The sequence below is a fragment of the Saccopteryx bilineata genome, chromosome 3 (assembly GCF_036850765.1).
Source record: "Saccopteryx bilineata isolate mSacBil1 chromosome 3, mSacBil1_pri_phased_curated, whole genome shotgun sequence".
Classification (NCBI taxonomy): domain Eukaryota; kingdom Metazoa; phylum Chordata; class Mammalia; order Chiroptera; family Emballonuridae; genus Saccopteryx; species Saccopteryx bilineata.
Window position 1 is genome coordinate 204,173,556 of NC_089492.1, and position 144,179 is coordinate 204,317,734.

General features: G+C 39.1%; 2 protein-coding genes and 1 pseudogene across 7 annotated transcripts; 1 reads left to right on the top strand and 2 right to left on the bottom strand.

Moving 5' to 3' along the window:
* Positions 1 to 16,447: 16,447 nt before the first annotated feature.
* On the bottom strand, positions 16,448 to 21,522 carry LOC136328983 (general transcription factor II-I repeat domain-containing protein 2-like). Its single transcript, XM_066264950.1, has 3 exons — positions 21,341 to 21,522; positions 19,077 to 20,892; positions 16,448 to 16,561 (listed from the first exon to the last, which is right to left on the bottom strand). Exon 2 carries the CDS (start codon positions 20,419 to 20,421, stop codon positions 19,084 to 19,086), a length of 1,338 nt encoding a protein of 445 aa, XP_066121047.1. The 5' UTR covers positions 20,422 to 20,892; positions 21,341 to 21,522; the 3' UTR covers positions 16,448 to 16,561; positions 19,077 to 19,083.
* Positions 21,523 to 23,048: 1,526 nt separating this feature from the next.
* On the top strand, positions 23,049 to 65,155 carry ZNF326 (zinc finger protein 326). Of its 6 annotated transcripts, none has more exons than XM_066268623.1 (12): positions 23,049 to 23,216; positions 25,463 to 25,507; positions 33,166 to 33,201; positions 33,297 to 33,408; positions 35,513 to 35,918; positions 38,234 to 38,432; positions 46,315 to 46,426; positions 51,833 to 51,980; positions 53,125 to 53,221; positions 55,893 to 56,023; positions 57,313 to 57,408; positions 64,218 to 65,155. In XM_066268623.1, exons 1-12 carry the CDS (start codon positions 23,201 to 23,203, stop codon positions 64,641 to 64,643), a joined length of 1,824 nt encoding a protein of 607 aa, XP_066124720.1. In that variant the 5' UTR covers positions 23,049 to 23,200; the 3' UTR covers positions 64,644 to 65,155. The 6 variants fall into 6 exon arrangements, with proteins under 6 accessions (XP_066124720.1, XP_066124723.1, XP_066124722.1 ...); XM_066268626.1 differs by having other exon boundaries at positions 35,777 to 35,918; XM_066268625.1 differs by lacking the exon at positions 25,463 to 25,507.
* A 24,807-nt stretch (positions 65,156 to 89,962) lies between these two features.
* On the bottom strand, positions 89,963 to 90,546 carry LOC136328984 (small ribosomal subunit protein eS7-like; annotated as a pseudogene).
* Between the last annotated feature and the right edge of the window lie 53,633 nt (positions 90,547 to 144,179).

Sequence of the window (144,179 nt, forward strand, 5' to 3'; positions counted from 1 at the left end):
AGAGACAGAGAGGAAAGTGCGGCGGAGGGGTGGAGAAGCAAATGGGCGCTTCTCCTGTGTGCCCTGGCCGGGAATCGAACCCGGGTCCTCCGCACGCTAGGCCGACGCTCTACCGCTGAGCCAACCGGCCAGGGCCAGTGCAATAGAGTTTTAGTTATGACTCTATACGTTTGCCAGTACTTGACTTGTTAATCTAATTTTAAACATTCTATTGGATGCACAATAGTATATCATGATGGCTTTAATATGTGTTTCCCTGATGACTGATGGTTTTGAACACTTTTCATGATCATTCGGCCATTTGTATATTTTATTTTATGATGCATCTGTTAAATTATGTTGCCCATTTAAAAATATCAGGTTGTCTTTTTATTTCTGCATCATAAAAGCTCTCTATATATTCTAGATACAAAACTTTTGTCATGTGTGCATTGCAAATATTTCTCTCAGTTTGTGCTTTGCCTTTTTATTTTTTTAATGGTGTTTTCCAAAAACAAATGTTTTTAATTTTAATTAAGTTCACGGATTATTCTTTTAAACATCAAAAGAAAAAAGAGAGAAAAATTAAATAGTGCTTATTTTAGTTTTTGCATTGAGTTCATACAATATTTAAATTCCTTAGAAATTGTCAACTGTGTGTTAGAGTATTGAATTAGTAGAAACACCTTATTTTCTTACTGCCTTGGGTAACAGAATTTTTTATACTTTTGTGTCCACATGTTGTGGCTCTGAAATTTAAATGCCCTCTTAAACCTTTTTTAAAAAGTGACTCAATTAAGAAATGTAAAAAAATAAAGAAATAAATCAGATCTCTCCTCACTATGTATGTCAGAATATTTTTTCCCTAAATGAGTAACCTACAAAAAATTGTTAAGAGTTGTCATTCTTTTTTTTTTTTTTTTTTTTTTTTTTTTTTGAGAGAGATTCAGAGAGAGGGATAGACAGAGACAGACAGACAGGAATGGAGAGATGAGAAGCATCAATCATTAGTTTTTCGTTGCGCATTGCAACACCTTAATTGTTCATTGATTGCCCTCTCATATGTACCTTGTCTGCGGGCCTTCAGCAGACCGAGTAACTCCTTGCTCGAGCCAGTGACCTTGGGCTCAAGCTCGTGAGCTTTTGCTCAAACCAGATGAACCCTCACTCAAGCCGGCGACCTCGGGGTCTCAAACCCGGGTCTTTCGCATCCCAGTCCGATGCTCTATCCATTGAAACACCACGCGGTCAGGCAAGAGTTGTCATTCTTATTTAGGCATTTGTTGGTTTTGAGGTTGTGTTTTGAGATTTTTGAATATTAATTTCAGCATCCAAAAATTTTTTTCAGTGTAGGAACTTCATGTTTAGACTCACATTTGCCAATTTTCTTAAGTTAAAGATTAGAACTTTTTAGTATTGAATCTCCTAAGTCTCTTACAAGGCGCTCAAAAGACAAAATGTGGAAGAATAGAAAGAAGTTGCTAAGGGAGATGAGGGCTGTCCTTAAGAAAAAAATAAGACATTTTGCTGAGTCAATCTGAGATAAATTAATGAGAAATAGAGGAGGGGAGATCTCAGTGCATCAGAGCAGCTGCTCAGAAGGGGTGCTGCATTTTCAATGAGGGATTCCCAGGGATGGTTATAGCATATTAGTGCTACAGTATTTGGTGGTCCAATGCAGCTTTGTTCTTTGGTCAGTTGTGTCCTCCAGAGATACTCTTAATAGTTGCCCTAAGGGATAATGTCTGAGTAGGGTTATAGAAGCCAATTTTAGAACATGGATTAGGATTTCTTCCTCAATCCTTTGTGCTTTGAAAATTAAAGAAACGGTCAAATGTACAGTGAACATTATTTTTTCTTTCTCCTTTCTAGTTTCCCGAAGTAAAAAACAACAAAGAAAAAGAACATGGAAAAAATTCCTTTTGCCTCATATTAATTACTGAACTAAACATACTAACAATATGGCCTTTCTTCAGTAATTTGTATCAGCAGGAATATTTAGGTGATAAGAAAACTTTGGGGACAATGGTATACTATGTAAATAAGATCATTAATTACTGGGTCCTGGGCATGTATTTTTCAAAAACAACTAGAGGCAGACAGACCACACCATCTGTGTTCTTCCTCTCACAGGCAGGGTTGGGGGAAGGGAAGGACTGAACGGGAAGGGTGAGTCCCTAGAGTTCGTGAGTCTTGTTCACTGAGCCCAGCCAGGGCAAGTAGGTCCCTGGGAAAAGCAAGGGCACACCCCTTCCCAGCTACAACCCTTTTCTCTTACTCCATCTGCCCTTCTCTCTACACCTCCTTTTAGAGTTCCTAAAAGCTTGTCGTTAGAAGGGAGGAGATTGTACAGGAGCAAGAGAAAAAGTGATATTCAAGACATAGGGTGACATGTGTGTCAGAGAGCGCTTTGGGTTCATTGTACTCACTTTCTTGTCTTACTACTGCTTCCACTATTAGCTGAGTGGTGTTGGATAAATATCTTCTCTTCATTAGGTTTTCTTGTTCTCATGTGAAAAGTTGGGGATTTGGATTAGAGCTAGATGATGTGGGAATGACTTTGGAATCTTTTTTCTTTTTTCTTTTGTATTTTTCTGAAGCTGGAAACGGGGAGAGACAGTCAGACAGACTCCTGCATGCGCCCGACCGGGATCCACCCGGCACGCCCACCAGGGGGTGACGCTCTGCCCCTCCGGGGCATCGCTCTGCCACGACCAGAGCCACTCTAGTGCCTGGGGCAGAGGCCAAAGAGCCATCCCCAGCTCCCGGGCCATCTTTGCTCCAATGGAGCCTTGGCTGCGGGAGGGGAAGAGAGAGACAGAGAGGAAGGGGGGGTGGTGGAGAAGCAAATGGGCACCTCTCCTATGTGCCCTGGCCGGGAATCGAACCCGGGTCCTCTGCATGCCAGGCCAATGCTCTACCGCTGAGCCAACCGGCCAGGGCCTGACTTTGGAATCTTGACAACTAAGAACGCTGTCTGGGATTCTTTAGCGCTGCTTGCCGCATCAGAGACACTGCAAAGCAGCAGGTGCTGTTGGAAAGGGTCAGCTAAAAAAGATCCAGGAATCTCTATTTTAAAACAACTCACTGCTCTGGCCGCCTGGATAGAGTGATAGAGTGTTGGCCCCACGTATGGATGTCCCGTGTTCGATTCCTGGTCAGGGCACAGAGGAGAAGCGCCCATCTGCTTCTCCACCCCACTTCTCATTTCTCTCTCTCTCTCTCCCTCTCTCTCTATCTTCTTCTCTCCTCCTGCAGCAGGGGTCTCAAACTCAACTCAGCATGTGGGCCGCAGAGCAAGATCACAGCCGTTTGGCGGGCCGCACTAGGTCTACAAAAGGCAACTGTTACGCAACACTTTTCTCACTGCAGTTGAAAACAAAAAAAAATCAGTACAACAAGCACAATCATACATGCAGTTTATTCAGTGTCACAAAACAACCAGAAACTGTAGTTCGCATCACAACTGCTGTTAACTAAGCTAATATCTAGCTAGGATGCTAGAGAAATGAAAAATACAAGTAGGCCCTTAGGCTTACTGAATTTTATCCAAAATATTTTGAACTTCGTGGATTAGTCTGTGGGCCGCACAAAATTGTTCGGTGGGCCGCATGCGGCCCGCAGGCCGCGAGTTTGAGACCCCTGTCCTGCAGCCATGCCTTGATTGGAGCAAGTTGGCCCTGGGAGCTGACAATGGCTCCATGGCCTCTGCCTCAGATGCTAAAAAATGGCTCCAGCTGCAACAGAGCGAGGGCCCTAGATGGGCAGAGCATCGCTCCCTAGCGGGCTTGACAGGTGAATACTGGTCAGGGTGCATGCAGGAGTCTGTCACTAAATAAAATAAATAAATAAATAAATAAATAAAATAAAACAATTCATTTCCTTATTTCATTGTGTGTTTTTTAAAAAACAAGTATAAGAGGATTGGGTTGATCAGAATAATGTGCTTCGAGAAATACCTGGTAGCAGTAAGGCCACTGATTGATAAACAGTATTGCTTATTTCTCCTTAAGGACTGTATATCGGCCAGAGGGTGGCTCCATAGACCTTTCCTTCTTTTGAGCCAGATTTCAGCTAGCCAACTCTCAGCGAGGATTGGTGATGAAACTGTATGAAAGTGAAGTAAGCTTCTCTTTCAAGACAAGAGAGAGAGCCTTACCTCCCCCCGTGACTCCACTTGAAATAAAAGTAAACAAGTACAAAAAAAGTGCGTGATGAGAAGGGAAGGAGTAGAAACCTATGGACTGGGAATTTCAACTAATTTCTAAAAGATAAAAAGTGAAAGGGGAGGATTAATAATTGAATTGGGCAGAAAATGCCCCAGGTTAAAATACACAAAATAAAATGACGATTAGGAAGTTAAGAAAAACCCAATTCTGAACAATAAGGTCACAGACCACACAGGAAACAAACTGTAACAAGGGATGAATATCAGCAGTTAATAGAGTATAAGAAAATGCAATCCATTTGACCTGATGCTAGAAACAGCCTCATTGGAGAGACCCAGAGGTTATATATAACATTGGGTGTAGTGGAAAATGTCATCCTGACATATTAACATTGGACAATGTTTATATGTATTATTATAAAGTACAAGTGATATATTGGCTTGTTTCCATATTTTCTATTTTAATAAACTTAATTTTTAGAATAGTTTTCAGGTTTACAGAGTTGCCCTATTATTATTTTTTAAAAAAATAAAAGTAAAGGCCCTGGCCGGTTGGCTCAGTGGTAGAGTGTCGGCCTGGCATGCGGGAGTCCCGGGTTCGATTCCCGGCCAGGGCACACAGGAGAAGCACCCATTTGCTTCTCCACCCCTCCCCCTCTCCTTCCTCTCTGTCTCTCTCTTCCCCTCCCACAGCCAAGGCTCCATTGGAGGAAAGTTGGCCAGGGCACTGAGGATGGCTCTGTGGCCTCTACCTCAGGCACTAGAATGGCTCTGGTTGCAGCAGAGCGATGCCCCAGATGGGTAGAGCATTGCCCCCTGGTGGGCATGCTGGGTGGATCCCGGTTGGGCGCATGCAGGAGTCTGTTTGACTGTCTCCCCGTTTCCAGCTTCGGAAAAGTACAAAAAAAAAAAAAAAAGTAACATTTTTATTTGTTGATTTTAGGGAGGCCAGAGAGAGACAAACATCAGTTTGTTGTTCCACTTATTTATGCATTTACTAGCTGTACCCGGCCAAGCGTTGCTGTGGCTCAGTCTGTTTAAATGGAAAAGAAAGAAAAGAGAAAGCGCATGTTTCTAATATGTTTAATTTCACAATGCTTGTGGGTATACAATAGTTTGTGCCCTGACTGAGAATTGAATCCACAACCTTGGCATACCAGGATGACACTAACTGATTGAGCTACTGTGTGGCCGGTATCCACGGCCACCATCACAGCCGCCTGGCCCATGCAGGTTCCAATTGGATTTGGACAGATGGTAATGAAACAATGGAGCCAAAAACTGGTGGGCTATTAGCTTTAATTCTAGCTTGCACCCAGCGGGCAAGTACAACATACACTGGGCTCCAAAACCCACTCATTCAGCGCTCACAAAGCTACTGACTTACCTGAGTTTTCCTAGAATCAAAGATTTCTAGCTCACCAGTCTTATTCACCTCTGTTCCCCATCTCCTTCCTTCTCCCTGCACAAACTCTGCACAAACTGGCTTTCCCTTCAGCACTCCGCCATCTTGGCTGTTTCTCCTGGCCTCCTCCATGTGGCTTTTCTCTGCTCTCCTCTCTAATACTAATCTCAGGAACAAAGAGCGCAAAACTCCTGGTCTGCCCCACTTTATAGCTCAGAAACCAAAACCTTTAATCCAATATACAAAATAGGGAAGTCTCTAATACAAAGTCACTTATTTGAGGTATGATGGGATCGCACCACCCCACATCAAAGAGGGTGGGAAAGGTTTAGTTCTAAAACCATGCCCCAGGTTACAGGGATCCTGCCTGCCCACAGCCTGCCTCCAACACACATTAATATAATCAAGCCCATCCCAAGCAATCACCTGGGCGACGGGCTTCCATTTGGGCAGCATCATTTTTAACAAAGTGAGCATAATATATTTTATCTGCCCAACAATCCACCCCTATGCTCACTTTACTACCCATAATCTACACCACCGGCATCCCTGTGCAAGGAAATTAGGCACATTACACAAATTACAACAATATGGCAAATCATACAATTTAAACAATTACAAAGGTACATTTCACCAGTCTCTGAGCACTTTGCCAAAAGCGCAAAATGTCCTTGGCCTTCTTTCTAGCCAAGGGAAAAGCTTCCCGGGACAGGGGAGTGCTTCCAGCAAAGCTTCCCCCCACCCCCATCAGGGTATTTCACATTGTCCAAAATCCGTAAGTCCATCCAACAAAGGAGCCAGTGCCCATAGTCCAGGAATCAGTCCACGCACATGGGGCCTCAGCCTCCTCCCTCCTCCCTGCCGTCCTGGCAGGTCTTACACTGTCCCAAAGAGGAGCACGTGGCAATGGCAGTTAGCATTTCTACCTCTGCTCCGGAGAGCATGATACCATCCACCCCTATATCCCAAAATCGCAGACCTACCAGGAGCATAGTAGGAACTCCTTCCAGCTGGGCTCTCATCTTCTGGAGACTGCAGATTGCAACTCCAGCCTGATTCTCCTCATCCTCCAAAGAGGAACTGAAAACACCAGCTCCTGCTGCCGGACTCAAGTCCCGGGCTGCTGCCGCCTTCTGCTTCACAGACCTTGCAGCCCCAGCTCTGGCCTCAGCCTCGGCCTCCCGCCGCTGTTAGCTCTCCACAACGTCCAGGGCAATCTGCAACTCACAAACCTCTGATTCCTCCTCCAGCAGTTGCTGTATTTCCAAGCGAATCTCACGAACCTGGTTGGCCTCCTTCTCCGGTGCTTGCTCCAGCTCCAGGGTCGGCATCTTTTTTTTTTTTTTTTTTTTTAAATATTTTATTTATTGATTTTTAGAGAGAGAGGAGTGAGAGAGAAAGAGAGAGACAGAGAGAAGGGGAGGAGCAGGAAGCATCAACTCCCATATGTGCCTTGACCAGGCAAGCTCAAGGTTTCGAACCAGCAACCTCAGTGTTCCAGGTGTCGATGCTTTATCCCACTGTGCCACCACAGGTCAGGCTCGGCATCTTTTTTTATCGCATTTGCTCCAGCTCCTTCCACTGCTCGGTTTGCAAGTCCCTAGCAGCCTCTTCCACAGAGCTCTCAGTTTCCTCACACATGGCTGTAAGTCAGCCAGCCTACAGTCCCCAAAAGGACAGCCATGGGGAACCATAACAGCAGCCAGTCCTCTACTCCACCGCTCAAAGGTGGTGTTGGCTCCTTGCCGATCTGTATTGAATCCTGCCACAGAATACACCAATGTAAGGCCAGTATCCAATACACAAAATAGGGAAGTCTCTAATACAAAGTCACTTATTTGAGGCATGATGGGATTGTACCATCCCACATCAAAAAGGGTGGGAAAGGCTTAGTCCTAAAATGAAGCCGCAGGCTACAAGGATCCTGCCTGCCGACAGCCCGCCCCCAACACACATTAATATAATCAAGCCCACCCCAAGCAATCACCTGGGCGACGGGCTTCCATGTGGGCAGTGTCATCTTTTTTTTTTTTATTCATTTTTTTTTTCGAGAGGAGAGAGAGAGGGAGAGGGAGGAGAGAGAGGAGAGAGAGACAGAGAGAAGGGGGGAGAAGCTGGAAGCATCAACTCCCATATGTGCCTTGACCAGGCAAGCCCAGGGTTTCGAACCGGCGACCTCAGCAGTTCCAGGTCGATGCTTTATCCACTGCGCCACCACAGGTCAGGCGGTAGTGTCATCTTTAACAAAGTGAGTATAATATATTTTATCTGCCCAACAGCTACCAGCCCAAGCCAGAGTTCCCCTATTATTAACATTTTGCATGAGTATTTTTCATTTGTTATGATTAATCAATGGGTATTGATACATTATAATTAACTTAATTCCGTACTTTCTGCAGATTTTAGTTTTTACCTAATGTTTTCTAATCCAAGATCTTATCCAGAATGCCACATTACATTTAATCATTCTACTTAAGCTCTTCTTGACTGCAACAGTTTCTCAGACTTTCCTTGTTTTTGATGACCTTGACAATTTTGAGGAGTACCAGTAAGGTATTCTGTAGAATGTCCCTTGTTTGGGATTTGTCTAATGTTTTTCTAATGATTAGACTGTGGTTGTGGGTTTTCTAGGGAAGACCATAAAGGTAAAATGCCATTTTTGTTACATCAAGTCAAGGCTTCATACTGTCACCATGACTTACATGTTGATCTTGATAACCGAACTGAAGTAGTATTTGCCAGGTTTCTCCAATGTAAAGTTTCTACTCCCAACCCTCATCTTTGCACACCCTGATGTTTGGAAGGGAGTATACAGGCTTCTAACTTCTAAAGATAGCCTATAGCTAAGTAAGAAAGCATTTATTTGTAGTTGCAGTATAGAATGTAAATAATAACAATTTTGCTGGTGGTAAAATGTTGCTGACAAAAATAAAAAGGAGAGGAAAAGTGGAGGAACAGGAAAGAAGGCCAATACCTTCATTTTATACTGCATTAAAAAGATAGAAATTTGATTCTTCAGTAAAAAATATAAAAGTTTAATCCCAATAGAGGAAATAGACCATCATTATAGCTGTTCAACTGGGAAGAGAAGGGTAGTATGAAATGATGTGCTAATTTTCATCCAGTGGAATCAATTGATATTGACCCAGGATGAGAGGTACAGAGTGAGGTTGAAGTCAATACCAGATAACTTCACCCAGATGAAACCAGAGTTATCCTCTGCAGAGGGAGCAGAGCTGAGTGAGGAGAAGGGGAAAGTTTGATGCTTCTACCGAATGTTCTTTTCTACTACTTGATTTATTACCATGTGCACAAATCATTTGCTGTAAAACCAGAGGACGTGTAGGGTAGTTCCAGGACCCGTATTGGACCATCCATTTTATATAGCAACTGCCTTCGATGACCCGGGCAAACCAGCCAACTGCCTAAAACGCATTAGCGCAAACCACAATACTATGTGGTGTTCTGTTGAGACAGGAACCTCACTTCTGAAGAAGGAATACTTTTCTTAGGTTTTTGATTTGTAGGAAACACATTTAAGAAAATGAACTCTTTGTTCCCTTAGAATAAAGATTAGGAAGATTTCAGTTGCAAAAGAGAAATTATCTGAAAGATGCATCCACTGTCTCTGGCTGAAAAGTATTGTCAGTGGGTGAAAATCCTCTGTGTTTTCCTGTGTTTAGCATTTATACAACATGTGTTAGTTTAAAAGGCTTTTACTGGCGTTAGCTAATTACCTCCCAAGGGCTGCAGGGTAGTTAGAGGGAGTGTTGGAACCAAGCCAGCTTTTAAAGCAGTGAGATGAACACGTATCTGGATCAGCCCTGACTTAGAATGTAGCTGTTACCTCATTCCCCTACACACGAATTGATCAGTTAATGCATGGTTATTCTCTCTAAAGTTTTTTTCCTTAGATTCCAAATCTTCTCAAGATCATAAGTTACTGAGACAGTAGAGAACTTATTCTAATAGAATATTTTGTAAGTGTCTTGAAAATAGTTATATACTGGCAAAAGTTTTAGGTTCATCATTAAATCAGAATTCCCAAAGTGAGACCTGAGTATTGGTACTTCCTGAAGGGAAGGGGGGGGGGGAGGGTTAGGATAAAGATGGTGAACAGGGTCAAATGTATGGACTTTGGGTGGTAAGCACACAATGTAATATACAGATGATATATTGTAAAATTGTTTACTTGACACCATATAATGTTACTAACCAATGTGACCCCAATAAATTAAATTTAAAAAGTGCCCTAGATGATTCTAGAATAGATCCAGGCTTGAGAACCTTTGACTTAAATGACCAGTAAAGGGCCCTTCCCCTTGCCTCAACAAAAACAATATCTTTAAAGAGAATGAAATTCAGTATTTGGTTAAAAAGAACATTTTATAAACACTGATTGTTAATAAATATTATATCTTGTTTTATATCAAATAAATATATTTAATTTGTATCAATTAAATATATTTAATAAGTATATTGTAAAAGTACTCAACAAATTTTGAGAATATAGAAGAATATGTATGCATATGTGTATAGAAGATGTCATCACAAATAGAATCATTGTTCATGTTTTGGAATGTTTCTTTCCATTTTATTTTTATGCTTTGTCTTTTTAAAAAATATTTTCAATTAGAATTGACATACAATATTATATTAATTTCAGGTATATAACATAATGATTAGTCATTTATATAGTTAATATATAATTAAAGTTAAAAAGTTAATACTCTAATACATCCACTATCCATCTGACACCATACATAGTTATTACAATATTATTGACTGTATTCTCTATGCCAGGGATCAGGAACCTATGGCTCGTGAGCCAGATGTGGCTCTTTTGATGGCTGCATCTGGCTCGCAGACAAATCTTTAATAAAAAAAAATAATAACGTTAAAAATATAAAACATTCTCATGTATTACAATCCATTCATTTCCTACCACTCATCTTCATGGTTGCAGGTGGCTGGAGCCAATCACAGCTGTCTTCCAGGACAACACCAAATTTTTGTTGGATAATGTGTAACGAACGTACATGGGTCATTGTATGGCTATCATGGAATTACATTTTAAAATATGTGGCGTTCATGGCTCTCTCAGCCGAAAAGTTTCCTAACCCCTGCTCTATGCTATACTGTGACTTTTTTTTTTTTAATTTATTGATTTTAGAGGAAGGGGGAAGGGAAGAGAGAGAGAAAGATCATTTTGTTGTCCCACTTACTTATGTATTCATTGGTTGATTCTTGTATGTGCCCTGACAAGGGGGTGGGGGGCAGGGATTAAACATGCAACCTTGGTGTTTGGGAAGGACACTCTTTAACTAACTGAGCAACCTGGTTAGGGAACTCTTGTCTATTTTTTTTTTAACAGAGTCAGAGAGAGGGATAGATAGGGACAGACAGACAGGAACGGAGAGAGATGAGAAGCATCACTCATTAGTTTTTTGTTGCAACATCTTAGTTCATTGATTGCTTTCTCATATGTGCCTTCACCATGGGGCTGCAGCAGACCAGCAGACTGAGTAACCCCTTGCTTGAGCCAGCGACCTGGGTCCAAGCTGGTGATCTTTGTTCAAACCAGATGAGCCCATGCTCAAGCTGATGACCTCGGGGTCTTAAACTGGAGTCCTCCACATCCTAGTCTGACGCTTTACCCACTGCGCCACTGCCCAGTCAGGCTGTGACTCATTTTCTAAATGGCAATTTGCACATCTTAATTCTTCCCTCCCCCCCCTTTTTTTTTTAACCTCTCCCTTTAACCCCTCTCTCATCTGGCAACCATCTGGCAACTCATCTGTATCTATGAGTTTGTTTCTATGTTGGTTGTTTTTGGTTTTTTTTGGTTCCACATATACGTGAAATCATATGGTATTTTTCTCTGTCTCATTTATTTCACTTAGCTTAATTCCTTCTAGGTCCATCCACTTATTGCAAATGGTAAGATTTCATTTCTTTTATGGCTAAGGAATATCCTATTATATATATGCACTACTTCTTTATCTATTCTTCTATTGATGGGCACATTGGTTGTTCCCATACCTTGTCTATTGTAAATAATACTGCAGTGAACATATGGATATATATGGCTTTTCAATTTAGTGTTTTGGGTTTCTTGGGATAAATACCTAGAAGTGGAATTACTGAGCCCTTTTTTGTCCAGTGGTGTAGCCTTTGTTTTAAAGTCTGTTTTGTCTGATATAAGTATTGATACCCCAACTTTTTTTTTTTTACAGGGACAGAGATAGTCAGAGAGAGGGATAGAAAGACAGGAATGGAGAGAGATGAGAAGCATCAATTATCAGTTTTTTGTTGAGACACCTTAGTTGTTCATTGATTGCTTTCTCAGGTGTCTACGGCCATACCACCCTGAACGCGCCCGATCTCGTCTCGTCTGATTGCTTTCTCATATGTGCCTTGACCGCGGGCCTTCAGCAGACCAAGTGACCCCTTGCTCAAGCCATTGACCTTGGGTCCAAACTGGTGAGCCTTGCTCAAACCAGATGAGCCCGCGCTCAAGCTGGCAACCTCGGGGTCTCGAACCTGGGTCTTTCCGCATCCCAGTCTGACGCTCTATCCACTGCGCCACCGCCTGGTCAGGCGATACCTCAACTTTTATTTTTTGTTTTGATTTGCATAAAATATCTTTTTTCATCTCTTTACTTTCAGTCTGTGTGTGTCTTTTGATCTGAAGTGCATCTCTTGTAGACAGCTTATGTAAGGTTCTTGTTTTCTTATCCATTAAACCATGCTATGTATTTTGATTGGAATATTTAACCTATTTACATTTAAAGTAATTATTGATGCAATTATTGCCTTTGTTTATTTATTTTTTTTTTTTTTACAGAGACAGAGTCAGAGAGAGGGATAGACAGGGACAGACAGACAGGAACGGAGAGATGAGAAGCATCAATCATTAGTTTTTTGTTGTGCATTGCGACACCTTAGTTGTTCATTGATTGCTTTCTCATATGTACCTTGACTGTGGGCCTTTAGCAGACTGAGTAACCCCTTGCTCGAGCCAGCGACCTTGGGTCCAAGCTTGTGAGCTTTTGCTCAAACCAGATGAACTCGCGCTCAAGCTGGCAACCTCCGGGTCTCGAACCTGGGTCCTCGGCATCCCAATCCGACGCTCTATCCATTGTGCTACCACCTGGTCAGGCTATTGCCATTTTATTATTCTTTTTTTTTTAATAATTGAACTTTTAATTTTTTTTTTTTTTTACAGAGACAGAGAGAGAGTCAGAGTGAGGGATAGACAGGGACAGACAGACAGGAATGGAGAGATGAGAAGCATCAATCATTAGTTTTTCGTTGCACAATGCGACACCTTAGTTGTTCATTGATTGCTTTCTCATATGTGCCTTGACCGTGGGCCTTCAGCAGACCAAATAACCCCTTGCTTGAGCCAGTGACCTTGGGTCCAAGCTGGCAAGCTTTTTGCTCAAGCCAGATGAGCCCGTGCTCAAACTGGCAACCTCGGGGTCACGAACCTGGGTCTTCCGCATCCCAGTCTGATGCTCTATCCACTGCGCCACCACCTGGTCAGGCTTATTATTCATATTTTTAACCCTCCACCCCTTCTTCTTAAAGAGGTCCCTTTACTTTCTTGTAATACTACCTTGGTGTTGATGACCTCCTTTAGCTTTTTCTTTTCTGAGATATGCTTTATTTACTAATTTATTTTATTTTATTTTAAAGAGAGAGCATGTGAGAGAGGGACAGTCAGGGGCAGAGATGAGAGTCATCAACTCATAGTTGTGGCACATTAGTTGTTCTCTGATTGCTTTCTCTATATGCCTTGACTGGGGATTCCAGCTTAGCCAGTGACCCCTTGCTCAAGCCAGAAACTTTGGCCTCAAGCAAGTGACCTTCGGGTTCAAGCTGGTGACTATGGGGTCATGTCTATTAACCCATGCTCAAGCCAGCAACCCCATGCCCAAGCCAGGAACTCCACACACAAGTTGGATGAACTGACACTCAAGCCAGTGACCTTGGGGTTTCAAACCTGGGATCTCAGTGTCTCAGGTCAATGCTCTATCCACTGCACTACTGCCTGGTCAGGCTGAGATATACTTTAAAAAAAATTTATTGAAATGGCTGTTATCAGTATCCATATACAATTTTGTATCTTGCTTTTCAAATTTAATATGCAATTTTTTCATGCTTTAAAAGTCATCGCTAAAAATGTAATCTAGTAAAATGAGGCAAACATTTACATCTCTAAAAATGTAGTCTAGTAAAATGAAGCAAACAGGAAAATTTATGCTCATAATAGAACCAAAATAGAAATTTGGGTACTCGCAGAGCACAGGCCCACAGGAGTATCCTCTACCCAGTGTCCATTTAAAACAATATGCAGACCTGCAGGAGCTCACTTTCTGTAGCTAAATATTATCTATATTTGGTGTATGGTGCCCTCTACAGGCTATCCTGGGACTATTCTTTCTTTTCTCTTCATAAATTGAGTGTTATATGGTGGGTAAGGACTCTAAAGAAGGGGATTAGAATAATTGTATGTGTGCACGTTTGAATTTTGTACATCTGTGTTTTTATTTATATGTGTTGCTTTATGTATATCGAAGCTATCTGAATACAGGAGATAACTCTGAGTCTGTTTCCTTTTTATCCATTCAACGAACACTTTACAGAGTCTCCTGTGCATAAGATATGCAGCTAGGGGGCTGGAGACAAAGATGAATTCTCCACCAAGAGACACAGCTGAGTGGGATGACCTACTATTCCAGCAGAAGAACTTGATTCCAGCAGAAGAACTTGATTCACTGTAGATCTTTGTCCTCTATCTAGGAAAATCATCCTCTTCAGTGAGTGTGCAGCTTGGGGAAAGACATATGTGACAGAGCCAGGAAGAAAAAGGACACCTTCCCAGCAGAGCAGATCCACCAAACTGATTCTGGCAATTGGGCTTGACATCTGTCTGTGGGCTTGACAGATGTCACAGACAGCTTGCTCTCAATTTACTTAGTAAATTAAAATACATGATGGACTATAACACATTGGTAAAATGAGTTGCCATAACTCAGAGGTTTAATTGAACCCTTATAAGGGAATAAGTCTAACTTTCTAGAAATGTGTAGTTCTTTATATAATGTGTACCCAAGGAAGGAAGGTAGCTGTTACTTTTTTTTTTTTTTAACATTGACAGAGAGAGAGTCAGAGAGAGGGATAGACAGGGACAGACAGACAGGAACGGAGAAATGAGAAGCATCAATCATTAGTTTTTTGTTGCACATTGCGACACCTTACTTGTTCATTGATTGCTTTCTCATATGTGCCTTGACCGCGGGCCTTCAGCAGACCAAGTAACCCCTTGCTGGAACCAGCGACCTTGGGTCCAAGCTAGTGAGCTTTTGCTCAAACCAGATGGTGACCTCTGCTCAAGCTGGTGACCTCAAAGTCTCGAACCTGGGTCCTCAGCATCCCAGTCCGACGCTCTATGCACTGCGCCACCGCCTGGTCAGGCGCTATTACTTTTTTTTTTTTCTTTAAGATTTTATTCATTGATTTTAGAGAGAGAGGAGAGAGAAAAAGGATGGGGAGAAGGAGGGCAGGAAGCATCAACTTGCTTCTAATATGTGCCTTGAATGGGCAAGCCCAGGGTTTCAAACCAGCGACCGCAGCATTTTAGGTTGACACTTTATTCACTGCACCACCACAGGTCGGGCAGTAACTGTTACATTTTGAAAGCACATTTACATTGGAATTTTACCTTGTTTTTTTGGAAAAGAAATGCATATGACACTAATTGAGTTTTTCTAATTTGAGGAAGACCTAATGGGACAGGACAAAATGGGAATCTCTAAAGCATTCATGACCACTTCTTTTGGTATATCGTGTCTTTGACTACATTATGTATTCAATACAATATCCTTTAACCCGAGAACCTGATAATAATATTATTGGGTTTACAAGGTTGGTTCCGTACACCAAAATCCTAAGCATGACTATATGTATATATCATGCATAAGGAACCAGCAATCACTGATTGTGGGTTCTGGAATGAGTAGCTTAACTTTGTCTTTAATGTACCTGATTTGGAAAAACATGTAACCTACCCTTTTATGTATTTATTTATTGGAGAGAGAGACAGACAGGAAGGGAGAGAGATTAGAAGCATCAACTTGTAGTTGTGGTACTTTAGTTGTTCATTGATTGCTTCGCATATGTGCCTTGACAAGGGGGTTCTAGCTGAGTCAGTGACCCCTAGATCAAGTCAGTGACCTTGGGCTCAAGCCAGAGACGATGGGGTCATGTCTATGATCCTATAGTCAAACTGGCAACCTTAGGGTTTTGAACCTGGGTCCTCAGTGCCCCAGGCTGATGCTTTATCCACTGTACCACCACATGGTCAGGCAAACCTACCCTTTTATAAGAATTAGAAACAAGTCGGGTAAAATGCCTATCAGAATTTCTGGCACACAATAGCAGCTCAGCAGAGTACAGTAGGCACTTTGGACTGATAGAAGCTTGGGCTCTGGAATCTGGCTGCCTGGGTTTGAATCTTGGCTCTACTTTTTCTTTTGCTATGTGACCTTAGGCAAGTAACTTTACCTCTCTAGATCTCAGTTTCCTTATCATTCAAGTGGGGATGATAGCAGTTTCTACATCATAGGTTTATTGGGCAGGAAAAAAAAATGAGTTAATACACATAAAGAGCTCTTGAACATTTATTAATATATAGGACTTAATGAAGGTTAGTTATTATTCTAATTGCTATTCCTTTTAGTTTTTAGAGGCAACTACATCTTTTTGAAGTTGTATATTAAAATCAGAGTGAGACATCTTCCCATATGTATAAAACGCACCCATCAGCACTGTCACACCAGATGTTTCCAGCAGCTTTCCATTGTTGTGGCTCTATAACCTGTTCTTCTTTGAAAGAAGATGGGAGACCTCAGTAGGAGTTCCTTTATGTTCACTTTGCCTGCTTTGCTATACATTAGTATTTCTACATTCTTGACTTCCTTCTCTAAGTATTTATGAATTCCCTAAAGAATGTGGAGAAGAAAAATTATTAGGAGCAAGTCAAGAAAGCATCATGAAATTCGAACTCCTCTTTGTAACCCCACTGTCACGTATATACAAAATAATTGCAGGATGCTGTGGTTTTCTGCAGATGAAGCTCTGGTTACCCAATTTGAGTCTCATTAAGTCTTTTCTTTATTGATGATGTGGCTAATGCTTTTCCCCCTTAATACATAGTGACCGTGCTACCTGTCAGTCAGATAAAAGGGTAAATAAAAAGAAGGATCTCTACATGCAAGGAGTACAAACAAGGAGCTAGACAAAGATAACTAACCCGCTCGCTAACTATAACAAGAATCCAACTGTGATAACCACTATTAGGGTAGCACAGAGGGAAGAGGATTCTGACATAGAGCTTAGAGAGAGGGAGGCAACACCGACAATAAGCCCTGAAGAATGGCAGAGGAGGAGAGGAAACAATAGAAGCAGAGAGAACAAGATAGTAAAGACACAGAAATGTGAAAATACACAGCTTACGCAGGGAACAGCAGATGATCCTGTGTAGATGGAGCAGAAGGTATATAGGCTGAGGGTTAGAAGCTGAGGAATAAGGGTCTTTGGGTCCTCAGGGAGTCTGCTTATTTTAAATTGTCTCAAGTTCTGAGAAATGGGATGTGAGACTTCTCTGACAATTTTCCCAGGGCCGGGTCCTGGGCGTAAGCCCTCATTTCCTCCTCTTCCCTTCAGTCTTCTCTTGGTCTCAGGCCACACATCCTTGTTACCTCTGCACTTTAGAAGCCCTATTCTCCTTTTTCTCCCAAAGGACTTTGCTTGTCTGGTATTTACTAACTTGTCACCTATTACAAAATATATGGAAGATGAAGTGGCATAAGAATTTGTACAAAGCATTGGCCGCTTATGGTAAAAACTGAGCCTAATAATGAGGCAACAGGCTGGCTAGACTGGGTGACATAGATGGAGAGTAGAAAAAAGATAATAATGAATTAAAAAAACCATATGTTTCACACAGTTGGTGCTCTATCAGTATTTGTTCAATAAGTAAACTAGGTGACTCAGGCATTATGAGATGTCTCTGAGGGATGGCCGCTTGCTTCTGTAACAAACATTTTCTATATGGAAAACAGGAAGAAAAAGAAAGTGACCTGCATACTCTAGCTCTGGTGCATTGGCGCCAAGCCCAGGTTTCTTCTGTAGTTAGCAATTCTTTGGTAGGTTTTTCTTTCAGGGAAGAAAGGGGTATGTGTGTGTCTGTGTGTATGTGTATGTCACACACACGATACACAAATATAAAGTAATCTGATGTTTATTCCCTTCCAGTCAGCCAACACTAAAAGATTTCAGGTTATACATTCATTCCTTTGCCAGAAGATAAATTTTGAGGGGAGTGGTGATAACAAGAAAAAAAATGCCAGAAAGAGTTCTGTTTGACTTGGTAAATATGTGTACTTGGCACATAGGATAAAAAGAAGACTTGGTTCTAATCTCAAAGAGCTTTTAGTGTGGAGAGAAATGAAGCCAAGCAGAGTATTTAATGCAGGGAAGACAGTGTTATAACAGCAGTTACCCTGGGAACTCAGAGGAGGGGCTTTAAACAGAGCCCAGGGTCTTGCTACTCCAAGTACTTCTTCAAGAAACTTGTGCAAAATGCAGACTCTCTGGCTCCAACCCAGATTGGCTGAGTATGAATCTGAGTTTTTACAAGATCCTTAGCTGAATATTTGAAAAATACTGCCTAGGGGGCGGGAATGGGATCTAGAAATATTTCTTAGAGGAAGTACCCATATTTCCCCATGTATAAGATGCACCTTAATTTTGGGACCCGAAATCTGAAAAAAAAAAATTACATAAAGTTATTGAACTTGTTTTATTTATCAGAAAATTCATACAACTCCTCATCACTGTCAAAACTCCCATCCATTAGCTTGTCCTCATCTGTGTCTGATGACGAATCACTGTCTTCAACAATGAGCACAAAAACAAACGTGAAAAAGCAGGAAATGCAAGTAAAATAATTTACAACCACTATATAAGACACACCCAGTGTTTAGACCCCAAATTTTTTGGAAAAGGGTGCATCTTATACATGGGGAAAACGTTAAATCCTGAGTCATGTTTTGAAGATGAGTACAGTTATCCAGGTAGTGCTCCAAGAAAGGGAGCAACATAAGCAAAAGTTCAGTGGCTTAAAAAAGCATAGAGGTGTTTTGAGATTGCAAGTAGTTTAAATTGCTGATCAAAACGGAGAGTATGGGAGAGAGAATAAGAGGGAGAAATGTAGAAAGATGACAGGGAAGGCAGTGCCAGATCCTGCTGGGCGTACTCTAGAGCAGGGGTCCCCAAACTTTTTACACAGGGGGCCAGTTTACTGTCCCTCAGACCGTTGGAAGGCCGGACTAAAAAAAACTATGAAAATCTCTATGCACACCACACACATCTTATTTTAAAGTAAAAAAACAAAACAGGAATAAATACAATATTTAAAATAAAGAACAAGTAAATTTTAATCAACAAACTTACCAACATTTCAATGGGAACTATGGGCTTGCTTTTGGCTAATCAGATAGTCAATGTCCGGTTCCATATTTGTCACTGCTAGCCGCAACAAATGATGCAAGTGTTCATCGGTTAGTCTAGATCGGGTTGGACATTTAAAATTTTTCATCCTAGAAAATGTCTGTTCGCAGACATAAGTGCTGCCAAAAATTGTTGACATTTTAAGAGCATGGTTCCTGATATTAGGATATGTCTCTGATGAGAGAGAGGCATAGAAATTAGGCAAGTTGTTTGACTTGAATGTGTCTTTCAGAGAGTCACAATTCTGCAGTTCAGCCAGTTCCATTTGGTAAATTGAATCCACATTTTCAATGTCAATAGAAAATGGGTTACGGAAAAGCTGAATGTCCTGTTCATGGAGATGAAGCTCTTTAAATCTAAATTGGAACTCCTTTTGCAACTTTTCCAGTGAATCCACACATACTTCTTTTGGGAATGCAATCAAGGGTTTTTCCGCTAACAGATTTTGAGTTAAGGGGAGATGGCAGAAATTTTCCTCCTTCACTTGTTTAATAAGGAGGCCTAATTTTACTTCAAATGCTTTTACATGTGATTGCATATCACAGATGAGCTTCCCTTTTCCTCGAAGTTGCACATTGAAACTGTTGAGTAGCTCTGTTACATCTGTCAGAAAGGCAAGGTGCCATTTCCATTCTGCATCATTGAGCTCTGGTACTTCTTTGTTTTTTGAAAGCATAAAAGCTGTAATCTGTGGAAATAAGTCATAGAAATGTCTCAAAACTCTCCCTCGACTCAGCCAACGGACTTTGGTGTAGTACAGAACATCTTCATAGGCCACATTTAGCTCAGACAGAAATTCCTGAAATTGCCTGTGGTTTAGTGCATTAGTTCTAATGAAGTTAACACAACGTATCACAATTTTCATAACAGAGTCCCACTTCAGTGATTTACTACATAACGCTTGTTGGTGGATGAGGCAGTGTATGGCTATTGGATGAGAATGGTTAAGTTTGTCCATCTCTAGGTTAATGCGAGCAATTACTCCTTTCTTAGGCCCCACCATACTAGGCGCACCATCAGTTGTCACACTGGATAGTTTAGCCCAGTCCAGCTCCAAATCCTTCACAGTTTGGGAAAACTTTTCATAGATATCCTCTCCTGTAGTTGTTCCTTTGATGCTTTGCAGTGCAGCAAGCTCTTCTGTGACTTCGAAATTGTCATTCATCCCACGAATAAAAATTAGAAGCTGTGCAGAATCATGAACATCATTGCTCTCGTCGAGTGCCAAGGAAAAATAAGAAAGTTTTCTCGCAGTATTTTGCAAATGCTGATGCAAATTGTCCCCCATTTCTTCAATCCTTCATGTTATTGTAGATCCTGAAAGACTAACTGTACTAAATAAGTCTGCCTTTTCTGGACACATCTCTTTGGCAACAGAAAGAAGGCGCTCTTTAACAAATTCTCCCTCCACGAATGGTCTGCCAGCACACGCTATTAGCTTGACAACTTGAAAACTTGCTCGCAGTGATGAAATATTTAGCTGCTTCTGCTTCACAAAAGTATTTTGCTGAGTTGACAATGAATTTTTCAGTTTCAATATTTTATCTTTTCTCACATCTCCAACCAAACAATCATATTTATCTTTATGTTGAGTTTGATAGTGTCGATGCAAATTATACTCTTTGAACACAGACACTATATTCTGACATATCAAACACACAGCTCTTTCCTTGTACTGCATGAAAAAGTAATCATAAGTCCACTGTTCTTTGAATATCCACTCTGAGTCAATTTTTCTCTTTCTTGACGTCATTGTTTCCTAGGGATTCCAAATTGATAATAGTTAAATACCAATATATCAATATATATGCTCTCTGCCCCTCCATATAGGTCCCATGCTCTCTGCCCTTCATGTAGGTCTAGGCCTCTGCCTCCCATGTAGGTCCAGGTTTCTGCCCACAATGTAGGTCCATGCCCTCTGCCCCCCCATGTAGGTCCATGCCCTCTGCCCCCTATGTAGGTCCATGCCCTCTGTCCCCATATAGGTCCAGGTCTCTGCCCCCCATGTAGATCTAGGTCTCTGCCCCTCATGTAGGTCCAGTTCTCTGCCTCCCATGTAGGCCCAGGTCTGTGCCTCCCATGTAGGTCCAGGTCTCTGCCCCCCATGTAGATCCAGGTCTCTGCCTCCCATGTAGGTTCAGGTCTCTGCCCACAATGTAAGTCCATTTTTAAAATCCAATTAAAAAATAAATAAAAAATATACTTACCTAGTGCGGCAGCCGCTGCCATGCTGTGGACCCGGCGCCTCGGTCTTCAGTCTGTCAGGCCTAGATATGCACGTCGCGCGCTACAACGTCGCAACGTGATCATCTAGGTAGGACAGTGAGCGCTGAGCGCAATACAGGAAAGAGAGTTCCTGTATAGCAGTGGGCACATTATTTCAATTGTAAGCGCGCTTACAATTGAAATGAATCAGGGAACCAGCTGAATCCCCGTAAGTGCGACGGGGGCTGGGTAAAAGGCCGTAGTTTGGGGACCCCTGCTCTAGAGTCTAGGTTAAGGAGCTTTGCCCCTACCTAATCTATGATAGAGATACGTGATGACATGCTCAGATTTGTGTTTAGATCACTGAGAATGTCAAGGTCAAAGGACAGAGAAAGAAATTAGGCAGCTGGGCAAATAGTTCTGGAGGGAAATGAGAGTCTATCTCAGGTAGTGGCAGTGGGATGGAGAGGAGTGGGCAAGTTTAAGAAAGTTTATGAGGTAATAATCAGATGAAAGACTTCAGTGTGGATCGGGCATGGGAGGGTGTGGGAGGGCTGAGTCTTGCCTGGATGAAGTGCAGGCTTCAGGCAGGGATTAGTGGGTGGTTGCTCCTGACGCCACTAACAGAGATGAAAGCATAAAGGAAGATGAACAGGTTTGAGGAGGGAAATTATGAGTTCAGTTTTCAACATGTTCAGTTTAGGTAAATAAAAAATGGGAATAGGACAGGAAAAAATAAAGAAAACAAGAAAAGGGTGGAGTACTCAGCGAATCAATCAGGTTGCAGAAGGAAAGTGAAAAAGCAACAATGGCCTGCCCATATTTGGGGCTACAGTAATGCATATAGTTATGTGTGTGTGAGTTTTTCCTCCAGTCTTATTTTCAGAGGTTGCCTTCTTGGAATGGAATGTGGTCCCAACAACTGGTTGGAAACTGAAGAACGAATGGTTTGATTCATGGTTTCCTATTCTGTGATCAATTCATTGTTGACATCATTTGCTCTATATAAAAAAAATTAAGTTGGAGTTCAAGCTGCTCATGCTCAGAATGACCAAAAATCTGTTTTTCCATAGTGCTCTATGGGTGAGTAAGTTGGTTCACTGCCCATAACATTGTTTCCAAAGTGGCAGTATAGTACAATGCTAATAATTGTGTTTGCATGTGCATGTCCTTGAAGTTCTGGACTACTGCCACAAATTGTTTCTGTGAACATTTATACTTTCATTTTGCACCTCAAAATTCAAAACTCGATAATAGCCCATATCGAATCGTTTCCATAATTGTTTATTTAGCAACCTGTTCTCCGCTGCCTACAGAGCTCTCTGAACGTCTCAGACTTTTGTGTCTGCCGGGCTGAAACTCCAAGTACTGTACTTTAACGTTTTCCGATCAGCCAATAAAAAGCTAAAGGTCGGCACGTGGTTTATTAGTTTGGGCAGAAAGAAGGTATTCCAACTAGATCCTTTAGCTCTTGCCAGGATCAAACATGGCGTCCCGCAGCCTTACCTTCCAGAATATCTAGCTCGTTTTCCCGCGACCCCAATCAGGCTTCCGCGCACCTTTTACCCACCTTCCCCCTTGCGGCGCCTAGAGGGTCAGCACCTGTGAGCTTGATAGCGGACCTGCTTCCCGTCCCCACTCGGTCCCGCCCACTAGTCCGAGCCAACCAATCGTAGGCAGAGATACAGCGACTGGCAGCGCCAGCCGGCCCCACCCCCAACCTCTCTGTGGCCTGTGCCTCTGGGCCGGTAGCGTCGCTCTCGGTCGCGCGGACGGTAGTTTGGAAACGCGGTTCACCGACGCTTGCTGCCGGCCACAGCTCAGCCCAGCACCGCCGAGGCCGTTGGCCCGGAGCCTCCGCCATGGACTTCGAGGACGGTAAGCGCCGCCCTGGGCTTGTGGCCGCGTTGGGAGGGAGGTAGGGTGGCCTGTGCTGGGGGTCTGTTTATCGTCTCAAAATGGCCGTGTGGGCTTTGTTCTGCGGGCCTGGAGGCCGCCGCCCGCCGCAGCCACGGGCCCGGAGCCGGCCTCTGTGGGGCCCCGCGCACCCGGTCTCTCGTCCCCGGCGCCAGCTGTGCCCGGAGACCTGGGAGTTCCGCGCCGGCCTGGGCGGGGAAGGACGCGCCCGGAGCGCAGCGGCCTCCGGACTCGAGCCCTGGGCTCGCCCGGCGTGGCGCGTGCACCCTGCCGACGCCTCCAACTTCCTGGTCTGGGGCCAAGGGGCGATGGGGCCTCCGCGGCCTCGGCTCGCGTTCGCCCTCAGGGCGGTGGCCCAGATCGTCCATTTAGTAAATCCTCAGCTCCAGGTTCAATTTTCAGAGGCTTGTTCCCAGGGATAGTTGTCGTTGTCTTACTTTAAGATGAGTTTAAAGGGCGTCTCCAAGTGATCAGAATAGGTAGATAACTATACGGAACTGAGAGCAAGACGTTTATTTCTCTGGTTAGCAAACTGGGATATTTACCCGCCACAATGACCTGGTCGTTCCTCCCTAATTTGAAATAGCTCTGAATCGAGGCGTTTTCTCTGGTTTTGTATGGAAGAGACTTAAAGTTCGAGTTCCGGCGCAACATCACATGCCCTTCAAATTCACACCTGGCCATCGCCCCCTGGGTTGGATTTACTGATTAAATAAACTGTATGTTAGCAATACCTTCAAGTCGTCTCTCAACACCAGTTTTTTAAACCATTTTCACACATTCACAAAGTAAAATAATGTGGCCTTCACTTTGTCTTTGAATCTTGCCCAACTTTTATTTTATAGGAATTGGTGTCAAGATCAAATGAGTGTGTAATAGCAGCATTTAGGGAGATGAGAAAGGGGCTTGAGTGATTAAACTGTATTTAGTCCTGAATCATCAGGTATTTCTAAATGGAACCCAGTTCACTAACAACTAGTTGTAAGTCTTGAAGCCCCCCCCAAAAGAAACCCCCAACAGTATCTTTAACATTGAATGTGGTGTGATCTCAGCATGTGAGTCTTAAATGATCTTTTGATCTTTGATTCAATGCCACAGAATTCTGCCAGATTTAAGTATAAAAAAGTGGACTGGTATAACCCTTTTGTGGATACTTTTAACTTACTTTGTAATGGAAAGGTCAGCTATTAACAGCATACGCTGTTGTTTCTGTTTTAGTTGGACTTTGACTCATTTCAGTATACATACTTTTAAATTATGTATGAGTAATTGAAGTGACAGAGTTGGGAATTAAATTTAAAAACATATTATTGTGTTTTCATGTCAGAGTTGATGAATACCAACACCCAAGGTACAGCAGAAGCTACTAAAGTGGGGGTTTGGGGAACAATGAGAGTGGCCCCCTCCCCGCATAAAGGAATCCATTTTCTGTAGAGAATTGAAAAACAATAATAAAACTAAATGTATTTGCTTTTTATTATCACTGTGTACCTACAGTTCTAGACAGTGTCCGTGATATAAGATAAGATAGTCCCTCTCTCATGCCCCCTCCTCCATTTAATCACTGTATTTGAGAGATAGTATTTGACTAACAATATAATTGAATCTAATCCTGGGTAGCCTGGCTGGATTCTGTTGTATACAAATACTATTATATTAAATTACTTCCTTTCGGTATTGCTAACTTAGTTTGGACAGGGAAATTGCCAATGTCACAGTCCTGGATAGAGATAGCAAACATACATATGCATATTTGCATATATATATTTCTCAGATAAAATTCTGAAATCTTGACAGAGCAAATTAAGTAATATTAATTATCAAAAAATTACATTATTACATAGAATCAATTCTCAGATGTCCTTGTATTTGCATTATTTAATACATAATTTAATCTATCTGCCTTCCCTTTTATTACTCTGTATAAGTCAGTATGGGATCCTCTTATTTGGCAGTTTTTATATATTACATATTATAAACTAATTATATTACCATAATTTGGATGATAAACCTGCCATTTGGGGAGATAGTGAAGAGAAGGATAGATGTTTTTCCATATGAAACATTTGTAATTATTTACAACCCATTTTTGTAGATAATTGAGTTAATGACACTTAAAAATGTGTTTCACTTAAATAAATAGGTATATAATTTCTGACTTCTGCAAATATTGCCCTAATTCCTTTCTGTTAATCATGTCTTCATAGATTACGCACACTCTGCTTGCAGGAATACTTATCAGGGTTTTAATGGTGAGTATCCTCTTTCATTTGCAATAAAATATGTTAGGGAATACATTTCAGCTTTTCTCTTCATACACATAAAGTACTAGTGTAAAAAGTCAGTTCTACTGTGTTTCAGTCAGTGTTTTTTGTCTCTTGATGTATCACTTCTTAGGATTAATGTCATCATAAATATACTATATTTAGTATTTGAATTAGAGAATTTGGCATAAGAAATAGTTGGGGCTCTTCATATTTGCTTGAATCTTTGTTTTATTTGAATTATGATTCCTTTAGTTTATTCCAAAAGGCTCTGACTGCATTCTGAGTGATGAATTACAAGAAACTGGCTGAAATATTTTTGTTTAATTAGAAGCTTTGGTATTGAGTAATGTAGATTAAACAGATTATTGGCTTGGTTCTATATTGCTTCTGTTGTGTTGTTATTTTGACCTTGATTTCAAGGTTATTTGGTTTAATGTGTTTAAATGTGTTAGTATTTAAAGAGCTGTCTAGAGGAGCACATGAAGAACCTGATTGTTTAGTAATATATGCATGATGGAGTTGTGATTACAGAGTTAGATAACATCATGTGAGATATGCAGAATACAATTGAAGTCATTTTGATAGTTATTCAAGTTAAGACTTTTCAAGACAGGATGATAACACAAAAAACAAACACGGGACAAATTAAAGCGATTTTAAAAAGCATTGCGTAGAGGACCCCAGGGAGTAGAATTAAAATTCTGATTTTCATGGAAATACAAAAATCAGTTGTTTGTAATATATTCACAAAATCAAACTAAAGCAAAAGTGTTACTAAATAAAGAAGACTATACTACTTTATGGGAATAATCACCATCCAGTTAACTTCTATTTACCATCTCTAAGAAGTTAGAGAAACTTTGGGCTTGGTGTGTGCTAAAAAGGCTCACTATATAGAAGTATTCAATATACAGGGTGGGTAAAAGTTGATTTACAGTTGTGAGTATGTGAAACAGTTTATTCTTACATTATTATTATTGTATTATTTTCCATATGAACAACTCTAAACCTACTTTTGCCTAGCCCTGTATATTGAGTGCTGAAGAGCATATTTTTGAGTAGGAGAGTGACATAATAAAATTACCAAAGAAAGTTTAATTTGCACCCACATATAGGTTAGATTGAAAATTGAAAATTATCTAGGAAGCCATTTTATAAATTTAGGAATAAGAATTTTAAAAAATTAATTTTTTCATTGATTTGAGAGAGAGAGAGAGAGAAAGCATCAACTGGCTGTTTCACTTAGTTGTTCCATTTAGTTGTGCACTCATTGATTACTTCTAGTAAGTGCCCACCAGGGATCGAATCCACGACCTTGGTGTCCTGGGATGATGCTTTATACACTGAGCCACCCAGTCAGGACTGAGCTATAAGGATTTTAAGTTCCTGAACTTGGGAGATAAAAATAGTAATTTAAAAAAAATGAAGATATTTCTAGAGAAAATTAGCAGAGTTTGCAAGCTGACTAGTAGTGAGTAGAAAATTGGGAAATATGAATAAAAATGAATCTAGGATTTTAAACTGGAATGAGTAGGACTAGTGCTTTTACTAAAGAGTGATTTAGAAGGATAGAAAGCCATGACCTCCAGTAGGATTTACTAGAGAGTTGGATTTCGTGTCTAAATATAGGGCTTCAGAATGCAGGGCCAGAAACTTAACTTTCTTAATGTATAGTGTTGCAAAAAGCTCTGTCACTATTGTTAGTACTTTTATTTTTTCTTTTACCTTTAGCTCCAACAGTGGTTGTCATATGAGGAGGTGATTGTTAGACTTCTCTGGGGAAATATTTCAAAGTATATCTGTTCAGGTCATGCTCTAGTCCTCTTGAATCTTAATTATAGGGCAAGTGGTCCCTGGCTGTATATGTTATGGAAAAGTACTGAGTGATTTTGGAATGCACCTCTGGTTAAAGACCACTGCTTGAGGTCTGGGTTATATACATTTTTTTCCCTACATTTTTAAAATCAGAAACCTAATTTCAGGGATATAATTTGACTTCATTCAACAGTTATTTTTGGAGTGACTGTTGTGTATCAGATACTGTTCTAGGAGTTGGCAGTATAGCACTGAGGAAAAAGGGACAAATATTCTTGCCCTTCTGGAGCATACAGTCTAATGGGATGAAATGAACAATAAACATAGTAATGAAATAACATGTAAAATGGTAATTGCTAGGAGAAAAATAACCCAGGGAAGGGTGCTGTGTGTTGTGTGTGTGTGTGTGTAAGAGAGAGAGAATGAATTTTAAAGTAGCTGGTGCAGGACTCACTGAGAAGGTGACATTTGAGCATAGATTTAAGGGAGGTGAGGGTGCAAGTCATAAGGCTATCTAGAAGAATGCTATAGGCTTTAGGTAATAAAAGGTATGTAATTAGCAAGTGAAGCTAACAATGCACTTATAACCATTAGCACTGTTTTTTTTTTTTATTTAGGTGAGAAGAAGGGAGATAATGAGGCAGACTCCTGCATGCACCCTGACTGGGATCCACTGGGTAACCCTGTCTGGGGCTGATGCTCAAGTACCAAGCTAATTTTAGTGCCTTAGGCTGATGCTTTTGGACCAACTGAACTATCCTCAGCACTAGGGGCCATGCCGGAACCAATTGAGCCGCTGGCTGTGGGAGGGGAAGCCGGAGATGGGGTAGGGAGATGGTTGCTTCTCCTGTGTTCCCTGACTGGAACTGAACTTGGGGTGTCCATACACCAGGCCGACACTCGATCCACTGTTTATTTAAAAAACAAAACAAAACGGGGCCAGCACTGTATTTTCCAGTGGCTGAAATGAACTGGATGACATTGGAGAACATGTCAAGATACAAATTTCCTCCCCACCATTTCTTGGGAGAAAGTTGTATTTTACATGTTTCCATGTTTCTTTCTTCATAATATGTCTTCTTATATCAGCAGACAAAAAAACGGAGGGCATTCAACATAGAGGGAAAGCAGGAACAAAGGTAGGGCTGAGAGAATTGTGTTTCAGAGAGATGTAAGAAGACTGACTTGACTAGAGCAGAACATTTTTGCCTAGCAGGCTTAACACAAATTTAGAGTGGTGAGCTGTAGCCGAAAGGCATTGAAAATGAAAGGTAATGTGCTCATATCTAAGAAGCAGTGGAAAGGGAAGACATGAAAGAGTTGTGCGAGTGAACACTCCAGATACAGGGAAAGAGCATTCCGGCAGAGGGAGCAGTGAGTGCAAAAGTAGGTGTGTGTTATATTTAAGGAACAGCAAGGGGCCTAAGTATAGCTGGAGTAACTGGAGTGAAGGGGGGGGGGCGATAGTAGATGAAGTTAAAAGGTGATGGGGCTGATCATATAAGACAGAACTTCTTGGCACTGTTAACATTTTGGACTAGATAATTTTTGTTGAGGACTGATGTCTTGTGCCTTGTAGAATATATTTAGCAACATCCTTGGGCTCTGCACTAGATGTGAGTAGCACACAGCCTTCAGTTGTGACAACCAGAAATATTTTCAGATAACTTGCCAAATGTCCCCTAGGGCAGTGGTCCCCAACCTTTTTTGGGCCACGGACCAGTTTAATGTCAGAAAATATTTTCATGGATTAGCCTTTAGGGTGGGATGGATAAATGTATCACATGACCAAGACAAGCATCAAGAGTGAGTCTTAGATGGATATAACAGAGGGAATCTGGTCATTTTTAAAAAATAAAACATCGTTCAGACTTAAGTATAAATAAAACTGAAATAATGTAAGTTATTTATTTCTCTGTGGACCGGTACCGGTCTGCGGCCCGGGGGTTTGGGACCACTACCCTAACGGGACAAAATTGCTTCTGGTTAAGAACCACTGGTAGAGCCTTGTAAATTAAGGCTTTGGCTTTACTTGGAATAAGATGGGAAAGCCTTAGAAAGGACTGAACCTTGAACATATTTTAACTGAAATTTTAACAGAATTATTTCAGCTATTTTCTTTAGAATAAACAAAGGGAGCAAAAGTGGAAGCAGGAAAACTAGTTAGGAGGCTGTTGGAATCATGTAGGTTGAGAGATGCTGGTGGCCTGCACCAGATTACTAGTATGGAGGTGGTGAAAAGGGGTACCATTCAAGACTTAGTATCATACAACTTTAATATTTTGATCATAAGTCAGTTGATTTTTCCTACTACACAGCTTCTCCTTGTGATTTAATTTTATGTTTTTGCATTTTTTGAGCTTATTATAAGAGAATGATTAAAGTGATAAAATAGATTTGATTTAAACTACTAGATCACTTATTTTTGAGTCACTTTCTAATTTAATAGTAAAGATGTTATCTTATTAGTTTTATTTAAGTTATTTTTAAATTCATTTGAATAACCTAAATGTTATTTATATATAGTATAAACAATCTATATCCCTTTAATCACAAAGATTATGTACAATATGAAGATAGTGCCTCTTTTTTTTTAAGATAGTGTCTTTTTTCCTTTTTAATTAACTGAATAGTCACAGTACTATCAAAAATAAGCAATGTCATTGCTATGTGGAAGTAGCTCTGTTAAGTTTTGGGTACCACACAGTACCTGGCACAAAGTGTTCCATGATTATTAGTAAGTTATGACTCATTATGAAATAAAAACGCATGGAATTGAAAAACTAAAGGCAGCCTCTGTTAACTCAAAATAGAAACTAGCAGAAATAACAAAGTAAAAGTTTTTTTGCTTTGTGTACCTGACTGGAATCTAAGATTATTTTTGATGTGAGGCCTTAGAAGCCTTTTGTTTTGAAAACTTAATTTTTATCTGAAAATTGTCTTCTATCTGAGGTCAATGAGCATATATTATATTGTATAGTCACAAGCTCAAAAAAAAATTGACTATTAGTCTAGAACTGTGTTGTCTAATATAGTGGCCAGTAGTCATATGTGATTATTGAGCACATTCAGTGTGAATAGTGTGAATTGTAGTGTGCCGGATATGTAAATCACACACAATTTGAAGTCTTAATATAAAAAACAATGTAAAATAGGTTATTAAATATTTTTTATATTGATAAGCATTTTGTACTCTATTACATTGAATTTCATTGTATGTCTTACACTCTTAAAGGATCTTTTTACCATGTATGATCCTGTAATATCAAGCATTATTTGGAAAATAATTGGTTTGCAGAGTTATTCAGATTTCCCAAATAAGATTGACAGATTTTATTGTACAGTATAAAAAATTGTTAATACTGCTACCAATTTTATTAGAAAAACTTTTTTTTTTTGTATTTTTCTGAAGTGAGAAGGGGGGGCGGCAGACAGACTCCCTCCTGCGCCCAACTGGGATCCACCCAGCATGCCCACCAAGGAGTGATGCTCTGCCCATCTGAGGTGTAGCTACACTGCAACTGGAGCCATTTTAGTGCCTGAGGCAGAGGCCATGGAGCCATCCTCAGCACCTGGGCCAACTTTGCTCCCATGGAGCTTTGGCTGCAGGAGGGGAAGAGAGAGATAGAGAAAGGAGAGGGGGAAGGGTGGAGAAGCAGATGGGCGCTTCTCCTGTGTGCCCTGGCCAGGAATCAAACTTGGGACTTCCACACTTGGGGCTGATGCTCTACCACTGAGCCAACCTGCCAGGGCTTATTAGAAATTTTTTTTAAGTATTGAGAAGCTGTCAAGCTCAAGATAGTACATAAAAGTTTTATAAAATTTTAATTTTCCTTGACTTTTATCATTGGCAACAAATACTTTTACTTATTTTTCCTGAAGTGAGTGTTTTATTTTATTTTTGAGAAAATGTCTGTTGGCTGACCTAATCTGAAAGCCATAGTTTTTGGATGTCAGTCTGTCTTTCTGGTAAAAATAATATTTCTTAAACAACATTCCTTGTAAAAGTGGCTAATTCATTTCACAAACCAAACACAGAGTGGTTTTTCCTGGAGAGAACTGTGGTATTTTGATAGGTAGCAAAATTGCTTTATGTGTTATGTGCACTTCCCATTTTACTACACAGTATTAGGAAGTAAGTATACTCAAAGGTTATGATTTAATAAAATTAACCATTCTACTGCTTCATCGGGGGCATTCTTAAGTGAAGGTGGCTTTTTTATTTTATTATTTTTACTGCAAGTATGCAATGTTGAAGAATACGACTGTTAGTACAGTCTGGTCCCATTGCCTTGATTTGTGCTACAATGCCAGTAGTTTTACTCTTCAGTGCTTTTGTATCTTCAGTGCAATGTCACCACTGCAGAAGGCAAATAATGTCTTAGTATTATTTAAGAAAATAGTTTCACCTTGTGGACCCTCTGAAAGGGCTTTGGCAACTTCCAATGGTTAGCATACTGTTCCTTGAGAACTGCTGCTCAAGGGTGTTTACAAAATTAGAAGTCAGACCCTGACCACACGGTTAGTGTACGTTTTAGTTGAGGCTACAAATGGGAATATAAGGCAGAGTATAATAAGCACCAGATAAGAGCTACAGACTTTTATAGATATTCAGAAGAAAAATGATAATGACCTGAGACAATAGCGATAGGATTGCTATTTGAAATGAACTTAAAAAGATTTGAAGATTTCAGTAAACAGATATTTGGAGTAGAGGGGAATGTTTCTTTCATGTAGAAGCAACAGCATGAAGCCAGAGGGACAGATACTTATGGGACTTTGGGAAAATCATTTAATCTCTTTTGACTTCAGTTTCTAATCTATAATACAAGGATATTGAATTTGGCCATTTCCAGGTTTAAAGTTGCAAAATTACAAGTAATATTTTTAAAGTTCTGCTGTTGGTATTGTTGTTAGGAACAAAAATATTTAAATAAATGTAATTAAAATGTATTTAATGTTTTAAAAATATAAATTAAGGTATTTGCTCTGTATACTATTGCATTTATTAGGGCATAAAATTTGGGGATGGTGGTAATGAAGGATTTTAAAGGACCTAAGGAAACACATTCTAAATGGTTTTCACATTTTCTAAAAATTTTTATAATCATAGTAAATTCATTTTATTACCTTATTTATTTTTTATGTCAGAGGTTGAATTAGACTTGCAGTGTAATAAAATGTACTTAGTACTCTTACTGTACTGGACATTTTATTAGTGTGTACATTGCTAGAATTCACATTAATTGACTTATTCAAAGTACGTATTTGAGATTTAAATATTTGTTGAGTCATTATTTACAGGCACAGAACCACAGATTGGCCCCACTCTGATTTTTTTCTTTTTAAAAATAACAATTTCAGTTACTATCTTAAGTAATTGAAACTTAGTTAATTGAAAATGTGGTTGCTTCTGGGATTTTAGATATTTTGAGAGTGTATTGATGCAGAAAACTATACTTATAACAAAAATTCTTCCCTTTTGACATTAATGCTGTTTTTTCTTGAGAATAGTAATTTTTTATTATTAATAACATATTCTGTAGTGTCTAATACCATGCTTTATAGTAGCACCCTACTCAAATAAATATGGTTAAGTTGAAAATAATTCCAGTGTAAAACTTTTTGGTTGCCATTGTCTTTCTTTGAAATATTATGTTTCAATGGCAAATCTGATTTTTCAGTAAATTATCTGTATTTTTTTTTCAGTGTCTAGTGTGACTTTGGCTTAAATGTTACTGATGATTAATATGAATATCTTGTGTTTTTGCAGAGATTCCTGGAAAGAATGGTATATTTTAACAACCTTTTGTTCCTTACTCTTTTAGGAATGGATCGTGATTATGGCCCTGGATCTTATGGAGGTCTGGCATTCAAGAGTATTTATCTAAAAATTCTTCTTTTGAGTGCCGGTAAAGGTGAGCGTTACTTAATTTTTTTCTTTTTAAACTCTTTATAGGGATGGATCGTGACTATGGCCATGGATCCTATGGGGGTCAAAGATCCATGGACTCCTACCTAAACCAGTCATATGGCATGGACAATCACAGTGGTGGTGGTGGGGGTAGCAGGTAAATTGCTTAATCACTTGGCCAAATAATTAGAAGACTATATAAGATTCTAGATATTTTAATTTAAGAATTCCTTAGGCATGTTATGTACTTGAACTTCACTATTTGGTATTGAATAATCACCTTAAATGTTTAAAGGTGTTAATTAGTGGTTATTATATAAATTGTTTCGGAATCTTTGGCAGACATTATCTTAGGAACCTCAGATAACTATTATCATTTCAGTATAGTAGCCTTAAGATTTTCTGTCTTTACCAGTGAATATTTCTTTTACTTTTTTCACTTTTAACTCCTTATCAATCAGAATGTCCTGAACAAATGATATAAAAATGTTATTGGAAATATATGTGAAGCTTTTTCTTACTGATTTTTAAAGTCTTTCCTAATGTGGAAGGCTGTGGAAAGCAGCAAAGCAGTCTTTGACTAGAATGGGTTTAACTGAACTAGCCTAGCCATATTTAATTTCTAAGAAACATTTAAGATAGTAATTTTTTTAATTTTAATTTTAAAACAAGTTAGAAGAGCATATTATAATAATAAAAATGTTCTTTATATCATGTCTTGGTAATTTATAGGCAGGTACTGATGACACCCAAAACACTTTTTATCTAGGCTAGGAGCATTGTATTAAAGCCACAAATATTATGTCTCTTGCTTATTTCAATGCACTAGAGTTTAGAATGTATTTTTATTTTTCTGTTGATACTGTGGAAAGCTTAAATCTAGTTGAATAGGCTTCAATGTGGACCATTTTTCAGACAAAAGGGGTCTACTTTTTGAGACACAAAGATTTCCATTAAATAGCAGTAAAACTAGTTAGAAAACATTTGAAAATATCATCCTTCTTCATAAATTGAAGGATCTGGATTCCTTAAGGATGGACTGGATGATGTTTACTTTTTTCTTTCTGCTTCAAGTGTGCCACTGTGGTTTTTAGTAGAGAAAAATCAAGAAAGTGAACAGCTCTGACAATTTAGCATATATGATAGATGTTTTGAAAAATGTAGTTGAAAAGAGGAATAATTTTTATATGGTCACTAGGGTTCGGGAATAAATAGTACCTTCTATTTAGTGATCTGTAAATAATTGAAATGTAACACATTTAAATGTTTTAATATATCAGTTATTGCCTTGTTACATTGTAAATGTAATGTATATAAATTATGTAGATGTTTTTCATCTCCTGTGTAATTGTGGGCCTTTATAAAACTATGTTGTAAGGTATCAAGTATACTTTGGATTTATGAGAAGTAAGATGATTTGTTTCTTCTGTTGACTATTAAAACCTTAAGGAGACTGTGTGCTCCCTTTTTTTAGAGTAGTTTTATGTGATAATTTCCTGAATTTTTAAAAATAATTTAAGACATTATAAAATGTATTCTTTATTATCTGCCTTGGAAATTCATATGCAGAGGGTATATGTTGATGGTCCTGTACTTTTATGTTTTATTTATGTGCTTATCCTTCTAGATTTGTTAGATTTACTAGTCTTTAAGTGAAAAATGACAGGATTGATTATTGACCTTAGCCAAATATTGGCAGATTGTCAAATTTTATAATTGGAGATATTTCTCTGAATTTTGACTACCACAAACAATGAAGCAGTTTTGTGATATAGATTATTGAGGGTGCGAAAGGATCTCTCTGTGTCACAAATAGCCTATATCTGTGTAGTCTTCAATTTGTGTCCCTATTGAAAGACAAAATATTGTAATATTTTGTTTTTCCAATATTGGGGATGGATTCAAAGAAAGTTTGAATAGTTTATGAATTTTAGCAAATGACTTTTTCTAAGACTAGGGCTGGGCTTAAATAATTACAGACAAATCTTTTTAATAAAATAGTAAAACTGCTGAAAAGCAGATTTTAAAGCTAAGCTTTATTTAACTCAATTCATATTTAAAAACTGACTCAGGTAGCTTTCTATCTGGTCTCATGTTGAATTGCCCAGCCCTAATCAAGTGTGAACAAAAGTAGAACTGTGCAAACCAATATGATATAAATGAATTTTAGTTGATAAATGTCATCTGATAATTTGCTTTTTGAATTGTCTAACATTAGTAAGCTTACTTTTGTTTTTTCCCTCACTGTGCAACTTTTCCAGGTTTGGACCTTATGAGTCTTACGACTCCAGGTCTTCTCTGGGTGGGCGAGATCTGTACAGATCTGGCTATGGTTTTAATGAACCCGAACAAAGCCGCTTCGGAGGTAGTTATGGTGGTCGATTTGAGAGCTCCTACCGGAATAGCCTTGACTCTTTCGGAGGTAGAAACCAGGGCGGGTCTAGCTGGGAAGCACCTTACTCCCGTTCAAAATTGAGGCCTGGGTTTATGGAGGACAGAGGAAGAGAGAATTACTCTTCCTACAGCAGTTTTTCTTCACCCCATATGAAGCCTGCACCTGTAGGCTCTCGGGGGAGAGGAACGCCTGCTTATCCTGAAAGTACGTTTGGAAGCAGAAACTATGATGCTTTTGGAGGACCATCAACAGGCAGAGGCCGAGGCCGAGGAGTAAGTACAACAGAATCTTTTCAGATTCTTTTCACTAGTCACTCTTTTAAACCCTTTCAAGACCATGGTTTTCAACTAGAATAAGCACTGTTCATCCCAGTGTATTTTGAAGCAAAAGCTGAGTCATAAGCATAATTTTTAGGTTGCCTATAAATCTTTTTCCAGCACCTCAGAAAATACGTTAAGTGGCAGTGTGAGATGGTTGTTCATAAAGTTTTGCCAAATCTCCCTTTATTAAAAAGGTGAAGATGTTAGGTTTGGTCTAAAAGGGGTTAAAAGGAGTTGCATTTTTCCTTGTAAACACTAGCAGTTTTGCTGGTGGAACAGTTCTTGGATTATTATAAAAGGTAACTGAAAACTTTTGGAGTCTTTGAGTAGGTTAAAGGTGCAATGTATGATAAAATGTTTATACTTTGCTACTAAACTCTAGCACGTAGAATTTCTTCAAAGCTCCATATCATATTAAACACGAGACTAAAAGTTGGCGATAGTTTAGGGTAGCTAGCTGTGTTTATATGGTGAAGAAGTTGATAAGTATAGGTTGTAGAATGATTTGTGGTCAGTATAATTTTGCTAACTCACTCTCTTATAATATGTCCTATTGCTGGGTGTTCTCTTTTCTCTGTCACTAGTTTTACTATAGAGAAATAATTTCCTACCTGTATACATGTTTATGGCTCCTTCCTAGGAAGTAATATTTTGTAAATTATTGCTTAAATGAGCAGATACATTAGTCTTCAAGGGTTTAATTTCAGGATATAAAGGGTTAAGATTATGGTTATGTTCTTAGGTTACTTAACTAATGTGAAATTTTACCTAGTTAAGTGAGTGTAGGTTATGGGGTTATGTAGTTTGATCATCTAAAGAACACTGTATTTTTGCTGTAATGTAAGGAATGTGTTTTTTGGGTTTTTTTTTTGTATAGTCAGTTGCTCTTAATATTCTCTTTGCAGAGTAATGTACTTCTGATAAAAAGAATATAGGGTACACGTTTTTTACCGTTCTTTAGCTATTTTGGTATATCAATGTAGCATGTCATGCATTTAGAAACTGCATTTTTAAGTTAACTTACGTGATATGCATTGCACCTTTAATGGATAATTAATGAAGATTTTTCTGATGTGATTGTATGCATTACCTGGAAACACTAATTTATTCAAGTCTACTAAGTTAGGTAGTCTAAGCATAATAAACAAATGGAAGCAACTGATTATGTTGTTGTTTCACTATACTTTATGTTGTAGGTTAATTGAAAATAGTTGGGGTAAAATTTGAAAACACTTAACAGTTTCTATACTGTATATTATTTATTTTATAGGCAAATGATTTTAGACTTCAAGTATCAATTTTGTTTTCATAATACAAAAACAAGTATTCCTGTACTTTGTATTTACCAGTCTAGTCTGAATGGACTTTTCTTTCTTCCCTCCTGTCATTGAGGTAGACGAACCAATAGGATTTTCTTTTTTGATCTTCACTTGTACAATTCCCATTGGATCCTTCTCTTCAGATTACTCCTCAAAAATCTTTATCTTCTAATAGTAAGGTTAGCATAACAAATTTCTATGGACACGTGACCTGTTGATGTAGTGGATTTTGTTAATAAGAGAAGAGGAAAGGACACAGAGTCATTTTGTTGTATGACTCTTCGTCTGTAAACTTTTGCTTCTCAGGCTTCTGGGTCAGAATATGTTTCTCTAGAATGTGAATGGAACGTCAGATGCAGTTCTTTATCTGAAGTGTGTCTTGGAAGTTGATGCATGGTTATGCTTTAACTCTCCTATTTCATACTAATGTTCCATCTCGCCTTCTCATTCATTCCCTTTTTCAACAGGGAGAAATCCTAAATGATTTCTGGATCTTTTTTACTTCAAACTTCAAATATGATTTTCTTTGTATTCCTTAGTTTTAAGCCAGGCTTCATAAAATAAAATTTCTTTTAAGGTCTTTCATGGGAAAATACCAAATAAGAACTCTGAAGAGGAGTTGTCAGAGAGTTGTACAAGTGGTAGTATTCTTTGACAGGCACATATTGATTATGATCTCTAGTAATTTTGAATTGTAAAAATAAAAAATAGGTAGGAAATATCCATATTTGTTCTACTGGAAATAAAAATACTAATACACTGGATTTGAGTTCATGTAATAATTTGCAGTTTTTCAGTGTGTTTATTCAGAGTGGACATGTAAAATTTAGTTACATTCTGGGGAATTTTCAGGTAAAATTATTAGGTAGATGACATACACATTTTGTATGAATTCATTCTTTATCTTTGGATATTATGCTAATATTTCTTGATTTCACAAATTTGCAGCATATGAGTGATTTTGGAAGCATTCATAGACCTGGAATTGTTGTTGACTATCAAAACAAATCTGCCAATGTGACAGTTGCTGCTACAAGAGGAATAAAGAGAAAAATGATGCAACCATTTAATAAGCCCGGTGGAGCCTTTATCAAGAAACCCAAGCTAGCAAAACCCGTGGAAAAAATGAGCCTCAGCAAATCACCTAGTAAGTAAGAAAACATAATTGCTATGGTTCAGGATACTTTCTATCTTTTAAAAAAATTTAGTGCTTTTAGGTAATTTTTTCATGTTTCTACAGACAAACTAGAAATTAGTTTTGTGAATCCCCTAATACAGTTATTAATCATGAATGTTAAAATACTTTTTAAGTTTTCATGCCCTGGTCTACTTCTTTTCCTTAAATCCTGGTTTAGGGTGGAGTCAGATAATTAAATTTTTAAATGACCTCACATAAGATTTTGAGTCAGACTCTTTTGTTACAAAAAAATATACAAATAGTCAATGAACAAATGAAAAAGTGCTCACTAATTATTTATCTGGGAAATGTAAATCAAAACCATGTTGAGATACCACTTCATACCCAATTGGATGGCTAGAATAAAAAAAGACATAATAATAAGCCTTCATGTGGATGTAGGGAAATCAGAACCCTCATATGCAGTTGGTGGGAATGTAAAATGGTGCGGCCACATTGGAAAACAGATAGTTTCTCCAATGATTAAACAGTTACCATATGATCCAACAATTCCACTCCTATGTATATACCCAAGAGAAATGAAGACATGTCCACATAAAATTTTTTTTTTTTGTATTTTTCTGAACTGAGAAGCAAGGAGGCAGAGACAGACTCCTGCATATGCCCGACTGGGATCCACCTGGCATGCCCATGAGAGGGCGATGCTCTGCCTGTCTGAGGCTTTGCTCCTTTGCAACCAGAGCCATTCTAGCGCCTGAGGCCGAGGCCATGGAGCCATCCTCAGCGCTTGGGCCAACTTAGCTCGAATGGAACCTTGGCTGCAGGAGTGGAAGAGAGAGATAGAGAGAAAGCAGAGGGGGAAGAGTCGAGAAGCAGATGAGTGTTTCTCCTGTGTGCCCTGACTGGGAATTGAACCTGGGACTTCCACATACTAGACTGCTGCTCTACCACTGAGCCAATTGGCCAGGGCCTCCGCATAAAGTCTTATTTACAGACATTTATAGCAGTGTTATTTCCAGTAATCAAAAAGGAGAGACAACCCAAATACCTATCAGTGGATGAACCAAGAAACAAATGGGGTATGTTTATACAGTGGAGTATTTCTTAGTCATAAAATGGGATGAAGTATTGGCACATGCTACAAGTAAGATGAACATTGGGAAGATTATGCTAAGTGAAGAAAGCCAGTCACAAAAGCCCACATAATGTATGATTCTTTTCATATGAATATCTAGAATATGGAAAGTTATAGAAGCAGAAGTAGGTAAGTGGTGGTTTTGGGCTGTGGGTTTTATAGGCAGTAATATTTAAGGCAGGGGTCGGGAACCTATGGCTTGTGAGCCAGATGTGGCTCTTTTGATGGCTGCATCTGGCCCGCAGACAAATCTTTAATATAAAAAAATAATAACATTAAAAATATAAAACATTCTCATGTATTACAATCCATTCATTTCCTACCGCTCATGTTCATGGTTGCAGGTGGCTGGAGCCAATCACAGCTGTCCTCCGGGACAACAAATTTTTATGGGATAATGCATAACGTACATGGGTGGTTATATGGCTCTCACGGAATTACATTTTAAAATATGTGGCGTTAGCCTGACTTGTGGTGGTGCAGTGGATAAAGCGTCGACCTGGAAATGCTGAGGTCGCTGGTTCGAAACCCTGGGCTTGCCTGGTCAAGGCATATATGGGAGTTGATGCTTCCAGCTCCTCCCCCCTGTCTCTCTCTCCTCTCTCTCTCTCTCTCTCTCTCTCTCTCTCTGTCTCTGTCTCTCTCTGTCTCTCTTTCTCTCTCCTCTCTAAAATGAATAAAAAATAAAAATAAAAAAAATAAAAAATGTGGCGTTTATGGCTCTCTCAGCCAAAAAGGTTCCCGACCCCTGATCTAAGGGAAAAGGTACCAGGTTTCTTTATGAGGTATTGAAAATATTCTAAAATTGATTATGGTGATTCTTGCACATACCAACAGATATACTAAAAACCTTTAGATTTTTTGATTTAAAGGGGTGAATTGTTTGATATGTGAAACATATCTCAATCAGGCTTTTGTTTAAAAAAACAGAGCTAAATTACAGTTACTGTTCTTTGTTACTGTATTTTATTTTTTAACGTATTTTATTTAAGTGAAATCAAGTGCATTTAACCAAATAAGACATTCAAGGATCTACATAAATAAAAGCTAAGGAAATATTTTCAGCATTCTTTATGAAAACATATAGCAAAATGATATGCAACAAATATTTTACTTGTATTTGTACAATGAATTATTATTTTTTAAAAAAATTTTTACTTACTGATTTTAGAAAGGAAAGGAGAGTGACAGAAGCATCCATCTGTTTCTGTATGTGCCCTGAGCCGGCAACCTTTGCTTATTTATATGATGTTCTGATCAACCCAACTATCCAGCCAAGGCTACAATGAATTATATTTTGATGTTTTATATTAACTTTATTTTTGCCTTGATGACTAAGAAGTGTTTTGTCTTTCCAAGGTTGATGATATTGCAGGGAAATTATTCTCTTCTTTAGAATTAAAATTTGATTGTCTAATCTAGTTAGGACTGCAGAAGGATTAGGTAATTATAATGAATGAATGTTCTAAACTTCTATTCAGTTTTATCAGATTTTTACATTCACTTTTTCTTTTCTATTTTTTTGTGACAGAGACAGAGAGAGGGACAGATAGGGGCTGACAGACAGGAAGGGTGAGAGATGAGAAGCATCAATCCTTTGTTGTGGCTCCTTAGTTGTTCATTGATTGTTTTCTCATATGTGCCTTGACCAGGGAGCTACAGCAGAGCGAGTGACCCCTTGCTCAAGCCAGCGACCTTGGACTTCAAGCCAGCGACATTTAGGCACATCCACTTTTAAAAATAAGATCTATTGGCCCTGGCTGGTTGGCTCCGCAGTACTGTTTTGGCCTGGCTTGTGGAAGTCCCAGGTTCAATTCCTAGTCAGGGCACACAGGAGAAGCACCCATCTGCTTCTCCACCCTTCCTCCTCTCTTTCCTCTCTGTTTCTCTCTTTGCCTCCTGCAGCCAAGGCTCAATTGGAGCAAAGTGGCCCGGGTGCTGAGGATGGCTCCATGGCCTCTGCCTCAGACGCTAGAATGGCTCCAGTGGCAATGGGCAACAGAGTGTTGCCCCAGATGGGCTGAGCATTGCCCTCTGGTGGGCATGCCAGCTTGATCCTGGTCGAGCACATGCAGGACTGCCTCCCCGCTTCTAACTTCAGAAAAATACAAAAAAAAAAAAAAAAAGATCTATTGAACATTATAATGAATTTATTAAGAGTGTATTCCAGGGGTCCCCAAACTACAGCCCGCGGGCTACATGCGGCCCCCTGAGGCCGTTTATCTGGCCGCCGCCGCACTTCTGGAAGGGACACCTTTTTCATTGTTGGTCAGTGAGAGGAGCATAGTTCCCATTGAAATACTGGTCATTTTGTTGATTTAAATTTACTTGTTCTTTATTTTAAATATTGTATTTGTTCCCGTTTTGTTTTTTTGCTTTAAAATAAGATATGTGCAGTGTGCTTGTATTGACTGGGTTGCCACAGGCACAGTTTTTCCTCGGCTTGGATCTACGTGCCACAACCTGGTTCGGCCGTTTGTGCCGCGGCGTGGATCTATTCACCCCCTTTGCCCGCCTTAGTTTCTATATTCTCAGTTCCCAGTGAAAGCAGCCCTGTTTAGGTTAGTGAGGAAGGCAGAGCATTTCTTACTCCCTATTCCCTTCGGAGTTTGATTATATATTTAGCCAATTTTTCGCTCGACCATACCTTTGGGTGTATTGCGAAACATCTGGAGGCTCCAAGGATAGGTTTTTCTGTTTCTGGTTGAAGATCTTGTTGAGTTTTGGGGGAGATTTATCGGTATCGCTTCCTACTGCGCCATTACTCTGACGTCATCTCTCGATATGTGCAGTGTGCATAGGGATTCGTTCATAGTTTTTTTTATAGTCTGGCCCTCCAACGGTATGAGGGACAGTGAACTGGCCCCCTGTGTAAAAAGATTGGGGACCCCTGGTGTATTCCTTTGGCCTGACCAGGCGGTGGCGCAGTGGGTAGAGCGTCGGACTGGGATGCAGAGGACCCAGGTTCGAGACCCCGAGGCTGCCAGCTTGAGCATGGGCTTATCTGGTTTGAGCCAAAAGCTCACAAGCTTGGACCCAAGGTCCCTGGCTCGAGCAAGGGGTTTCTCGGTGTGCTGCAGCCCCGTGGTCAAGGCACATATGAGAAAGCAATCAATGAACAACTAAGGTGTCACAACGAAAAATTAATGATTGATGCTTCTCATCTCTCTCCCTTCCTGTCTGTCTGTCCCTATCTATTCCTCTCTCTGACTCTCTGACACTGTAAAAAAAAAAAAGAAAAAATGTATTCCTTTGATATTGCATGTGCTAAAACGTGGTGCTAGCTTTCAAATGATTATTAATAAAAAGAGAGAGAAAGGAAAGAATAAGGAGGCCAAAATAAGTTCTAGTTCAAAATTGCATTTTTATTATGTACTTTTGGATATTTTGACAATATGTTTTGTTCTTTGAATTTCATCTTCACTTAAATTGCTTAAGGGTTAATACAGGTATTCATTTTTATAAAAGTGGGATTGTAGTTCTTTTTCATAATACTTAGCTAGTACTTAAGTGTGTATTGCACACTGGGCTATGCATTAGAAGGATATAATGTGAATTATTTAAGTTGCACATCAGCTTACTCAGGTATAGATATGAGCATCAAACCCACCAAAGCAGAGAAAACAGTCACAGAGCAGATAAATAACTTGCTGCCCAGGTCATACTACTAGTAAATGACAAAGTCCAGGTTTTTATTCCAGGACAAATCTTGCTGTAGAAACCTTCACTTCAACATCCGTGTGATTATAACAGAAAATTGCTTTGTATTTTCTTGTCCTCTTTTAAAACATCTTTTTTCTAATTATAACATTATAGACATCTTAGTGTATCATTTTTGAAAAAAATATTTGAAATTACAGATATTTGATTCCTCAAAATGTGTGAACTATGTGTGAAGCTAGAATATGAAATTCAGGAAGATTTGAATACTGTTATAAATTTACTTTCCTGCTATGCTTTGCAAATTGGTATCTATATTGTTTAATAAAAAATAATATTTTAGAATTCTGGAAACCTGATATTCAGTGGAATGTGTGTTGTAGAGATACCTTTCATATTGTGTTAATAGAGAATAGTTTTGATAGTTCTAGAATAGGCAATTCAGTTGATACCCTTGGGGCAGATTCCAGAGATGACATACAGGTATAGTTAAGTAAATATTGCAGTTTGATACAGAAACTGATTTGCTGTTAAAGCAGATAAATGTAATTCAGCTTTTTTTTCTTCCTTTTTAAACAATAATTTAGGACAATGTGAGTGTAGCTAAGAATGAAGCCAAAATTCTGTAGTCGTTTCAGCCTTTCACTGTCAAGTGTGAGGTGGGCATTTTGAAAGGTATTTGCTGAATATTCAGGAATAAGAGGTCTTGCAGGATAGTCTGGATGATTTATTGAAAAGCAGTAGGAAAGAAGCCGTATTTTGTCATTTGGTTGAAAGTACAACCATATATCATAGCTTTAGCATATGAAAAGGAAATGCAATTACTTCTAGTTTGAGGTCATATACCTGTAGATTTTCCGTACAGTGAGGGTTTTAGGGAAATTGATGATATTGAAAATGGTTAATTAATAAGTATATATTTAAGCTCTTATAAAATGATGAAAATCTAGATACTGAATTTTAAGATATTGATTTTATATAATTTTGCAGTGCTGCTTAAATATTTGTATACTGTCAAGTTTATAAATCCCCAGATACTCATGATTTTGCATTAGGTATTTTTATAGGCATAATCCAAAATGAAAACAGTGCATAAAAGAAAGTTTAAGGACAGATAAGTTTTTTTTAAGTCTAACCTTATATGTATTTTAAGGAAGAACCTGCTCGCAATGAGATATTTCACACCATGTGAAGTAGATGGACATAATAAAAAAAGAAAAGAAGGCCCTGGCCAGTTGGCCCAGTGGTAGAGCATCAGACCAGCGTGTGGGTTTCCCAGGTTTGATACCTGATCAGGGCACACAGGAGAAGCGACCATCTGCTTCTCTGCCCCACCCTCTTCTCTTTCTTTCTCCCTCCCATTCTCCTTCTCGCTCTCCCTTCCTCCACGCCTCTCTCTTTCCCTCCTACAGCTATGGTTCAGTTGGTTTGAGCACATTGGCCCCAGGTGCTGAGAATGACTCTGTGGAGCTACTGCCTCAGGTGCTAAAAATAGCTTGGTTCCAAGCATGTCCCCAGATGGGCAAAGCATTAGCCCCAGATAGGGGTTGCCGGGTTGATCCCAGTTGGTGTACAAGCAGGAGTCTGTCTCTCTATTTCACCTCCTCTCACTTGGAAAAGAATAAAAATAAAGTTTTGGGGAGGATGTGGAAAAATTGTAAACTTCACACATTACGGTTGGGAATGTAAAATGGTGCAGCTTCTGTGGGAAACAGTGTGATTGTTCCCCAAGTCATTAAACATACATAGACTGACCATATATATGACCCAGCAATTCCATTCCTGGGTGTATGCCTCATAGAATTGAAAAAGAGTATTCAAACAAAACCTTGTACACAAATGTTCGGAGCAGCCAAAAGGTGGAAACAACCCAATTGTTTATCAACAAATGATGGATAAAAAATCATGTGATATATTCACACAATGGGATATTATTTCAGCCATTAAAAAGGCAACAGGAACTAATACATGGTACAACATGTAAGTGAACCTTAAAAACATACTAAATAAAAGAAGCCAAACAAAAAATGCCACATGTTGTATAATTTCATTTATATGGGATATCCTGAACGGGAATCCGTAGAGACAGAAAGCAGATTAGTAGTTAGCAAGGGATTGGGGAAAGTGTAAGTGGGGAGTGACCACTTAATAGGTATGGGGTTTCCATTCAGAAATAGGAAATTTCTGAAACTAGTGATGATGGCTGTACAGCATGTGATCCACTTAATGCCACTGAATTGTTCACTTGGAAATGATTAAAATAGTAAATTTTATACCAAGTATTTTATTACTTTATTATATTTGCATTAAAATGTTTTTTAAAAAGAGGAAAACCAACATTTATTTTAGAGTTTATACATTTTAAGAAATTTTGGGAAAGCTATCATAATACATATGAGTTTTTGTATCCAAGGCTCTCCAGTTTTCATTTAGTTCTCATTTAGTTTCCATTTTAATATATGGTCAGGTTACTGTTACTTCAGTGTTTCATAAACTTGTTATTCAAGATGATTTTAGGTCAGTGATTTTCAACTTTCTTCATGTCATGGCACACATAAACTAATTGCTAAAATTCTGCAGCATACCAAAAATTCTTTGCTAGTCTGACGAAAAAAAAGTAGGTGTAATTTTGATTCATTCACACTGGACAGCTATTGTTGTGTTGGCTATTGTAATATTTTTTTCTTTGACAATCTAAGGGAAAAGAGTTCAGTTCGCCTGACTTAAATAGGTATTGCATATTTTAAAACTTGTGACACACTGGTGTGCCTGCTGTGGCACACTGGTTGAAAATTTGTTTTTTTAGGTGACATGGATATTATTGCTTTAAACAAAAATAAGAAAAAATGATTAGATTTAAAGAAAAGTATAGACAGTCACATAGATGAAAAGTAAATATGGCAAAATTCATGATGATTGTATTTAAATTAAATTTCAGAAATACTGGGTAATCTTGAACTCTGATTTTTTTTGTGAGCTCAATTTAGACTACTATCATCAAGTAAACTTTGTATGTCTGTACTTTATGAACTGCGGACTGGGAAGGGAAAATGGAAAAATGATCTGTAGTCTTGACATTTTTGTCTGATATCCTAGCAAAAAGTGATCCGAAAAATGAAGAAGAAGAAAAGCGGCGAATTGAGGCTCGACGAGAGAAGCAAAGACGCAGAAGAGAAAAAAACAGTGAGAAATATGGAGATGGATACAGGTTTGTACTTAGTAGTCAGAAAATTGGGCTTGTTAAAAAAACATTTTCTGGAGAGGACAAATCAACTGGAATGTGAAAAGACTTCTGAACATTCAATGAAAAGTTTAATTGAAAATATATCGGAATACTTTTTATTTTTTCTTTATATTTACTTGCAATTACCATTTAGAAAATACAAGAGAAAGAAGTCCCCTTCAATAATGGTAATTCAAAAATAAGTGTCTGAAATACAGTATTGATAAAAAGAAATATATGTCATAAAATGAAGAAGACCATGGTCTTTGAGATTTGACTATATGGGGACATAATGATTTTTTTCAGTAGAAAATTAAATGTTACAAATATATCAGTTCTTTCCAATCCTGATACTGAAGAAAATTCTGAAAGAGTAGATGAGTAGATACTGGCTTTTCTAGATACCAAAATATTAGAAAGCTGCAATAGTTAAAAATATGTGGTAATAGAAAAAGGTTTTAAGTGTAACTGAATTCTTAACGTGTAAGCAGATGCATTATAAGTGAGAATGTAATGTGTAAGAAAGAAGATAATGCAAATGAAAGGGGAATTGCTTGAGCAACTGAACAAGAACCAGAAAAATAGTTTAGATTCTCTTAAACCAGTGAGGATGAATCTAGATTAATTTAAAAACCTGAAAGAGCCTGACCTGTGCTGGCGCAGTGGATCAAGCGTTGACCTGGAACGCTGAGGTCGCCGGTTCAAAACCCTGGGTTTGTCTGGTGAAGGCACATATGGGAGTTGATGCTTCCTGTTCCTCTCCCTTCTCTCTCTCTCTCTTTCTTTTCTAAAATGAATTTAAAAAAAAACAAACCTGAAATAAAATGGTATATAAAAGGAAAATAAAATGGAATATTTTAATTTCTTGCAGAGGCAAGAAAATTTTATTTTCTGTGTTTAAAAGTTCTACATAGCCCTGGCCGGTTGGCTCAGCGGTAGAGCGTCGGCCTAGCGTGCGGAGGACCCGGGTTCGATTCTCGGCCAGGGCACACAGGAGAAGCGCCCATTTGCTTCTCGACCCCTCCGCCGCGCTTTCCTCTCTGTCTCTCTCTTCCCCTCCCGCAGCCAAGGCTCCATTGGAGCAAAGATGGCCCGGGCGCTGGGGATGGCTCTGTGGCCTCTGCCTCAGGCGCTAGAGTGGCTCTGGTCGCAACATGGCGACGCCCAGGATGGGCAGAGCATCGCCCCCTGGTGGGCAGAGCGTTGCCCCATGGTGGGCGTGCTGGGTGGATCCCGGTCGGGCGCATGCGGGAGTCTGTCTGACTGTCTCTCCCTGTTTCCAGCTTCAGAAAAATGAAAAAAAAAAAAATAGTTCTACATAAATTACAAAAGGAAATGATGACCAGATTTGTTAAAATAAATATTTAAAACAAAATGAAAGCAAAAAGACTTGGGAAGTATAATAAATACGAAAAATGCTTAATGTTTCAGTTAGATAAATATCACCAAACCAGACTTTTTTAAAAAGTAAGGAAACATGAATAATACATAATTCAGTGAAGGAAGAACAGCTAGTTAATAATTTTAGGGAAAATGTTGCAAGTCACTGTAAGTTAAATGAACTGAAAAAAATTTTTTTTTTTTAATGGCACATGGGGTTGGGGGCAGACAGGGACAGACAGGGAAGTAGAGATGAGAAGCATCAACTCATAGTTGTGGCTCCTTAGCTGTTCATTGATTGATTTTTCATATGTGCCTTGACTGGGAGGCTCCAGCTGAGCCAGTAACCGTGGGCTCAAGCCAGCAACCATGGGGTCATGTCAGTGATCCCATGCTCAGGCCAGTGACCCTGTGCTCAAGCTGGTGAGCCCACACTCAAGCTGGAACCTTGGGGTTACAAACCTGAGTTCTCAATTCCAGGCCATTTCTCTATCCACTGTATCAGTCAAAGGATATATAATTTTCTGGGGACTATATAGTGTAGTTATAACCACCAGAAGCAATTTAGCAGTTTAAAATAATGTCTTGGAATTTTTAATACTTTTTGATTTTTCTAAGAAAATAGCCTAATACCTTTTGATCTTTCTAAGAAAATAATCTAAAAATATAGAAGACTTTTATCTATAAATATGCCCATTGCAACCTTATTTATAATAATATATTTAAACATGCAGTGCATACCAGCAGTAGAGTGTGAACAAGTATATAAGATTAGACACATCCTTTCATGGCTTTTAGGCTATTGGTTATAAAGCCTGAAACAACATGCAGAAAGTGCTGGCAAAATAGAAAAATATAGGAAAAAACAGGTTTAATAGTGGCTCATATGGGAAATTATACAAAAATTAATAATAATACAAGAGTAAACTCATTTATTCACAACCATAAACCTACTTTTGCCCTACCCTGAATATATATATGTAAGTTGTAAAGTTATGTGTAGATAAAAGAGAGACTACTAGAAAAAATGAAAATTGATATTTTTCCTCTGAAATCTGCCTAGGTACTATGTATGGTAGGAAATAAATAGTATAAAGTTTGAAAAGTAAGTTCAGTGTTTTTCCCATTCAAACAAAGTACTACAGTTTTGCTTTATAAAAAGGAACTTGTTTGTGTAGTATGAAGGGAATAAAAATGTTTTACCTAAGTGTTTTCTGGATGCATAAAACTTTTTCTTATTTCCAAAGATAACATTGTAAGAGAAGAATTTACAAACCTTTTTAAGGAGGTATTTTTTAAATGTTTAAGTTTTCTCATACATTTAAAAAATGTAACAGGATACTCTATTATTACTCAATTTTAATTTATACATTGGTTTTGTCCATGTAATAGGTAGTAAAAAAAGATTCAGTTACATCTGATTCCCAGATTATTTTGTTTGATTAGAGTATCTTTCATATTAGTCTGTTCTAGGTATTAGTTGTATAATCTTTGTGTGCAGCTTTAATAACTTTTAACTATGCTCTTTTTGGTATGTTTGACTTAATTTTTTGGGACCTGAGAAACAATAGTATTAAGCTTATTAAGAAGCTAACTTATAAAAAGAAGTTTTAAGGGGCAGCTATCTTGTGGTTCTTGGGCGTATCTCCCACAGATATAATTTCTTCTTTTTTTTTTACAGAGGTAAAGTCAGAGAGAGGGATAGACAGGGACAGGCAGACAAGGAATGGAGAGATGAGAAGCATCAATGATTAGTTTTTTGTTGCGCATTGTGACACCTTAGTTGTTCATTGATTGCTTTCTCATATGTGCCTTGACCGTGGGACTAAAGCAGACCGAGTAACCCCTTGCTCGAGCCAGCGACCTTGGGTCCAAGCTGGTGAGCTTTACTCAAACCAGATGAGCCTGTGCTCAAGCTGGTGACCTCGGGGTCTCGAACCTGGGTCCTCGGCATCCCAGTCCGACACTCTATTTATTCACTGCGCCACCACCTGGTCAGTCATTTCTTCTTGAAAAGGGTAATGGGCTTACTTTGCAGTGAATGCTTTGTATCAAATGTGTAAGAGTCCGAAGATTTTATAATGTAGGATTAATTTTTTTATTTATTTACATTGAATACCCATTTACAATTGTGGGTTTGGATATGGTAGATCCATGTTAATATATATCGTGATTTGGAGAAAATAAATGAGCTTTCATTTAGCTGTTTTCTCCATAATTCTAAATATAAATCCAGTGACATAACTGAGAGTATCAGTTCAATTAAAGTGTCATTTTAGAATAAGAATTTTTAAAAAGGGTCAAATTATTTTATCAACAATTTTACTTTGACTTAGAATTAAGAGGTTGACAGTAAAAAACTATTTTTGTGATATAGATATGGATAGCTGAATATATATATATATATGGATATTTGAATGCTTTTGGTAATAAAGAAGGTAGAACGGTAAGGAAACCAGAGGGAAAAGAATGGGTTTTTCTTATTTTATTTTATTTATTCATTTTAGAGAAGAGAGACAGAGAGATAGAGAAAGAAGGGGGGGGGGAGGAGCAGGAAGCTTCAACTTCCATATGTGCCTTGATCAGGCAAGACCAGGGTTTTGAACTGGTGACCTCAGCATTCCAGGCTGATGCTTGATCCACTGCGCCACCACAGGTCAGGCAGGAATGGGTTTTGAGAGGTGTAGACAAACAGTATTTGGTAAAGAGTGACAAAAGAGAAATACAAAATAGTGGTATAGCAGATGACTTCTACAGTGGAGTGCAGGGAAATGGATCAGTGGGTTTGAACTGATTTGGGATTGGTAGGGATGAAGTAGAAAATGTTAGGCAGCCCTGATAAAGGTCATGGTTTAAGGTAAAAAAGCAAAGAAACATGTTTTTTTCATGTTCAGGAAATGGAAAGCTATGTAGATTGAAAATTACTGTAGTGAGGTGGAAGGTGTAATTTCATTAAAACGCTAAATGAAGACACTATATGCCAGATACTGTTAAAGGTATTAGTGGGTAAAGCAAAAAGAGAGATAGGAGATATTAAAGTAAGAGCTTTTCTAAATGGTCGCTGAAAGAATTTTGACCTTTGTTTTTGAGCTTTAAGGAACCAGTGAGGCCTTTTGAGCAGTAATGTGCTGTTGTCTCCTTTAGGAAGTAATTAAATAATTACTGTGCCCCGGACTGTTCTTAAGGTTTTATATATATATTTAAAATCTTCATCTCATTAAGATAAAACTAAGGACCAGAGAAAGAGAAAGTTAAGTAAATTGTTCAAGGTCACACAAAGGGGATAGGATATAAACCTAGCAGTTGGCTCTGGATCCCATACTCTTAACCAGGAAAATAAATCTAATAGTAATGTAAGGAATTAATTGAAAAGTGGAGACTAGAGGCAGAGAAACCAGTTAGGAAATCATTGTCATAATTCAAGGAACAGGAAATAAGAACATGTAAGATTGGAACAGTTAAATGTAGGAGAAAAAGAGGGAATTCATTCTGGAGTGGCTGCTGAGCTCCTAAATGTGTGCATTTGTCCAGACCAGTCATCCTAAAGTGATCTTTAGGGAGCAAGACTTTTGATTACCCAAGAGCTTCACGGGAGTGAATTATGATGGTCTGATATTGTACCTGGCTGTGTTGATGTTACTTTAGTGGTTTAGAAACAGGAGGTTGGAACGGAATGTAAAACAAGTAGTGGAACTTTGGAAATTGACACTTCTCGAGGTTGGCTTTGGCTTTCTAATGTTGAGGCTTGAAGTGGAGAGTTTAGGATTAGATTAAATAGATAACACTAATTCCATCTTTTATACCCAGAAGCTCCAGGATGGGCCAGAAATGCAAAGTTGTATAATGACAGTGTTGTCCAAATAGGTGCTTAAAGAAATAGTGTTTTTTTTCTGACTTGTAAAATAGAAGAAAGGAAATTATTTATGCTAGTATAATTAGTTTCATTGTTATCTTTCTGTGAACTCTGTGTGTAAAAGGTAATATTTAAAGAAAAATTTTTTTCCCTTACAGAATGGCATTCACGTGTTCATTTTGTAAATTTCGAACGTTTGAGGAAAAAGATATTGAACTGCATCTGGAAAGTTCTTCACACCAGGAAACCTTGGATCATATTCAGAAACAAACTAAATTTGATAAAGTAGTTATGGAGTTTTTGCATGTAAGTAGCTGTATTTGAAGTGAAAAGCACTTTATCTGACATTTCAATTTCTTATTTTTTTATACTTCTCTATCTCCCATTTTATGTTTCTAATGTTTTACTTTACCTTTTTACTTAAAGAGTTATTTTGAAATTATCCCAGAATTAGATATGAATTTCTCTTCCATAATAGAATTTAGGCTTGTTACTTGAGAGAAAATTTTACGTTTTTCACAGTAATTTCTAGTGGAGGGTCAGGAAAATAATTTCTCTAACAACTGTTTATTGATGCAGAATAAGCTATTATCCCTTGAGGGTCTGTGTATGTGGCATTGTGCGGAGTGTTTTGATATTTTATTTGAGCCTCGAGACAATTCCTTTTTATCATGAAAGACCATGCTCAGAACAGGTTAGAGACCAATAAGTAGCAGAGTCTGAATTCATAGCCAGAAAGACATCTAGGTGTCTGTTTATTGTCCTTTATTATGATTGTGTGGTTGTCAGTTTGACAGTTTTTTGAGTATTTCTGAAATGTGCTGTGCAGGCACTAAGACATGGACATTTCTCTCAGTAAACAGACTGTAATTGGAAATAGAACACACTCATACGCAGATGTCACACAGTTAAGTGCAAGGGTCAAGAATGATAGTATAGGCAGAGGGGTTTGGAGTGAGGGGGGATAGTTGGGGTCAGGGATGCTAAAGGAAGGTACTAGAGCTGGACTGCTAATTGTGCATACAGTTAATTTGGGCAGAAGAGGTGGGATTGTAAGAAGGTTAGAAATACAATGATCATTCACTCCTCTCTATCCTTGCAGAATTGTGTCCCTTAATTACAATTTTATGTAGTTCGTTCCTTAACTGGTTCCTGTCATTTAGGACTTAAGTACTGGTACTCACCTCTTAACTAATCCAGCTCTTTCTGATTTCTCTTACTCTGTGTGCCAAAAATACATTTTGAAAAGTGAGTATTTTTTTTTTAGTTTTCTAAGTACTTTATGACAATCTTCTCAACTAAATTGTAAGCTTCTTGAGAACAGATATTTATTAGTTCTTCTATAACACATACCACATACTATTATCTTTCATAGGCTGAACATGGTGCTGAGCATATATGCTAAGTGCTCACTGATAACTTTTTGGATTCTTCCTATTTTGCTTTCTAGGAATGTATGGTGAATAAGTTCAAGAAAACATCTCTTCGTAAGCAACAGACAAATAGTCAAACAGAAGTCAAAATAATTGAAAAAGATGTTATGGAAGGTAAGTTTTTTAACAAATTGTGTTAGAAATGTATATATATTTTACACCAGAACCTATTTCAATGTCAGTGATCCACATTAGAGTGATTCAGTATGTACCATATTCCCCCATCTATAAGACGCATCTTAAATTTTGAGACCCGATATTTGAAAAAATATGTATTACGTAAAATTATTGAACTCAAGTTTTATTTATCATAAAATTCATACAACTCCTCATCACTGTCAAAGTTCCCATCCATTAGCTTGTCCTCATCTGCATCTGATGACAAATCACTGTCTTCAACAATGAGCGTAAAAACAAGTGCAAAAAAGTGGGAAATGCAAGTAAAAAAAAAAATCTACAACCACTGTATAAGATGCATTAGGTTTTAGACCTCAAATTTTCGGAAAGGGGTGCATTTTATACAGAAGGAAATATAGTAGTTATATGTGGTAGCCCTGAGTGGTTTTTTGGAAGTGAACTTTGACTTCCTGTTGTGATGCTTACAAATTTATCACTTCCTACCCTTACGGCTTTGACTTAAATTTTAAAGGAAAGATCATCTTTGCCTCTGGATGGAAGTACTTCTATCATATGTTCTCTGTTTTTCTTGTCCCTTCTTATTCCCTTAAAGAGGTTTGCTCACGGTTCTCATTTCCTTAGTGACTTGCTCTTCTGTTTTTCAGTCTTTTTTAATTCCCTCCCTGAAGCCTACGCTCTTATCTTAGAAACAAAAAACACAAAGGAAAATAAAAACAGACATTAGTTCACCTAAAACCTGCCTTTCTCTTTAAACAACCATGCTTTACGCATAGTCTACACTGATCTCTATTCACTTCCAGGTTATTACTTGACCCACAGTAGTCAACTTCCTGCTACTGTTTAGTTTACTAAAACTGCTCTGACTGAAGTTACCAACACCAACTTCAGTAGATCCTTTTGAATCATTATCATTGTTCTGCCACATTTTTCAGTGATAACTTGATTCTTCGTTAATCCATTTCCTCCTTTATTTTCTCTGGTATCTCACTACCCTGATGTCCTCTGTAGTCCCTTGTCAGTTTTTACTGGCTGTGCTTTTCTTTTAGAAGTTGGTATTTCCTGTTATTCTGTCCCATTTTCATCTGTCTTTATATTTATTCCTGATGAATTCATGCACTTACAGAACTTAAATTAAAATTTTTATTAAGTACTTATACATCTGTAGCACAGATCTCTCTTAGGAACTCTTATCTTATATATCCAACTACTTATGCATATCTTTCTTCAGCAGTTCCACAAAATCAGAGTATCCAAAAACTTTAGTTTCTCTTTGAGTGACCTCCAGCCCATGAAGAAAACAAACATTCTACAAAAATAACTCCTTCATTTATGTTGGAAAGTGGCCCACCAGCAAAGCCAGAAGTATAAAGTTAATCCTAAGTACTTACTTTTCCTGACTAAATCTGTAGCATTGTATCCTTTAGGTTCCATCTTTTAAACATCTACTAAGTTTGTTTATCTCTTTATAATGCATTTGTTCAAATCTTTATATGTTCTTTTGACAATTACAGTATCTCACTAGTTTTCTTCCAGTCTTTCTTACCTCTAATTCTTCTTCTTTGTTTTTTTTTACAGAGACAGAGAGTCAGAGAGAGGGATAGATAGGGACAGACAGACAGGAAGGGAGAGAGATGAGAAGCATCAATCATTAGTTTTTTGTTGGGACACCTTAGTTATTCATTGATTGCTTTCTCATATGTGCCTTGACCGTGGGACTAAAGCAGACCAAGTCACCCCTTGCTTGAGCCAGCAACCTTGGGTCCAAGTTGGTGAGGTTTGCTCAAACCAGATGAGCCTGCGCTCAAGCTGGCAACCTCGGGGTCTTGAACCGGGGTCCTCCACATCCCAGTCCGACGCTCTATCCACTGCGCCACCACCTGGTCAGGCCTTACCTCTAATTCTTTATTACATCATTACTTCAAGAATTTTCAGTGGCCCCCCCCATTCTACAAGATAAAATTCCAATTCCTAGGTGTGGCTCAAAAAGGTCTAGGCCAGTGTTTTTCAGCTGCCAGTCCACGGATTAGTGCAGACACCTCTTTCACGAACTGGCACAAAATTTTTGGTGGACTGGCACTGATGGTTAAAAACTACTCTTCTAGGCCTTTCTCTTTTCCTCTGTTCTCATCTTTAGTTTCTTCTTTATACTCTGTTCCCAGCCATACTGAATTACTTGCAATTTCCAGAAAGAGCCATTTTTTTCATCTATCCCTTGAATATATTTATACCTTCACCTGTGATAAACCTCGGTTACCATTTTCAGATCCAACATACTATATTTTTTTCCTTATGAATCCAGTCTTGACATCTTTTCCCTTATTCCTACCCACCCACATTCATAATCATGGAAATATTATTTTACTACGAAATCACATTTATTTTCTTTTATATTTTGTTTTAAGGATAGACTTACTGGCTTCAGTACATAATTAGAAAATATTAATGTAATTTTACTTTATGACTTTAATCCATGTAATTTTAATTTATAGATGCAGATTTATGAGCTATAGTAGAAATCTCAACATAAACCTACATACTCCAATCCTCTTTTGGACAGAAGGAGCATGAGTAGGGAAACAATAGTAAAGCTTGATTTGTTTTATAAGAATATATGACTCATTTCTTAATAATTGGATTTCTTTCGTAGGTGTTACTGCAGATGATCACATGATGAAAGTAGAGACTGTTCACTGCAGTGCTTGTAGTGTGTATATCCCTGCTTTATATAGTTCAGTACAGCAACACTTAAAATCTTCTGATCATATCAAAGGGAAGCAGGTAAATGTGGATCTATCCTAATGAAGTCTAAATTATTTATCAACTTCTTATTGTCCTGTGAAGGCCATTTTTTCCCATCTGCCTATTTGTTAATCTTGTGTCAATAACCGTAAAGCATCTAGAGAGGCAGCGTGTACAGAGCTTAAGATCCTTGGCTCTGGAGCAAGACTTTCTGGGCTTGAATTGTGGTTCAATACCTAAAATGTAATTAACTTTTGTTTAAGTGTCCTTATGTATAAAGTGGAGATGGATAATTATTCTACTCTTACGTGACTTTAAAGATTAGTTTAATTAAAATATAAAAGGCATTTAAGATAGTGCCTGGCACATTGTAGTCATTTAGGAAATTATAGCTGCTGTTGAACTATTTTCATTAACATTTTTTTAAAGTTGGTACAAAAATGATTGTGTGTGTGTGTGTGTGTGTTAGAACTAAAAATAAAGGAAATCTCTGACTACAGTATTTTTCTGTGGTTAGAAAAAATAAATTTATAAAGGATTATTGGTTACTATCCTTATACTTTTTAGTAGAATTTACTCAAAAATGCTGAAAGATTTTACTATTTTCTTTTTGTTAGCATATTTCTGCTTTTATATTAGTTGCTTTTATTTAGACAAATTTATTTTTTAAATAAATGTTTATATTGGGCAAAATTTGTTTGAAAAGCAAATTAAAAAATTCAGGTATTAAAGACAAGTTTTAAATAGAACATACTTGGGTCTTAAATTTTTTATAATGAGGTGTGAACTTCATTAAGCTGTGACTTTTTCAGTTACTTTGAGCACATATAATATTTTATACATATTTGTCTTTTTGACATTTTTTGACACTTTAAAAAAAAATAGATGTTGCATATTATTACTTTTCCTCCCTGTATAAAACAGTCTTGTGATAGTTACAGCCCAGAGGTAGACTAATTAATTACTCTAGCTGTATGAAAAATTATTCCTTCTTTTTTGGTAGCTTGAAAATTAATAGTTGGAGTAGTTGTCACTGAGGAGGTGGAGGTAGAATGGAAAGGGCAGAAAGCAATTGTGTAGGTGACCTAGACTTACGGTATTTGGTGAACGGGTGGGTGTATGTTGTTGAAGCTGATTTACTCATTGAATCTTTATTGTTTTAATTCGTAGATTATTTGCATTGTGGTCACAGTAGCTGTTTTTGCTTTATAGCTTAATTTGACAGAAAGTAAATCATTTAAGGATTTGAGCATACAGTGTCGTTTTAATTATAGAAATATTTTTAATGACTTGGTTTTCAAGTATTTAATGTGTCCTATTTCTCATAGGCTTATAAGGAACAAATAAAAAGAGAGAGTGTCTTGACTGCTACAAGCATTTTAAATAACCCAATTGTGAAGGTGCGATATGAACGTTTTATTAAGGTAAGATGTTAGGACATAAACTCTTTAGGTTATATTGTAGTATTGTAATAATTAAATTGTGACATGGTAACTGATGTTTAAATATAGTACATTAGGAAGAATTTTGGCATATAAATAAAACATCTGTGTTTCCTAATAGTTTGGATTTATGATGGGGGAAAGCAGTAAGCCATTTCTCCTTCAATCCCTTTCTAGCTCTGGGTTATTAGAGAGATACACAGGAGTCTGATAGAAGGTAGGTCAATGTCAGCTTTATTCTTGATTTTTAGAAAAAGGATTGCTTGAAAAATATGTTTTAGATGTGTAGTTATACAGACCTTCTAATATTTTACTCCGAAATTAGGTAGGCTTGTGTTCCCCCAACCTGTGTTACTGGTTTAGGTGGACAGCAGCAGCTTTCTCCTCGTTTACCACATGACTAGAACAGACTAGGATGTGTCCTTTTTATTTTTAGGAAGACCCAGAAGAAGGGACCCGGAAGGGATTGAGTTGTGCATATCCAGTTTCTCTTTCCAAGTTTACTAATTGGATAAATTGTTCTTCTTCCTTGGATAAACTTGGAAGGGAGGCAGGATGTCAGATACGTTACTTCAGTAAAAACTTCCTCATGGAATCAGGAAGTCAGGAGAAAGGTTTGCCCCTAATATTAGGAAGTTCAGCTGTGAACTATTAGGGTATATTATACCTGGCCCCGTGCTTCTCACAGTTTTTGCCTTGTAGTACTGAAAAATCATAAAATCGTTCTTTACATTTTATGGATACCTATGGTATAAACAAGAACTTACTGTTATTCAGGAAATAATAGAAATAAATTTTAGATTTTAGTTTTTGAGTTCTTATAAAATAATGCCTTATTTTAAAAATCATCCTACCCTGAGAAGAGTTGTGTTGAAGATTTACAAAAGTCTCTTACTTACATTAGTAAGGAAATCTTTATTTTGTAAATTTGAGAAGTTTTGTTTATTTTGGTTTTTGTGGTGATTAACCATACACTCTTGAAGAAGCCTGATATGGAATATCAACCAGTGGTTGTTGACACCAGTTCATTGCCAACAGGAATCCCAAATTTTGGGTTCAGTGAAGAAGGAAACTTTATTTAGTTAAAACAGCTTGGCCCTGGCTGGTTGGCTCAGGGGATAGAATGTTGGCCTGACATATGGACATCCTGGGTTTGATTCCCTGACAGGGCACAAAGAGAAGCAACCATCTCTCCCTTTTCACTTCTTCCTTTCCCCTTCCTTTCCTCCCCCTCCTCTTCCTCTTCCCCTGAGCCAGTAGCTTGATTGGTATGAGCCTCAGCCCCAGGCACTGAGAAGAACTCGGGTTTGTCTGAGCATAAGCCTCAGGTGCTAAAAATAGCTCAGTTGATTCAAACATTGGCCCCAGAGGGGTTGCCGGGTGGATTCTGGTTAGGGCTCATGTGGGAGTCTGTCTCACTATCTCCCCTCCTCATTTAAAAAAATACAAAAACCAAAACAGCTCAATTGTGATACAGCAGACTGTGAGATGGTCCTGGGGCCAGGTGGCCGTGGGACCAGGCCCCTCTGCCTAGACAGCTCTGCTGTGCTCCTTGCTAGCCTGCTTTGCAGCTCTACTCTGTGCTCTGGTGAGACATCTTCGATGTTTCATTTCAGCCAGGGAGATGCAGTTTCAGTGGAAAAGGAAAGTTCATTCTCAAAGCCACAAGGCCCCTGATCCTTGATTGATCTGTCCTCATGCAGATAACTCCAAATCCTCGCAGTTTGGTCCAAAGGCACTGACCTGATTGGTCAAAATAGAAATCTTCTGATTGCCTAGAGCTGTATAGTGCCAATTGGATAGGGAAAGCCTTAGTCATACTGGTTGAAAATAGATTCCAAGAACTTGTTTATAAGGGCTGGCACAGATTACAGAAACATAGTGCAAGGCAGGCAGTTCAGTTCTCAAAGAACAGTTTGTGTGAGGTGGTCCTGTGTAGAAATGGCTGTTAAGCCCATTTAAAAAAAAAAATTGAACCCAGTTATCCACCAGGATCCCTTCTTAGTAGAGGTCTTCTTTCTCAACATTTACTATACTTAATGACTACTAAATTAATCCTTCAGGTGACTTCCAAGTTTAATCTCAGTTCTTTTGGTTTGTCCCTCAGAGGCTTATTTTCTGATTTGTTAACCATATTTGTCACTGTTTATTCTTGACACTACTTTTAAAAGTGACTGCACCACTGAGATTCAGTTTTTTGGGAGCTATGGCATCAAAAAGATAGGAGCTAAATTAAGAAAAGTTAGATTTTTATCCTTGCTATATCACAAACATTTGAGAAGTTGCTGGTTTCTATTGATGTAGGAAAATAATTTTGAATGAGAGAATACAATTAGAATTTGTATGTAGAATTTCAAGCTTTCTTTAGAATCATCTCATGGAAAAGAGACATCACTGATAGGAGTAAGTGTCTTGCTCAAGGACCTATTTTGGAGAGAGTACGTGAACAGAGGACTCCTCAAGAACCTTATTACTCTGAGTGTGATCCATGCACCAGCAAGCAGTATTGGCATTACCTGGGAGCAGAAATGGCAGTTTCATTTGTTTTTTTTAATCTCAAAATATTTATTTATTTATTAATTTATTTATTATTAATTTTAATGTGGAGACATAGATCAATCAGGGTACATAGGTTCAGAGAAAGCATCTCCAGGTTATTTTGACATTTGATTATGTTGCATGTAGTTTCATTTTTTTTTTTTTGCATTTTTCTGAAGCTGGAAACAGGGAGAGACAGTCAGACAGACTCCCGCATGCGCCCGACCGGGATCCACCCGGCACGCCCACCAGGGGCGACGCTCTGCCCACCAGGGGGCGATGCTCTGCCCATCCTGGGCGTCGCCATGTTGTGACCAGAGCCACTCTAGCGCCTGAGGCAGAGGCCACAGAGCCATCCCCAGCGCCCGGGCCATCTTTGCTCCAATGGAGCCTCGGCTGGGGGAGGGGAGGAGAGAGACAGAGAGGAAAGCGCGGCGGAGGGGTGGAGAAGCAAATGGGCGCTTCTCCTGTGTGCCCTGGCCGGGAATCGAACCCGGGTCCTCCGCACGCTAGGCCGACGCTCTAGTTTCATTTTTTTAGTTCATGTCCTGGCCTATTGAATAAGAATCTTCATTTTAGTAAGATTCCATTTGATTCATTTGTTTTAAAATTTAAGAACTAATTGACATTGCTCAATGATTTCCCTTTTCAGAATTTCTGTGTACTCTGTTCCCTGTTGTCATTCCCCAGAATGTCCTCTGTTTGTGGTCAGCTCTGGGCATGGCTTAAAACACTTTCACTTTCAAGTACTCTCATGCTGACAAAATAACCCTTTTTAATCTTTGATCCATGAAGATAATCAGTTCATTAGATTCTCTCACTTCTCCAACTGTATATCATTTTGTTCCCTGGCCTGGACCCTCATTGTCAGCCCTAAAAACAATGCAGTCCTATCATTCTAAAATTCCTTACCTATCTTTTCTTCTGCCATTAACCAGGTCCCAGCACTATGCCTTCTAGGGTTAGCTTTATTAACTGTCCCTCTTGCTAAAAATATGGAATTGTGCCAGTACTGTGTTTGCCACATTTTCACTGCACTTCACAGTGATTTTACTTACTACCTACTGTACTTCATTCACAGTGATTTTCCTTACTACCTATCAGTGTAATTTTGTTTCATTTAGTGACTGTTTCAAACCTTTTCCACTCTTCACATATCATCCTTACTCCCCTCAATTCCTCGAATGCTTGCTGCTTTCTTCTCTTGGGGAGATTGAGACCATTAGGTGTGAACTGTACTTCTCTCCTTTCTGCGTTAGATTAGATTTATGTAACTTTCCCTTACCTTTATTGTTATCGGTGAAGGAAAATACCCTTTTTTGCCCTTTATCTGTGTCCTTGTTTCATCAGTTACCTCTTGCCTTACTTGCATCTGACTTTTTCCCTCTTTGTTTTACTGTCTTTCCCAAACAGATATGCTTATGAGTTCCCTAAACTAAAAATGACTTCACTCTTCCTAGTTTGTGGTCATACTTGAAAATATAGTTTACCCTGCATTGTGCTTTTTACTTTCCCTATTATTCACTCTTTAACCTGGTAGTTCTTAAGTGGAGGTAAGTAATTAGTAGCACATAAAATTAAGTTAAAATCAAAGATTGGCTGAGGCCCCTTTAAGACCTAAATTAGGGTTTTCCAACCATTTCTTAAAAATATCTCTGAAATACTTCTTAAATATGCAGGTTACCAGACTTCTTCCCTGGAAATTTTGATTCAGGAGTTCTGAAATTGATTTAGGAATTTGTGTTTTTAGCAAGAGATAATAACACTATGTGACTAAATTAAAATCTGAGTGTGGGACTTGGGCCTTGGACTTGGGCCTTTGTCTTTTGAGAACATTACAGGAAATTGTGACAGTTAATTCTTGGGCAGTTCTTGTTTAACTTTCACTTATCCTTTTGAAATTGCTCTAAGATTACCAGTGACCCAATTTTCATACAAAAATTAAAATATCTTATACTTTATTATTTTAAACTTATGAAATAAAGGGCTAGTGTAATAAATCCCTCAAGTATTCATGCAGCTTTAATGGTTATCATCTCTACTGACCTTTCTCAGTACTGTTCTGTTATTTGTTTGCTTTACTTGACACTGTTGATCTATCACTTTCTTGACACTTTGTTTTGCTAGATAATATTTTGCTATCCTGGGTTTCCTCCTACACTGAGGTTTCCTTTTCTAACTTCTGCCCCCATGTATAGGCATTTCATAGGGTTTTATTTTTGGCGCTTCCTTTCCACTTTCTCCACCACCCACCCCTGGATTGTCCTGTTTAAGACTTTGGCTTCATCATTCACTTTATGCAAGCAATAAATCTAAATGCCCAACAAATCTAAATGTCTTACTTTGAACTCTCTTCTGAGTTGTAAATTCATAGCTGTCTTATTAGTCACTTAGACATCTGAAATTCTAATTAATATGTAGCATATACCTACTTCTTCCCATCCCCCATCTGTTTTATCTGCTCTGTTAATGGCATCACCACATCTTTTATAGTTTACTTTCTTGGGCTATTGGAGTAGCCTCACTAGTATTCTCTTGCTATTCCAACTCCTGCCTATTCCTACCTGGTTTATCTTAAAATGTACCACCAGTCTTATGCTTTCCTCCCTAATAACCTTCATTACCTCTTCGTTTCCTGATACATAAATATGGACTTCTGATATGGTCCAATTTTTGAGACTTAATCTGGATACATAATTCAAGTATTTAAATAAAAATACTAAAATAAATGGTATCTGAATATTTGATGAATTAAAATTTTGTTTACATTTTAAAAGAAAGTTAGATACATAATTTTGAGTTTTTTAAGGATATTCTGCAATTGTAGTATATTGATTACTATTATAATCAAGCAGAACATAAATTGTTTTTTGTTTTTTTTTTAATTTTTATTTTTTTTGTATTTTTCTGAAGCTGGAAACGGGGAGAGACAGTCAGACAGACTCCCGCATGCGCCCAACCGGGATCCACCCGGCACGCCCACCAGGGGCCACGCTCTGCCCACCAGGGGGCGATGCTCTGCCCCTCCGGGGCGTCGCTCTGCGGCAACCAGAGCCACTCTAGCACCTGGGGCAGAGGCCAAGGAGCCATCCCCAGTGCCTGGACCATCTTTGCTCCAATGGAGCCTTGGCTGCGGGAGGGGAAGAGAGAGACAGAGAGGAAGGAGGGGGTGGGGGTGGAGAAGCAAATGGGCGCTTCTCCTATGTGCCCTGGCGGGTAATCAAACCCGGGTCCCCCGCACGCCAGGCCGACGCTCTACCGCTGAGCCAACCGGCCAGGGCCCATAAATTGTTGATTTATCTATTTTTACGAAAACCCATATATTTGCCTTTGTTATACCTGTGCGCGCGCGCGCGCGCACACACACACACAATTTTAGAAATGTAGTTAACGCCTGACCAGGTGGTGGCGCAGTGGGTAGAGCGTCGGACTGGGATGCGGAAGGACCCAGGTTTGAGACCCCGAGCTCACCAGCTTGAGCGCGGGCTCATCTGGCTTGAGCAAAGAGCTCACCAGCTTGGACCCAAGGTCGCTGGCTCCAGCAGGGGGTTACTCGGTCTGCTGAAGGCCCACAGTCAAGGCACATGTGAGAAAGCAATCAATGAACAACTAAGAAGTCGCAATGCGCAACGAGAAACTGATGATTGATGCTTCTCATCTCTCTCAGTTCCTGTCTGTCTGTCCCTGTCTATCTCTGCCTCTGTAAAAAAAAAAAAAAAAAGAAATGTAGTTAAGAAAATATGGCCTTTAAACCTTCCAGTTTATGGAGTATAAAGTAATGACTTCAAAGATGTAAATGCTCATGTTGAAATGATTAGGTATGCAATAGATATTTAGTGGGTTTGTTGTAAAAAAGCTTTAAAAAATAATACAGTCATCTCTCACCATATCTCGGTTCACTTTTCATGGTCTCACTGTGTGACGGATTTTTCCCTATATTGCGGGATTTTGCAGAATATAGGTATTTTTATGTATTTATTATTTTTGCAGTAAATAAGCATAGGAAGTGTTTATAAGAGTGTGGGAAAGGTTTATGAGTGTGGGGAGGGTTTATAAAGCCTTAAAATATATATAATAAAATAAATATTAGGTCACTACTTTGTGGATTTTCATCTATGGCGGAGGGTTCTAGAACCCTACCCCAGCAGTAGAAGAGGGACCACTGTATTTATTTTGATGATACAGCATATAAAAATTTCACTGACACAAAAATGAATGTGCGGATTTTAAAAGCTATTTCTCATGTTTTTTAGGGTGACAATCCTTTTGAAATTCAAGGTCATTCTCAAGATCAGCAAATAGAAGGAGATGAAGAGGAGGAAGAAAAGATCGATGAACCTATTGAAGAGGAAGAAGAAGAAGAGGAAGAAGAAGAGGAAGCGGGGGAAGCAGAGGAAGCGGAGGAAGTGGAGGAAGCAGAGGAAGCGGAGGAAGAGGAAGCGGAGGAAGCAGGGGCAGCGGAGGAAGAGGAAGCGGAGGAAGCAGAGGAAGTGGAGGAAGCAGAGGAAGTGGAGGAAGCAGAGGAAGCGGAGGAAGCGGAGGCAGGGGGAGGAGGAGAAGGAGCAGAGGCAGTGGCGGAGGTAGAGGAAGTAGGGGATGGAGAGGAAGTAAAAGAAGGAGTGAAAGAAGAAGCAAAGGAAGAGCAAGTCAGCCCTGTTGACCAACCTGGAGAAAATTAAATATAAGGTATTAGATTTAAAACAAGCTTTAAATTTCTGTCCTAATGTGGAAAAGGGTAAGAATTTTAATAGTTTAAAATATGAGAGTTAATACCCATGTTGCATGCATTCCACACATTTTGTTTTATATAATTTCTAAAATTTTGGCATTTGTTTTAATAAAATGAAGGTATTAGTTTAGTTTTTATAGCTACCAAACTTAGATTCATTAAATTGTATAATTTTTAAGCTTAATTTTTATTACTTCATTGTGTTAGGATAACAAATGTGTGTTGTTAGTATATCTATTCTAATCATTTGAACTTAAATGCTGCTCTTGGGAGTATATATTCAAGTGTGCATTAATGTTTTGAATACTTACCCTGGAAGAGATAAATTGGGCAAGTATTTTGTGCTCTGTGTATTTTTTTACCGCATTGGACATTGAATAGTAATTTGCGTTAAGATATGCTGCAAGGCTTTTTGTGACCATGTTTCCCTTTGTAGCAATAAAATGTTTTTTACAAAAACTATCTGGATTAGCAATTTTAAATGAAACAGTTCAGCAGTGAAATGAGTATTTAAAATCAGAATTTGCCTTAATGCACGAGTTCAAATCACAAGTATTTTAAGATGATTGAGAAGACTTGAATTAGAGAAAAAGTTTACCTTGATCATATTTTAAAATGTATTACTAAATATTTTTTAACGTATTTCAAATAAAGGTCAGTCCATAACTGACCTATTTATACTTGTTTTAATTCATGTCGTTTCTTGGTGCCTGTGTCAAATCTTGAAATCTTTTTGAAAATACATTTGAATACAAATAAGTTTTCATAGTTGTGTTAGTTATTTTGTCATGTCAGTTTTTGTTAGAAGAAACAAAAAGCAAATACCACTTTTTTAAAAAGAATTATTTCTTTCTTGAGTATATATCTCTTCTCTTTTTATTTTTTGTAGACCATATGTTTATATTCTGTAAAAGACAAGATAAGATTGACCATTTATGTCACTGAGAAGCAGTGCTCTCTCTGAATTTTTACTCTGGCCACCTTTGAGAGGGGCATTCTTTTAGTGAAATTAGCTTCTCAACATGGATCAATATATTGGTATATTAAGTAATTTTAAGGCATTAAGTGTATTACTGTATTAATAGTTGTATATTTGCATGCAGTAATGTTTTTAAAGAGATTTTTTTTCCCCCAGGCCAATATGGGTTTATTGTTTTGGGCTAGATTTGCTTATCTTTCAGCTGGGAAAATACAATAGGCATTTATATCCACTTACTGGGATTTGTAGCCAAATAAGTTTAGTTGAAGACTGGAGAAATTTGGAGCCTGTCTAGGAGTTTGTATTTACTTTAAAAAGTTTCAGAAAGAAAGTCTTTTTGCTCAGGAGTTTGCATTTTAAGGATATTAGGGCTTGATTCACTCTCTTGTTTCTCTTATTTAAAAAAATACTTGTGGAAGGGCTAAGGTAAAAGGCAAATAGTAGACCTCTCTGAATTGGAATTCAGAAGTTCTTTGGCACTAAGTAGGATGTTGTTTGTTTTTTTTTAAAGAAACTTTTTAAAAGAATGCTGTATAAAAGAATCCTGAATAACAACTTCTAAGTAAATGTTTTAGAATGAAGGATAGGAAAGAACATCTAAGTAGTGATTTTTGTAGGAAACATGTAAAAACCTTTATGCAGACTAGCTTATTTGCATAGTATTAATAAATGCATTTTGTTAAACATGCTTCATTCAGAAATTCAAGTTTACTTGTATCTTACTGGATAATGTGTAGATAGACAGTTTGCAGGCAGATTAATTTTTGTGATCCTTTGTGTTTAATTTTTAATAACTTGTGATATGGATTTATGTAATGTGTTTAATAATTTTAAGCTTCTGTTATCCAAGTATTATTTTTTTCCTTTGTTAAAAATCTAATAAGTTTAATAACCAAAGAAATTTATTTATAGCCTACACAATTGTCTAAGCCAGATGTCTATGGACTGCCCTATATTCTTTCCTTTTTATCCCTTTCTACCTCCAATCTATCAGCAAGTTTGTGTTTCCTGCTTCCAGTATTTATCTTCTTACCCTTCCATGTCAGCTGTTACCAACCTAGTTCAAATCACCATCATCTCTTTCCTGGACTATTGAAATCGCTTCTTAACTCATCTCACTTCTACTGTGATACTGCTGTACTCAGTTTTGCACACAGAAGTATATAATCTTTTTGTTACTTAATTTTTATTTTTTTTCCGAGAAAGAGAAAGAGGTGAGAGGAGAGAGATGAGAAGCGTCAACTCATAGTTGCAGCGCTTTTAGTTCATTGATTGTTTTCTCTTTTTTTTTATTAAGTGTGAAGCAGGGAGAGAGAGAGACAGACTCGCACATGCGCCTGATTCCTTTCTCATATGTGCCTTGACCAGGGGGCTCCAGCCAAGTCATTGACACCTTGCTCATGCCAGTGACCTTGGGTCCAAGCCAGCGACATTGGTGTCTTGTCTATGATCCCACGCTCAAGCCAGAGATACCGTGCTCAAGCTGGCGAACTCAGGTTTTTGAACCTGGGTCCTCAGTATGCCAGGTTGATACTCTATCCACTGTCACCACCTAGTCAGGCAGAAGTATATAATCTTTTAAAAATGTAATTTGATGATGCTAGCCTCCTGCTTTATTTTGTACCTGTACAATCTAAACTCCTTATCATGGCAGTCAAGTCTGGCATAGCTTTCCAACTGTATATTACACTGATACTGTTCTCAGCAGCCTTAAAGATCTGTTACTTATTTTAAAGGAAGCTCTTCCCTACCCTACATCTTTGCACTTACTCTAACTGATATAATACATGTCAGTTTTCCTTGATGTACTCTTCATCCTTTAGGTCACCTTAAATATTAGTAAAAGCTTTTTTAATAAGTGTCCGAGGTAGTTCTGATGATAGTGGTCAGTGATTGCATTTTGAGAACATTTATATGGCTCTTAAATTTCTAGTACCTTCAACTCTCCCATATTTAAGCAGGAGCTTCTGCCCTTTAGTGATTAGACATAGGAGAATTCTTCATAATATTTTATTTTATTTTTTAATTTTTTTTAAATTTTTTTTATTTTTTATAGGGACAGAGAGAGAGTCAGATAGAGGGATAGACAGGGACAGACAGACAGGAACGGAGAGAGATGAGAAGCATCAATCATCAGTTTCTCGTTGCGACTTCTTAGTTGTTCATTGATTGCTTTCTCACATGTGCCTTGACCGCGGGCCTTCAGCAGACCGAGTAACCCCCTGCTGGAGCCAGTGACTTTGGGTCCAAGCTGGTGAGCTTTTTGTTCAAACCAGATGAGCCCACGCTCAAGCTGGCAACCTCGGGGTCTCGAACCTGGGTCCTTTTGCATCCCAGTCCGACGCTCTATCCTCTGTGCCACCGCCTGGTCAGGCCTTCATAATATTTTACAGAGGCATTGGAATGACCTGTAACCGCTCTCTGGGAGTCTGAAAACTAGGTTTTATTCTTGTTTTTGTTCTGTTCCTCATTCGATTATTTAATTCTTAAAACTGCAGTTTGAAGTCAGGATAATAGGAATAGAACTTTAACCACATAACATGCTCTGTCTTGTGTCATTACCCTTCTTGAAGTACTTCATTAGCTTTCCATGCCAGTCACTATAACGTTCTGATCCTTTTGGTGTGGCATTGTGGCTCTGTGTTTTGTTCCTTGCCTGCTTCTAAGGCCTTATTTCTCAGTTGTATTTGTATTAATTGCCTGTTCCATAAACATTTGAATTTAGATCTTGCTTCAGGAGACAGTGGTTACTAGAGATGCCAAGGTTTGACGATGACCTGAATATATCATAACATCCAGATATTTTATAATGCCATAGTATTTTATAATACCATAAAATATATTTTATAATATATCTACTATGATTTATAATACCTAAAAAACCTTAAATCTTGTTTTATTTTATATATATTTTTAAGGTTTAAAAAAAATTTTTTTAATTAATTTTTAGAGAGGAGAGAGAGAGAGAGAGAGAGAGAGAGAAGGGGGAGGGAGGAGCAAGAAGCATCAACTCCCATATGTGCCTTGACCAGGCAAGCCCAGGGTTTTGAACCAGCAACCTCAGTTAAATCTTGTTTTAATAATGAGTTGAAATAACTGAAAATATTTATAGAACATAGATATTTATAAACATATAAAAAAACTACAAAGGCAAATGTTGGGAGTGCATGATAAAACATATTTGGAAATTCTGTTTTTATTGACAAGTTTATTGTGTTGGTGGATAGTATGAGGTTGTCTAATCATCAGACTTATTTAATATTTGCTTTGCCTACCAGATTTTCATTTTGAATACAAACTTTTATGTATATGTGGAATTTACCATTTTAGCCATTTTTGAGTGTACATGCAGGGGGCATTAGTGACAAAACTTTTGATTATGCTGTTGACATCCATCGTTCTGCTGATGGACAGGAAGTGGAGTAGTCATGCTGGCAGAACTGTTTTAGTTCATGTGATGGTTATAGTTTATATTAGAAATAGCAATTTGACTCCCAATTGAGAGCTGTGGTCCCACTCCAATAAGCTGGCTATTTGATATGTGCTCAAAATCGGGCCTACGAGCCTGGAGGGCATATTTTTGACAGGGGTGAATTAAGTCAGCGCTGCCCCCGTTTGAGACCTCTTTGGAAACAGTCATACTAGCCTCTTTCCGATTTCATTTCCCCTTCTGATTTTTATGTTTTTGTGTGACTTTTTTTAAAAATTGTATATTAGTGATAGGGGAGAGGTAGGTGATGGTGACAGAAGATGGCCACCTTGGTGTCTGGCAGTGTGGGAGGTAACTGCAGCAGTTTGTTATTGGATGAATATAAAGTATGATTTGTGGAGAGTTATAGATCAAAGTGGCATAGTGGATTCAGATCATTATTCTAAAGTTGTATTAAAATTACAGCAGATGTACAATGATAAAAATTAACAACAATAAAGGCAAATTCATAACCACAGAGAAAGACAGCAAGGGTGCTGTGAAGCATTTCCTTAAGATATAAAACAAGGAACCAGATCTTAGTCAAAGAGAACCATACATCTAAATACATGAAAATAAGCATTTACTTGCATTTTTAGAGGCAACTACGAGACTGGATGACTGCAGTATGATTAGCCATATTTAAAGGATAGGTTAGTTATGTCAATCCTTGGCTCTGAATTGGTCCATAGTATTTCTTCAAGCTAAAGCCGTAGCACATCTTGTTTGCCAAACAAAGCGAGACTTTGATACAGTATGTTCCCAAAGCATGCATAGGCTGTCCAAGTGTGGGATTGCCTTAGGTGCTTTGTGGGTTCCACAAGGAACCTTGTTTTGTTCCTAATACTTAGAGAACTGGCAGAGAAAAACCTGATGGTTGCACATTTCCCATTTTTCTTACTGACTGCTTTTCCCTCCTTCCTCACACAATTAAAATGTTTCATTCCTTGTTACTAAAATCTGCTAGGGGATTTCACTCAAACTGAGAAAATAAACTTTAGGTAACAGTATTGGAAAATCGAGTAGTTGGTGTCTATCATCTGCAAGCTTCCCACTGCCGACTTTTGCATGGATTTTTTATTTTTAAAAGAGTTGTAGAAAACAGTAAGACTATGTGACAGATCTCTAATGTGCCGCCTCAGAGCCTACAGCACAAACGCCCTTTATAGGAAAAGTTTGCTGACCACTAGGTTCTCATTTCCCAATACAGACAGACAACCCAGAAGCAACAAACATTAAGGAAAAGAGCCATGTGAAAGATAGGCAGTGAACTTAAAAAGCAGGAGTAATTCCTGGAGAGACAAGGCAGGGGGGGGGAGAAAGAGAACTTTTAGAGTAAGACTAATTAATTAGTATTATATGCAATAGTAATTAATAATTATAATAGTTTTAGTGTAATCCTCATATAGTATAAATCATATAATCTTCAAAGAGATTTTAGAAGTGTCTGTGTTTGTATCATGGAAATAAAAAATAGTTGCTAAAATAAAAATGTTTTAGGCCAAGTGGTTGAATAAAACATGGCCAAAAGCAAAATTGCGGAGGTAGAATTTAGAGCTGAGGGATACTTCCAGAATCTTATAAGAATATAAGGCAAATAGAAAGTATGAGAAAGTTTAAGAGACATAGAAGATCCAGGTAAATCCATCCATTTAAAGTTAAATTTCATCAGGTTAAGAGGCATATGTACCTGACCAGGCGGCGGCGCAGTGGATAGAGCATTGGACTGGGATGCGGAGAACCCAGGTTCGAGACCCTGAGGTCGCCAGCTTGAGCGCGGGCTCATCTGGTTTGAGCAGGAAAAAAAAGCAAAAAAAAAAACTCACCAGCTTGGACCCAAGGTCTCTGGCTTGAGCAAGGGGTCACTCTGTCTGCTGAAGGCCCACAATCAAGGCACATATGAGAAAGCAATCAATGAACAACTAAGGCATCGCAACAAAAAACTAATGATGCTTCTTATCTCTCTCTTTCTGTCACTCTGTCCCTATCTATCCCTCTCTCTGACTCTCTGTCTCTGTAAAAAAAAAAAAAAGGCTGTAGTACCGAGAGGCATACATTTAAGATAAATCCTGATGAAATTTCTGTAATTCCTGGATAAAGAGAAAAATCTCAATTTACTTACAAGGGGAAAGGAGTGACGTTGGTCTTAGACTTGTCATCAGTACATACTGTTATTTAAAAAGTTACGAGAAAATTGTTCTGAATTTGGAGTTCTGAGTCAAACTATAATTTTAAGAGTAAGAGTGCTTATTAATAAAGGCATTTTAGTAATTTTGAAACATGGAGGACTCAACTCAAAACTATACAACATGACATCAAATTATGTAATGAAAAATTGTTGAAAAGAAATGGACACATTTGCAATCATACCTAAGTATCTGAACATAGCTCTTTCAGAAATTATCAGATGAAGAGTTCAAAATTGAAGACACAGGTTTTGAATCAGTTCACAAACTTTGATAATTTTTTTTAAAATAGGAAATGATCATGATGCAGGCCACAAAGAAATCATACAGACTCCATCCTGTTTCCGTGATCCAATAAATGAAATTAACAAGTGGATAGCAATAAATCAATAAAAATCTAATCAGCTATATAAAAGAAAATACTGTTCTCACAATGCTTGTATTTAAAAAAATAAAAATTTATGAAATTTTGAGAATTCTATTTAAGCTGTTCCAGGTCATACACAAATTTGAAACACCTCAATTTGGTCTCTGAGGCTAGCGTACCCCCCTTATTCTAAAATATTGTTCATCAAAGATAACTACAGACCAATCTGACTTAGGAGCAAATGTAAATCATTGAATAAAAATTAGTAAATTCCAAAAGAATGTGTCATGACAGAGTAGGGTTTATTAAAAGAATACAACATAATCTTTTTTTTTTTTTTTTTTTTTACAGAGTCAGAGAGAGGGATAGATAGGGATAGACAGAACTGAGAGAGATGAGAAGCATCTATTAGTTTTTCATTGCGACACCTTAGTTGTTCATTGATTTCTTTCTCATATGTGCCTTGACCGTAGTCCTTCAGCAGACCGAGTAACCCCTTGCTCAAGCCATCGACCTTGCGTCCAAGCTGGTGAGCTTTGCTCAAACCAGATGAGCCCACGCTCAAACTGGCGACCTCGGGGTCTCAAACCTGGGTCCTCCACGTTCCAGTCCAACAGTCTATCCACTGCGCCACCGCCTGGTCAGGCAGAACATAATCTATTAATGTAACTCAATACATTTTGGAATCTATTACTGTAACTTTAAATGAGAAAAAAATCACATGATAATCTTGACAGTTGCTGGAAAAACATTTTCTAAAACACACCACTTATTTCAGATTGAAATTTTGTCAGGTTAGGAATGCAAACTTAACTTGGCTGAAGACGTCTACCAAAAACCTTCAATGAATGTCCACATTCAAGTCAGAGTCAAGCCTGCTGGCTACACAACAGTCACTTAACCAAAAGAAACAATATTAAGGAGAAACAGCCATTATTTCAGGCAGTGGGATTGTGGAAACAGTACATCCAAGAAAAGAAAAACAATTAGCAATAATAAAAGGTAGTTTGTTAACAAACATACAAGTGCAGTTTTCTATGAACTAATAGCCAACTGAAAATGTAATTTAAAAATTCCCATTTACAATAAAAATTGGACCTATATATGATCTATTAATGATTGGGGAAAGAGCAGATTTGTATAAAAACTACTAGGAAGGCTATAAACACCTGAAGGAAGGTAAAACTCTGTGTTCTCGTTTGTAAAAACTCAAGTTTTGTCCAGACATCAAGTACCTTCAATGAATTTATAAATCAATTCCAATGGGATTCTGTTACTTAGAATTAGTGTTGGGTGTAAGACCAAGTTAAAAATAACTGGTTTACTGAAGAATCTCCTATATAAATTCAGGTGGGCAATGTAGGGCTGGTGCTGCCCTTCCAGGTGTCAGAGACACGCTCCTGTCTTCAGAACCTCTAATCTCGAGTGATCCTGTCCATTCCATCCAGTGGACAGGAAGAAGATAACAAAGTCACACACCTTCATTTAAAGAACAGGTCCCAGAAATTGCACCTACATTTCTATGTTAATCTATCTCATTGCTTAAAACATCCATGAGCACACCTGCCAAGAAGGTGTGCTGGTGGTTGTGTTTATTCTATATAGCCATGTTTCCAGCTACAACGCAGGGGTTCTATTAAAGGAAAGGGGTGCCTGACCTGTGGTGGCGCAGTGGATAAAGCGTCGACCTGGAAATGCTGAGGTCGCTGGTTCGAAACCCTGGTCTTGCCTGGTCAAGGCACATATGGGAGTTGATGCTTCCTCCCCCCTTCTCTCTCTCTGTCTCCCTCTCCTCTCTCTCCCTCTCTGTCTCTCCTCTCTAAAAATGAATAAATAAAATAAATTAAGAAAAAAAAAGGAAAGGGGAAAATGGGTATTCGGGTACCATTAGTAGTGTATGCCATGTAAGCTGATACACAAATTCATATGCAGAGACCAAGAAAAATTAAAAAGGACAATGAGGAAAATTGGCAGTGTTTCGTAATAGAAACTACAGTAATGTATCAAAGAAATAGATCAATGAAACATTAAAGCAGGGGTAGTCAACCTTTTTATACCTACTGCCCACTTTTGTATCTCTTAGTAAAATTTTCCAACCACCCACTGGTTCCACAGTAATGGTGATTTATAAAGTAGGGAAGTTACTTTATAAAATTTAGAAAGCAGAATTACAGCAAGCTAAAGCATATAATAATTATTTACCAAGTACTTGATGTCATATTTTTGCTAAGTTTGGCAGAATAAATTTTTATAAAACAACTTACTATAGTTAAATCTTTTTATCTGTACTTTGGTGCCTCTGCTACCACCCACTGTGAAAGCTGGAATGCCCACTAGTGGGCGGTAGGGACCAGGTTGACTACCACTGCATTAAAGGAATAGACTGGTAATATGTAGAAATAATAGTATATGATAAGAGATAGTTTTGAATCATAGATAGAAGTAGCCTGTGAATGATTTGGAGACAGAATACCCACAATGGGGGTGGATGCCTATGTCACACTAGACAAAAATAAATTTCAGACGAATGAAAGAGAAAAGACCAAATTACATAAGTGCTAAAATACAGGTAAATCATAATTTTGGGGTGGAGGTTTCTCAAAACCCAGACGTCAGACAAGGAAAAATATTGAAAAGTTAGGAACATAAAGGGTGAACAATACTGCGAACCAAGGTGAAAGAAGAGTAATAGAAGGGGAGGAAATATTTGCAGTTTCTATAAAGATTAAGTCAATAAAGAGTTCAATGTATTAATTATTACATTGGGAAATATTCAGGGATTTATAGGAGCCTTTATTTTTTTCAAGTTAGAGGAGAAGAGAGAGTGAGATACCCACCCACATGTGCCCCAACCAGGATCCACCCAGATGCTTGAATCAGCCGAGCCAGTGGTCCCCAACTTTTTTGGGGCCACGGACCGGCCTTTAGGGTGGGACGGATAAATGCACAAAATAAAATTATGCGACCGGCGTAAAAACTGTGGTATTTTTAAATGTAATTGTCGAACTTATGAGACAAGCGTCAAGAGTGAGTCTTAGACGGATGTAACAGAGAGAATCTGGTCATTTTTTAAAAATAAAACATCGTTCAGACTTAAATGTAAATAAAACGGAAATAATGTAAGTTATTTATTCTTTCTCTGCAGACCGGTACCAAATGGCCCACAGATCGGTATGGGTCCGGGGGTTGGGGACCACTGAGCTGAGCCATTCTCAGTGCCCAGGGCCAATGCTTAAACCAACTGAGCCACTAACTGTGAGAAGAGAGAGAGAAGGGGGAGGGGAAGAGAACCTGATGGTCACTTCTCCTGTGTGCTCTGACTGGGGATCGAACCCAGGATTTCTACATGCCAGGTTGACGCTCTATCCACTGAGACAACTAGCCAGTGCCTATAGTAGCCACTTTTAGAAGTGACCAGCAAAATTTTAAATTTACATATTACTTGATCCCACCTATAAATAGCTACTCATATGCTTGAAACCACAAATGCCTGAAATACACATGAAGGCAAAGATAACTTATTTCATCTATTCTAAAATATATTGAGACTAATGTTTTTTACTATTATCAGATGGTGTTAGATGCCACCTGACAGTGCTAGGAAGAAGTCATCAATTGTCAGGTGTATTCCATCCTAGAGGTAGTAAAATGTGGGGTTGGGGGCTGGAGAAGTGTGTCTAAAAATTGCTGAAATGCATCTATAAGAATGGTCTTTGCAGCATTATTTGTAAAAATGAGAAATTCAAAACAGCCTAAATATTCAGTTATAAGGGAAATAAATTATGTACAGTCATAACAATTGAATACTGTAGCCATTAGGAAGAATTACTGAGATGTGTATGCTTTGACCTAGAAATATCTCCAATCTATATTATGAAGAGGGAAAAAAAAACAAGTTACAGTATAAGGTACATAATAAAGTGTTACTTAGGAAAATTGTGTATGCGTATACATGTAAATATATAAATTCCAAACTATTTGTATAGAAATGTATAAAATAAAACAACACAGGGGTTTGCAAAAGTAGGTTTACAGTTATCATAAAAAATAACCCAATTAGCCTGACCAGGCAGTGGCGCAGTGGATAGAGCGTCAGACTGGGATGCCGAGGACCCAGGTTCGAGACCCCGAGGTCACCAGCTGAGCGCGGGCTCATCTGGTTTGAGCAAAAGCTCACCAGCTTGCACCCAAGGTCGCTGGCTCGAGCAAGGAGTTACTCGTCTGCTGTAGCCCCACGGTCAAGGCACATATGAGAGAGCAATCAATGTAACAATTAAGGTGTTGCAGTGTGTGGTGAAAAACTAATGATTGATGCTTCTCATCTCTCCCTTCCTGTCTGTCCCTGTCTATGTCTCTCTCTGACTCTCTCTGTCTCTAAAAAACAAACAAACAAAAAAACCCCAATTAATATATAATACAAGAATAGACCTTTGTGTACTCACATACTGTAAGCCTACTTGTGCCCCATCTCTTATACAAAATAAAAAGTGCAAGGAGACATGAATAGTGTTTACATGTGAGGAAGGAAGTCTCATTGGAGAAGGGGGGGTGATTTAAACTTTCTGGTTTTTGTTTTTTTAAACAATACAAGTATAATAATGTGACATATTTATAATGTAAATATTTAAAAAGAATCTGGAACATATAAAGAATGAAAGAAACCACGGAGAATCCAATCACCCAGACAGTAGCACTGCTAACAATTTTTGTGTATTTCCCTCTAGTCAGTATTTCTTTGCGACTAGTAGGTAGGTGTTAATACTGTTCCCAGAGGCAGGAGAAGCAGAGGAGGGGCTGATTTTGGTGGGTGATAAATCAGTCTGGGGACATGTTAAGTTGGTATCGCCTGTGGGACAATAAACTGGTGATATCAAGTGAGTAATGGGATATGTGGGCATGGAGCTTGGGGGAAGCTCATGATCATCTTTCATGCTTTCTCTTTCAAGTGGTGAATTGGAATATTCATGTGAATGACAAATAAAAATGCAATTCTTCGTTGCAGCATCGTGTAGCACAGCTCTTTAGCCTTGGAATTCAGCAGAGTTTGCTTTCCTGCTGTTCCCTACCCCCTGTCCCAGCTGTACCATTTTCTATTTTTGTCTGTCTTGGGAAAAACATTTCAATTAAGAAAAGCCTGTTTCCTCATCTGTAAAATGAAGATCATGTTACCTTCCTTGCATGTAGTTACAAAAATTAAATGACAAGTAAAACACCTAGCACTGTCTGGAATGCTTAGTTGGCTCTCAAAATTTGTTTTAGTTTTCCTACTGTTATCTATATGTCAGAGCTAATTTATTTATTTTTAATTAGTGATAAAAGAGAAAAGGAAGTATTGGTTCAGTAAATTCTTATGTAAAACTCATACAGAAATTTAGGTTTCTTTCCAAATTCATTTTAACCTATTTTTGATCTTTCATAACTTGTTTTATTGATTACATTATAACTCCTCATTTCTCTGTAAGGTTTGCACAGGACTTTGGTCAAAACAAACAAAATCACAACCTGATAATTTGATATAATTGAAGAAAAATAATTCACAAATGTCTCATTTGACAGAACTAATTATTGTTATTTCCAATAACTTTTTCCTTTGGCATTGGAGGTCCTCACCTGGCAAGGATATAATTACCTGCTAATGTTTGAGCTCCAAACTTAGCTCCCCACAAGGAGTTAAATAACTCTCCTCAACCGGGATTTGAATTGCTTTTCAGCACTGAGGTCACTCTCACTGTTAAATGACGGATGTTTTCCTGAAAATCCCTTGTATCTTTTCCTGTGATACAGAGTTCAGTGCTGGCAACAACAGGGTGTTGTTCTTTAATAACTGTTAAATTTATTCTTCAGAGAGTTTACAAAGATGTCCTATTGCTCTTGAAGGGCTCCCTTGACACCCAAGTCTACATTTTCTTTTTGCATAATGCCTACAATTTAGAGCCTCCAGGTTCCCCGTTGTGTAGCTTCTGTATCCTTGGTTCAGTATAGCCAAAATACTCATAAATCTCCTTTTCTTCCAGTAGCTTTCTGCAGCAGCTGGGGTATGACACTGATGTCCCTGATCTATAATTTCAGACAACCCTACGGTGAGTGGATAGACCAGTCAAAGCTACTACGTCAGATAAAGTGATGTTGTTTGCACAACTTAGTGTCCTCAAGAGATATACATGTAATACCCCCAATTTGTATTCTGCATAAAACTCCTTTTACAAGTTATAAACTTCCTATAGGGAACAGACATATCCAGCTGAAAGATGCTGAACATATGACTCTGCAATGTAATTTTAAACTCAAAAGGGATCGGCTAAGCCTTAGAAGCTGAAACCTATAAAAGAAAAAACACCCCAACAATTTCTTTTTAAGTATAGCATTCTTCAGTTTGGAATTCTAATCAAGCCATGTTTTCTTGAGACCCTGGGTTTGATGTGCAATGCTAGGGATATGACTGATTAATATAAATATTTGAATTGTATATATCATGAAATTTAATTATGCATATTTAATCACAAAAATTTGATTTATTTGTACTTTATTGACTTACAGTTGAGGCAGATAATTAAGTGATTCCTATTAGCACATTAATTATATAAGAGAAACTTTGAGTAAATGATGTATTTGTGTTTTTATTTGCATGTTACTTCCTAATTCTTCTCTCACTGTAGATCAGGGATTCTCAGTCCAGGCACCATTAATATTTTGGACTGGCTAATTTGTTGTGGGAGCCTGGTCTGTGCATTATAGGATCTTTAGCAACATACCTGTTCTCTACTTAATAGGTTCCATAGCATACCCCAGTTATGACAGTCATTGATTATGTCACCTGGGAGGCAGAACTCTCCCCAAGCTGAGAATCACCGATCTGAATACATTAAAAGTAGTTGGGTGTAGAATCTGAACTCTAAATGTTCTGCAGGAAGGTGTTGGAATTTCAAAGAAGCCGTATTAGAGTCACCTCTTTTAGGAGGCGTTCCTGGGTTTCCTTGACATTTTCTTCCTCTCCACACAAACAAACCATGTTGTAAATGTTCCTTTCTTCATTCTATGCCGTAGGCCTAGGTAGTTTTCTTTTTTTCTGTTCCTAACTAGCACAGCACATGGCACATGGATGATGCTCAGAAAGGAACTGGTCAGAAGAATGAATGTTATTTTTCTTTTTTAAAAAAGATTTTATTTATTGATTTATAGAGAGAAAGAGAGAGAGATGAGGGAAGAGCAGGAAGCATCAACTCAGTTGCTTCTCATACGTGCCTTGACCAGGCAAACATGGGGTTTTGAACCAGCAACCTCAGCATTCCAGGTCGCTGCTCTGTCCACTGTGCCACCGCAGGTCAGGCAGTTATTTTTCTCTTGGAAATATATGTCTGTAAAGGAAATATATGTCTGTAAATACACAGACCTTTACTTAAAACTACAAAACAAACAAACAAAAATAAGCCCGTGAGACTTTATTTTCATGATGCATTATTTGTTCACTTACTATATATTGAGGGATTACTATGTGCCAGATACTCATGCTAGGAGATAAAGATGCAGTTATGAACAAATGGACATATGCTTTGTCCTTGGGAATCTTACAGATGAGAGAAAAACAATTACAATTCTGGAATGCTGGCTTCTTAGGTCTGTGACAACACTGGCTTCCCAACATATCAAAATCATATAGGACCAGGAAATCACCTCTACTTACACAACACGTAACACGCATGCCCTATGGTCTCTGGGCCTTCCCTTGTGCTTCAGAGATCCTAAGTGACTTCTAGCTTCTCCTGCACTCCAAGACACCAGAGGAGGAAATGTGGAGTCAGCAGCGGTGGGATTATTGGGTGGTAATGAGGAGGCAGTGCTCTGTTCTTGAACTGGTCTCTTCCCATTCCAAGAAAGAAAAGAATTTTGAGTGAGAGAAAAAAAAAAGAATAGCTTTCTTTCTCTAGTTATAAATGTATCTAAGTTTTATTAGGATTAATCACATTTTGTGGGTACTGATGGGATATGAAAAAATAATTCTTATTCTCCTGTTCTTACTTGTACCTGCTTCTTAAGTTACTCTCTGGGGTTCCCCCTATAAAGTCCTCCCCACCCTACTCCAACTTTCCACATACACCACATACGCCCACACGTGTTCATGATATTTGCTCATGCTGCATGCAATTACTGCCAGGCACTGAAGTCTCTTTTATGTGACATCTCTGAAACCCCATCAGAATCTACATTTGGCACCATGCCAACAGAACTGCACATGATCCTGCAAATGCCTTTCCGGTCTCAACTCCTACCCGACTCTCACCTGTGCTGCAGGGACACTGGCCTTGCTGCTCCTTTGACACATGGCCCTTGCTCTCTCTTCCAGTCACTGCATTTATTGATTTCTCTGCCCAGAATGCTCTTCTCCCAACCCATCATTCAGTGGGGTTAAACTGCAGCGTTTGTTCTTAGAGAGGACTTCCCATGTAGTCATTCTTTATCCCAGTACCTTTCACTTCTCACTATATCTGAAATCATTTATTTGCTTATCACTTGTCTACTTCACTAGACTGTAAGACCCATGAGAACAGTGAGTGAGCCTTTTTTTTTTTTTTAAATTCAGCACTGGATCCTTGGTAGGTAGTGTGGTGGCAGGCACTCAATATGTATTGACATGACTAATTAATCATTCAGTGCTGCCACAAGTGCACAGGCTGAGCAGAGGTATGTGGCAAAATGAGAAAGAATATCTCATCCTTATTTGTATCATATTATATTAGGACATAGTTTCTCAGCTTCAGCACCGTAGACATTTGGGACTAGATAAGCTCTTTGTTGCAGAGGTGTCCTGTGGATTGTAGGGTGTTCAGCAGCATCTCAGGCCTCTGCCCACCAGATGTCAGTAATGTGCCTCCCAATTTAAGACAACCAAAAGTGTCTTCAGACATTGACAAATGTTTGCCTTGGAGCAAAATCTCCCCTGGTTGATAACTACTTTATTAGAATGAGCCAAAAGCAGGAAACTTCTGCACCTATGTCTTATAAAGAGCTTTTGTAGATAAAGAGTTTTGGAAATGTACTTTGTTTCAGTTGTTTTTATAACAGTGATGCACAATCTACCCCAAACTCAGTGGCAGACACTATATACATATTTTTTGTTATTTTTCTTACTCTTGTGCCTGTAATTTGGCTGGGATTGATTTGATCTTGGTGGGATCAGTGAGGTTTGGCTTCAAGCTACAGATTTGATCCAGGTCTGTTCCAGATATCTCTTATTCTTCTTGAATCAGTGGCTACCAGAGTCATGTTCATGGTGAAAAAAAGATGTGCAAATAGGCAAGCCCAATCATGTTAGCACATTTCAACCTTCTGCTTTTGTTGTATTTTCAAACGTATCATTGACTAAAGCAAGACACACAGGCAACATGAAAGTCAAAAGCCAGGGACATACACCCACAGTGGAAGGTGAAAGTGATTGCATGTTTATTTGCTGAATGGTAATCCAAACTATTAACGGATCTTTCAGTTTTAACTCACAGTTCTCTATTTAGACATTAGACCATACAGCAAAGACATAGCTGAACAACAGTCACATTGAAATCTTCCTTGCCAATTAAGGTTTTCTTAATAGGTCCCTCTAGATTTTCCCCAGATGCCTCACCCCTGGCTTCACACAGCTGGTAAATAGCAGAGCTGGATGAAATTCATGCCTAGTTCTATCTGATTCCCAAGCTTGTGTACTTAACTCTGTTGTGAGTAGAGTTTCAATGATGAAGAATTTTTAAAATAATGGAATTCACAGAATTTGTTAGACTCTCAAACTTATTCTTTTCCTTGAGCTTGGGAGGTGAGTAATGACCCTGAAGTTCAGCTATCTAGTAACATTTCATAGTTTTATTAATTTACTCAAATACTTATTGAAGAACATAAACAATGTACTCTGCTAGGTACTATGTGGAGACAGGCACAGAAAGTAAGGGACACACTGAAGCACTGATATTACACTTATAAGGTGACCAACGTTTTTACAATGAAAAGAAGGTCAAAAATAAATTGAAGAAAACATTATCGTACATTAAAAAACCATTTTATTCATTGCAACAATAATACACTATAATATGATAAATGCATAATAAAAACATTTGTAATATTTTATATTGTAATTATGCTTATATGCCTATTAATTTTTAATAATTGTAAGAAAAAAGTACTCATTTAGATACAAATACATTACACCACACGCAATGGATTGACTGCATTGAATGAATACGGATATTTACAGATTAGTCTTCCAATATCAAAAAGGAGGACAAGGCCCTGGCCGGTTGGCTCAGTGGTAGAGTGTCAGCCTGGCGTGCAGGAGTCCCGGGTTTGATTCCCGGCCAGGGCACACAGGAGAAGCGCCCATCTGCTTCTCCACCCCTCCCCCTCTTCTTTCTCTCTGTCTCTCTCTTCCCCTCCCGCAGCCAAGGCTCCATTGGAGTAGAGTTAGCCGGGGCGCTGAGGATGGCTCTGTGGCCTCTGCCTCAGGCACTAGAATGGCTCTGGTTGCAGCAGAGCGACGCCCCAGATGGGCAGAGCATCGCCCCCTGGTGGGCATGCCAGGTGGATCCCAGTCGGGCGCATGCGGGAGTCTGTCTGACTGCCTCCCTGTTTCCAGCTTCGGAAAAATACAAAAAAAAAAAAAAAGAGGACATGTAGGAAGTGCTTTTCGAGGGAGGACAAACTTACAAAAGAAGGACTGTCCTCCCTAAAGGAGGACGACTGGTCACCTTAACACTTAGGAAATGTGCAGCCTAGCAGGGAAAGTAAAATGTATAGAAAGAGAATACAAGTTAGAAAGTGATATATATTAGACTGTAAGATACACCAGGATAAAGAGCTGTCTGTTTTCGTTTGTCCCAGTGTACCCAGACCTACAATGTTCCTGTATATACCAGTAACTTGATAAATATTTGCTCATTTGAATTGACGAAATAGAATATGACTGGACTTCAGAAAAAGAAAAGGTTTGTTCCATTTGAAACACTTAGAGAAGGCTTTGTGAGAGAAAGGACATTTGACCTGGGACTTGAAAGATGCAAATGATTTGGACTTGAACTGGGGATAGTGAAGGTGGTAGAGGAAAAGCCTTCAAGGGAGAAGTGTCAGCTGGAGCGAGGCACAGGAGAAGAGCCGGGACTCTGGGGAACAGCACGTGCTTCCCTGTGGCTGCACTGTAAGCACCTGAATGTGGTTGTGGAATTTGTTGGTGACAGACCCAGGACAACCTTGAATACCAGAGGAAAGGGTTTGGATTTTATTCTAAGGCAAGAGGGAGACAGTGGGGTGACATGAGCAGAGCTGTACTTCAGGAATATAAATCTGTCAGCAATTTTATGATGTATTGGAGTAAAGGTTAGTGTAACATTCCACAGAAAAATAGTGAAGGCCCAATGAAGGCCTAACCCAGGGTAACAATGGAGAGAGGGCAAACATCAGAAAAATGTGAACCAGAGAAAGTAGTACCTGCAATTCATTTGCTGCAGGAGACCAGTAAGAAGAAAAAAAACAAAAAAAAAACAACAACCACAGATGGTATAAAGTTTTTTGACTTGAGTAACTAGAGAATACTGGAACCATGAAATGAAATCAAACTCACTGAAGGGAACTCTCCTGTCGACTAGTTTGTGAGGAAAAATGCTGTTTGGCTATTCTGAGTTTGAAGGCATTGTTGGATATCCAGGTATGAGCAAAGTGTGGATGGTGCATGCTGGAGATTCTCTGTCAGCTTGGAAGTGGTGGCTGAAGTCAGAGGATTATTCCAGAAAGAGCACAGCCAGAAGCAGTTTCTGGGAGCCAGAGCCATGGTGGCCTGTGCTCGAGGCTGCCACGGGGGCCTCACAGTGTTAAGCCTACTTCTCGGTAACCACGGTTTACTAATATTTAGATAATACTAGGGTTGATATGATAGAGGATGCTTTTGGAGCCCCCAAGTTTTTGGGGGGTTGTGTGCGTGTGAGTATGAAAGATACTGTCCTTCAATGAGGCAGTGATTTCCAATTCTCTCTGCTCAGTAGTTCTAATAGTGGAAGGTAGAGGGCAGCAAAGCCCCACATTTCAAAGGAGATTCAGGTCATAACTTCAGAATAAAGGTGTTTTTTTTTTGTTTTTGTTTTTTCCCCTTATCCCTGCACCTTTTTTGTTAATGAGCCCATATTTTCCTTTTAAAGTAGGAGAACACAATTTGTTTCCTGAGTTGCTATCTTTGAGTACAGCATGAGGATTGGAAGCTTTATTTTGGGGGGGAGCCTGGCTCCAAACTGATTACCTCAACCTCCTTCACAGAAACTTAATTACTGATGATGGAAGGCATGGGGTTCATTTGACAATGGGGGATTTTTAGCCTGAGGGTTAGCTTCATCCTGAAGACTATGGGCTTTATTTAAAGAAAAAAAAGTTAGGTGCATCCTTTAAGGTACATTTGACATTATGGTTACAGCTATGGTAAGTACAGCTTACAGGCCTTGTTGCTATTGGCTGGGCTTCCACCAGCCGGATGCCCTGGGATAAGGGCGGGCAGGGGCGCCACACCCACACACATAACCTCTGTTTCTTCGGTTATTAACCTAACTCACCACTGCACCACCTCTAGTCCTTTTCAATCTGTCATTTTACCTCTCGGCTTCCATCTACTGTCTATAGGGTGCCTGTGAAGCAGGTAGCACAGAGGTTTCTCATTTCTCTTCCTTGGGCATGGCCGTCCTGTCTTCCATCAGGCGATGTTACCAATGGGCCCCGAGTAGCGGGACCTACTGTTGCCTGTCAGAAGGCTGGTCGTGCTGGATCCTGCACAGGCCTGTGGGACTTGCTTCTCATTCGTGCTATGCTCTGATACAAGGACAAGGGCAGTATCCACCTTGCACAGTACCGTGTCCATAGCACCAGCGCTGTGCCTGCTATGGAATAGGTGCTTGATTATTATTTTTGGATTATTATTGAATAGGCACCAAAGCTCACTGTCTTAGGGGATTTTAACCAAACATTTAAAAAAAATTTTTTTTAGTTCCTTTACTTGCACTTTTTCTCTTTTTCGGTGTTAGATATGTGTCCATGGGGATAAGTGGAAAAGGCAAACTCTCAAGGGCTGCAGGAAGAAAGTGGCGGGCAGCGTGCAGTAATTGAGTGCTCAGGGAGGAACCTGCAGCAGGGACGCGCAGTCGCGTCTTTGATGTTGCTGGACACCGGCCACACCACCCCGTTAGGCCACTCTGATTATGCCATTCCCCTTAAACCTCCAAGCCTTTGTCCTGTTTTCCTTCTTTGGATGTCCTTCCTCTTTCCTGGTTCATGAACTTCTTTTTCCTGCCCAACACTTTATCTCTCATAGCATTTATCACTTTCTATCAAATGCGTTTATCTATTGTGTTTGTTGCGTGTCCTCCCAACTCCCTAGTAGACTATCAACTCTGTGAGAGCAGGGGTTTTTGTTTTTTCACTCACAGATCCTGAGCACCTGGAATACTGTTTAGAACATAATAGCAACTAAATAAATATCTGTTAAATGAACAAATAGATTCTTGAAGTTTCAATTCAAATGTCATGTCACTGCCTCCATGAAGCCTTCCATGCCTGACTTCTCTCACACCTGGATAAAATGTGTTTATCTGCCCTCTATAGTATCGCAATTTGTTTATATTTGTATTGTAGCACATACCTTACTGTGTGACAGTTCCTTATCATTTCAATAAAAATGATAATAAAAATAAGGTACCAGAATATTCAACTGGATGTTTTGATTGAGGCACCAAGATGCTATAAGTATGAAATTTCAAAGTTAGGTACCATCCAAAGATAGAAATTTCCATGAGTTCTTGACTTTTAGGGAAAAAACCACCCCCGTTGTGGATATTGAAGGATCAAGAGAGTGGAGGTGGGAAGTTTGATAAGGAGGAGGATTTCTTTCGAAGAGCGGGTGCTGGGAGTGCTGGCTCCTTGGCCCCAGAAGCAGCAGGCTGAGTGCTCTGCCTTCCACTCCAGCCAGGGGAGGAGCCTGAATTGGACCACACGTGTCTCTAGCAGTTCCGGAGACAGGAGTGCTTTTTGAATCTTGCCTAGAAATTATAAAAAGCAAAGACAGGCTAGCAGCTCTGACAGCAGAGCAAGAGGGCCGCTCCAAGGATTTGTTGGAGGTGGTTGGCAGTTTCCTTCAGAGCAAATGTGAGCCGCGTGGGAGCCCGAGTCAGTCTGGAGTCATTGTAAATCCTTCCCAAGATTGTTGCCTGGAGGCTCCCCTACAGGAAAGCCATCGAAAAAAGAGGTGGCCAGCCCGAGAATAAAACATTACCTTTGTAAGAGGAAGAGTAGTCAAATATTCCTAAAAATTTGGGGGGGGGGGGGAGGGGGAAGTTTCGAAGAAATTGTGAGACAGGGTCATTTTTAAACACTCAAAGCAAAAAAGGCCCCAAATGCAAGAAACTGGCCCTAAAGAGAATTAGTTAAAATAAGAATGACTTTCTGCCCTTCGACCTCTTTTCCATCCACTTTCTTTGCCTAAGGCAGGGTGAGAGACGTGGTGATGAGCTGGGGACCAAAACCAGGCTGCTGCAGGGAGGCTGGAAGGTGCTGTGGGGAAGGGAGAAGGGGGAGGCCTGTCTTCCTCAGTAACCCCTGTCAGCCTTCAGCCAAACCTTCCCCAGAAATGATGTCACAGTAAACCAGGTGAGAATCTGTACTTCTTACATGGGACAGGCCATTCTGATTTCTGAATTAAGACAGTTTTCAGTATTCAAAGTGACTTAAAGACTCTTCATTACCTAGGAATCCTCAGAAACAGGATGTTGTAGACTTTGTCCAGAGCCGGAGAAACTCCTTCTTCCTCCTCTGCACACATGTGAAAGGAACAGCGAGCCATGCGGCTGCCTCCCAGGGTCCCGCTTGTTCACAGCATCAGAGACAATGATATAGTAGCTAACGTGTAATGTGTGCTCACTGTTTCCAGACACTGTGCTATCACTATATTTATCTCATGGTTCTGCCCAACAACCTTATGCAGTAGGAACTCTTACCCTATTTTACATGCAGAAAAATTGAAATCGAAAGACATTAACTAACTTCCCTGAGGCTCACACACACCAATTAGAAATAGAGTTTGCATTTGAACCCAGGCGCTCTGCTGTGTTTTATTCTTTATTGGATTTGAATTTCCTTAGCATCATATTCCTCATGCACAGCATGGGGTCTGGCATTCAGTGCTCTGCAAAAGTTTAAATTCATGAATGGCACATGGATATCAGGGGTATTTCATAGGAACACATACAATATTCAACAAAACAGTAAAAAGGAGCTTAGGCTTGGGAGTCAATGGACCTAGGTTTGAATCCTGGTTTTGCCTCTTCATAGCCTGGTTTGTCTTTGGGGAAATCAACCTGTCTATGCCTCAGTTTCATTTGTAGAATGGAATCATGACGCCATCTTAAAGCATTGTGCCGAGGCTCAAAGAAAACAATAAATATACAAAGCACCTGAGTATGCCTAGCATGTAGCTCACAATAAACATATCTGCCGTAGCATGTGTCTCAGCAATATGATGACATTTGCTTATTTGGGTTTTGTGCAATATTGGATCCCTGAATCAGCAAAAGAAGAGTTGACAATGGTAGGCAGAGAGACCTGACCTTGAGCAGAATGGTGACGTACAAGTGAAGCTTGTGACCAATCCACATGTTGCCTGGTTCTCCAGGCTGGCTGAGCTTCTATCAGTTGGGGCTCTCCAGTGCTTCCCTGTGTACCTCTTCCCCTCAGAAAAGTGTCATATTACAGTGCGTTACAGAGCTTGTTCCTAAATCTACTTATTTGTAATTATAATTACATAATTTAGTTCACTGTTATTGAAGTAAGGTATGAGTATGAAAAGACTAGAGCCCTTTTACAGTTACCTACTTTAGTTTTTTATTTCATTAGAGGGGAATTTTGTCCTCATGCTTTCTTCTTCTCCTCCTCCTCCTTCCTCTTCCTTTTCCTCCTCCTCCTCCTCCTCCTCCTTCTTCTTGTTCCTCCTCCTCCTCCTCCTCTTCCTCCTTCCTCTTCTCCCTCCTCCTCCTCCTCCCCCTCCTTCCTCTTCCTTTTCTTCCTCTTCCTCCTCCGCCTCCTTCCTCTTCCTTTTCCTCCTCCTCCTCCTTCTCCTCCTCCTCCTCCTTCTTGTTCTTCTTTTAGGAGAAAGCTGACCACACTCATTCATACTTAAACACAAATGACTGCTGCCCTTTTCAGGGTCAGTTGCGTTTAATAGGAATTTAATGCTCTAGCTAAAGGAAGAAAGCTTTAATTGTGAGAGTTGGGTATCAAGGGCAGGGTGACTGTTTCACCCTGTCCAAAAATATAAGTCCTCCTAGGTCCCTGCTCTGCTTACTTGGAAGTAGGGTGCTGTTTGTGTTACAATTGTACATTGTATCTACATGCTCATTTATGCCTTGGGCCAGAGTAAATGTATGCTGATTGTCTAATTGACATTTGTCTTATATCACTGACAGTGGTTCAGTATGCATTATAAATAAATTAGAAGGAGAACTTATGGTATAGCTTGTCCAGCCCACAGAATATGCTCCCAATTTTTATTCTGTTGTGGCAAACCCCAGGTCCTGAGCTACTTTGTCTACTGTCCAGTGAATTCCTGTGGGTGAAATGTATCTTTCATTTACCTTTGCACAATGCCTTGGGACAAAAAAAATTGATTCCCACTTAATGTATGATCATTTTAACTGCTCTTTAATGTAGAATTAAGAATGTGATACAGGCCCTGGGCTGTTGGCTCAGTGGTAGAGCATCAGCCTGTCATGTGGATGTCCTGGGTTCAATTCCTGGTCAGGACACACAGGAGAAGCAACCATTTGCTTCTCTTCCCTGCCCCCTCCCCCTTCTCTCTCTCTCTTCCCCTTCCACAGCCATGGCTCAACTGGTTCTAGTGCATTGGCCCTGGGTGCTGAGGATGGTGTTGAGGATGGCTCCATGGAGCCTTTGCCTCAGGTGCTAAAAATAGCTCAGTTGAGCATGGCCCCAGATTGGCAGAGCATAGGCCCCAGACAGCTGTTGCTGGGCAGATCTTGGTCAGGGCATATCCTAGAGTCTGTATCTGTGTCTCTCCTCCTCTCACTTGGAGAAGAAGAAGAAGAAGAAGAAGAAAAGAAGAAGAAGAAGAAGAAGAAGAAGGAGGAGGAGGAGGAGGAGGAGGAGGAGGAGGAGGAGGAGGAGGAGGAGGAAGAAGAAGAAGAAGAAGAAGAAGAAGAAGAAGAAGAAGAAGAAGAAGAAGAAGAAGAAGAAGAAGAGAAGAAGAAGAAGAAGAAGGGGGAGGGGGAGGGGGAAGGAATATGATACAACTGAAATTAAACAATTAGAAAGGACTTTGGTAAATAGTCGGCCAGCCATCTCACTTTATATGATATAAGAGGAAATTAAGCCAAAGAGAGAGGAAGTGATTTGCTTAAGGTCATACAGCGAGTTAATTCCAGATCTGGATCTAGAATCCAGGTCTTCTGACCCCTAACCTAGGGCCCTTTTGCTGTTCTAGATAATATATTTGAAAATATATTAATACTATCCAACATTTATTTTGTGATTACTAGCACTACATTTATTAATAACTCATTAAATTCTCACAGCAACCCTATAAAATAGGCATGACTACTAGCCCATTTTACAAGTAAAGAAACTAAGGCATAGAGAGGGTAAGTCACTTGGTAGAATCTGATCTTGAAACTAGGAATTTTGGCAGAAGGTGCTATGGATAGATGAATGTTTCTTTGATTTTTTTAAGTGAGATATAATTGATACGTAACATTATATTAGCTTCAGGTGTACAACATTATTACATATATAAATATTGAAATGATCACCATAATAGGTCTAGTTAACATTTATTACCAGTTATAATTTTTTTTTGTAATGAGAATTTTAAGATTTACTCTCTTAGCAACTTTTTATTTTGTGAATGATGTTTTATGTAGTCATTTTATTTATTTATTTTGTGACACAGAGAGGGACATATAGGGACAGACAAACCGAAAGGGAGAGAGATGAGAAGCATCAATTCTTTATTGTGGCATTGATTGCTTTCTCATTTGTGCCTTGACCGGGGGGCTACAGCAGACTGAATGATCCCTTGCTCAAGCCAGCCACCTTGGTCTCAAGCTGGTGAGCCTTGCTCAAACCATTTGAGCCCACGCTCAAGCTGGCGACCTTGGGGTTTCGAACCTGGGCCTTCTGCGTCCCAGTCCGATGCTCTATCTACTGCACCACCACCTGGTCAGGCTGGAGTCATTTCATTTACAATTGAAACTCAGAATTCAAAATTAACATCCTTGCCTGTGAGTTTTTTAGAGACACCAGAAAAAGTTTCAACTTTGTGTTCCACTTTGTTCTCCTGATGAAGCTTTCTGAGCTGGCTCATCTAGTTTCCCGCGGATTCTCTTGTCCACAGTACCACTCGGGAAACCAAGTCCTCTGGGATTGCATGTGCCTGGTAGTCAGTGTGCAGACCTGGCACGCTTTTGCTTATTCTTTGCACGGTTTTTTTTTTTTTTTTTTTGACTTGGCTTAGGCAGAATTTTCTTCAGAGTGATAAAGGCAACGTGCTTCCCACAGAACTTTTTCTCCAATTCACGTACTAAACTGGACTTAGATTTTCTGGGAAGATTTCAGTTGAAGAATGAGAACAAGGATAATAATAGCTTTCTGACAACCACTGACTTCAATTTTCTTGGCTGCTGTGATATTCAGCTCTCTTAGCTGGACCTTGAGGTCCGAGTTCATGTTCAGCTCAAGGAGAGCCTGGGAGATGCCAGACTCAAACTGGCCTGTCTTCTCACCCTTGGGCTTCACAATCTTCATGCCGAAACTGAACATGGTCTTCCCCTTGGTGGGCACCAGCCTGGAAAGAGGCTAGTCCTGCAGAAGCTCATCAACTCCCTCTCAGCCACTTCCAAAGGTATGATACAGTACTGTTAACTATAGTCCCCGTGCTACATGTAACATGCCCAGGACTTATGTATTTTATAACTGGAAGTTTGTACATTTTGACTCCTTCATCCATGTTGCCCACTCTCCACCCCAACCCTAGCAACCTCCCATCTGTTCTCTATAAGCTTGGTTTTTTTTCCCTATGACTCATACGGCATTTGTCTTTCTCTCTCTGACTTATTTCATTTAGTATAATGCCTTGAAGTTTCACCCAGGTTATTGCAAATGGCAGGATTTTCTTCTTTTTATGGCTGAATAATATTCCATTGTATATATATATATTTATATGGTTCACGTTTTCTTTTTCCATTTAGCCATCAATGGGCACTTAGGTTATTTTCATATCTTGGTTATTATGAATAATGCTGCAATGAAAATGGGGTTGCAGATATTTTTTGAGTTAGTGTTTTCATTTCTTTTGACTAAATATTCACAAGTTAAATTGCTAGGCCATCTGGTAGTTCTATTTTTAATTTTTGAGGAACTCCATACTGTTTTATAGTGGCTTTGCCAATCTCTTATATTTTATGTCTTATTTTACAATTAAACTATTTTTCTTATTTGGAAATGCTCTTGTTTTGGGGCTAAAATTAATAAAACACAAAAAATTAGTAATACTGAATTATTTTAGATTTTGACTTAGGAGAATAAATTTAGCAACAACATCAAAGAGTTACAACTAATTTATTTGTTAATATCTTGATAAAAATAATTCTGTAATAATCATAATAAAATTTTTGCTGCATTCTAATTTATTTGCTTATAGAGAAGATTGAACACATTAAAATCTCTTGCTTCAGGCCCTGGCTGGTTGGCTCAGTGGTGGAGCGTCGGCCTGGCATGCGGAAGTCCTGGGTTCGATTCCCGGCCAAGGCACACAGGAGAAGTGCCCATCTGCTTCTCCACCCCTCCCCCTCTCCTTCCTCTCTATCTCTCTCTTCCCCTCCTGCAGCCAAGGCTCCATGGAGCAAAGATGGCCCGGGCACTGGGGATGGCTCCATGGCCTCTGCCTCAGGCGCTAGACTGGCTCTGGTCACAACAGAGCAATGCCGGGGATGGGCAGAGCATCGCCCCCTGGTGGGCGTGCCGGGTGGATCCCAGTCGGGCGCATGTGGGAGTCTGTCTGACTGCCTCCCCGTTTCCAGTTTCAGAAAAATGCAAAAAAAAAAAAAAAAAATCTCTTGCTTCATATATTGGCCTTTTAATTTGTGTTTTAACTATTTAGAAAGTGCCTTAAATAAGGTAAAAATTACTTAAAGTGGGAAAAGAACAATGAACCAAACTGGAACCAAACATCTATATTTAATAAAAAACTTTTGTAAAAAAATGAAGATGTTAATAATCCAGTTGGAGACTCTAAGGAAAAGAAGCCAGAATTTTAACAGCCATAAAAGAAACTTTATTTCACATAAGTCCCTTCAAAATGGTCACCATGGAAGTATATAAATCTGTTCTAACGATGCTATCTTTACATTATTTATAAAACACATCTTACGAATGTCTTCTAGATCCTATTGCACTTTTATTGTTGTTAGTAATTATGTTAATTAAGTTAACACAGAAAGTAACCATCACAGAAGTGTTTTCAGTAATGAAAAATTGTCCTCTTTGGGGGAATCCATTTGATTTTTAGAAATATAAAGACACAGGTCTTGTGAAGCAGCAACCAAGCTATTCTTGATCAAAGACAAAACGCATGACCACAGTGTAATAATGTGACTAGTTTTCTCAGGATGGGGAAAAACCCAAGACTGGCTCTTCGGATGACATTGGTCATGTGTGTGAGGTAAACCAGAAAGGCAGGTAAGATTCAAGTTTCAGAGGTTGAAATTGCAAAAGTATTGAGCTTAAAAGTAATTTTTCATTCAATGGAGGATCCAGTAAAGATTTTTGAGCAGTAGAATGACATTTATAGTAAAAGACGGAGGGTAAATAAATAATATTTGGGAAACCAAATCAAGTGTCTTTCTAAGATTGAGAACATTATGATATTCTTGAATTGCACTGACAATGCTTTTTAGGAACAGGAATGACGTTTTTCTTAGTGAACTGATATTCTGTCCTTTCAAATGAAAAATGATTTCCCTTTAATGGAGAGGATAAAAGTGAGGGAGGGCAAAGAAGAGAAAGATTAATTGTTGATTATCTGTGTGATATTGGACCATTAATTAGTTGAATGAATTTAATTGCTGATTAAATCTTGACACTTTAAAATTCTTTATAAATGATATTATAAAAACCTTTTATGGGGTTACATACTATATCTTATTTGTATCCTCTGCATCTTCTATAGTGCCTAAAAATTTGTAAATACAATTTCATCAGTGTAACCAATAAGTGGTCATTTATCCTTAAATATTTATTTTTCTATTTGAGGGTATCAACACTCACTAGGTCAAATGAGAAACTTATGAGTTATTCTAGATACTTTTCTTTCCTATGCCATCTACACTAAGTATGTAACCAGGTCCTATATTGCCACAATATCATTGCCTTATTTTAGGTTTCGGTGAACTATTTATAAACTTCAACAGTCTTATTGATGTTTTTAAAGCACAGTCTCAACCCCCTGTAATAAATTTCCTTATTCATTTATATTTTAATCCTGCAGATAATTACCAAATGGCTTTTAAACCAGGCATTGTATTGGGCTCTGGTTATGCAATAATGAACAAAGTAGACACGATTCCTGATTTTCCTGGATATATAATTTAGTAGGAAGATGAGAATAGACCTATCCTTATATATAAATGATGAATTGTAATCAGTGTTGTGAACAAAAAGAATAACAGTATGAGAATGACACTGTAGTCAAATGAATCTTTCTAAAGATCAAATCTGATCATGTCTGAATCTTATATTTGCTCCAGTTGCCTGTGGGCTTCTTACAGTGTCTCACAAGGAGCCACAGACTATATCCTAATGTCTCCCGCAATGCCAAATTCATAGAGGCTTAGTTAGTTAAATGAATGAATGATAAAATGTAAAAATTATTTTAAGACAACATTGCACTTATTTGTATTAATAAAGTTTGTTAGTCTTGAAACAGATTGCCAAATGCTTCATTAATAGGAAAAAAATGCTTTCATCAATTTTTGAGCTCAGAATGCATTGAGAACTTTTTTTTTTTTGTCCTTGAAACACTGCCAGAATTTTAACTGAAATATCAGAAATGTGTTCTTACTATAATGTGGAAAACATGGCTTTTTTTGTGTGGCAGGAGAAGTCTGTAGTAAGGGTGGTGAAAAACAGATTGACATTTGGTCATTATTTCTTATCAAGGGTGTTTTACTTGTAATGCTGTTTGACAGCTATATTCTAGGTCTGACAGCATTGAACCAGCGTAATTCCCACTGAACTGCTCTAAATAGGCAGTATTGCAATCAGTTTAACAACCCCTGGAGGCAATAAAATCTCTCCTTTGAACGAATACTCAAGGGGAAGAAATCTAAGATTTATAAAGGGCAGCAAGTATTCAAGAAAGGGGCAAAGTTTATGTGTGAGCCTGTAATTGATGTTTCCTTTGTTGCAAAAAGAAAGCTTGAGGATGCTTTAAGAATTAATCTTTAACAAGTTCTAATCTGCACTAACAAGTGTGTTCAGATAAGTGAAAGAGATATGTGGTTCTGAGAGTTAAGTTGCTTCTAGCCAACTGAGAAAATTTGGAGGGGTCATAAAAGTAGGAGAAGGATACTTTAAAATTAAACCAGAAGTCTTTAGCCATGTGTCTTTGAAGTCCCTGCCAGAGGGTCACCACCACTATAGACAATGTTGAATAGGCTTTATGATTGGCTCAGGGTTCAAACTTGCTTAATATGTATGTACCTGTAGGAAGAAAATTTGAATCAAATATAGTATCATCCTCATTCTAAATGAATTTGGCAATTTTGCTTCTGCTGGTAGTAATTTAAACACACATTTAAGCAGGGTTTAAATCATGACAGTCTTAGCTTTAATCCTCTGCTTCTATCACTCTTAGCTGTGTAACTCCTGTTCACAGTTTTCTCATCTTCAAAATGGGTCTGATAGTTCTTACTAATTGGGGAGGTTGGAAAGTACATAGCTTAAAAAGAGTGCCAGATTCATTGTGGTCCACAGAGTAAAAGCTGACTTAATTGAGGTCTTACTATGTTCTAAGTAGCTATGAGCTTCAAGCTGCTTGATCCTCTCAGTAATCATATGAGATTGGTACAATAGTCTCATGGAGAGGTTGCTCTGAGGATGGGGGATATTAGGAGGTATAGGTTGGGGCACATAAGCAACTTGTTACTTTTCCATCTTGGACCCAGTTGCTAGGAAAGTAACTTTGTCCCTGTCAGTGGACTCCAGGGAGTTTAGCTGTTCTTGTCCCTAGAAGGTGCTGGGAGTAGGCACTATCATCAAAACTCCAGGATTACCTATCTCCTCCTTTCCAATTTATATATATGATTATGTAAAAGTTTGTCTAGGCTTATTACTGTTTCTTCCAGCTCTGATTCTTCTTATCTCACCATTTACAGCTCTGTTATTAGCTGAAACTTCTGCAGCACCAGCAGGACCAGACAAGGTAAACTTCCCATGCTTTATTTATGCAACTGTTCCTTCTCTTGCCCTTCACCATCCATGTAACTTATTAAATTCTCTTTGTCTTTGGAGTCTCAGCTTAAATATTATGTCTCCAGCAAGCCTGATATCTCAAGCAGTGAGAAGCCTCCCCCTATGTGCTCTGACGCCCTTCCATAGCCTCTATTCTGCATTGTCATTGTGGCAGGAATGTCTGCCGCTCAGTATCTTTCTTTACTTGGAGCAGAGGAGAGGATTGCACCTGCTCCCCTTCTTGAATTTGGTGTGGCCACATGGTTTGATTTGGCTGATGATTTGTGAGCAGATTAACATGAGTGGCTCTGTGCTCAAGTCCCTCCCTCCTTTCCTCTGTCATGGCAATCCTGAAAGCATGTGTTGACAATGGAGGTGCAATGGTGAATCACCATATGGGGGAAGGCAGCTGTTATGGAGAGTTGCCAAAACTCACAATACATTGGTTGTTTTTTGGCCACTGAAATTTTTTGAGTTGTTGGTTACAGCAAGTGTCTGGATTGATACAGTCATTGCTGAGCCATGAGCTGATTCCTCACCTGTCTACAGGTTTTACTGCAGGAAGTAACTGTCTTGTTCATCATTCTATCCCCAGAGCCTTGTTACAGGACTGCCTGACATATGATAGGCAACTAATAAATCATTCATGGAATGAAATAATCATTCTATATCAAGGAAGGGTCTATCGGAAGGTTTAATTTTCACAGTAGCCAAACCCTTGGCATGGCTCTGATGTGAGGGAAAGTGACAAAGGAATATTATTTGAGGGGAAAAATGATGATCATGGTTCCATATCTTAAGGTTTATAAAATTATTTCTTTAGGAAAAAAAGATAATATTTAATCATTGAAGAGAGCTAGGTACAGAACAAAAATAAAATGCATACTTCTCTTTAATATTTTTACATATTAAGTCATCATAAATATCATTTGAAAATATCTTTTCCCATTTGGTTGATTGACATACACTTTTCTTTATTTTTGGATAAAGAACAACAGTGAAACCTGCCAGGTATTGGGGGAAGAGGCCTATGACATGAGGTCACACTGAAACAATTTTTACTAGGTATTCTTTCTCTCTTTCTCTCTTTCTCTCTTTCTCTCTTCCTTTCCCTCCCTCCCTCCCTCCCTCCCTCCCTCCCTCCCTCCCTCCCTCCCTCCCTCCCTCCCTCCCTCCCTCCCTCCCTCCTTCCTTCCTTCCTTCCTTCCTTCCTTCCTTCCTTCCTTCCTGTGCTGCTTTCTAACTGACCTCGTATGCACTATTGTGGGTGGAAGAATATGATCTGACACCTGTCCTTGAATGGTTTACAGTCAAGTAGACGATAAACAGAGACCAAGTCTGACCTGTGGTGGCATAGTGGATAAAGCGTTGACCTGGAAATGCTGAGGTCGTCGGTTCGAAAACCTGGGCTTGCTGGTCAAGGCACATATGGGAGTTGATGCTTCCTGCTCCTCCCCCCCTTCTCTCTCTCTGTCTCTCTCTTCTCTCTCTCCTTTCTAAAATGAATGAATAAATAAATAAATAAATAAATAAATAAAACAGAGACCAAGCTAAGTGGAACCCAATGGAATAAATACAATAACAGAAATGCTCTTGGGAAAGAGTAGAGAAGAAGTCTAGACTACTTCTGAGTTGGGGAATGATGAATTTACAGAAGGACATTATAACTGGTTTAAATTTGCCTTTCATCTTCAATGACCATTCTCTGTATTTCTCTTCAGCCATATTCTGGGCTTTGTCAGCATCCAGAACCAACTCTGATACAACAAAATTCATGATCCCACTCTGACCAAACCCACCAGTCATTCCAGCTTTTCCATTCAGTTATGACCAGTTATAGCTATTCCTTCAAAACTTATCAAAAGTTTCCCTCTTAGACTCTTCTTTTTTGAACTTCTTTTTTTCTCTGCATAGACCTCCATAGACCAACACTTGGACCACTCTCTTGCTGTTATCCTTTACTCCTTTATTATACTTTTTTGGGGTTCTACAGCACTCACCTGGAAAATTACACCTTGGATCAAACCACACGTGGCCTTCTCCATGCTTATACTTAGCCTGCTAGAGAAAAATCATAGGTAGATTGGGGACATTTAAAAAGCATCATTTCCAACTTTAATGAAAACCTCAACATTTCTCCATCACCCACTTATGTTTCCCTACTGAATTGTTCCAATCCTCCCTAATGGCTCTTTCCTCCTCCATATAACCTCCTCTATCTTAATATTCTCAGATCTACCACCTTCTACCACATGTTCAGTAGGTGATCTTGCCCATTACTTTTTAGAGAAAATATAAACCATAATGTAAGTACTTCTTTAACTTCCTGCAGCCAAACATAAAACAGTTATTGATGGTTCCATCCTTCCTTTCTTCCTTCTATTCTGTTGATATGAAAGAGTTGGGCTTTTGTCTGTCCTGGCCTAATACCTTGGGCACAGATTTAAATACCAGATTGTAGAAGAAGAGGGAATATGTTTGTACTACAAGGAAAGGGCCTGATGAACAGCATTATTTCAGAGAGATGTGGAGGTGGAAGAGCCCATCAGAGGGACTGAGAGGGTAGCAGTCAGGGAGGGAAGAGGAAAAAACAAGTAAATGTGAGGTTAAGGGAGCCAAGGGAACAGTGCATTCCAGATGAGGGAGAATCAACATCTAATCTCTAAAATCTTGGAGAAGTCAGGTAAGATAAAAATAAAGATGTATCTTTTGAACTTTGCAACAAATCAGCTCTTAGAAACTTTGATAAGAAAGCTTCAACAGAAAGACAGGACAACAGCTGGACTGGCGTAGGTTGAGAAATGACCATTCTCAATGGTTTCCAGTTGCAAGTGAGCAACTGGAGATTCTAACAATAGATTTCCATTTAAAGAAATTTAGCTTTGAAGGAGAAGGGTAGGCAGAATGAAAACTAGAGAGAATTATAGGGTAGACAAAGCTATTTGCCATTTTGATAACAGAGACTTAGGACATTTATTTATTTATTTTTTTAAAATTTTTTCTTTTTGTATTTTTCTGAAGTTGGAAATGAGGAGGCAGTCAGACAGACTCCCTGCATGCGCCCGACTGGGGTTCACCTGGCATGCCCACCAGGGGGCGATGCTCTGCCCATCGGGGGCATTGTTCTGTTGCAACCAGGGCCATTCTAGTGCCTGAGGCAGAGGCCATGGAGCCATCCTCAGCGCCTGGGCCAACTTTGCTCCAATGGAACCTTGGCTGCGGGAGGGGAAGAGAGAGATAGAAAGAAAGGAGAGGGGGAAGGGTGGAGAAGCAGATGGGCACTTCTCCTGTGTGCCCTGGCCAGGAATCAAACCCGGGACTCCAGCACACCAGGCTGACGCTCTACCACTGAGCCAACCGACCAGGGCAAGACTTAGAATATTTAAATGTCTGTGAAAAAAAATAAGTAGAAGAGGACAGATTAAACAACAAAAGAGGGTAGGACACCTGATGAAAGCGGGAAAGAATAAACCCAAAGCCTCTTGTAGGCTCATCTTTTTCCTTCTGTACGAGACCATCCCATTTCTTCTTACTCTCTATAACTCTTTCATGCTTTCAAGTATTATCTACATCAGGGGTAGGGAACCTATGGCTCACAAGCCAGATGTGGCTCTTTTGATGGCTGCATCTGGCTCGCAGACAAATTTTTAATAAAAAAAAAATAATAACTTTAAAAATATAAAACATTCTCATGTATTACAATCCATTCATTTCCTACCGCTCATGTTCATGGTTATGGGTGGCTGGAGCCAATCACAGCTGTCCTCTGGGACAACACCAAATTTTTGTTGGATAATGTGTAATGTACATGGGTCGTTGTATGGCTCTCATGGAATTACATTTTAAAATATGTGGCGTTCATGGCTCTCTCAGCCAAAAAAGGTTCCTGACCTCTGATCTACATGATAATGGTTACTTCCAAATCTACAGCTTCATGCTAAATCAACCTCCTGAACTCCAGCTTACCCCACTGCCCAGTGGACAGCTCTTCCTGACTGTATATAAGCATCATATTTAAAACTGAACTTATGTCCATTTCTCCCAAATGTGCTTGCTTTTCAATGTTTCCTGTACCAAGTAAAGGTACCACTAGCCAATCAAAATCCTAGTAGACATCTAACTGTCCCTACCTTTCTGCCATCTCTTCCTACTTTCCTTACCTGGTGAATTTCAGGTCCTGACTTAGATTTCCTCTTCTCCAAGAAGGTGCTGCTCTTTCTCCTGTATATCCTCATTGTGTCACATATGTCCTCTATTTTAGCACTTATTACTTGTCATCGCTTTTTTACTAGACTCTAAAGTCTATGACAGTGATTTTCAACCCTTTTCATCTCATGGCACACATAAACTAATTATTAAAATTCTGCGGCACACCAAAAATATATTTTTTGCTGATCTGACAAAAAAGAAAAAGGTATAGTTTTGATTCATTTACATCGGACAGCTACTGTTGTGTTGGCTGTTGTCATTTTTTTATTTGACAATCTGAGGGAAAAGTGCCCCTGACTAAACAGTCAAGTATGGCACGTGTTAAAAATTTTTGAAGCACACCAATGTGCCTCTTGTGGCACATAATTGCTGGTCTATGTTGATAGTCAGTGACTGTGTCTACTTCATGGTTACTTCTCCAGGGCTTATATCATAGTGAATGTTGAATAAATATTAGTAAAATGAATGAAGAGTTATAACTGCTAACATTGGCATACCACTTTAAGGCATTTCTATATTTACTATCTAATTTAATTGTCATATATAGCCATGAGAGTTAAGTATTATTGTCTTGGTTCTACTGATGAAGAAAAACAGGGCTCAGAGAGTTTCAGTGCATTCACCCACGCTCACCCACCTGTAAGTGGCAGAGTGAGACTCTCACCTTTCTGATATTTACCTCACAGAACACTGTCTCTCACAGGGAAGGAGACTTGACTTGGACTAATACTGGCTTGAGACAGCAGGGTCCCCATGTAAAATGCTAGATTCTTTATGACTTTAACCATATTGGTTTTGTATTATTCCAAGCTCTCTGAAAGATTCCTAGTGTAATGGTTTAGGTAGGGGGAAAAAGAAACGTTGCAATCAGGATACATATATTAGAACTTTGGTTGCTACCTCTTTTGAGCTTGTGCAAGATTTACAACCACTCCAAGCCTCAGTTTGCTCAAAGGCAAAATGGGTACAGGTGTACCCTAAGTCTTCATCTAGCATCATCAATAGGTTCCACGACTCAAGTAAAGTGACATTATCAAACCTATTTAACCATAGACTAATTGATATAAGTCAGGTAAACTTCCTACTGCATTTTCATCTTGTTAAAACAAAACGATGTTGAATGAAAGTGTTATTCAAGGACCTGGCATACCTACCTCATAAGTGCTTTCCAATGATACCCTTAACATTGAGATTCGGGAATTAATCAGTGCCAGTTTTTATGCTCATGCTCATCATCCTTATGTTAACAGTCAGTGTGCTGCTATGCAGGCAACGTGGCAGACTCAGAGATTCCAGTTTTTTAGAGCAGGTAGAGAATGTCACCTTGGCAACCGCTATTGTCAGTTAAGTATTGTCAAGACTGCTCTTGAGCTCCATCCAGACCACTCAGGCTCCCGCATGCATGGTGACACCCAGAGGAAGAATCCCGCGTTAGAGAGAGAAATCCTACCTACAGGCAGCAGATCGCAGCCTGTGGGTGGTCCCAGTTCAGAACCTAGAGGTGTGCACATCTGGGGGACAGAGAATGATGACCAAGCAGAGAGGAGAAACCACAGTTAGCGCTGTCTGGTAAGAAAGGATATGTGAGGCCTGAATAAAGCCAGAACAAATTAAAAATTGCTAACAGTTATGGATTGATTAGTATGTGTCAGGTACTTATGTGTTAACTTATCTAATTCTTATAACAGACTAGTGAATTGCGAGTTTATCTTTGTATTGTAGTTGAGGAAACTGAGGCTAAGGAAGGCCCAGCAACTTGCCCTGGGTCGCATAGGTGAACAGGAGAACACACATGTAGTGAGGGCCAAAGATGGCACAGAGGAAGAAAGGGTGCTGAGCATGGTGTTCTGCCGAGCAGCGCCGAGCGGGATGTTTTTGTTTCTGTGGGTTCCACTGTCTGGCTTTATGTGCATGGTCCCACCCAGGTGGTCCCTTAAATGAGCTCACAAACCCAGCTGCACATCTCATTCTCCTGGAGCTTGTAAAATGTACACATTCCCAGTCACACTCCCAGAGGTTCTGACTCAGGATGTCTCAGGTAGGTCCAACAAATCCATGTTTTTAACAATCACCTCAGAAAATTCACTGGGTCCCCTGGCAGATACTTAGAAGCCACTACCTTGAACCTACCACCCACTGGAGGCAGCCTGTGGGTTTTATGAAGGCATTTATTTCCACAAGTCATTGATGGTGGCCCTCGCTGAAGAATCTATTGATAACCCAGCCCTGATCGGGAAAAGGTTGCAACCATGCCAAAAAATTCCCTCACCTTCCCAAATCCCAAGCTTCCAAATGAAGCCTGGATTAATAGCCCACACCTGTAGAATGCAGGGTGGCTATGATTTGGGCTATGAACGGTATTCCTGTTAAATTGCCTTTATTCTCCATAGAGTGCTGCTGGTCTGTGATGTTAGCTTACAATCCTGACTATTGGGTTGGAGTTTCTCAGCAGTCATTTGAGTTCTACAGGAGTATAGAAGCAATAAGCATTTTGTCTGCAGCAAGCTAAATCATCCTAAGGGAGCAGTTTACATCATTATTATGTAATGAAATAAGTTGTCACCAGCAGCTGCCAACAATATTTCTGGTGACTTAGAAAAAGGTTATGTGTAGCAGACATTTTCTGCGTTGTATTTACTTTTGTACGGGAAGGAGGCTATAGTGCTGCCAGACTCATTTTCTTTGTGATTCCATGTACTTTTAATAACGGTTTGCCTGGGAAGCATGGACAAATCTAGTATAGTACTTGATGAAATGCTCAATGTCAAAGCAATAATTTAATGCTTCACTAGGAGGCTTGAAGAGTCAGCTCTCTTCAAAGATGAAGTGTGTAGCATGCTAAATGCTATTCATCACCCAACTTTCTTATCCTATTGTTAGGCACAGATGTAAAAACTCTTGGCTAGGGGAGCCAATGCCTCTTGAAGATACTGTTCTCTGCACCTACTTTGTTACAAGTGACTGGTATAAGCGACTATTAGTCCTTGTTTAACAAACAGCAATAAGCTCTCAGCTGGTTTCCTTCTTTCTTCTTTTCCTTCTCTACATTGTTTTCCATTCCATAGCCAGACTAATTGTTCTCTACATAAATCTGATTGCGTTTCACTGCTATTTCCCCATCAGTTAGAACAGTTTTGGGGCACATGGTAGATGCCCAGTAATTAAATGAATGAATAACTGTTGCTCTCCTGCTAAAAACTTTCAGGCATTCCCCATTGCCTTCAGGATACAGATCAAACTTCTTAGCACAGCTGTAAGTCCACGCCTACCCACTTTTCACTCACACATTCCACTACACACTAGACTACCTTCAGCTCTTCCAGTTTGCTATCTTTGTCATCTCTGAGCCTTCTCACCTGCTGTCTGTCTACCCAGGTGTCTTCTCTTCCCTTGCCATACTTACTTTGCTTTGCTTCAAAGAGATAATTAATTTTCATTCATTTTTTTTTTAATTTGAGAAGAGGGGAGATAGAGATTCCCACATATGCACCCTGACTGGGATTCACCGGCAACTCCATCTAGGAAAAATGCTTGAGTACTGAGCTATTTTTAGCACCTGCAGCTAATGCACTGGACCACTGAGCTATCCTCAGTGCCTGGGGGCCACACTTGAACCAACTGAGCTGGCTGTAGAAAGGGAAGTGGGAGAGAAGGAAGAGAGTTAGGTTGAGAGAAGTAGATGGTCACTTCTCCTGTGTGCCAGGACTGGGAATCCAATCTGGGATGTCTATATATTGGGCCCAGGCTCTACCCACTGAGCAACCAGCCAGGACCTATTTTCATTCTTTAGATTTCAGCCGAGATGTAACCTTGTCTAACAAGTCTTCTCTGATTCTCCCAAAACTGAGTTGCTCGGACCTCACTTGGGATCCTTCAGCTCCTGAATTCCCCCACCACCGCTCTCATTCTACCAAACTGTAATTGCTGATTTGCTTGTCTCTGTATTCTATTCAGTGAGGCTGTAGGCTCCTTGGGTGTAGAGATGATAGCTATCTTAGTCATCACCGTACAGGTCCTGTCACCGAGCACAGGTCTTCATACCTGGAATGCAATAAATATTATTGCCTGATGTTGAGTGAATGAATGAAATCCATATTGACAGCCTGGAAAGATGAAGGCATAGCCTTGATTTTTCTTCCTGGCTTTAGTTGTGAAGAAGGTCCTACAGATACATACATAGGTTCTCGGAGGGAAAGAACTCTTTGGTTCCATTCCCTTGCTTGACGATTATACTGTCATCACTCTGGCCCAAGTTACTGTTAATCCTCACCTGAATTACAGTGATAGACTTCTAAAAGGTCTTCCTTTCCCTCTTCTTTTCTTTGATACACAGTTCTCCGTGGCCAGAGAAGTTGAAGCTCAGAATGTTTAAGTGACTTATTCAAGGCCTCACAATCATTTAGGAGCAAAACCAGGATAGGAAACCATTTTTAAGGAATCGTTTTCTTCTTCTAAGTGTTTGATAGCCCCAGTCCTCTCCCAATTAAATCCAATTTGATTCTGATTCATCCTTAAGTTTCTTAAAGCAATGTTATTCTAATTTTAGCTGCATTTTTTTTCTTGCAGCCTTTGCACAAGTCTAGTAGAGATCATACTATTACATCCTCTTGCAATTCTGAGGATATCTGCTTTTCTTAATAAGCAACATGCTGCTTCTTACCCATTTCTTATTAGAGAGAGATTTCATGGGCAGAACAATATGTAACAAAGCTTAAATCTACAGACTTAATGCCTCAAAAAATATATGTTCTCATGAGTGTATTTTTTTTAAATAAACTCAGTTCATGAAGACACACAAGCAGAAAGGGAAGGGAATTGAAGATTGTTTAATCCCAGAAGTCTGTGCTATTGCCATAATTAGTTCTTAGCAGTTGTCTTCATCATTAATTCTTTGATATTGTTAGCTTGTTTCACAGAACACTCAGGGATCACAATGACAAAAATTTCCAGTTCTTCTTCTTATCCTTTTAGTGCCTATTTGCTTAGGTAGTTCATGCAACTGCTGTCTTGTATCTTTTGTAACAGCTTCAACCACCCACCTCCCTCCAACCTGCTGATGGTGTGATAAGGCACATTACAAAACACAGTGGGAGTAATTAATAGTTTTTTTTAACTCTTTTTTTTTGTGACAGAGACAGAGAGAATCAGAGAGAGGGACAGATAGGGACAGACAGAAAGGAAAGGAGAGAGATGAGAAGCATCAATTCTTCGTTGCAGCACCTTAGTTGTTCATTGATTGCTTTCTCATATGTGCCTTGACTGGGAGGCAACAGCAGAGCGAGTGATCCCTTGCTTGAGCCAGCGACCTTGAGCTCAAGCTGGTGAGCCTTGCTCAAACCAGATGAGCCCACGCTCAAGCTGGTGACCTTGGGGTCTTGAACCTGGGTCCTCCGCATCCCAGTCCAATGCTCTATCCACTGTGCCACCACCCAGTCAGGCAGTTTAATAGTTTTATATTCACATCTACTCACCTCCATTTTTCTTCTCCCAGAGGTAGCAACTCATAAGGGTTTTCCATGTGGCCCTGGGCACACATCCTCCTGAGTACATGTTCTTTGAGAGGCGAAGGGTTATTTTTAGGGTCGAGGTACTGCAGGCAGTCACCTGGACCTGGGTTGTGGCAGGGACTAATGTAGAGGACAGAGAGGAAGATGGCTTTAGAGGGCAAGCAGCTAGGATTGCTTGCACATAGTAGGCAACACATGCCTGGAGAATCTCACTGGAAAGCCTTGTACTAGCTGGCTAAGCATGCAAGTCTCAGGGCTTCTTCTGCCAGCACACTCCCTCGTCAGGAGCATAGCATTTTCCCTTTGTATTTTAAATTTTAAAACAATTTGAGATTTTATAGAAAATTGCAAAACAGAATATTTTATATATCCTTCACCCAGTTTCTCCAAATGTTAACATTTTTACCGTAGAGGTTTTTATCTTATTCTCTCTCTTGGTAATACACACACACACACACACACACACACACACACACTGTTTTTTTCTGAATCGTTTGAGAATAAGTCACAGACATGCAACTGTGCTCATATGTAGTTCAGTGTCTATTTCCTAAAAATGATAACACTATCTTATTTAACTGCAGTATGATGATCAATATCAGGAAATTAACATGGACACAATATTATTATTTAATCTATAAACCCTGTGTAAATTTTGTCAATTGTTTTGTTACTGTCCTTTATGGCAGAAGAGAAAAAAAAAACTGTTCAAGATCCAGTCCAGAGTTGTCAAGTCTTTTCATTTTTTTTAAATCTGGAACAAATGTTCTTTGTCTTTATGACCTTGACATTTTTAAAGAGTACAAGCTAGTCATATTTTAGAAAGTCATTCAGTTTGAATTTGGTATTTCCTCATGATTAGATTCCAATTACACATTTTTGGCAGGAAAATCACAGAAATGATGTGTGTCCTCAGTGCATCATATTGGGAAGTTCATGTATCAATACATCTCATTAGTGATAATACAAACTTTGATCACTTGTTCAGCATGTTGTAGGCCAGACTTCTCTATTATAAAGCTACTATTCTTTTGAGAATTAGCAAGTATCTTGTAGGGAGATATTCTGAGACTATACAAATACCTTATTTCTCATCCAGGCATAATCCACTAATTTCAGCATCCATGAATAATTCTTGCCTGAAACAATTATTACTATGTTAGTTGTCAAATCGTGATTTTGAATTTAATATTTCTTCTCCATTTATTAATTGGCATTTCACTTTAAAGAAAACTTCCATTTCTTTGTTTATTTATATATTTAGTTATTTATATTTTCATAGTCTCACAGACTTATATTTTATGAGTTGTAATTTGTTACTGTAATTATTTATTTTGATGCATAAATTGACCCAGAGTTAGCCAGCAGGTGGCCCTTTGGAATTGTTTCTGTGTCTTCCTGGCATGTACTATTAGTCTTCGAATACTTCTCTACTCTGTGGTATAGCAAGGTGTTGTAGGCTCATTTTGTACATTTACTATTCCAACCTTGGAACTAGCTGTTTCTTCATAAAGCCCTAATTCCTTTTTGGTGAGGAATGGCATTTAGAAACCAAGATTTGAGTATGAGGTGTGTTCATCAATACTGGGATATCATTGCTTCTAGTCTTTCTTAGCAGATACAGCTAGAGAAAACACACACACACACACACACACACACACACACACACACACACACATCTATATATTTCTATGTCTACCTACCGGGCTCTAGTTTTTGCTTATTCAGCTCATAAGGCAATGAGAAAGGAATTATTATTTTGGGCTTTGTTATTACTTAAAAAATTTCAAGGATTCATATTTTCACCTAATTTGAAATGATTCACTGCCCTTGCTGATTAGTTCAGTGGGTAGAACGTCAGCCTGGTTTATGGATGTCCTGGGTTTGATTCCAGGTCAGGGCACACATGGGAAGTGACCATCTATTTCTCTTCCTCTCCCTCTCCCCCTTCTCTCTCTCTTCCCTTCCTGCAGCTAGTGGCTTGATTGGTGCAAGCGTTGACCCTGGGTGCTGAGGATGGCTCAGTTGGTCTGTGCACCGCTCTAGATGGGGGTTGCTCGGTGGGTCCCAGTAGGGGCACATGAAGGAGTATTTATCTCTGTCTCCCCTCCTCTCACTTAAAAAAAAAAAGATTCGCTTTCTCTTTCCCAATTCCCATTTCACACATTTGTTTTAAATTTGTAAACTCTAACACACATGTTACATAGAATGCCAATTACAGATCAATGCAAGTGCCCAGGAACAGCCAGTGAATGCTTGTTTGTAGAGGTTATGGGGAGCAGACATATGAGCTTGTTCTCCAAATTGGCAGGTGGGATGGGAAAAGCTCATTTATGTAGACCAGGAATTTTCAGCTGGTGTGCCTTGACACACTGATGTGCCACAAGAACTTTTAAAAACATGTAATACCTGACTATTTAGTCAGGGGTACTGACCTCTTTTCCTTTAGGTCATTAAATAAAAAAATGACAACAGCTAACACAACAACTGCTGTCCAGCGGGATAAATCAAAATTATACCTATTTTTTGGTTAGATTGGCAAAGAATATATTTTTTGGTGTGCTGCAGAATTTTAGTAATTAATTTATGTGTGCCATGAGATGAAAAAACTTGAAAATCACTGATGTGGGCACATGTGATCACCATTACTCTGGGAAAAACAAGCAGAGGTATTTCAGTTAGAGACAGATTATTATACTACGGTGGCCTGAGAATGTTGGCTAGTATTAATTGCTGTTTAATGAAAAATCTTTTGTGGTAAAATATGTGGAGTATTTAATATGCTAATTGGTACTGTGACTTTTCAAGAGGAGGCTATAGTGTAAGATTTCTGAATTTATTTGTCTATGGAATCCCTTTTTAACTGTTTCTGGATAAATTTGTGTTTCATAAAATCTACTTTGGACATTGCTATTTTTTATCAGATTGCATTATTTTGAATTTATTTTCAATTATGGTTTACATTCAATATTATTTTGTGTTGTTTCCTGGGTCCAGCATACTGGTTAGACCAGGGGTCAGGAACTTATGGCTCACGAGCCAGATGTGGCTCTTTTGATGGCTGCATCTGGCTTGCAGACAAATCTTTAATAGTAAAAAAACATTAAAAATATAAAACATTCTCATGTATTACAATCCATTCTTTTCCTACTGCTCATGTTCATGGTTGCGGGTGACTAGAGCCAATCACAGCTGTCCTCCAGGACAACAACAAATTTTTATTGGATAAGCATAATGTACATGGGTCGTTGTATGGCTCTCACGGAATTCCATTTTAAAATATGTGGCGTTCATGGCTCTCCCAATCCCTGGGTTAGACAATCATGTACTTTACAAAGTGTTTCTGTTATTTCTAGTACCCACCTCGCACCATACATAGTTATTACAATATTATTGACTGTACTATACTGACTATACTTTACGTCCCCGTGACTATTTTGAAACTTTCAATTTATATATATATATATATTTAAAGATTTTGTTTTATAATTTTAGAGAGAGAGAGATAGGCTGGGGGAAGAAGCAGAAGCATCAACTTATAATTGCTTCTCCTAAGTGCCTTAACTGAGCAAGCCCAGGGTTTTGAACCAGCAGTCTTAGCATTCTAGGTCAATGCTTTATCCACTGTGCCAGCACAGGTCAGGCCAATTTTTACTTTTTAATCCCCTTATCTTTTTCACCCAGTCCCCCAAACCAAACTCCCTCCCTTGGAGTTTAATACCTGTTAAATACACATTCATTTGTACAGTAAGTAACTGAGTTATAATGTTATAAAAGCCCCAGAAAACATGATTGATTCTGAGTCCCTGAGCTCTTCTGAATGAAATCCCCATGAAGTGATTTGTATTTTTTGTGGTTAAAAGAAGCCAAAAGTGGATAAATTCCATTTTCTCTCTGCCCCAGATTCTAAAGTGTCCCTGATCAAATGGAAGACTTTGAGATTTTGTCTTCTTATATCAGTGAAGAACTGGAGGCATTTAAAACTTAGCAAATGTGCTAATCACTTTGAATATTTATTTCTGATAGGCACATCTCTGATATCTGATTTTATAATGGTTCTTGCCCCAACCCTGACCAAAGCCTCAACTCTGAAATGAATTTAGAACCTGTTGAAGAATGCACGTGTGACATAAAGGGGTGACTCTCAAAGAAGTATTAGTGATACACATAAATATGTCACTGCATATTACATTTTTATCTCTATTTCTTTTTTGAAAAACTTATCAGAGAAATTGATTTGATTACCTAAAAAAATCCATACATTTTACATTGATTTATTTTTCCAGAGAACCACAAATGCAAGCTAAACTACAATGTTTTGTAAATAGATTATATTTTACAAATATTTCAGTATCATATGCATCTAAAATAATTAAGTTGACTACCAAATCTTTTTATGCATGTGTTTTTCACTGTCTGATACATGTTTACTAATGCTACCAAACACATTTCTCCACTGTTTTTAAGAATTACGAACAAAACATTTTGGGTCCCTGAATGGGCTTTAGATCTGTAAATCAATTCCATGGATCATTTTAAATTACTAATCATAAGCAAATAGATAAGCAAGAATGACTATAAATTGGGTTAATTACTGTAGCTCAAGTTTTAGCTCATAATTTTGACTTTCAAAGGCTACACAAACCAATTTTGTACTCTTAGATTATAATGAGCAGTCTTTATTCTTTAATCAGTTTGCCCTGTATCTAGCTGTCTAATGTAACATTCCTTTGAAGTCTAGAAAGATCTAACATAATTGAAGAAATGTCGAACTACTTGACTCTTTTTTTTAATATAAAGGAATTAAACATTAATCAGGCTTGTGCATCTCAATTAAGCCAATTAAAATTATCACAGAATGCAGTGCATACCGCAATAGGTAGCTTTAGTGCTTGAATACATTATCAACTCCTATCTAATTTTCCCATCTCCATTATGTTTGTTCCTCAAAAAGTAAATACAAAACTGAAGTCCATATTAGAAAGTCACCAGTTAATAGATCTGGCAAAGCCCTGACAAAAGAAACACTTAAAATGGTGTATATTTAATTACTGCTGATAGCGCTAGAACTTACTTTCAATCTTCCTGCCAAAGAGAGGGGTCTGTAACTGTGGTGGTGACTGTGCCTTCACCCAAATCGCCCACTCACTGTGTAGCTTGCTTCCCTAACAACTGGGAACCGAGTTTGGTTTTCCACACTATGGTTTATACACAAAGTCCATATAATTACTAATAATTTGTAGCAAGTGTTAATTGATAAACAGCTCCCTCTGGTAGCTTAATTAAAGCTGTAAGATAGCTAGGCGATTTACAACTGGGATTGATCTCAATTAGTCAACAAAATCTGTGTAGTCTGTTCAAAGGAGAGGAAGGAAATTTAGTCTAGTGAGGCTTTGGGGATTTTGTTTTGTCTTCTCTATTTCTTTTTCCTTCAAGAAGAGAAATAGAATCAGACGAGCAGCACTGCTTTGTGGGGAGAGATCCACTGAGCTTACATGGCATGTGACTGGTAGGCTCTTCAACATTTGTTCTTCCATTTGTGTATGTGTTCTCTGTCAGGTTCCTGAAAAATATTCAAGCATTTGCTTTTATTATACCCAGTGGTATACATTGCTGAATACCAACCCTGAGGGACCTAAAAGTAGAAGGAAAAAAACCCACATTTTAAAAAAATGTCAGGGTTTGATCTTGCAGATTTGTTTGCGAACTGGCATTTTAGGGCAATAATGAAAAGGAAGCCTGGAAAAGGTGGCATGGGGTCTCACCAGAGACTTGGCAGCCTGGGGATCTTGTAAAGCCAGCTTGGCTGCTTGAAGACTCAACTTATTCTATCGTGTGGGCAGATACAGTGAAAACCTCATGTAAGCACTGCTGAAATTGCCCCTATGGAATCGAAGAGGAGGGAAGTGTCATCTGTGCTCGGTGAGATCACAGACTGTCTGCAAACAGCTGCTGAAACATTAATTAATCTGTTTGCAAATAAATTGTGGATCTGTACTGGCTGAAATGGCTGTTATAAACAAGCGGGGATGCTGTGCTTTCCAGATTTGCCTATATTTTAAGACTCTTTTTCCACATGCTGTAAAATCACTAGGGCCCACACACTGTGTGTTTACTTCTGGAAGCTCTGAGCAAGTGTGCTGACGTCATCTCATCACAACTCAGCTTGGAGGCAGTTCACGCTCTTTGTGGTACTTTTGAAGGCTGTGCAATATTGTGTGAAAAGGTCTGCACCTCATTTAAGTCAGATTTGTTAATCAAAGAGAATGAAATATTCTGCAGAGCAAATGGATGTGGATTTAGTAATTTTGTAATTTTAAAGCATTTCGTGTCACAGTTGCTTAATTTGTTCTAACGAGGCTGTGACAAATTCTAGTTGCCTTGACACTTAGAAGATTAATGTTGGTTCCCCGTGTTTACTCATATTTAAAAAGTGATAGGATAAGTAGCTGGAACAAAGAATCTGAGTTTGCTTTACCCAAATTTGAAGTTCTGATGCTCCCTGTTCCCTGTTTTCTTTTCCTTTGTTCTTCAAGATAATTTCAATCCAGTATACTCATGCACCTATTCTGCATTTATTCAAGTGATATTTATTGAGTGCCTAGTATGGGCCAATTACTGTGTTAGATGCTGGGGTGCAGAAGGTGCCGAGAATGTAACCCTTGATCTCAAGGGGCTTACGATCTGTGCAGGAATTGATATATTTTTTCTTAAAGGGCCAGTAAATAGTTTAGGCTTTGGGAGTCTGATGGTGTCTGTTACAATGCCAGACTCTGCCGTCAAGTCAAAACAGTCATAGACAATGTGTAGATGAACGGGATGATCTTGCTCTAATAAAACTTTATTTACAAATAACGGTGACAGGCCGAATACTCTTGGGCTGCAGTTTGTAATCTCTGATCTAGTGGGAAAGAATCAAGTAAAAAGCCAAACTACTATACGGTCTGACCATGATCCCTTAAAGTTAGTTATAGAGTGTTCACCAGGCACACTGGGAGGACACACTATCCAGGTTTGGTGCTGCTGGTAGTTATAAGTTAGGGTTAAGGTCAACAAAGACTTTAGAAGAACTCTAAATGAAAACATTGGATGAGAAGAAGCTAGTTAGTTGAAGGGACAGACAGAGTGGGCACAAGAGACAAGATAGGTCAATGTCAAGGTTGTGATATAAGATGGTGTGTGTGGTGGGGTGATTAGGATTGTTTTCCATATTCTAATTTTCCTCCTCTTACCAAAAATACTGAGGAATCACACTTTGCCATCATGACCCAAATGTAAGCACAGTCATGTGACTTGGTTTGTCCAATGAACCGTGAGAAGGAATGGCACAGGTTAACTCTGGGTGAAGCATTTAAGAGCCAGTGCTGAGTTGACTCCCCATGCTCATGTTTTTTGTTTTTTGTTTTTTGCTGTAGGGATCATAGAAGCTCTTGTTGAGACAGAACCTTCATCGACCTAGGTTCCTGAGAGATGATGATGACAGAGCCTCACTTTCAACTTGCAATGAACATTTACTGTGAGAGTCTAGTAAACCTGTGTTAAGTAAAACCATTGAAATGTGGAGTTTTTGTGTTTTTTTTTTCTTTCTTTTTTTCCTTTCTTTCTGAAGCTGGAAACGGGGAGAGACAGTCAGAGACTCCCGCATGCGCCCGACCGGGATCCACCCGGCACGCCCACCAGGGGGCGATGCTCTATCCCTCCGGGGCCTCGCTCTGCTGAGACCAGAGCCATCCCCAGTGCCTGGGCCATCTTTGCTCCAATGGAGCCCCGGCTGTGGGAGGGGAGGAGAGAGACAGAGAGGAAGGAGGGGGGGGGGTGGAGAAGCAAATGGGCGCTTCTCCTATGTGCCCCCGCCGGGAATCAAACCCGGGTTCCCTGCACGCCAGGCCGACGCTCCACCGCTGAGCCAACCGGCCAGGGCCTGGAGGATTGCTTTTTATTCCAGCAGAGCTTAGTCTGTCCTGATTGTTGCAGTGCGTTCCTGGGACTAAAACTGTTAGTTAAAGGTTTTTATGGTCCGGGGTATGGGAGTAGATCCAAGGACTTAAAGGTGTTTACAATCTACTGACACTCAATCATGATGCAAAGCAAGACATGGTAAGTGCCTGAGAGAAGTAAACAGTGTTAGGCAACCATGGAAGGGAGAGGGCGCATCCTGGGGACTATCAGAAAAGATTTCGTTAAAGATCTGTCACTTGAGTTGAGGTATGAAGAACAATTTGAGTTTCACAGGCAGTCATATGCAATGAAGCATATGAGTGGTAAAAAGATGACGAGACAAAATATGGAGGCCAAACAGTATAACTTAAAATTGTGAAGATTGACAGCTAGACAAGAAAATCAAGGTCAATTGGGTACTTACATGCCATGCTAACGGGTTTGAACTTTGAGGCATAGTGAGCAGAATAACTAGTGTAGGGGCAGAAGTTCTGGCTTCCAGTGCTCTTTCTACAAATTCCAAGCTGGGGAGGAAGAGAGGTCTCTCTCCACAGGATTACTGACTAGGCCTGCATTGAAATTCTGCTCTCAGGCTAGCACAGTCCTGGCCACATTTCTGATTCTATCCTGGAGGACAGCAGGTGAGGATGTCAGACCCTGAGGATGCCAGTGGGACAAGGGAGTGGCTAGACTTCAGGAAACCTTATGATACAGCTCAGTCTTGGCTTAGTCATTCAGTTTTAAAGATGGTGAAATTGAGGCCCAAAGAAGTTACGCAATCACTTAGCTAGTTCAAGGCTGAGCCTGTGCCAGAATCAAAATTTCCTGACTTCCCGGGGAGAGCCCTATCGTATGCACCTCATTGCCTCCTAAACCCAGGGCCATATTTTTCAAGTGCACCCTGTGGGATATAGGAAGTCAGAGGCAGAGGGTGGTTGGGGGAAAAGTTCCCTGGGATGGCTGGGGGAACAGTTTCAAGAGAGCAAAAGAATACCCACAGTGCATCTGACCTTGGTTCATGGAACTGGACATCAGGCTGTACGTGAAGATGTGAAGTGGATGCCAGGGCCAAGAGGGCAGGGAGATGGGTGGGTGGGGACAATGGGAAGAGGTTGGTAAAAGGATACAAACATTCAACCCTTAGATGAATACATCTGAGGAGATAACGTATAACATAGTTACTGTAGTTGATAACACTTGTGTAATTGAAATTTTCTAAGAGAGTAGATCTTAAGTGTTCTCATCAAACAACAATAACAACAACAAAAACAAAACATAAGGTGATGTGAGGTGATAGATGTGTTAATGAAGTAATGGAAGGAATCCTTTCACAAATGTATGTGTATATCACAAATATCTTATAATATTGGTCAATTATGCTTCCATTAAAGCTGAAAATAAAACGACCTAAAATTCCCATAGATACGGCTGTTTTTGACTTTAAGCTTATGCTTCTATTAATAGCAATTTATGGTCTTCTAATCCTTGAGTTTTTACAAATTTCTTTCAAAAGCCTGTTTATAGTTATTTCAATACCTGATTACAGTTACTGTGAATACAGTATTATTTCAGGAGTAATATGTTTAACCACTTGTATTAACAGTGACTGTGAGTAGCCAAGCAGGGCATCAGGAGTCAGCCTGGATCTCAGCTGGGCTCCCAAACCTGCCAACTTTGATGCCTTCATGCAAGATTTGCCTTCTTTTGGAATTTATCATCCAAGCCCTTGAAGTAGCTGGAGAAACTATTGTCAAATCTTTGCAGCCCTGGCCAGTTGGCTCAGTGGTAGAGCGTCAGCCTGGCGTGCAGGAATCCTGGGTTCGATTCCTGGCCAGGGCACACAGGAGAAGCACCCATCTGCTTCTCCAACCCTCCCCCTCTCCTTCCTCTCTGTCTCTCTCTTCCCCTCCTGCAGCCAAGGCTCCATTGGAGCAAAGTTGGCCTGGGCGCTGAGGATGGCTCCATGGCCTCGGCCTCAGGTGCTAGAATGGCTCTGGTTGCAAAGGAGCAATGTCCCAGATGGGCAGAGCATCGCCCCCTGGTGGGCATGCCAGGTGGGTCCCAGTCGGGCGCATGCTGGAGTCTGTCTGATTGCCTCCCAGTTTCCAACTTCGGAAAAATACAAAAAAACCCCAAAACTTTGCAGATAAAAGGGATGGATGAGTTTTGCTGCTATCAATTTTAAGAAGTAGTTTTCCAAAATCATGAAGAAGGAAGAGAGTGCTGCTCTGGGACGTGGGAATGGCCTGGTCAGGGTGGTGGGGCTGGGCTAGACCTCTTGACTTTTCTTGGGAAGTCTCTCAGGGTAAAGACCAGGATGTATCCTTCGCTTCTTCACCAGATCTTAAGTTTACCTTTAATAGAGAATCTTTTACACATTTATTTCCATAGTTTTCTCTCCCACTTATCTTGGAACTGGTTGGGAAGTATGTCATGCTAATGTTTTGGTCTTCACAGAGTCAGATAAAGTGGAGTTGCATCATATGTGACTTAGACCTATCCAGATAACACTCGACATAGTGGTAGTGGGGGGCGGGGAAGAAGAGAGAGAAGAGAAGAGAGAATAGAGAGAAGGGAGAGAGGAATATTTAATTAGGGGAACTGAGTGATGTGGCTCCTCATTGCATTTAATTAGCCTATGGTCCTGAATAAGCAGTGAGACCATCATCTCCTACCTTCCATTCTTTCATACAGGTCCACTGTCCCTGTGACTCTTGTAGACTGAGCATATTGCTGTGCTGCTGGGTGTGAATGTTAGGTTTAAAGATATGTATGTTCTCTACAATATAGCTGCTAAACTAAGCCAATTATTTCATCTGTGCTCAATTGAAATAGCTGCAACCTGCTCCAATGCTGGAAGAAAAAGCTGTTTTGTTAGAATTAATGAGAGATGGGGTGTCAGTTTCTGATGTAGATGGTTCCTGAGAGATTTTTAAGGGGAAGTTTGACTTTGCCATGCGTCTCGCCTCTGCTTTCAGATATGGGCTGCTGGGTCTCCTTCCAGTGGTGGAATTAAAATAATTTAACAACTAGTTCTCTGCCCTAATGATCGTTTTAAGTATAAAAAACGATATACCAAAAGGTAGTTTATTATTTCATGCATTTAATACTTAAATAAGAATGATAAAAGAGGTACACAAAACTATGTTATGAGTTTTAAAATATGAATGAAAATAATTAAACAATACCTGACAAAAACCAATGAAACTGTTATTTAAGCTATTTTCATATTGCTTCTTGATTGGTGTCCTCACTTGCAATTGTTTTCACCTGTGACGGAATAAACACTACTACAGGTGCTTAGTATACGCTGCTGCACAGATGAACGTTAAAAAAGAGTAAGGAATGTAAATTTGTGATTTCCACACTAGGCAGCTGCCCAGGTGCCCACCTTCGAGAGAACCCTGATTATAGGTGCCATTTTAACAATTAGTTCACCAAACTCAACAAAAAATTAGGTGTCGGTTCTGCTGAGCTAGTGTGAACTGGCTGAATCCCACCACTGTCTTCACACCTTGACAATACTTTAGGCATATCCCATGGCCTTTCCAGTCACCTTTGGTTTTAGAGTTGTCTCATTTTAAGGCATTAAGGTCAGTCCAGTTTAAACCACAACTTTATTCTCACATTCAATTCCAATCTTCCTTTCTCTACTTCCCCTCAAGCTTTGGCCTCACTCACAAATCTGTAAACCAGAAGGGGAAGATGCTTTGCTTTTTTCACTGTTACTCCACCTTATTCATCCACTCTTCTTGCCCTTTTCTTCATGTCCCAGCTCCTCCTGTGCTAGGAGAAGAGGGGTAAAATGGCAATGCTGCTCTTGACAGGTGGGGATAAAATCTGGCTGTGGAACCTTCCATGTGGCAAATAGCTGAAATCGTTTTATTCATCCTAGGAAGCATTTGTAGGTTCTTCAGATACCCCTGTGAGGATCTCTGGCACTCCGCTTGTGCTCAGTGTTGGAGATCTTTTCTCTAGCTGAGCTCTTAAAACTCTTCTCCTAGCTCCTGCTTAGGATGGTAGACTGCCAACCTTATTGTGCTGGTGTTGTCTTGCCCTGGCAGGTGGTCTCCTTCAGTGGAGACTTTTCAAAATAGTAGCTAATGAGATGACCCTTTAGTTCAGAGAAAAACTCAGCATCCTTGCCCTACCAAATTCTGGAAGGACAAACCACTCATATTGCTATCTTTTCTTGTCACTATGGTCTACACCAGGGGTAGTCAGCCTTTTTATACCTACTGCCCACTTTTTTTTTTTCACTTTTTTTTTGTTTTTGTATTTTTCTGAAGCTGGAAACGGGGAGAGACAGTCAGACAGACTCCCGCATGTGCCCGACCAGGATCCACCCGGCACACCCACCAGGGGCGACGCTCTGCCCACCAGGGGGCGATGCTCTGCCCCTCCGGGGTGTCGCTCTGCCACGACCAGAGCCACTCCAGCGCCCGGGGCAGAGGCCAAGGAGCCATCCCCAGCGCCTGGGCCATCTTTGCTCCAATGGAGCCTTGGCTGCGGGAGGGGAAGAGAGAGACAGAGAGGAAGGAGGGGGTGGGGGTGGAGAAGCAAATGGGTGCTTCTCCTATGTGCCCTGGCCGGGAATCGAACCCGGGTCCCCCGCACGCCAGACCGACGCTCTACCGCTGAGCCAACCGGCCAGGGCCCCTACTGCCCACTTTTGTATCTCTGTTAGTAGTAAAATTTTCTAACCACCCACCGGTTCCACAGTAGTGGTGATTTATAAAGTAGGAAAGTAACTTTATTTTATAAAATTTATAAAGCAGAGTTACAGCAAGTTAAAGTAAAAAATAGTACTTACTTACCAAGTACTTTATGTTGGATTTTTGCTATGTTTGGCAGAATAAATCTTTATAAAACAACTTACTATAGTTAAATCTATCTTTTTATTTATACTTTGGTTGCTCTGCTACCGCCCACCATGAAAGCTGAAACGCCCACTAGTGGGTGGTAGAAACCAGGTTGACTACCACTGGTCTACACAAATTTTTATCTTTGCCCTGAGGACATTGTCAACATCTCCCAAGAATTACCCAAGTTCAGCTCTGATCCAAGGACACTGGAGAGTCCCAGCAGCTCTGCTATTCTGTCAGAGGCAAACATGTCAGTCCTCTCTTCTGGAAGACAGTAGTCATTTCTACAAAAGAATTTCTTGCAGCTCCTTTCTTACTTGGCTTAGGAGAGGTCACCTATGAGAAGAAACGCCACAGCATTGCTGACTCAGTTGACAGCTTTTCCTTCAATGACCATCTCAATATTCATTTTGAATGTCTTTTTCTTTAAAATTTTTATTGATTTTTAATTTATTGTGTTTACATGGATTCAAGTGTCCCACTGAATATAATTCCCTCACCCAGCACCCCTGTGTCCCTTTTCATACCCTCCTTTGCCCCCCTCCTGCTAACTCCCTCCCTCCTTCCCTCTAGGATTTGCTGTCCTGTTATCTATATCTCTGTGTTATGTATATATAGTTTCACTAATCCCTTCACCTTCTCTGATCCCATCTCCTCATCCCCCTTCCCACTGACAGTTGTCCCTCTGGTCCCTGTAACTCTGCCTCTGCCTCTATTCTGTTTCTCAGTTCACTTTGTTCATTAGATTCCACATATATGTGAGATCATATGATATTTTTCTTTCTTTGCCTGACCTATTTCACTTAACATAATAATCTCCAGGTCCATTCATGCTGTCACAAAAGGTAAGGTTTCCTTCTTTTTCACAGCTGTGTAGTATTCCATTGTATATATGTACCACAGCTTATTAATCCACTCATCCACTGAGGGACATTTGGGCTGTTTCCAGTCTTCACTATTGTAAACAATGCTGCAATAAACATGGGGTTGTATATCTTCTTTTGAATCAGTGATTTGGTATTCTTCATTTTGAATGTTTTGAGTCCACTTATAAACCTAGATTTGGGCCACAACACTAGTTTTTCTCTCTTGTAGTTTCTCAAGAATGTATATTGTTTTTGTATCAGATAAAAGGCTATTTGTTTTATTCTCCTTTGGCCTTCAGTTTAAGTTAAGACAATTAGAAAGTCCCTTTCAACATTTAGATACAATAAGATGTAAGTCTTTGCCTTGCATACTAATTTTAATAGCTAAGTTCTCACATAATTTCATCACACACACACACATATATATAATTAATACATATTTGTTGAATTAAACTATGCTTATATCTGTACTTGGAGTCATGTCAAGAGAAATACTGTGGCCTCTAGAGAATCCCCCTTGACTGGTCTAAAATCAACTCTTAAAATAGGAACTATCTCTTCTGCTAGTTTTCAGAAGAGGCTTGCTAGCATAACACTGACTTTAAGATTTGTCAAAGATGGCACAAAAAAGGAAAAATACCATAAACTATATGAGTCAATTAGAAACACTCTTCTAAATAAAATACAGCAAATGAATCAAGTGCAACAAGAAGACTATTAAACTGAATCAATTTGGGAATGCAAGGATAAATTATTATTAGAAAATGTGTTAACATAATTTGCCATATAAACAGGTCAAGAGAACATCCAGCATCATCCTTAGTAATAAAATCTTATAAGTATTCTTATTAAAGTCAGAAATAAGACAAATTGCCAATAATTATCATATTGCTTAACATTATTTTGAATGTACTAGCCAATGCAATTAGAAAAGAAAAATAATTAATGTGTAAATATTAGAACAGATTAAAAATTATTTCTACTTGATATACTTATAGAATTGGGAAATCTAAGATAATCAATTGGGAAAACATTTTTAGAAATAATGAAGAAGTCCAGTAGTTATCAATAGCTAGCAATTAGAAATTAGTAAATATAATGAACTAAAACATCTCATTTGCCTAAGCTATAGAATGATTAATTGCTTAGAAATAAATTCAACAAGAAACTTGCAGGAATTATATAAAAAATACTTTAAGTTTCTTAGGGAAGAACATGAACATACTTTGCTATAGAGAATAATTGTTATCTCTTAACCATCTGCCTCCGAGTTAGAAAAATCACAATCAAACAAAACAAATGTTGCTAAGGAACACAGAAGAAGGCTGATAAGTGGAAAAATGCATTTTATTATTGCAGAGGGAGACTAAATATTGTAAACATGATATTTCTCCCTAAATTGATCTAGATATTTAAGACATTCTAATAAAAATACCAAGTTTTTGTGATCTTGACAAAATAACATTATAGTTTATGTAGAAAAATAAACATGGGAAAATTTTAGGGATTAAAGAGGGAGGACAGCCTTCTCAGATAATAAACTGCATTCTGAGTCTGTAACATTTAAAATAAAATGGAAACTCCAGAAATAAAATTAAATCCAGCCCTGGCCAGTTATCTCAGTGGATAGAGTGTCTGCCTAGTGCATAGACATCCTGGGTTTGATTCCTGGTCAGGGCACACAAGAGAAGCGACCATCTGCCTCTCTTCCCCTCCCTCTCCTCCTTCTCTCTCTCTTCTCCTCCTGTAGTCATTGGCCTGATTGGTTCGAACATTGGCTTGAGCACTGAGGATAGCTGGATTGGTCTGAGCACATCAGCCTCAGGTGCTAAAAATAGCTCAGTTGATTTGAGCATTGGGCCCAGACAGGAATGCCGGGAGAATCCCAGTCGGGGTGCGTGCAGGAGTCTGTTTCAATATCTCCCCTCCTCTTATTTAAAAACAAAAAACAAAATAATCCATATGGGAACTGATTGCTGATAAAAGAGACATTTCAAATCAATGCTGTTAAATTATTAGTAAAATATATGATTGAAGACAACTAGATAGAAATTGAAAAAAAGTTTTGTTTTTTTAGCTGTGGCTATTAGTGTTCTCCCCCTCTCCCCTCTCTCCCTTCCACTTCACGTCACAGTGCCTGACTTCAAGTTCCAGGACCTGCACCTTTCCCTGAGAGCTTTCTCTGGCCTCTGAAACCCTCTGCCTACCCGTACAATAGGCTGGAAATGCCCAGCAATGAATGTACCTCAGGAGAAGCCTCAGCTAATGACTGACAGGGGAGTTGTTGTATAATACATACTTCAGTTTGTACACTGTCTTAGAGTGTTTTCAGTCGAACTAAGTTCCAGTCATTCAAGGTGGTAACTGGCTTAATAAAACACTCTTTATTGGCTGCCTTTGCTTCTCTGTCTTACTCCCTTACCAGTGTTTTCTTCACCTTCCAAATGAGCTGTTATTATCCACTTCTTTGTTTTATGGTGAGTTTCTGGGGGAACCCAGACTAGGACAGGGTTCCTCTGTGGTTTCAAGGCAGAGAAGGATGTGATTAACCACTTAACTCAATGGCTGAGCAGATCTGTTTCAAACCATTTACAAGTTTGAGCATCTCTAAGCCACTAAAGGGTGTTTGTGTTTGTGGGAATCAAGACGTTCTTGACACACAAGACAAGGAACTCTTTGGAGTGCCAAGCTGGTGACCTTCAAAAGTGGGCTCCTTTGGGTTCTCCTCCTGAATCTTCTGAGAAACTGATATAAGCAAAGGGGCTGGAGAATCAGACTTGATGTGTATAGAGTTTACCTGGATGTTTTTTGATATCTCCTATTTTCCTGAGCAGACATATTTACTCCATGTGTGTGTTGCAAGAGAGGGAAAGCGGTTCATTGTAGAATCTGGGGATCTTTTCCATGGGCTATGTTGGAGGTGTTTGTCCCAGGTCCTCAGTGTCCCAGTCAAATTCAGTTTTGCCCACACTTGTGCTCCACTAGGATTTCTACAGCTATCAGCTTATAATTGGACTGAAAGGCTGAGTTCAGGTATGGAAACAATTTTATTCAGTTGTTGTGTTGCAAACATTTGAACATCTTACAGCTGGGTTAGTAAAAGGTTTTTATGCTATTGGTGCTGTGAAACATTTTATGGGGAGGGATAATGCAGTTTTTATTTTTACTAGAAAATAATGCTATCAGCCTGGCTTTGGGGACCAAAACAGGGAAGATCTCCATTAATGACAGGAATTCAGGGAGGCCTAGTAATTATAAAAAACTGTGTAGAGAGAAATGCAGGAAAACAACAGGACCAGAGAAAGCAAAAACTAATTTTGCTTCTTCTGTAAAATTCTGACCGGAACAGTGAAACAGTCAAGGACATTATAAATCCATTCATTTATTTCAAAATTTGCAAAACAAATCCCTCCTTACACATAGTATTTGTACAACATGAAATTATTATTCAATAAGTTGACATTTTAAACCTATTACTGCCTAAACCCATCTATTACTGAGCTATTCAGAGCACTAAGTTAACATTTACCAACACATTCATCCTCACATCATGGGGAGATCAAGCTGAAATCCTTTATTTCATATTCAGATCTTGCCAGGTCAGGATTGAAATCGGCTACCTTTCTGATACTTTACTGAAAAGCCACTGTGAAATCCACAAAAGAATTATTATCAAGTTACTGCAGTTATTCAGCTAGATGTTGACTTTGATATGTCAAATCTCTGATCTTTAATAGAAAATTGATGGTCGTGCCCCAAGGGTCAGTCATATGCACTACCAGGATAGGCCAAAGTTTGCATTAAATTACAGCCAGTCTTGTGGTCTCATTCCCTGGCAGCCAAAGTCAAACAAAGCAAAGAGATCCCTTGCTAGTTAGGTCTCGTCATTGTTTTGTGTTGGCATATGGATTTAATTCTGTAATGGGGGACTGCTGGGCACAATCTGCCTTATTGATTTTCTAGAGAGAGTTTTTCCTCAGAGCACCCGGAAGTGCAATGAAAGGAAAGCAATTGGAACAATTTTTCTTTTTCTCTGCCTTGGCTGCTGGAGCTCGCAGCAGATTGATTCTGTGGCTATAAATCATATGAAGATATTAAATTACATTATCAATCAGTTTGTTTTTAGAAGGCTGGCTTTTTTTGTGTGTGTCAGTGGGCTGGAGAAAAGGAAACGGTAATTCTCTTATGTTTCAATCGTGCTTATTTGGCCCCAGTGCTCCCTAGATTTGAGCTCCGTGAAAATGGACTCTTTCTGTAATGATAACGGCTGATGTGCTCCCATTTCTGGTATTGGAAGTGGGATGGCCTGGGGAAAATGGAGAGGAATATTAGATTATAGGGCTAGTGGTTTTCACAGGGAATCCACTGTCAATAGCAGAGTTCAGCCCCTCTGGCACAAACCCTAGACTGTGGGGCTAGTATGGACCATCACATCCACCCATCCACACTCCCCAGTAGTGCAGATGAGGACACTGAGATCCAGAGAGACCGAGGGTTCACACAGAATCTCAGAGAGAATGAGTGCCCTAGTCTAGTCCACTAGGTTGCTAAGCAAAATGTTAAAAGAAATAAAGTAAAAATGGCAGTGAGTGACTTCATTTCTTGATCCCATCATCCTACACCTCCATTTTCTCATCTGTAAACTACCTTCCTCATAGGGTTGTGAGGATTACATGACAGGGCCTGGTTTCCAGGAGAGGTGATGTTGTTGGGTAGCGTCTCCTGGCTCAGGTGGGCTGTGCCATGGTGGAGTAGAATTGGGCTTCAGACCTCATCTCCCTCTCGCCTCCTCAGAAGCAGTGGTCTAAGTCTGTGAGGACTGGGCCCAGCACTGCACGTGTTGTTTGGTTGATCACCTTTCAGGTTCAGTCAGGCAGGACCCATTTTGGTTGTCTGGTGTTTGTTTGCTCAAACCCACCTCTAATTCCATTGCCGATATCTAAGTGAAGAAGGTCTTCCCTCTAGTTAGAGAGCACTTATAGGAGGTGGGAACAAGAGCACATTGTCAGACCGAAGAGGGGAGCAAGTGATAAATCATTTTACTCATGTCATTTTAGAGACAAGTGCGGAAACAGACCCTCAATAGGGAATGTGCAGATAACTTCCTCCCTTTAAATTGTGTTGCTAACTATATACTTTTAAATCCCTTTCGGATGCTACCATGTCTGAGATACTTTGGAGAGCGATATCAATAATAACAACCATATTAATTACTACAGTTACATTTTTGTTTCTCTTTTTAAAAATTGAATTTTAGAAATATAGAGGAAGGGAGAGAGAGAGAGAGAGAGAGAGATTGTTGTTCCACTTATTTATGCATTTATTGTTTGATTCTGTGTGTGCCCTGACTGGGGATCAAAACTCCAATGTTGGTGTATCAGAATAATGCTCTAACCAACTGAGCTACAGGCCAGGGACTGTAGTTGCATTTTTGAAAAGATTTACCATACACCAAAAATTTTGCTAGACACTTTGTGTGGATTTTCTCACTCTGAAGATGGAGCTTTTTTGAATATATTTCTATTGTTCAGATGAGGAAAACAAAGCTTAGGAAAGTGGAATAAGTTTCCTGGAGTCCTATGGTAAGAAGCCTTCAGTTTCAGGTGCATCAGATTCCCAAGTCCCAGCTCTCAAATGCTATGCCTGGCCACATTGTTTGCTGGTGCTGGACGCAACAGGGCAAAACCATGGCTTTCTGCTTACTTTATGCAACAATTCTTGGAAAATTTAAATGGAGGCTTAGAAAATAAATTGATATTTATCCTCTCATTTTCCTAGGCTCATTCATTCATTCAGCACACATTTGCCAGCAAACATCTTATGCCAGGGGGCTGGGGAGACAAAGATAAACAATTCTTGGTTCTTATCTAATTAGTAAAATCAAAATGCAGGGTTGGTTAACATGGCATTATATCACAGTGAACAGAGTAAAAAACCTGGTATTTTGCCAAAGAAGAGGATATGAAAAAATTGGGTTTTGGAGGTCCTTTCCCCCTTTTCATTCCTGATCTTTATGTTCTTTAAGACAAATGTTCATATTTTCCTTTGGGGGAGAAAACACTGTGAGGGTCTTCAAAATGTATTTTAAACAAGGTCTTCCAGATTTGTGGGGTTGAGCGCTGGAAATGACACTCACCTGACTCCAAATAAATACTCATTAAACAGTTTCATAATAAGCCAAGGGAAGTCTCTTTTAAATCCAGAGTCAACTGGTGCCACCCAAATTTGCAGCTGGCACGACTTCCTCCTCGCCTGCTCCACCCCCCCCCTGCCCTAAATATGAGTATATTTTGATGAAAGAACACTAAATGTTTTTCCTGCATTTTAAGGCATCGAACTCGCACCGAGCAAGCGAGTTCTGCCTCTCAGCCAGAGCTGGCCCTTTCCTCACCCTGCCCCTTTCATCTCCCTTTGTTCCGTGTCTATGCCGAGGCTGAGATTTCCCCACCTCTCTCCATCTCACTGTGGCTCTGAAAGCTGATTGCCTTCTGGAGAAGCCCTTTCCCCTTCTTCTGTACCCTAGCTCCGTGTTCAATGAACATCAAACAGCCTTATCATACCCTGATGGTTTAAATCTTTAAACAGAGCGTAACAGCCGGAGTACATCCAGACCGCTCACATCCTAGAGCCTTGTCACTATGTGTTCCTGCAACAATTACCAGGAGAGGAAGGCTGCCGAGTGAATCAAGTAGCGAGTGTTGTCTCCCCGGACTCCATGCTGATGCTCTGATCAGGACTTCAGCAAAATTCTGTTTGAAATGAGAATAGACTAATTTTCATCCGACTCTTCTCAGAGGAATCCCATGTGGTCCAACACGCCAAGGGTCATCATTAGAAAACCGCCTTCAAAAGAGCCGAGGCTTCTTGTGGCAAAGCTCTCTCCCTTTGTTAAATTTATAAACATTTATGTAAAAATGTATACATTAATTGTTCAGGCTCTTCTCAGCCTGGAAAGCTCTGCCCAGGAATATACTTGGGGGAAATAAACTCATAAAAATACCCCAAGTCAGGATGAAAATGGCCTCGTTTTGACTAAAAATTCAGAAGAATTCAGTGATCAAAGGCAATTCTTACTCCCAGCTGTTCAAAGGGACTTATATTAAAAAAAAAAATCAGATGTGACCAGGAATAGAAAAAAACTCATTAAGAACTTAATGAGACGGTGACAGGTGAAGTTATCCGTTGCTTAAACACTGCACAATTTTTTTTTTCCTGTCATAGGAACCATTCATTTGTTTTCCTGGATTCAATTTAAATTTTCTATAAATCACAAAAGGCAGAAAAGTTCATGAAAGGGGAACATTTTCCAGCCCCCAGCCATGGGGTGGGGCATTTACGTAATTAAGATATCATCTTCCCACTTGCTCCTCATTTCTGTGGGCGAGGTCTGCAAGTACAACCTGGGGAACAAATAACTGAATTCCTTCTCCTTTCCCCTCTTCATTGCTTTCCTTGAGAGAAGGACCCCCGAAGAGTGAGTGAGCATGCCAGGAAAGGCACGGTTTGGGAAAGTTTAACAATAAGCCTCATAACCCCAAAGAGCAGGTAAGTAAGTTTTTGGTGTCCTTAGAGATAGAAACATAAGGAACCCTAGAGAATTACAACTGTGTACATTTTTATAGCTTTTGTCTTGCCATTCTGTTGTTTATAAAATACCAAAACAAAGCAAAAGAAATCTCCCCCTCCCTTCTAATTCTCCTAAGCAGCTTAAATCCCCTTTCACTTTCCCCAGGCAAGACTGGAATCTCTCGCAGGTTTCCAGGCGCTGACCTTCCTGACGTTGGTCTCCCAACACTAGTAGCCAGTTTTTTTATTCTTTAAGTGCTAGAGGAGTCATGAAAAATTCAGACACTGGGTTTCCCTGAGACCAATCTGGTGGCTTTTTCTTTGTGCTAACTGCTGCTTTCTATGCATCATTCAGAAGGTACATACCAAGTTGTCAGCCCCTGAACTGCTACTTGGTGTTAAACATGAATATTTGTAGTTTAGCAAGGGACTAAATTTAAAAAAAATTAATATTTGACAAGCCCCCAAAAAGGCATAACACGTCCAAAAGTATCCATTTGAAGGATTTTTTATTTGTAATAAGTCAGAACTTTTTGTACAACTGGGGTGTTTTTTGAGCCACAAAAGGTTTGCTTTGAAAAATCACTGATTACCACACTTCTAGGAACATGGATTATGATTACACCATCGTGAATATGGCAGCAAAGTTGTTGTTTTTTTTAATGTTGATGAAGGGAGGAATATTTATTCCAGGAATGTGCCACTAATCTTATATGACCAGTAGAAGCCACGTGGGATAGTACCAGACTTTTTCCAATTGCATATCGACTATACCTACAATGGCAAAATTGCCTTTTTCCACATTTCTTAATTAGAATTAGAATCAGCTTAGAACTAATAGAATCTCTTATTAGTCACAAAAAGAATGGCTGCCTCTCCAGTTGAAGTGGCATATCTGCATAACTTATAGCCTTAAGAGCTTATAGTTGCTGGTACACTTGGCTGACTGCCTTTAACTCTCTCATATTAATGAGTTGTTCTAAATTTAGTCTGATGTGACAAACTAATATTAATACAGTGTTTTATGGCCCCAGGCATTGTTATTACATAGGAATGAAACCCAGAGTCAAAGGAAGGGGGCAAGGGAGTGAGATTACTTTGTGTGATTGTCAAGCTATAAGATAATCCAAGTATGTATATATTAAGACTTAAACATAATGCACTGCTTATGGATTTATATTATGTGAAACATTTTCTATTATTTTAAATCCTCATGGCATTAGTTTCCTATTTTCAGGGGTTTATAACTTGGCCACACAAATTCACTCAGGGCTGAAACTTGGAATGCCAGGTCTTAACCTGGGGACATCTTATTTATTTATTTATTTATTTAATTTAACTAAATTAAAAGTCAGGTTGGCCATTTTGAACCCAGGCCAGTGGCAAAGGAGAAACACAGGTGTGTAATACAATTTTGTATACAGAGCTCCATGTTGTTTCAAAAAGTGAACACTAAGAAAAGAAAACCATACATGACCCATGGGGGTAATTTTATTTTTAAAAAGAAAAAAATTGCTACAAAGGCATTCAATAAACATAATGAAGGGATTTGTTTCCTTAAGTGCAGATTGTACCTTTTAAATGTTCACCTTGAGTAGCCACCTACGTATGGCTATTGGTTCAGTGGCTGCCCATGGGTAGACAGCAGATTTGTAGAATTTGCAGAAGGTGTAGATGTGTTTACGTGTGTGTAAATGTAATTTCTACTTGTCATTTGTAACTAAGAAATAGAAACATTCAATGTGGGATCAACTTGGGTCTCTAGCAAGATGCAATGCTTGCTTTTTAATGAATCCACAATTTCAGAAGAAGAAAAGTGAGTGTCACAGTTATTATCATAGGCAGCTCCAGGCTGCCAGGTGCATCAGTCAGGGAAACTGTGAGGAGCATGTGAGCGAGGAAGTGGTGGCAAAGACTGTTGTGAAACTCTATTTTAAAGTCCTGTGGGATAGAGAAGCCAGCCTAGCCAGGGCGGTGTTTTCATCCTAACGAAAAGCACTAAAAGCTAACTGCAAAGCCAGCTCTGCGCTGAACTCCCTCCCAACATGTGTGGGTGTCTATTTGGCAGGTATTTTTTTAAAAGTCTTTTTATGTCTTTAAAAGGAGAGTTTGTCATTGTATTTCTAGAATGTTTTGTAATTTATAGGAAAATGTCATTTGTTGGAAATTGAAAAAACGTAATTTCCTTTTATATATATATTGAATGCTATGACAGCAAGGTCAGTTGGTGAAATTCTTCTTTTCCTCTGCTTATTCTGTCTGTTCAATGCTGATTAATTCATTGAGAGTACATTCTGTACCAAGCTTCTCAGGAAAACACTGGGAAGGGTTTTCTGCCTGGAATTTCACAAAGAAAGAGAAATTTCTTCATCAGGGAAATGGGAACTGACTGCTCTTCAGAGCAGAAGAAAAACATAACTGCCCTGATCCAGCAAGAGATTGTCAAACACCCTCCCCGAGCACAGGAGGGCCTGATGGCGCACACAGAGCAGCTCGGAAAACCTTTACAGCAGGCGGAAACAGGAGGCACGGCTCGATTTTGGGATCCCCAGTGCTAGCTGATATATTTTGGGGTAAAATGCATCTGAAGAAATTGAAAATAACAAAAACTGCAAGGAAGACTAATACAGACATTTGAAAAGCAATTGATTCCTTTGTATAAACATATAGTTAAATATAAGACTTAAAACCAGAAATATCCTTTTTGTGGTTTCCAGTTCAAGGAGACAATCATGTCTTTTTGTAAAATTCTTAACCTCATAATAGCTTTCCTGTTAATGGGCTAAAATAAAACATAAACCAATAATCAGATGCAAATTAGCAGTAACTATCTGCTAAGGTGAACAACTTCCCTCAGGACTACTTATGATAAAATTTCAATCCCTGCTGCTACATGACGAGCAGTTATGTGGTTTATGCTTTGTATATGCCGGATTTCATCTACTTGAAATGTGCAGCTCACATTGTTTAGATTTCACTGCTTGTTCTACATAACAGATGTTGATGTATTTTTGAGCTAAGAAGATGAATTTTTGCTATGTCCATAGAGAAAATAGCTTTTGTATTGTATGTTACACCTGCTGAGTTTCATAATCAAATGTAAAACCAGCTGAGAAAAGATACTATCAGATTTTTAAGCTGTGTTACAAATTTCAATTTGGGCTTAATTTAGGCGAGGTTGGTTTAGAATCTTGAATTGGGTGCGATTTTATGAAAATCTGAGATGATTTTTGTATGGTAGCTTCAGGTGATATAATTTTCTAGAACTGACAGAACGAGTCCACACTCTGGTGGAAGTTTCCCTTCTGAGTTTTTCCTTGGGAAATGATTCTTCTTTTTGTGTCTCTCTCTGTATGTGTGTAGGTTGTACTCTACATTTACTAGTCATCTGTTAAAAGTTAGATATCTTTCCACTATTACAGCTGAAATTATGTTGTCACTTAAAATTTTTACTTATTTTTTTCAAAGAAAATGTAGCACAATTCATATGATTTGAAATTCAGAATGTATATGGTAAAAAACTCTACCTTCCAGTGATATCCTCCATTTCAGTTCCTTTTTCCAGATGTAACCAGTATTAGGATGATCTCGTCTGTTCTTTCAGAATATCCTATGCCCATGTTGTCTTTCCCCTTTGAAACAAGTGGTAGTGTTCTTCACACACTGCTCTGCACTTTGGTTTCTTTCTCTTAATAATTGATGTTGGAGGTTTTCCATATCAAATCATAAGAGCTTTCCTTTTTTAGGGGGGGGGGCAGCAGTATTGCATTAAAATTGTACCAAAATTAATTTAACTAGTTTTCAACAGATAAAAATTTAATCTATCTCCAATATTTTGCAGTCAAAACACTGCAGCAAAACTAGCCTTGTACATATGTCAGATCACACATATGCAAAAAAAAGAAATCTGTTAGATAAATTCCTAGAAATGTAATTGCTGGTCAAAGGAAACGTACATTTATAATTTTAATGGATGGTGCCAATTTATCATCCACAGAGTCTGTACAGATTTATACTCCCTCCAGTACTGGCTAGAAGTGCCTCATCCCCCACACCCTGACCATGCATCAAGTGGCCTATCAAACTTAATGATCTTTGCTCATGTAATATGTAAAAAGGAAGATACTTCAGTATTATGAGTTGAAGTAAGCATTTAAAAAGATATTTAACAGCTATTTGCAATTCATTGTATATGAACAATGTTTATATTGTAATTACTTCTGTTGAACAAGTCAAATCCATATTTTTCATGATGATTTTGTAGGATCAGGGATCAGGAATTTGAAATTAGGGATCCAGTCAACTTTTTATATAAAAAATTATTTTTTATTTTTTATTTTTATGTGGCAGAGACAGAGTCAGAGAGAGAGACAGACAGACAAGAAGGGAGAGAGATGAGAAACATCAATTCTTCGTTGCGGCTCCTTAATTGTTCACTGATTGATTTCTATTATGTGCCTTGACGGGTGGGGGGCTACAGCAGACCAAGTGACTCCTTGCTCGAACCAGTGACCTTGGGCTCAGCTGGAGAGCTTTGCTCAAACCAGATGAGCCCACACTCAAGCTGGCGACCTTGGGGTCTCGAACCTGTGTCCTCCACATCCCAGTCTGATGCTCTATCTACTGCACCACCGCCTGGTCAGGCCCAGTTAACTTTTTAAATGTTTGCATGGAGTACTGGGAAAAGTTGATATAAGCATGAAGAAGAGCATGAAGGGATTTGGTTGATCCTGCCTTTTTGAAAAAAAAAATCATAAAGTCCTGATTTATTTGAAGATTTGAGGACAGAGATCAAGATAAGGATCTTTAACTGGTATATAAAAGCTTCAGGTTGTCTGGGATTAATATTGTATATCTCAAACATTTTCTTTTAAGAGAATGCATGTCTGCCCTTACACCTTAGAATCTATTTATGTAGGTATTTGCTTGCATCCCCTATTAAAGGTAGATGGACCTTGTGGTCAGATGACTCATATATTGATCTGCCTATGAGGATCATAAAACAAAGACTGGAGGAACCTGTGGGTAATTGCACCAGCTCTATTTTAACCTTTAACCAAGGTGCTTTACTCTTACTATTTTTTTTTTTAGCATTAAGTAATTTAAAACAGAAATCTAAAAAGTAGAGGGGAGTACCAGATAATAAAGGGATATTCCTAGCACTCAGAAACGATGGTTAACTGTCAGATTTGCTTCCAGTTTCTTAAAATAATCATATAATTGACTAAAGTTCCTTCTAATCCTGAGTTTTGTTTTTTTCCTCTCTATTGAGGGACAACCACTGTCCAATAATTTTTTTAATGTTTATTTTATTGATTTTAGAGAGCAAAGAAAGGAGAAAGAGGGAGACAAGAACTTGATCTATTCTTGTATGTGCCCTGACTGGAGATTGAACCAATAACCTCTGTGCTTTGGGATGATGCTCTAACTAACTTAAGCGATCCAGCTAGGCTGCTGTTCATTTTTTTTTTTTAAATGTTACATACAGGGATCCTCAGGTTAAGACAGTCTCGACATACGGCGTTGTTTTTTCTATTGTGTGACAGAGACAGAGAGAGAGACAGACAGACAGACAGAGAGAGGGACAGATAAGACAGACAAGAAGGGAGAGAGATGAGAAGCACTAATTCTTCATTGCAGCACCCTAGTTGTTCACTGATTGCTTTCTCAGATGTGCCTTGACCGGGGGGCTACAGCAGAGTGAGTGACCCCTTGCTCGAGCCAGCGACCTTGGGCTCAAGCTGGTGAGCTTTGCTCAAACTAGATGAACCCGCACTCAAGCTGACGACCTTGGGGGTTTGAACCTGGGTCCTCTGTGTTCTTGTCCAATGCTCTGTCCACTGCACGACCTCCTGGTTAGGCTCGACATATGACGTTTTGAGTTTATGACACTCCAAGAAAAACTTTAAAGAATTGAGTCGTAAGTATTTTGGCTTACGCCATTAGTGTCGTACTTACAGTCTACGTGGGTGAACTAGTTTGGTTGCGCGTGGTGGGAGAATACGCAGTAATGTGGAGTATGAATGAGGAAGTTGGCATCACTCATTTTTTGTCATATTTTTCTGTTAATACAGTACAGTATATATATTTATGTCCTTTTCCTTTTTCTGTGGCTTAATTGTGTTTTTATATTCTAGATTATGATTTTACAACTGTGTGGGGATAAGTAAGTGATTTAGACTAGGGTGTGTTTTTACTACACCAAAATTTGGGTTACCTCACTATTGTAGGAATGAAACTATGTCATAATCTGAGGACCACCTGTATATGCAAGCCATGGACAACATATAGTACTGTTTAGAGTGCTTTATAAAAATATAAGTAGTGTATCACTCTGTACCTTGCATTTTTTTACTCAACATTATAGATTTTTTTAGAGTAGCCATGCTGACATCAATATTTCTAATATATTTCCAGGTTATTACTTAATTTTTTGTGTGGTATTTCATTATATGACTATATTGCATTTTGTTTATCTTTTCCCCTATTGCTGAATATTTTAGGTCAGTTTTAATGTACATGCATAGAGATTAGCTCATGGGATCTTTACATAAACCAGTGACAGATGTGAGATAGGACAAGTGAGGAAATTCAAACACAAAGAGGTTGATGACGTGGCTGAGGTTTGTTATATCCTCAGATAAAATCCAAGTTTCCCAATTCTTCTTGTAAGGTCTCACCTTTGCTTTACAGAGGTCCCTTGTCTATCGTGGGGTTAGGTTCCAGAACCTCTGTGATAGGCGAAAATCCGCAAAGTAGCAACCTTATATTTATTTTTATTATTTATATATATTTTAAGGCTGTATAAACGCTCCTCACACTCTTATAAACCTTTCCTACACTGTTATGAACCTTTCTCACACTCTTATAAACACTTCTTATGCTCTTAACACTTTCTACACTCTTAAACATATGTAACTTTAACAATATATAAAATTCTATATAGGTACTCACCAGTGAATACTAGTATGTTTTAATTAATATTTTTAAAATATTGTCTTCATTTTTTAGGCTAGAAAATGCTTATTTTTACCACAAAAATAATTAAAATAATAAACATATAAAATACCTATATATTGTAAAATTCCATGATATAGCAAAAAGTCTGTGACACAAAATTAGATGTATACAATTTAAAAATCTGTGATATAGTGAGACCATGAAAAGTGACCTGCGATATGACGAGGGATGATTGTATACAGTTTGTCATTTTTCAAAGCACAGAGTACCATTTAAAAGTGATTAAATGAGCCCACTTACATACAATTTAGGTTGAGAATGCCCTATATTTCTTTCTTTGAGACATACAGATGTCTTGTATACATATATCTGTTTTAAATCTTTTTCTGCTTTCAATGATTTGTTTTAAAACACTAATTAAGAATTTACTGTATATAAAAGATACTTTAATAGACAAATACAAAAAACCCCAACAAAAATTTCCTTGTGCATATTCAATTTCAGAAAAAATGTTAAAAATCTCTCACATAGCAAATTTCGCTAACTTAATTTTTCTTATAGAGATGTGTTCTTGATATATTGCTGACATTTTAAATCAGAGCCAGGGCTTAGTAAGCTTTTTCCTTGAAATTTTAATTTCTATTTTCTTGTTTCAATGAGTAAAGCATTTGATGAGAAAGGATAAGATTAAATCTTTCTCAAGGAAGAATTTTTCTCTTACATACCATGATGACCACGGTTAACGAGAGGATGAGAAGCTGATAGTCAACAACACTCAACAATGAATACAACACTTTAAAAAGATGAGTAATTTTTGTATATAGTGTTGTTAATAGACTTACAGAATATTTGAATGGAAAGGATCATAGACCGTAGATGTATGACTTGTTCAAAATCTCACAGGACATGAGGACTATATCATCACAAAATATTTTTATTTTGTCTTTCTTATTTTTCTAAAAAAAGAGAGATATAATGTTCTCTGTATGTGTGCATAATTAAGAAAAGAAAACAAAAATTTCTAAGTAGATTTACTTAAGAATATTTTTATTTACATTTTTGGAGAGATTTCATTCCAATATCAGTGCATGGCTGGTGCTGAGTGTGGATCTACTGTCATTGCATCTTATTGAGAACAATACACTGCAAAAGCACAAATCTGTCACAGTACCACAGTCTTGGTGGAATTGCTTCTGCAGGAAGAAACTAGCCTGTCTGTTTAGCACTAATTCAGAGGGCTTTCAATGGCTATAGAATATTGTCAAAGATCCAACTTTATTTCCTTGGGGAGCAGAACATTTCTCTCTCCCCAGTGTTGAATCAGGTGTCCCTCCTACATGCTCCTAGAGAGCCCTGTGCATTTATGACAATGTTTCATAATGACTTGATTACATGTCTGCTTCCCCCAACTCAGCTGTAGGAGCCATACACTTAGAACAACAGGTCCATCCTTTTCACCATTACATTGCATGTGACTAGCAGAGTGTGTGTGAACAGAGTAGGCAGTCATAAAGATTTGTTAAAAGACATCAAAGCTGAATGAATGAATGAATGCTCTGAAAGAAAGATTGTGTCATAAGAGGAAATTTGCATTTTAGATCTACAAAGTTTACCATACAGTTAAAAAATGCTATTTGCTGGTTACTGCTCAATAAATAAATTGTATTAAAATTCTGTAAGAAGTTTGAAAGTAAAGATTTTCTTTCCCACTAAATTAGAAATGACTAGTTGAAATTTCTAGTCTAGCATAGAGCCATACTACTGTATTATTTAAGAATATTATAATTCTTTTTTTTAGAGTCAAAATCATTAGATATTTTTATTCTGAAACAACAGTACATTGTAATCTTGTGTTGAGAATTTTTTTTTATAAATAAATTTTTATTTTAATGGGGTGACATCAATAAATCAGGGTACATATATTCAAATAAAACATGTCCAGGTTATCTTGTCATTCAATTATGTTGCATACCCATCTCCCAAAGTCAGATTGTCCTCCGTCACCTTCTATCTAGTTTTCTTTGTGCCCCTCCCCCTCCCCCTCTCCCTCCTTCCCTCCACTTGCCCCCCATTACCACCACACTCTTGTCCATGTATCTTAGTTTTGTTTTTATGTCTCACCAATGTATGGAATCATGCAGTTCTTGTTTTTTCTGATTTACTTATTTCACTCCACACAATGTTATCAAGATCCCACCATTTTGTTGTAAATGATTCGATGTCACATTTCTCATGGCTGAATAGTATACCATGGTGTGTATGTGCCACATCTTCCTTATTCAGTCTTCTATTTTTTTTAATAGTGATTAAAGCCTTTAAGCAAACTCTTGGCCAATACAGCAAGAATCCATAAAAGAGTAGTGTTCTTAACATGTTCACCAAGTCCAGGTTAGTCCCATCACCATGCCAAATCCCTGAAAATGCAACCCAACCACAGTTCAGTCTGTTAGGAGCTGTCACAAGGAGCAGGAGTCCAGGAAAAGTCCGCATGGCACTGGAATTGTTGTCACAATTCTATACTTCGCAGCTCACGTCCAAGTCCCAATGACTGCTGCTTCTAGCTGGTAATGATTCAGGTAGACTGGAAAAGCCATATGCAGCATGTGTGGATGTGGAGCTTCTGTTCTCTTCTGCCTGAAGAGATGAGACCAGGTTGCTTTTCCCTGGAGCTCTGCGACTGTGGCGTGGTAAAGAGAACCTTGGGATGCACTAAGCTGGGTGGCAAAGGTAGATTCATAATAGAAGTTGGCAAAAGGGGGAAAGAGAGCTCTAAATTAGGAGTAGGCCCCAGCCTGAAATATGAGTGGGGCATTGAGGTAGGAGGAATAAAGGAAACACTATATATTAAACAAAGCAGCAGAAAATAGGACTATCAATACCCACAACAGAGATCTTCGAGGGAAGAATAAAAAACCTGACTATTCAGGCCAGACAGTTAAGTGGCCCTTGTGCAAATGAGATCAGTTTACCTGCTTCTTGGAAGAAATGCCTTAGGCTCGTCCACAGTGTCGTAGATGGGGCTGACGGCCCTGGGCACCTTCAGCCTTCAGTGGCAAACCTCAGCATTCTGGGCAAGGTTAGGTCATAGGTGGCTGGAGCAGGGCTGGAAGAGACTGAGCCCTCCCTTAGAGGAGCGAGGGGAAAGCCTATCTTCCAGTGTCCCTGTTTCCTCACAGCAGAGGCATGTAAGTCTGGCAGGCTTTAGCTCAATGACCTTCCTTTCCACTATTGAAGCAGGACCCAGGTGGCATCCTATGAGACCCCTTTGGGGCATTGGAGCCTTTAAGGGTGTATCCTAAAAGCTGGTAGTTCCCCTGATCTCTATTGGGCTTTTTATGCCTCTTGGTATCTTAAAAGACATGCTCAGAAGATCTTGCTGAGGGATTTGAGGATCCCCATCCGCCTATATAAACCTTTTCTGTATATCTGGAGCTATTTGGAAAAAGACAAAACAGTGTTATTAGCTGGATCAAATAAAAGAAGGTAGAAGTTTGCAGGAGAAAAAGATTTGGCATCTCCTGTTCATCAGCATTCAAAAGAAATTTAAAAATTTTTAAGTAAAAAGCATGATATGGTAGACCCGTAGGAGTTCCAGGATATGACTCCCCCCTTTTAAATTTTTTTAAATTGACCTTAAAATATTTGTTGGGTACACTTTAATAATACTTTGACTTTAAAGATTGTAAGAAATACACATAATTCAAAAGGTTTAACAAAATACAGTAAATGCTTTTGCTCCATATGCAGGAGCATTGTCAGTTTAACCAGTTTAGGAAATCCAATAATAGAACAATGCATACAGACAGTGAGCTATAACATGCTTAGCAGTCTCTCCTGTTCTGACAGAGGTTACTATAAATCCAGAATAGGTATCCACTGTAACGTGGACATAGGACTGTTTGCCAAATGAAGGTATATAAGTAACATCTATTTGCCAAAGTTGTCCTGGTAGGGGTCCTTGAGGGTTAACTCCAAATGAAGGGACAGATTGTAGTATAGAACATTATAATTCTTTTTAAAAATAACATTATAATTATTGACTATTATGGCGAAATGAATACTAGAAGTAAAGAAATCTTTTTAACACAAGCATCTTGTAGAATCATTACTTCTATGTTTTTTCATTGACAGAGAAGGAAGTCATATTATCACCTATTTTATTTCATAGAAATTCTTTAGCTGCATCAACAGCTAATGGAAATAAGCATATCAAGCTTTAATATCAGTTACTATTATTAGATTATTGAATATTAGAGCCTATCTAAATGTCTTATTGGTAAAGCTACCCTACCATTGAAATTTTAATATTTTATTATATTCAATATATAACCTAATTTTAGAAAAAAAGTTTAGGCATTAGCAGCAAACTAAAAATTAAATTAATATTTTAGTTTAAAATAACTGTAGTTTGTAGTTTGAAGATTCTACTTGATTATCTTATTGGACTCTTTTATTGAAGCTCCTGGGTGCTTTCTCATCCCCGGGCCTGCTGGAGCCTTTTAAAGAGTTTTTTCACTAGAGGGCAGCATTTGACTAAATGTCCAAATGAAAGGCTTCCTGGTGAATTGAGAATCTTTGTGCAGATCATTTTAATAACTCAGTTAGCAGCCCTACATGGCTTTCTAATTCGATTTGTTGGGCTGGGACCCAATCTGGTTTGATAAGCCTTTAGAAAGGAATTTTAGGGATTTATTCCACTAATAAATATGAATTGTTTTTTAGATAGGTATTATAACAGCTTTGTAGAATTACGCTTATCCCAGAACTTCTCTTGCCTTGCCCTGTAAAATGCACATAAATTATTATATTAAATTACTTATTATTGTAACCGAGTACAACATGAATGGAGTTACTGGTTTATCAGCTCTCTTTATTTTGTTTTCACCTCTCCAATCACCTCTGTTTCCCAGTTGGTCTTATCTATCTCATCTATTTCACCTGGAATTTTGTTTTTAAGAGTGAGCCCTGAAGAAGTGTTGTGGATGACAGCAAAAGCTGTGAGGGGGAGGAGCTCTCTTGTGGAAGGTGGTATTTCTTTGACTTGTGCATTGAGGATAACGGAAGTGCAGGCTCGGTGCTTGGGGAACAATACTTTCCACACCCCAGAGAACATGCCAGAGGCTAGTCTCCTGAATGAGGTTTAAGACCCCAAAAGTAGTTTTATCCCTGATTTTCAGGAGCAAGAGAGTAAGCCATTGCTTGGTTCTCATCATTATTCTGTCACTGTTGGGACAAAACCTCTGCTTTTATTCCAACATAGAGCTGAATGTATAGTGGAGACATCTGGGATATACAGTTCTTAATGGAGATTAGATATGACAGCCAATTACCAAACTACAACCTACCATTTGCTAATAAGAGAATTGTTATGGATTCCAATGTTGGAGGAAATGGCATTATCTTAAATAGTCATTAAATCGTCTTTTTTATGATAATTTATTGCTCAGAGGAACTGTTCAAACAGTCCTAAGAGAAAGTTACACCCATAAACATACATGTATATATCTGTGCCGTTGAATATGTATTTTAGAATCTTGATATAAATTTGTGTTAGTGATTACATATTTTCCAGGGATAATTGTATTTGAGTTCTTATAACATTGAAGAATATACTTTTTCTTCCTGCTCTAATATACATTTTGATGAGCTTTCAAAAAAGTAACTTTAAAACGCTCCTTTAAGGTACTCTCCGGGCTTCTGGTGGCAACGCGAGCAGAACAAATTTTTTTTAGATATTTTCACTGTTGGACAAGGTAATTCGAGAACAATACTTTTCTCAGCAAGGCCAGAGAAAATTTGGAAGCAGAAATACTATTGCATAAGGCATTCAAGCAAAATTTAAAAATGTTTGTATACATTCAAACAATGACTACCAGATTTTTAATTTGCTTTAGGGGGATCAATTTGGGAGATTTTTGACCACTTTTGTTCAATTTTATGTGTTTAATGGGGTTTTATTAACTATCACTTAATTTTTGGAAAATAAGGAATAACTTAAACAGTGCTTCCAATTGCTCCAGGGCCACCCCGTTTTATTTATTACTCACAAAATGTTTGATATTAATATTTACACATTTTTCAGAATGAGAATGCAATATTCTAGTAGTGAGCATAGTCTCTCTTCTAAAAAGATCAAACAGAAATAATCTCACTGGGCCCTGGCGGGTTGGCTCAGCGGTAGAGCGTCGGCCTGGCGTGCGCGGGACCGGGGTTCGATTCTCGGCCAGAGCACATAGGAGAGGCGCCCATTTGCTTCTCCACCCCCCCTCCTTCCTCTCTGTCTCTCTCTTCCCCTCCCGCAGCCAAGGCTCCATTGGAGCAGAGATGGCCCGGGTGCTGGGGATGGCTCCTTGGCCTCCGCCCCAGGCGCTAGAGTGGCTCTGGTTGTGGCAGAGCGAAGCCCCCGAGGGGCAGAGCATCGCCCCCTGGTGGGCGTGCCGGGTGGATCCCGGTCGGGAGCATGCGGGAGTCTGTCTGACTGTCTCTCCCTGTTTCCAGCTTCAGAAAAATACAAAAGAAAAAATAAAATAATAATCTCATTAATTATATTTGGAATAATAATTTCTTAAATTGAAAGCAACTGATCAAATACTAAAATACTAAATTCCTGTTGAGATTTACAGGGTTTTAATGAGTGTTTTCGGTAACCTCAGAGAATGTGAGCCATTGGTAAACCAAAGTGTTCCATGAATTGTCTTTCTCACCATTTCCTCTTCCAGTGTTTGAAGTTTATTTTTGAACTGTCTAACTACTTTCTCTGCCTCTCTGTCCAGAAAATGTATGTCTGTGGACAAAGTGAGAGATATAGAAATTGGAGAGCAGGAAGAGAAATTCAATCACCTAAACCTTTGTTCATTCACAGAACAAACATATATTGAATGCCTACTCTATTACAGGTACCATGTACTAGAGATACAGTGATAAATACAATACAGTTGCTGCTTTCAAAAAGCTCATAGTTAAGTACAAGCAACAAGAGAGTCAATTACAATAATTACTATGGTCCAGTGGGACAAATGCTTTGATGGAAGATACTGCCTGGGGATTATGGAATCACAGTGAATGGGCATCTAAACTCCTAAGGATCAGGAAGACTTGTCTGATAAAGCTATGCATGAAGGAATTGGTAGAAGTTAGAAGGGGGGGGGAGAGAATGAAATGAGGGAAGGGAGTTGCAGACAGAAGGAACAGCCTATGTAATGTAATGGAAGCAGAAGACAGGACTGCAGGTTTGGGAATTATAAGCAGAGGGATTTTGTGGAATTATGGAGACTGGAGAGTTGGGTAGGGCTGCATCATGAGGGGATTTGATAAGACTTTGGCATCATTTCTCTCTCTATGGATGCCCTTGTTATCACCATTGGAAGTAGTGACTTGGGCTCCCAACATATATCATCATTGGGAAAGATTGTTGGGAAAACATTGTTAGCATAAGGACAGAAGAGAAAAGTCATTAGAGGAGAAGAAAAAATGACTAATAGTTAAAACAGTGGTTAAAAATAGGAAATCTGCCTAAATTCTAATCTCAGCTCTGTCACTTACTAGCTATGTCACGTTGGGAACATTATTAGACTCTGCGTACTCCAGTATCCTTATCTGTAAATGGGGATAAATATGATCCCTACCTCAATAGAGTTATTATGATGATCAAATAGTTTATACTTGTAAAGCTGTTAGAACTGTGCCTTCTTAACATATTAATAAACATACTTATAAATAAAATATTGAATGCCTAATGTGAACCTGGAATTTTCATAGATGTCACTCCATTTTGATCTTTGCTCTAGCTTTGTAAGTCACAATTTCTAATGTATTTTCACAAGTTATTAAAAAAAAGTTAAGAAAGAGTTGGTAAATGGCCAAGGAGCACAGGAGAAGAACTCTGAGCCAGAGCCCACGCTGTCACCTGGGGAAAGACACAGGTGATGTCACCACGTAGAGTGACTCTGGTCTACGCTGGTGACAAGCGGTTCCACAGAAGCCAGCCCAGGATTTTCCAGACCTCCTCTGGAGCTGGAGCCCACCCTGTGGGGAAGGAGACATGAGTGTTGAGTTTGAGGCTCCCTCCCGGTGGCCCCGAGTGCAGCCTTCCCCTCAGGAGAATGAGGCCTGGTCTCAGCGAGGACACGCTCCCTGAGTGTGCATGTGCAAGCTCCTCCGAGATAAACATGCCGCAGGTGCAGCAGTTTAAGAGTGAATCTCCTATCAGAAATTTCAGGGAACCAGTGCTGGCGTTAAAGGTTCTGGGTTTCTTTATATGTTTTTAGGTCTATGTTCAATTGGCACTATAGGCCGAAGTTAAGGACATGGATGCTAAAGGCAGACTGAGTAAAGTCTCGTTCCCAACCATGCTGCTGTCTACTACTGTGCCATGAACACCTATTACTCACTGAGATCGTGGTGAGCACATCTGGGTACTGAGCTGGGCACTTCACACGAACCCGCATTTAATCCTCACTGCAATTCGAAGAGTTACTAGTATCACCCTGTTTCATAGCTATGGAGGCTAAAGATAAATTTAATTTGTCCAAGGCCAAGCAGCATAAGGTGAGTTACTGAAATTCTCTACGCTTGACTTTCCTCAGCTGTAAACCCCAAAAGAATGACCTCATTCAAAAGGTTGACATGACACCAAATGAGAGAAAATATGCATGGTGCCTGACACAGTGCCTGGCACACAGTAGATATGGTGAATACAGGGAATCAGCTGTCTGTCCACATGTGTTTATGTGCTTGCTCAGGTCATTGCCTATGCCCATGCTTCCTCTTCACACCAACATCATCAAACACCCGAGGAGCTCCTCTTAGGAGCATGGTGGAGAAGACAAAACACATCCTAAGAACCCAATGCACATGCGACTGGTTATGTGTGCTAAAGAAATTCAGAGAGCAATTGTACCATTCTCCTCTGGGGTGGGCTGGGAATGCTTCATGGAAGACAATAATAATAGACAATGTTTACATGGTACTTCTTATTTTCCAGGCAGGGTATGCATGCCTATTTTACATGTGAATAAACTAAGGCACAGACTGCCTAGGGTCACACAGCTTACAAGAGAGAGAAAGGGAGGGGGGAAAGACTGAGAGAAAGAAAGGCAGGATTTGGATTCAGACCTAGGCCATTAATTAGTTAAATTACTGGGTCCCCATGCTTGTGAGCTGAGTCTTGAATAATATAATGACGACAACAACAGCAATAATTCACTTTAGTACATCATCATATTTAATTTTCACAGTAATTCAATGGGACAAGATTATGACTCATGCTTTGAGAATAAGAAACAAAATCTTAGAATCTGTCAGTTAACAAATAATGAAGAAAGACTTGCGATTATTAAGTAACAAATCTGAGTTTCAAAATTAGGTTGAACTGGCTCTGGAAGTCAGTGCGCTTTCCTCTTACTCCTTGTCTGACAGAGACAAGTAAAATGAAGAAGACCACCCAGGTAATTGTGGCAACTGGGCTGTGTATAGCATTGCAAGGACAGTAGGGACAAGTTTGGTTCTGTGTGTGTGTGTTCACACACATGTGCATGTGCAATACACTCACATGCGTGAGTGTGTAGACGAGACGATGGATGATAAAGCTTGAGAGATGCCTCTGGCATTTAAAACAAGACTCAACTATTGAAATCCTCCAATAATCAAAGGCTCGTGAGAAGTAGGTAAGGAGTATTCTTAGATGAAAGGGGAGTTCTCCAAGCCATCCTGATTCTGAGACAGTCCAGTCTGTCAACTGTCCTAGGCTTGCTCCAAATCTCCTTAAGTTTGCTACCTTGTCCCTCTTTTATTTTCACTTGATCTAAGAGTAGGGTTACCTAATTTAGCAAATAAAAACACAAAACACCAGCTAAATTAAAATTTCAGATAAACAGCAAATAATGTTTTTGTATAAGTATGTCTCACGCAACATCACTCTAAGAGGCAACCATATTGAAGAGGCCTGAAGAAAGGCATATTTCCCAGATGTGGCGCCTCAGCGGAGCCCAGGATCCCGCTCTGGTGACCACTGAATAAGCTGCATCTCCCTGTCTCAGGGAAGGTCCCCTACAAATGGTGCTATATCTTCATTCTGTGTTTGTCACCAGATGCAGTCCAGGCAGCCAGGCTTGAACTCCTCTCAGTTCATAATTCCCCTGACCAATTAGGAAAAGGGGTGCAGACTGAAAATCAGCCTTGATGATACTACACCAACAATTGTTGGTAGATGTGGCACCTTGTGATGTAGCTTGTGATCTGTTCTTTGGCTTTGCTAGTTACTGGGACATCTTGAAACTAAGGCCTCATTGACTGCATCCACTAGGCCTATTTTCTTTGGTTGCTGCCCATCTGAACATGTCACACCACCATGGATGCGGGCATGCTGCCAGCAGCGCAGATGGCTGTGAACCTTGGCATGCCAGGAAACCATTAGATTCATCAGTGTGAGCAACAGGGGGTAAGTTTCTATCTGCAAATGTGAAACTAATGGTGCTGCAGGGCCAGGCCAGATGCCCTCTTGATTCAGGTGGGCTGACCTTTCAGTCCCAGGTATGGCCTCTGTAGAGCTGAAAGTTTAGAGCACAGCATGGAGGAACCACCCCAGGAGGGTCTGTGGGAATGGGCAAAAGTCTTCATTTCTCCTTGGCTGGAGGGCTGTGAGGGCCGGGGCTGCCTGTGGGTGACAGAGTGGCTTCACTGGGAGCCTGCCTTTCACTTCTGTTGAGTGAGCCCCTGTGGAGAACCAGCGGGCCCCCCAAGGATGGGCTATGTTCTCGTTTCCTACACTGAGGCTCAGTTTTCCCCTTAGACCTGAGTTTTCCGGCTCTAACTGGTCCCACAGATACAGATAGGCATAATGAAAGCAGCTTGCCTTACACTGGTAGTGAGGACTGAAAGAGGAGAGAAAGGATAAAAATTTGTTAGAAAGATATATACGTGTGTGTTTTGTTTTCTTTTAACCTTTTTTTATTTTCCTGCTTAGAAATGCTTGATTATTAGAGAAACTTCCAAACCATAGCAATGTATGAAAAAATGGGAAGTCTCTTTTTAACTTTTAATAATTTTTTCAG

What these genes read in the sequence shown, in the direction of transcription:
- LOC136328983 (XM_066264950.1), bottom strand. Translation starts at nt 20,421, where the DNA reads ATGGGGGACAATTTGCATCAGCATTTGCAAAATACTGCGAGAAAACTT.
- ZNF326 (XM_066268623.1), top strand. An exon ending in TGGCCCTGGATCTTATGGAG is followed by an intron (nt 33,202 to 33,296) that starts GTCTGGCATTCA and finishes AACTCTTTATAG; the next exon opens with GGATGGATCGTGACTATGGC. An exon ending in GAGCCTCAGCAAATCACCTA is followed by an intron (nt 38,433 to 46,314) that starts GTAAGTAAGAAA and finishes CTGATATCCTAG; the next exon opens with CAAAAAGTGATCCGAAAAAT.